This window comes from Motacilla alba, chromosome 15 (assembly GCF_015832195.1).
Source record: "Motacilla alba alba isolate MOTALB_02 chromosome 15, Motacilla_alba_V1.0_pri, whole genome shotgun sequence".
Classification (NCBI taxonomy): Eukaryota; Metazoa; Chordata; class Aves; order Passeriformes; family Motacillidae; genus Motacilla; species Motacilla alba.
Window position 1 is genome coordinate 6181786 of NC_052030.1, and position 141729 is coordinate 6323514.

A 141729-nucleotide genomic window follows, 5' to 3' on the forward strand; every position below is an offset into this window, starting at 1 on the left:
CAAACCAAACCATTCCGTGAAGATGCGGCACCTCGGAACGCGGTTCGGCGGCGGCCCTGACTCGCGGGCCGCCATGGCCGCGCCCGGCGGGGCGGGCGGGGGACGCTCTGTCCCTCCTCTCGCTGCTCCCGGAGCCGCCTCTCGCTGCTGTCCCCGGCAGGGCGCGGACCATAGAGCGGCGCGGGGTAGGCGGGCGCTCTGCCGCGGTGGCTGCTGGGATGCGGGAGGGCTGTGGGGCGGAGCGGCGGATCGCGGCCTGGCGGCGGGAGCGGCCGCGGCCTCAGGTGAGCGGCGGGCAGGGGCCGCGTCCCCCGCGGCGGCGGCGGCGCCTCCGCCCTCACAGCGCTGCGGGGGCTCCCCCGTGCAGGGCGCGGCCTCCACCCTGCCTCCCGCCGCCGTTTGCGGGGAGGGTCGTGCCGCCGGTGTGTGGGGACGGGAGAAGTGCAGCCGGGGCAGGAGCCCCGGGACGCCGCGGCGGGGCCGTTTCGCGCACACCTTGATTTGTTTCTAAAGCAAGGCAGGGATTAATTTGAGATGGGAACAGGGCCGCGGTGCCGGGGTAGCCGGAGATGCGAGGAGAGGATGGAGCAGGAAGTGCTGTCTCCACTAGGCATTCCTCGGATGCTTTTAAAATTGCAGCACCCACCGTGGGATTGCGGCTGCCGGGAGCCGGGCGTGCGGCGGGGGATGCTCGGAGCGACGGGAACCTGCCGTGGCAACGGACCGAACCCGTGCTCTACTTCTTTTTGTCTTTAATTACTGTTCACGTGTAGGTCAGAGACTTCGTGGTATCGTGAGACTTAAGCAAGACTTGGAAATGATTTAAGTACAAGCTTAGCAGTTTGCTGTGCGTTGACAGTATATACTCAATTATACTTAAGCTCTGTGGCTGCGAGGCGGAGCTGCCTATTTCCTGATGAATGATTGTGGCTAATATGTTTTTCTTTTTAATTTAAAAAAGCCTCTGTTTTTCACAATTATAGGTCCATTTAACAGTGCTTTTTGACACAGTAACTCAGCAAAAATACTGTCAAACGCTGCTTGTGTAGAACCAGGATAGGATGATGATCCCTAAAACTGATCTTTTACAAGAATGGTTTCACTGCCTCCTTTGTGCATTTCAAGTGGCTGTTTTCGTTTTCATTGATAAAACAGTACCAAAGGAAGTTGTTTAGAGTCATATGTTAGCGTTGAAAGGGAGCTTCAAATAAAATATTTAAGATTAGAGCTTTAGGTTCGTGTGTTGCTTTTTCCTGACCTTTTAAGAATAGTGCTCATACAGGTAGTTGAACTCTTGCTTAGTCCTTGTTCCTTTTGCTGTGCATATGTGTGCTGTTGAGTCACAGGCATGTTCCAAATTTTTATGCATTCCCAGTAGTATTCCCTGTACAGTTTCCTTGGTTCAAATACAATTCCGGAAGGAAGTCTGTAGAATTTATGAGCTCTGAACATCAGCTCCAAGCCATAGCGTGGTCTGTCTGGAAAAGTCACAGCTGGGTTGTTGCATTTTCTCTAAATTCCATGTTTGGTGGAAGTGATGCAGTCACTTGCATTCACATGCATTTTCCTGAATAAGAGTAAAGCGGAATTGTTAGTGTGTAAAAGAGCATTCCTTCAATTGATAATACCTATTTCTAATGAGGAAAAATGAAATCATCTGGGACTGTTCATCTGGAGGAGGTTTCCCACAGTGGAGTTGAGGACATGCCAGGAACAAAGCATGGCACACAGAACAGGCTGTGCTGGATGCATTTGTTAGAACTCAGTGATTCACAGAATCATGCAGTTTTTTCTATTATTATTGATGTGACTCAGATTTGACATTTCTTCCTTGGGTTTTGTAGTTCTTATGGTGAGAAACCGCAAATACTGCTGTTTTACTGAGATATCTTGGTGTTTCTGTCTGCTTTAAGTCTGAAAAGTGACTTCAGAATGCTGATGCTTTTGAGACCATTTCCAGCACTGGGAAGCCTGTTTACGTCTTTACTCCTATCTGTGGCTATTAAATTCTGCCAAAAAAAGTATCTGAGTTATATAGCCTCTGATAAAAGAAAGAAGCCTCATTTGAGAAGTCAGGAGGGCTGTTCTGCTTGTCAAGATAGCTGTAAGGTCACTCGGCAGTGATTATTTGAAAATGTTGTCTGTTATCCTTATATGGACACGCTCTTTGTACATGTTTGTAGGGCTTTCTTTGTGCTGGTTCCTATTGAGAAGCTCCCAGTCTGCCTGTTCATCACAGTTTACTTCTTGCATCCTGACAGGAACAAAGGAAATGACCCATTTTCCTTCCTCTCTCTTTCTCTCTCACCGGAATATTGCTCTTAGCAGAGGACAGTGGGATGGCACGTTCCAGATGCAGCTGAACTCCGTGGCACTTTGCTCCTTTACGTTGCCGACATCAAATTGCTCAGAATAGGAATTTATGGACTCCAAAATGAAACTTTGTTGTGTCATCCGCTGTTCAAAACCAGATTTGGATATTCCTATGCTGTAGCACAGTGTCCCTTTTTTTCTGCTAGGCCTGCTAAGTAGAGCCCAGCATTATTTACAGATAAAGTTTCACTGCTTTTTGGAAGTTGTTGCAAATGTATCTTATCTATTCCTTTCTCCTTGAACTGTTTTGTATGTGCTGTTTTGCTTATCTCCTGCTGATTGAAAGAGTACTTCGAAAATCTAAAGGAAACAGAACAGATACAGTTCTTGCTCTGGTTTGCCTTAGTTGTGGGGTGGTTTTTTTTGCATTTTGTTCTGGACAATTGATAAGAAATTAGAAGTTACAATTTCCAGGTGTGTGAACTCCCCAGAGTGTTGTCAGAGACTCAGCTTCACCTTGTTTTGGTGTTGGAGTCAGCTGTGTGCAGACAGAGCTGTGGGTTTCTGCGCTCACTGATGCGCAGCGGGGACTGGTCCAGCGCCAAGCTCTCCCTTGTGAGCAGTGCTGAGAGTGCTGTGCTTGTTTGGTGCTGTAAGAGGATTCAACGTGTGGCATTTTGTTCATTCCGAGCTTTTGATTCCTACTGTATGGTAGAGCTTTGGGAAGGCAGCACATGGTCACCAGGGAAGTTTGGAGGAATGATTTTCGAGGAAACCTCATGAGGGCAGTATTAGGAATTGCAAAACGTCAAAGCTGAGCAACTGAGCTCCCAAATGAACCCTGACACCTCAGGTGTTGTGGAACAGCAGGTGTTTCTGTGGGGTTTTTGTTGTTGTTGAGGTAACTTTTAGCTAGCACATTTCTATTCTAATGAAAGACGTTGGGAATTTACTAACTGGAAGTGTGAGCTGCAGTCATGATGTGATCAGAGCAGCTGGGCTGCTGCTTTGGCTGCAGCAACTTTTCAGTCAGAGTAAGCCACAAGATGATGTGGTTTGCCTTGTAAGAAACAGGTTTTGTAAGCTGTACTTGTGGAACAGATAATTTTATGAAAAAAATGTTCTTTATGTGATAACAGACTAACTCTGAGGCTGAATGTGTCATAATCAGTTGATGGTAATTTTGACTCTTCTGCTTTTTAATCCAGTAACTTGAGTAATGGATGTTGCTATACTGTCAGCTTAAAGTAGAAGTAGGGAATTTGCCATACATATTGAAACCTGAATCATTCCCCTGTCTCTCCTTTATCTGTGGACAGTGGGCCAGGGTGATTCTCCTTTGGCATTACTATGAGAAGTGGGTCAGGTACGTCTACATTGGCACTCAGTAACTATGAGCTTTTCTAAACTCTTGAACTGTGTTACTAATTTTATTGACAAGGTGACAACAGAGGTTTCCAAACTTAGCAACAAGATGTCAACAGAGTTACTTCTGTCAGTGGGATTGTGAGTGTCTTTAAGGATCTGTGACAATGGTTGGCTGGAGGCTGGAATGAGCCTTTGCATATTGGTCCAAGGAAAAGAAGCTCTGGTTTTCAAAACTATTCTTAAGGGATGCTTTCCAGAATGTTTTGAGGAATACACAATTAGAGGCTGACAGATGATTAGAATGAGGACCTCCCTATTTTCTGGCAATGGATGCTTTGGGCTTTCATTAGTAAGCAAAATGAGCTGGGTATGGGGGGAAAGTAGTTGGAGGAGGAAAAAACCGACTTTGCTTGCTTATAGGTTAGCTGGTACCTGCACAGCTGCCAAGATTTTAAATGCCTGCTGCAGGGCAAATGAAATACCATGGGAGCTGAAGATCTGTTTTCTTTAGAACTCCAGGCAGCAATTATGCTAACTTCGACTTTTCCTTCAGTCCAGAGCTTGGACTCTGCCAGGATTTGACTGTCAAACTGCCAGTGTCAGAAACTGGACTGTATCCTGCTAAAATGACTCCTGCTACCCAACAGGAAGGTCTGAACACACAGGTGCCTGCATAGGTCACTTCCCTACTTTTCCAGGCCAAGAGCTGCATTGTCAACAAACCAAGCTGTGAAGTGCTCCTGCCGCTTCTGCGTTTCCTGTCCCTACTCTGGGGCTGCTCTAAATGAAAGGGCTTTGCTCTTGCCCTGATAACTAATCTATAGCACAGCTCTAACATCCTTGAGTAAAGAGATAAGGGCTTGCCAAAGTCCAGCTGTTCTGGGTGCCTGAAACCAAAGAACAAATCTCTTTTGACAGTCCTTCACACTGGCATGAATTTTTGCATCCAGCATGGGTTAGCCAAGTGTAGTGTCCTATTCAGCAGCAGCACTTTGAAGTCACTGAAAATAATGTTATGTTCTGACCCCTTACCTGGGAATCATGTAGGTGTCCTGTTCTCATGAGAATTTTTGGATGGGGTAATAATCCTCAAATGTAATGTTTGGACAACATTTGCATTACGTTCGCCTACCTGTGAACCATCCTTCTACAAAGACAGGATGGGTGAAAGTTTGTTATGATACTAAATTTTAATATTTTGCATTTTAAATGAATTTTTCTGTTCTGAAATTTTTAAGTATTTCAGAACAGAATTTATTTCAGAAGGAAGACATTTTGATTATGGCTTGTTTGTTCTGGTAATCCTTGAGTATGTGACATTTAATTCTACTAGAATAAAATGTGATTATTTCATGCATTTGATCAGTTCAAAATTAAAAGTAATGTAATCTTCAAGTGAGCTAACGTGTACTATGGCTTTTTTTCTTCCAGAGTCTGAAACTTGAAGTGAAGAAACATGTCTCAGTCAGGTGAAAAAGTGAAGGTAAAGAGATGGCTGCATAGCCAATATTTTGTCTAGAATCTGTTCAACTTCTGAAAACATTTGTAGTTTTACTGAAGTGCTAAAATTGGGAATAAATTATACCTTATTGCTTCAGATGTGTTTCTTAAAAGGAACTGCTTAGTAGAAAGAGAGATTGTATGTGATCCTAGTGATGGACTTTCTGATGTTCACCAGACATTCAGTCTCTGCTTAAAGTTAAAATGGTACCTTAACCTAAGGAAATTTCATGTGACAAGCCTTCATTCCTAATATTTTGCCCACCTGGAGGGGCTTTAAAAGGAGGATTAGTGAATAAGTAATTACCTTTTAAATGATTTCCCTTGTATCCCCCCACGCCACTGGAAGTGTATGGCATTGTAGAAAACCTGTTCTCATCATAAGCTCATCTGTGAAGAAGACATCTGGTTCCAGGTAGCCCACAGGTCCCTAAATCAGATGGCTGCAGTTCTTATTTAGGCTCCTATTAAGTTTTCAGTCAATGGGTAACAGATGTTGGAGCAGACTGCCCTGTTTATAGCCCAAATCTCTTTGATAAGTTTTTCAGGCATGTTTCTTTTTCCTGCTTTTGTGTTAGAAGTCAAAGATTGTGAAGATAGGTGAACAACTTAAGCAGCAAAGGATACATCTCTGTCTGATTGTATCTCAGTAATCCCCCCATTAGTATAATGTTCTTGTTTTTTACCTGTAAGCATATACATTATTTTTATAGAAGCTAGTAACAGCAGACACCAAATCTGAACAGAATTTTTTATTCTTAATTTTTATTCTTAATTTTATTTCTTAAGATTAATAATAGTGTGTTCTTGCAAGCTTGCAGATTTTTATTTTTATTTTATCCAAGGGGAGACTTTTGTTTGTGTAGCTCAGGGTACTTATCTGATTTCTATTTATATCAGCCTGCTTGGTAAATGAGCCTTTTTAAGGTCTGCTTTGCTATTGCAGCAAAAATGGTTTCATTCTCTATTCTTCCTTGTGCTTTATATACCCCTGCACTTTATTGTGTAGAATCAAGTAAACTCTTTTTAAACTTTTTAGGGGGAAAGGGATCTCCTTTATATTCAACCTTTGTTTTCTTGTCAGTTTTCCGACTCGGCAGGCTATGTGGGATTTGCTAATCTGCCCAACCAGGTTCACAGGAAATCTGTGAAGAAAGGCTTTGAATTCACACTCATGGTGGTGGGTAAGTGAGCTCTTAAAGTATTTTTGACTGTTATACAACAACAACAACATTTCTTTCACATAGATGTGTACATCTTCCTACTTAGCAATTGACTCTTACACAGTAGAAAAAGCTTTGAACCTCTATACACTTTCTAATTACATCTGTTACTGTTTTGTCATGTTTAGTAGGAGGGAGTATTTATAGTGATTAAAGATGAGGACTTGGAGCCAACAGGACATTCTGGCATTCCTGATTCACTGTCAGATGACAGGGGTGGTTGTTTCATCTTTCTTTCACTCTTGTTTCTCCATTGAAGGCATGAATGCACACAGCGAGTGTCTTGCTGTTGAAATGGTGATGCTGCTGTTGTGTTTTCTGCTGTTCTGTACTGACTCACTCTGGTCTCAGAGATAAACCTGTAATTTGCCTGTTCTGTTAATGAGCACCTCTGAGTCTCTTTGATGGAGACTCCTTTAGGCACAAAGCTCTTCCTAGTGATGTTGAATTATATTCACATTAAATCACTTTAATGGTTTTCATGTGCAAAAGGAGTCCACAGTACTGTTACCCTTTTGTAGCAATTCGTGGAAAATGAAAATGTGCTCTGTAGTTCCATTTGGGATTACCTGCTGACAGTATTCAGCAGTGTTTGTGAGATAAACAGGTAATTCATGGTAATTGTAGAGTTCTTGTGTCATGTAGTTTGTGATGAGAAATACAGATAATTTTTCCCATCTCTGGTATCAGGTTAGTAGCATCTAAAATAATATGGCCAGTTGGTCTAAATGCTGACTCCTGTGATTCCTTGAATTAGGAAAAAAACCAATTTTTTGAAACTCAGATTAAGTAGCTAAATTTCCATGTTTAACTTCATTACTTAGATGTAGGACAAAATTTCTATCATTTGAAGTTACACAATTATAAGACTTCTCAGGTGAATTTTGAATAATTTGCTTTATGATTTTCAGTTTTATGGAACCTGTATGGGCTTAAGTGTGAGGGTGCAAAATTTGACTATTAGTTTGGAATTGCTTTACTCATTTGTCTTCTCAGCAGTGTTCCAGGTTCAGTTTGTAGCTTAGGAAAACTTTCAAGCTCTCAGAAATTTTCAGCAGGAGAGTTACAGCTCCTGATTTTTGTGAGTTTAAATGAAAAAAGCTGTAATTTCTCTCAAGTAACTGAACTATCTCTAGATCTATAGTCCAAGTGCTGTATGACCTTTCAGCTTTTATTGTGACATCTGTTACAGTAAACTTACAATTTTCATGTAACACTTATGAAAACACTGGAGCCTTATTTTTCCGGTGTTTTCAAAGTGTCTAGCTGAACCTTTGATGTTTTTATATCAAAAGCTAGGGTGGATCCTGATGAACAAATTATTTTTCCTCCATAATGTGGGCTTGGAGAAAGACAAGGTGCTTTAAAAATCTTGGAGTAAAAAGTATATATGCTTAATAACCTGAATTATTTTGTTTGTAGGTGAATCTGGCTTAGGAAAATCCACTTTAATTAACAGTCTGTTCCTGACTGATCTTTATCCAGAACGTTATATTCCTGGAGCTGCAGGTAAATGTGGTTTTGCAGTTTCTCCAGCACACTCCACCCTATTACATTTCTTGTTCTTTTAGTTAATATTGCTTCATTCTTTACCCATTACACCACTTTGTCATGCTGTATTTAAATTTTCTGAATTATGTTTTGTTGAGCTGTCATTTTCTTGTTTAGATTTCCTTTCTAAGATAGCTTTTGTTTCTTTATCAGCTGCTATTCAAAAAAGCTCCTCCCAAACCTTTTAGGTATCAATATACCTAAATGTGGTTTTGCTCTAATTCCCATTTCTTACTGCTTTTTGTCTGTAGTGCCTTAAATCCTGGTTAGAAGTGTAAATAACCTTTTGACAAAGAATCTATTGTGCTTTTGAGTATTATTATTTTATTTTTGCATATTGTTATAAGTAAACCTATGTTTTAGTTCATCGTTTCTTGTTTACTTACAAAAATGTGGTGTTAAATTTTGCTTACTACTTTGTGTATTTTGATAAAAATATTTTATGTCATGCAGGTTACAACACACTTGAGCTTGCAGTTCCTCTTGTGGGGGTCTCTGCAGGAATTGATAGGCAAATAACAATCCAAATGTTCCTTTGTTTTAGAGAAAATAGAGAGGACAGTTCAAATCGAAGCTTCTACAGTAGAGATAGAGGAGCGAGGGGTGAAGCTGCGTTTAACTGTAGTTGACACACCAGGATATGGAGATGCCATTAACAGCCAGGACTGGTATGTGTGTGAATACTGCTTTGTTAATAAAGTGTGTGTCTTACACAAACACTATTCTAGTGTGTCTGGTACTTTCTACAACTTCCAGTTTCAATTTTCTAACCACTTTCGGTGTTTTTAAAAGTTTTGTAGGGTGTGTCTATGATTCTGCCTCAAAATTAACAGCCTCTCCTTCAAAAAGTTTCTCTGAGCCCTGCAGTCAGCTTTTTGTCTCTATGGCCATTCCAACAGAACAAAATTCAGGTGGTGGGAAACTTTTTGTCTTTTACTTTCTGTGTCTCTGGCCCATCCAGTTTCCATGTTTTTAAGACAGTTCTTTTCATCCCCTGTCCTCTATATTTACTACCAGCAACTTGGGTAGAACTGATGTTTTTTATGATGAAGTTACCACTTAGCTGTCTCTGGCCTAAATATCACCGACAATCTTCAAAGGATGAAATAATTGTCAGTAGATACACTGGAAAATATACATAATTGCTTTAGCATAATGATTGCAAAGAAGGAAGTTTATAACGCAGCTAGAGAGGAATGGGGCAATTTGTAACAAACTAAATTCCAAATAATCACATTCAGGCAATTCTCTAACTGTGGAAAGCTGATGAATTTTTTAAATGAAGATTAGATATCCTTACTGGGATGCTTCTAGTTTCAGTGGATTAAAACTTTGAATTATCACATGGTTGTCCTTTAAGAAGCACCAATAATAGCTATTTTACTTGGTTGTTAATTTTGTTAACACTTTATTCGTGATAGTGGTAATCCCAAGGCAAACAAGGATCACTGTGCAGAGAAATGGAACATAAAGCTAATAAAGGTTGATTTGAGTCCTTCACTTAAAGACCAGGAAATAGATAAATAGCAGATAAAATAAACACATATAATGCTAATAGAGTGTTTTGCAATCTTTCAATGACAGAATGATGTATCTGCAGTGTTCTTATTATCAGATGGTTTTTCTCTTCTTTCTATGGCATAGATGTAGGAACACAGCAAAGTGAAGGCAGTGAAGTTCTGTAATACACTAGATGAAAGTCTGAAAGTGAAGCTCTAGTGAGATTTTTATTTTCCTCCCACTTTTCCTACTTTAGTAAGTTGAAAAAAATGGAACTTGTGGAATAACACAAAGGCATCTTTCTGGGCTGCATCATGGTCTTGCTTATTTTGTGCACTGTTGACTAGAGCTTCCTTCCGCTGGAGCTGAGAACTCCGCAGCCTGTGCATTGTGTTATAGAGAGCTCTTCCTGTTGATTGTGTTCTAATGCCCTTTGTTTATTCTGCTCAGATGTTTCTTAGAGACCTACGTGTTCAGATTTTCCCCTTTCTTTTTGGAGGTTTTCTGAATAGAATCATTCTGTGGTGATTCAGAGCCGAGTAGAACAATTTATACATAATTTTATGTGACAGATCCGAAACATCAAATACACTGCAGGAACAAATAGTACTTACATCTTACAAAATAAAAAGATGCAGTTAGTGGTATCTCTTTAGTCTACTTATGTCACATGAAGAGCCTTTCAGCCATGGCAAGTGTCATTTTGACAAAGTCTGTTAATCTTTACAGGATGTCTCAGGGACTTGGATGGGCAGACTCTTTGTTTTGTGCTCTAGTGAAGACTAACCCAGTGCAACCACCTTCCTTCCTTGCTAGTTCAGAGGAAGGAGCAAGTTCATGTTCTTGAACTTATGTTTGTGTTCAGGAGCATTTACTGCAGTCATGGTTCACCAGTAGATAGTGCTGATCATGATCCAAGATTTATAAAGCCTTTTTTTGGGAAGGCTGCGATTTGTGCAGACTACTTGTTTTTTGAGGTGACAAATTTTACTAAAGGCTATTTTTGAACACAGGTAAATCAAAGTGGCACGTTGTCTCTAGGAGGTAGCAATTGCTGGGAGAGTTTCAAATATCTTTCTCTTGAGTAGGTTCCCTAATGGCTTTTAGTCTCTGTGCATTGATAAAATGGTTAAATTTTAGAGTTTGACTTTCAGGAATGGGAGCTGAGGTAAGTTTTTATGTATTTTGTTTCAAAAAGTGCTGATTAGGATTTTTTGCTAGTAGGAGTGTTTCCAGGAGGTCTATTGGATTGGAAAAACAACAGTGTTGGATTGGGAAATGATTTGTTAGAGATTTAGTACAACACACTTTCCGAAGTAGAGTAATTCTTGTTTTCTGGATGCTACTGTACTTAAAACAATATAAAAGGTAAGGTGGAGCTGAACCACAGTTAACCATGGTGATTTTTTTAAGATTCTGTGTGAAGCTTTAGTGTTGGCTGGGGTTCTGTATTCTAGAATCAGACCCACACCTAGGATTGCTCATGGCATCAGTTTAGGGGTGTGTTTGGAGAACAGCAAAATTCTTTGTGGTGGGAGGTTTAACACATTCAAAATCTTTCCATGCATAAGTACATTGGGATCATGAAAGAAGCGTGTCCTTAAAATAACATCTTCCATGAGAAGAGAGGGGATCTAATCAAGGGAGGAAAAAAATTGCTTGGTGCTTAGATTTGCTTTGATATCTAGCTTCAAAAAAGTGGTTGACAAAAACAGACTACAGGTGAACTTGTTAGATATTGCTGATCACACTGTTTCATCTTGCTTGCAGTGTCACAGGTCATTCTTTGATAGCTGCTCTCAGCTCTTTGGCTGCTGCTAAATATTTTTTTTCTTTCTTATTTTGCTTTTTTTTTTTTAAACTGACTAAGCTTATATTTTACGGGTTTTGGCAGCTTGATAATATTGTTCATTTTCCCCCAGTGGGCTTCAATGCAGCGTTTGTGTTGTTTGCTGGTACAATACAGGATGTGCTATCTCCTAAGTAATGACAGCACTGTGGTATAAGCCAGGTGTTTCCCGGAAGTCAGGAGGTACAGGACACTAACCCCATATTTATAGGGAAAATTATAGCTGTTAGACCTAGAAAACTGCACGTAAACTAATTACATTGCCAGAGAAATGTGTGATAGTTCTTTTCCATTGTTAGTGCTTAGTTTCTGTTCTAATATTTGTATGTCTTCAGTGTCATTACCTTTTACCAGCTAAAAGAGGTATTGAAGATTAACAGGAGCAAAAACCATATTGATGTGTTTCAGCACATTTAGGTATTAAGATGCTGTTTCCTAATGAGTAGCACTAAGGTCAAAACCCAATGAATTCCATCTTTTGCTTTGCCGTCTTGTGTAATATGAATAACCAAATCTTGCAATGATGTAAATGTGTGTGTGTGTCTGTATTCTACCGTGGATTTATTCCTTCTCAATCCAAAAGCTTGCTTAGCTTTGGAGAATCAAATTCCCTCCAGGATCTCTTCCATCATTCTTGTTACTTTCTTTTATTATCTCCTTTGCAGCCATGCAGCCCTGGGTCAAACGTTGCCAGCATTCTGTGTTCATTTTCCAAATTATTAATTTTCTTTTCTGTTATCTGCTCTGTTTCCTCCTTAAATGTATCTCATCAAGTTTGTGTTTTCTCAGCAACAGAAATATGGTTGTTCCTATTTCTCAAGCTTTCTGCTTAGTTTTTTTCTGAAGTAGTTTAAGACATGTTCATGATACACAATCATCTGCCCAACCTTATCTACGTCAGCTGTTCACTTCCCTTCCCCTGCAGTACCTAATATAAAGTGTCCTTTTATATAAATGGTGTTTGCAGATGTCTGCATGCTCTGGAATAGCTTAAAATTATCTTCTTAGTTATGTGTTGCTTTTTTTTTCTCTCTAGTCACTGCTCTCTGGGTCTGATTAATCTGTGATCAGATTTTGTGCTCATTTACTTCTTTGTAGGGAATATTTAAAATTGCCTTGAACTAAGTAGGAGTTTTTTTCATTTGCCAGCAGAAAAGACTTCTGTAAGGTAACAAAAATAGCTTAATAAATCATGTGATGCTTGAGTGCATGACTTGCAAATGTATTTGTACTTAATTCTAACAGATTACCAGAATATTCATAGGTAACTATAGAAACCTGGCTCTAGGGTCAGGGTTGTAAATCAAGAGGATATCCGGGATATGTCATTCATCAACTAGTTTGAAAACAAATCTTCAGCCCCCTGCCCCTAGAAAAAAATGCAGAAAAATCCTCCATCTTCTGTTCCTGTCTTGTCTCTGCACCAAGTGCTTTTTTCTGAGCTTGCACTTGAACTTTTTATCCAGTGAACAGAGTAACACTTGAAATTGGCTCTAGGCATAAGTTGACACTCGGTGGTTGTTATGAAAACACCCTTTTGAATTATCAAAATATTTTTCCTCAGTACTGGATAAAATGCTAGGAAGTTGAATTTTCTGTAGCAGTAGTGTTTTTAATAAAATGTGTTTCTCATTCTGTTCTTATCTTTTCATGATTCTTTCCTTATTATTTAAAGCTGATGTAAGATGCCTGTCTTTCTCTCCCCTCCTGTACCACAGCTTCAAAACAATTATCCACTACATTGACAACCAGTTTGAGCGATACCTCCATGACGAGAGTGGTCTGAACAGGCGCCACATCATAGACAACAGAGTCCACTGCTGCTTCTACTTCATCTCTCCTTTTGGGCATGGGTAAGAAAAAGCTTGAGCTTTTGTACTTTGGGGTGTTGTACCTTCATAACAATCACAAGTCTGTTCATTACTTGAACTGGTAACTTAGCAGTAGTGTTAATTGAGTTACGAACCTGTCAGTTAGCCAGTGCAATTAAAACAGTCTGTGGAGATTAGTGCTCTCCTTTACTTCGTCCCCTTTTGCATTTAATATTGTTTCAAGGCAGTCAGTACTGCACTGTTTATCACCCAGAAACATAAACACTTTTAATATCCACTTCATTATATAGAGACAGTTTTAATTACAACTTAAACTTTGCACAATCAAGTTGATAAGCAAGGGCATTAAGTTTAATGGCTTAATTTATTATGAGAATACTGTTTATGTGGACACTTGAAATAAATAATTTTTAATACACTTTGTCTGTTATAAAACAAGCAACACAAGACTCCATCCCTATTTTAAAACTTTTTTTTTCCCCTGCTTGTTGGCAGGCTGAAGCCATTAGATGTGGAGTTCATGAAGGCTCTTCATGGAAAGGTCAACATTGTCCCTGTGATTGCCAAGGCTGACACCCTGACACTGAAGGAGAGGGAGAGGCTGAAGAGAAGAGTAGGTCTAACACTTGATCATGAGATTATATACAAGCCAAATATAAAGTAATTTCAAACTGAAGAGGGGTGAATGATATTGGCCAAGGACCTAATCTTGGGGAAGTGTGAGGTGGGAAATCTTCACTTGCGTCTCTGATGTGCTTTGCCAGTTACACTTGCTGAGAATGTGGCTGTTCTTGGCTTCATGTGTCTGAGCAAAGCAGTACACCCAGTAGCAGCACTGTTTGTAACAAGGGTTCAGACAATGCTGAAAGGAGAAGTGGAGATGTTGCAGACTGGCTCTCTGAGAGCAGTGGCCCGAGTGCCCCTTAGTGCTGGGAGGGCATTAGGTGTGCTCTGAGGCCATATCTTCAGTTTCATCCAAAAGGTACTTGGGTTGTGCACTCTGCTGCATGGTTTGTAGCAAAATGTGGTTGGAAACTTTTAAAATAAGTGCACCCATGGTACAACTAAAAGAATAATACAGAGACAGGACAGTTGGGTTAATATATGAGCAGGATGCTTTTGTAGCTCCGTTGTTATAGGAAAATGCATGTCATTGTGTGGACATTTTTCCTGCTGGGTTATCTGTTCATCTGAAACACCAGACATACTCAGGGTTGTAGTGGAGACCATCTGTTTTTCCAGACAGTGGTACTAAAATCATTCTTTGCTTTGCAAGGTTTTCTCAGTATCTTGAATTTTTTTTTGACAAACTTTTCCAAGACAGCCCAGCTTTTGCCAGTTATGACATTGTAGTGAATTAAGTGGAGTAATGTCAATATTTGTGGTTGTACAAGTCTTTAACCTTAAATCGAATTTCCATTTTATTGCATCATCTGAGCAATGAATGTAAATATTTAATCTGCTCTGGTTTATTCTCTTTGATTGAGAATAACTTTGTGCACCTTGTTAAAGGAATGTGGAGGTGATGTGATTGTATTATGTATGCTTAGAGGTGGCCCAGTAAAATTTATTGAGATCACAAGCTTTGTCACCTTCAATTGACTCAAAACCAGTACAATAATTTGTTAAGTCTAATGGGTTGGAACCCTACAAAGCCTACGAATTTTTACAAATTTAATTACTTACTCCTTGAGTAGGGTAGGGATAATTAGTACTTCTAAATTGCAGTCTGCATTTTACACCAGAGTAAACCTTTTATAAGGTATCTTTTATATTACATTTTCATGCAGGGCATAACAGTTTTGATTGCGAACCTGTGACTTCCTGTAGGCCTTTAGAATGATTATTAGATTTTTATTCCAAGGGTGTTAGTGTTGGGAGTATTTTTATGTTTTCTTGAGGAGGGGCTACAGTTTTATTTATTTGGGAAAATAATATAAAATAGATAAAATCATGCTGCAAAGCAGCACATTAGCTGAACTCCACCTAAACTCAGAGGATTTGTTTGGAGCTTTTTTGAGTAAACCAGTGCCACAGTGGTAGGTGTGGCCATGGTTTGTGTGGGCACGTAAAGAACTATATTTTGACAAGGTGAGGTACTGCTGGCATTGCTGCTATGTTTATAAAGCTCAGTGATGTGACTAAACTTGCCCAAGAGATGGAACGAATCCTCTATGGATGAGAAAGTTGAAAGTGGGGACAGCGTGACTGTATGAACGTTGTCTGCAGTGCAGGCAAACATCCACTGAAGACAGCAGGAGATACTTGTACAGAAATGAGCAGCTTTATGGTGAACCACGTGCAAGGAGGAAGGAAATTTTAAAAAGTCCATTAATTGAGGCAAGAAGAACCTTTGGATCCTGCCGGGAGAAATTCTGTCCAGGCTCTTGAACTTTAATTTTGTTCCTCCACAAATACTATAAGGTAACGACAGGTGCACTGCATTCGAATTGAAGGAACTCATAGGGAAATCATAAAGCAAAAATGTGGCTCATTGTGCAAGTTTTATTGCTTTTCCTTTTCTGTTACTGTGCTGACTTTGTGAAAGATTTTTATCTCACACTGTTTGTGGAGCTGCCACTTTTTGTAAAACCCCCGTAATTCACCCTTTCAGCAGTGTGCTTCAAGCTCAGTGTTCATAGTTGCTTACTTTTTGGTTCAGCATTTGGGAGCAGAATGATGTTGAAAGATTTGAAGGAGGCATTTAAGTGGAACATTAATTAGTTAAATTCCTAGTGAATTATATTTTAAAATAACTTTTAACTAACTAATCTTTAAAACAGTCTGGACTTAGACATATGGACACCACATTTATGCACTGCTAAGTACAACAAGAAGAAGGGCATCTGTAGTCTAAGGGAGTGGTTAGGGAGCAGGTAAACAAGTTTCATTATTTTTATACTGTTGGCAAAGGTCACTCTGCAAACTGAGTTTATATTAAGTCAAATGTATAATGTGCTTCCAAAGCTTTGAAAATCAAAGCTACTGTATATTGTTCTAACTCAAAGCATCTTGGCCAACAGAGTCTCTAATCAAGAATAGGAATCAAAGTCCTGCTTTGCTGACGCAGCTTGAAGTCTTACTTTTTTTTAGATGTTTCTGCCATTTGGCCATCAATCTGAAGTAAAATGTTTTTGTTTTGCCGCTATGGACTAAGCAGCAAGATTAGCTTGTGGTGCTTGCAAAGGAAACCCAGCTTGGAGTAATTCCTGTTTGGGCTTTCTGGAATTCAAAGTTATTTTTTCAAACTCTTGAGTGGGAAGAAATGCACAACAGTTTCGCAAGCTGTGCCATGCAAGGGTGGTAAGGAAACATGCTCAAAAGAATGACTTCATGAGAGGGGAACTAATATTTTGACTTTTTTTTTAATTTCCCATGGGAAGGCTAATCTTTAGGAACACAGAATCCTCTGAGGCCAATAAAATTCAGATTTAAAGAAGCAAAATGCTGTTTCATTGTTAGGAGCATAAAATACAGTTTGTTTTCATTGCAATTCTTTTTCCTTTCAGGAAAGCACTAGGTTTAACAGCTGTAATATATTATTCTAGCACCCCTTGCTGTTGGCTTTCCCGTTATTGTTCCACTTGCATTTTATCTCAAAGATCTCAGCCAGGTTAAATGTGCTTTCTTGTTTTATGCAACTACTTAAAGGCATCGAACTGCAGTGCTGCCCCACCCATCCCAGCTGTGCATCTTTGATTGTCATTTGGTGACAGGTCAGGTCTCTTTCATTTTGCAAAACAGTTACAAAATCCATTGATTTCAATGTCATTGTGTGAATGTCTTATGTACTTATTGGCAGCACTTACTCCCGAATTTCTTTTCTCTCTATCAAATGTTGCTCCCTGTGTAGGTGGGGGCTTGTGGTACTTGGCTCAGAGTGTGCTCGTGTGTGAGCGCGGGGGATGTTTATATACCTGGCAGGAAAACATTGTCGGGGAACAGCTGTGGCTCCTACATGGTCTTTCCTCTGCTAATGGTCTGGAGAATTGTTTTCTTTTAAACACCTGTTAAATAACCAAGTTCTGGTTGGACAATTTTCATTTGTGCTGTAGCTGTCAGTTGTCATCATGACAGAGGATGGAGGAACCCAACAATACTCTGAGAAGGCTCATTAAGACCTCTCTATTTGAAGTCTGCTTGTTTTTGTGCTACCAAGTTAATTTCCAGTTGAATACGCAGTAATGGCATCACAAGTCCTTACATAGGCTCTTCTGAATATTTTTACCATTACTTTAAAGCTCTCCCTGAACTTGCCCAAACTTTGTCTGTGCTGAGAGTTCATTGAGCAGGGCAGCTGCTTGGTTCAGGTGCTGTTGGTGGGGTTGCAGTTGCTGCTCTAGGAAGTTTGCACAGTTCCCCTATTCTGCTGAAACATCCAGGATCCCTTTGGAGAGTCATTGTGGAATCTCAGCCTTCTTCATGCTCTCGTTATACCACCACACTTCCTTTACTGAAATTAACTCTTGTCAGTGCATTTGATGTAGTGACAAGAGTGGACTTAAGTATATTCAGCAGTGTGGCAGCAGAAATATTCTCTTTGGTTTTGAAGAAGGAATTGACTTGTGCCACCTTTTGAAACTGCAAAAGGCCTGGAGTTATGCTGGCTGCTCACCCCTGCAGTGATTTCATTAGGAAAAGAATGTGCCCAAGAATACAGATACTGTATTTTTTATGTTACCCTCAGACATTTATGACAATGAAAACCGTTTAAGAACAGGCTCTTTATCTTAGTGGATTTTTAATGACTTTCTCCAGTTCAAGTGGATGATAAGCTTTTATCTTTTTAGATTCAAGAGGCAATAGGCACTGTCTTCTACATTTCTGAACGTATCAAATGCACAAAAATATACTTTGACACGGGGTGAATGGTTTTGATTCTGTCACTAATGAATTCCTACTTGTTACTTTTACTCTTTTTTCATGTTAACCTCACTTTGCTTCTGTATTTGCCTTGTAAATCTTCTGGCATTTAAAAAATACTTACTTGCTATGTTTTCCAAAAATACATTTCTCTTTTGTGCCTTTAAAAAAAATCTTCAAGCCTGTGCTATTTTGCAGTTTGGACACTGAGTCAGGTGAATATTTGTGACAGACTAGTTCATCAATTTCATATATTTTAAACTGAATACCTATTCAGTGAAATAAGAGCATTATTCTTTCTTTTTTGCAAACTTTCAGGTTCTGGATGAGATTTCTGAACATGGCATTAGGATTTATCAGCTCCCTGATGCAGATTCTGATGAAGATGAGGAGTTTAAAGAACAAACTAGAGTTTTAAAGGCAAGTTTCACTCCTAGTTTATCATTTTGCTGCTGTAGTTCTTTAGTCTACAACGTGCCTAAAGGTACTTTATTCCTTTCACAATGTGTTGAAAATTTCAGTTTCCTTTGTGTGTTGACTCTGAATTATAATCCCTTTTATTCCAGTCTCTGCTTCATCAGAATTCCAAGTGTAGTGTGTCATGACTTTCTCTTCTTTGCTCTTTTAAGTGTAAACCACTGTTCACCATGAACTATTATTTGTAGTCTGTTTTCTGACTCAAATGTTTTAACATGTGAGTAAGGAGAGAGATTGTGGGTGTTATGGGTGCTGTACTAATTAACAACTTGCCTTGTGTTCAAGCAGATAATCAAGGTTTTACTGAAGTAATTTCCTCTTCGTGCTTGCAAAGGTGTTTGAAGAATGTGTCTGAAATTCTCTTTCTAGCTACTTCACTCTGCATCTGAAGTATGTTTCTGTTGGCTGTTCTCCACGCGTGATGTTATGTCAGATGACACATTATGCCCAAACTGTACTTTAACAACAGCCGAGTGTTCCTAAAGCAAAGCGTCATTTCCTTCTGGGCCTCTGTTAAAACAAATCGGTCCTAACACAGCTACAGGTGCTCATAAGGAGAGGTTCCATTGCCTAGAATGGGATTTGTTGGTTTTCTAATGTGAGAGGGTTTTAGTAGAGAGTGTTTGTCTCTCTTGCCTGTTAATTGAATTGTTGTGCTTTCTTTAAAAGAAGGACAAAGCAAAATATAAAACTAACCAGCCAAAAATCAAAACAGTAACTTGGGTTTTTTCTGTCTCAACTAGGCTAGCATTCCCTTTGCTGTTATTGGATCCAATCAACTTATTGAGGTGAAGGGGAAAAAAATCAGAGGCCGCCTGTATCCCTGGGGAGTTGTTGAAGTTGAAAATCCAGAGCACAATGATTTCCTCAAGCTGCGCACAATGCTGGTGTGAGTAATGGTAAAATGATCCCATCTCCTGTGGTGACGTAACTGCCACAATGACTGCAAGCCTATAGCAATGTTCATTCTTTAATTTAAAACTAGTCCTGATGCCAGCACAGAGTTACGTTTTAGTCCCCTGTCGCTTGTTTTCCTGCTGTACCCTCTGATCTATCGATTCAGAAAATATTTTCTATATTTTATGTTGCCAGATATATGTGATGATTTTATGCCTTACGTAAACTCATCTGCCAGCTATACATACCAGCGGAAGTTTTGGTTTAGTGCAGTTGGTGAGGCAGAGAAGCTTTTAAAATACTCCTCAAAGTGAAGAATATTCCAAAAGCAAAGTGCACTTTTCTTGGCAGTATGGGAAACCCTTTGTTCAGTGATACCCCACCCCATTATGATTTCAGCCGATACGGATATTCTGCCTGCGTAAATGGTTTTAAGTGATTTTTTTAAAAACGATGTTTTGCTATTGTTGTAAATGAATTCCGTCGTGTCATTCCAAATTGGGTCTGCACTGGGCAGGGATTGCCCTCTGCTGGGCATTGGGAGCAAGCGGGTTTTCCTTTTTTTTTCCTTGGCAATTGGAAATTGTTAAGCAATGGCAGCTGTTGTGTGAGCCAAGCAGCTCCACCTAGTTCCCAGTTACAAATTATATTTGACAGCACTTAAGAGTAATAAAATACTTTTGGAATTAAAGTATCTTTCTGAATTACTGTCTTTGCACGTTCTTAACACTGCAAAAACTGGTATAAACAACTCATCTGAAATAATGAATGTCCAAGAGGAGGACAGCATATTTTGGGTCTTTGAATGATATTGGTGGGGCACTTAGGAATGAATTAAAGATCAATGAACTTGAAAGCAGAGTTCTGGCTGGCTTGGTCTGTAAGGATTTACTTTTCTGGTAAATACATCCATTAGATAAAACAGAAACAGAAGACAAAAGGGTGTTTTCCTTTGCTTTGCTGAGTGTTCAGTAGCCCTTTGCATGTTCTAGGACGCACATGCAGGACCTGCAGGAGGTGACCCAAGACTTGCACTACGAGAACTTCCGTTCTGAGAGGCTAAAACGCACTGGCAAGTAAGTGTGTGCTGCCCCTGGGCTCTGCTGCTCCTCACTGCCCACTGACAGGGGGCTCTTCCTCCTAACTAATTCCACCTGTAAACAATTACTTCTGATGAGATTTCAATCTGCAGAATTCTGAAATTTGTACGAAATGCTCTTCTTGAAGAGGAATAATATATAGTGAAGTGCTGTACTTATAAGCAGCTTAAATCCTCTTTTCTCTATGCTTTTAATTGCAATGTGCAGGAAGAAGGTGCCTGCAAGCAAGATAGGTTTTATGTAATGACGTCTGCTTGAAGAAAATGAATGCCAGTGGGCAAATTTAAATAGGCCTCAGTCTATCTACTTAGGGAGGTGTTGCTTCTCTTGCTCCTTCATATGTAGCTAAAGAGAGAAGTTTAGACCACACAATCTTTTCTGATAATTTGTGTGTTTTGTGGAGTTTATGATATCTTTTTTAAATTCTTGTCAAGGTTATCCTTGGCAACTTAATGCAAAAAATCCACAACTGCCTTTGCTGCATCTTCTTGGATAGTAACTTACTTTTGTCGACATTCCACCTGTTCTTCAAGTATTCAGCAAAGCATTTTGATGTTAAAGAAGAAATGAAACAGCCTACACAGCTTTTTAGTGGTTGATTTTTGTACCATGGATAGGTAGTGAAGGAAATTTCTTCATTAAAGTAAATTGCGCAAAAAACCCAAAAAACCAAAAACCATATAGCAGTAAAGAAATCAAATTTTTAGAAATGAAGAGTGAATAGCAGGAGTCTGTGAGGTAAAGATGGCCTTTTACAAAAGGGCAGCATGATTTTAAAATCTCCTAATCTGTCCTGTATGGAAGTATGTAGACTTTGATGAGGTTATATTAATTGAAATATGAGTCTTGAATCTGTTCTTGGAGATTTTTACTTCTGTATTTTATGCTGTCAATGCATTCTTTTCTTCGATAGGCCTGTTGAAGAGGAAGTGGTAGACAAGGATAGAATCCTCCAGCAGAAAGAGGCTGAGGTAAGAGGAGCTTTCTAAAACTTGGTCTTTAATATAACATGCTAGGTTCCAATTTCAGGTTTCTCCATCAGCTACTGCCTGTGGCAGGTAGGATTGGAGTTGTGCAAAATGAGAGGCATAACCTGACCATAGAAGTGGCCCTTACAGTGTTTTGTTTATAGTCTCTTGAGTTGTGGATGGGAGGTAGTGTGTGCGCTCTTGGTTGTAGGCAGAATGTTTATCATTTCCTGTTTGGGTGCTAATTTTCCATAAGGATATTGGCTGTTTTAAGTATTGAAATGAATTTATGTTTGTCAGCTACACATGCTGGGTGCTGTGGTGGGATAGACTGACAGTCTCATTTCAGGTGTGCAGGTGCTTACTGCAAGCACATTACCAGTAAATTTATTCTTATGTCTTCTGGCTATGGAGTAAGAATAGGGTCTTGAGTCTTAAAAATCCCATAATAGAATTAATACATGTGTTTTTTTCATCTTAACCTTGACTTACATCATGGTATTTTTGTTGTGCCTGTCAGTTTATGAAATCGGTGTTTTCAAACTCTGATTTCTCACTCTGTTTCCACAAAGTTATTGCTAGGCCTTTTAACTTAGTATTTTTATGTTGAAGTTGTAGAGACTCAGAAATTTTTAGCCTGGTATTTAAATTCTAGCAGTATGCTACCAGTGCTTATATTACTTGCAGTGTGAAAACTGAAGACTTACTGCCAATTGTAACAGGGTGGTTTTTTTCCCTTTATCCTTCTTTTATCCAATTTGGCTTGGATCCACATCCATAACTGCAGGGAAGATCATTGCACATGTGCAGTGATTTGGAATAAAAAGTAAAAAACTACAAACAGTTTTGTGTGTTTCTGAGGTGGAAAATTGATTCCCATACATGGAAATTTTTGAAATTTACTTTGGTCTGTGCATTTCCTTTTTCCCTTATAGCATCCATATTTAAAAATAGCTGACCCTGGTTAGCTATTGGCTAACCCTGGCATGTGATATAAATAGGAAAAAAATTTTCCTATAAGGAAATACAGAAGCAGCTGATTATCACCATAATTAGAAGTTAATAACATGAATTACTGGAAACTGAGTGAGCTGCATATTTATCACTATATAACTGCATTTCAGCAGCATAAGCACACTTGATGACTGTGCACATGCAAGAGTGGAACTTCTGCAAGTGTTCTGTACACAAATTAACTGCCTCCCATTTTCTGGGCATGTGCAAAGTAACAGGAGCCCATCAGCTGATACCACTTTGAAAAAGTCAAGAGCATTTTTTGAAAAGATTTTGGTTTTCTATTTTTTTTTTAATGATTCCAAGCAGACAAGTAGACTTAAAGCATTAGAGTCATAACTGTTTCTCCTGTTATTTGAACTACGTAAATTGTACATGCCTAGTAGTTAAGTAGAATTTTGGGTATCCTTATAGAACTATTTGTTTTAAGACCTATGTCTGAAGAAAGTCTCCTATAAATATTTTCCCTGGATACTGTTGATATGACAGGCTATATATAGATATAGATATATATTTTTTCTTTTTTTTTCTTTTTTTTTTTTTTTCCTGTTTATGCATTGACACAGAGTGGTCAAAATGGACCAGTATATAAATATGTAATGTGTCTTTTATATAACATGGCTTAAAGGGATGAAATGTTGAATTTCTCAGGGGAGAGTCTTTGAAAGTTTCCTCTGAGGCTAATCATCTCTGAATAATTGCTGCTGAAGTTGCAGGGGATTAGGTTAGAACTTGAAAAAACAAATACATTTTTAACTTCTGCGTTCTATTGTTCCAAAGAGATCAAGTGGCTTTGCTGAATCTTCTGAAATAAGCTGGTATGAAATCCCTTCATCTCCAAATCATCCCTAAGGTTCAGACTGGGAAAAATCTTTGGAGGAAAGAGGCACAGAGGAAATGGGCTTACATTCCATGGCCTTCACAGAGAAAACAAATATCCATTTCCTCTCCTGTTCTGCATTCCCATCAGTAACGGTGCTTGATGTTCTATTTACAGTTTTGTGAGGTTTATATAACCTTGGAAGGAATGAATGCTTGAACTAGTGCCAGGATCATCTTTATCAAGGCATCACTTTTGCTAAATGGTCTTTTATTATGCCAAAGGATGTGGTCCTCAGTTCAGCCAATCTGTGATTGCTAATCTGTCATTTTGGATTTGTTGCTTAGTCTGGTTGTGCTTTTGCTCATTTGCAAGTGATGGCCTGTTTTTTTAGAGCTGGAAAATGAAAATAGGCATAAAGATATTCTTGTTCCTTACTGTAAATAGGATGCAGAACAGATTATTTTGATGTTGTAGTGTAAGTGGGCACAAACCTAAAGTTTGTAGTTTCGTGCCATATTTTTCCTACTCTGTAAACATCTTGTTAATAAAAACCTTTGAAGGTTTTGAGAGGTAGTACTTCCAGAAAAATGTTAGGGCTGTGATTACATGAAAACAGCAAGGAATAGACTCCTCTGGGTTTCTCTAGTGAGCTACCCTGAGAGTTTGGCCAAATCTTTCCATGCATCTGTTTTCAGTGGAGTTGGTCAGCAGTGGGCTGGATATAGTAGAATGAACACGATGTTGAACTTGTTTTCTCTCTGTTTTTCCACTTTCTGAACGTGTGTAACGCTTTGGCAGATGAGATAAAGAGCCCTGGATTAGTGTGGGAGTCAGGAGGGGGAACAGCAGTGGGGCTGCCAGGCTGGGGGCCAGCAGTGGCCCTGTGGGGAGTGAGGATGGGACCGATGTGTGCAGGTACCTGCCTGCTGCTGCTGGGGTTTGGGAAAGCATTGAGAGATAAGGGACAGACTTCTATGGGAAGAGAGCATGATGCTGATGAAGACCTGCAGATTGAGAGAAATAAAAACAGGTCTAAAGTTTAATTTATTTTGTGGGATGTTACTGCCCAGTGCAGGAGGGCAGAATGCCTTGCCCTGTGAAGTGTGCACTCTTCATCCTGGAGAACTTCCTAAGAAGAAAACCCCAATTAGCAATGGGAATCTTTTTGTTTGTTTGTTTGTTTTTCCTTTGAGCAATTGCGCTTTTTTTTTTTGTTGTTTTTATCTGTTTTTTGAAGGAGCAGTGCATGCGCAGCTCAATGGCTGTGGCCTGAGTGACTTCTGCTCTTTGTGAACATGTCCTGTGGAAGACATTTATCTTAATGGTAGCCCCATTTCCAAATTATCAGGAATATTTTTCCTGTCTTCAGTTAACAAAATTACTTGTGTTCAAGTATTTTTATTCAAAAGAACTCTTACAGGAACATTCACTAGAAAATCCACTGTCTGCAGTTTTCCATCTTCCCTGTTCTCGAAGCATCTTCACTTATGCCTTTCTTATGTAAAGGCATGGGCAGAAATAATCAGACTTGGTAGAGAGAAAACCTATCAGTGGGAAGTAAATACTGTTAATTTCTTAATATTTCTCCTCCTGTGATATCTGCATGTTGGTTGAGAAGTTGTTCATGTTGTTTAAACAGGAACAGTGTCTGTTGGTACTGAGATGAAATTCTGTAGATGTAGCAGAGCTGTGTGTCTGTGATTTCTGTTAACGGTGTGGGAGCTGTTAATGAGATGTATGGTTCACTTTTAACTCTGTAACCTTAGCTCTCATTTTAAATGTTTGTTTCCTTTCTGGTTTGCTGCAGTAGTTACATGATTGTTTGAACTAAATGTAGACCTGACATGAGTAAACTAAGGGGCATTTATACCAGTATGTTTATTCTTTTGCCTTTTGTTATCTGAGAATTCACAGGAATTATTTGTTTTAACAGATTTCCAAACATTGTTTCCTAGCTTCCTTCCACTCACGATGTGCATTGGCCCTGTGCTGTCATGTTGTAGCATCCGTTCTTTAGGGGATGAACCCAAATATATCAGTGCTGCTCTTGCAAGTGAGGGGACTCTGCTGAGCCAGATCAAAGTCATTTTCTGCCCTTGATGCTTGCAGTCACCAACAGCAAAGGGAATGCAGATGTTGACATGACATCAATCTTTGGTGTGGTTCTTTTACATTCTCCTTTATTAAGAGCAGAGGTTTTTCTGTTTATTCAGTAGGTCCAGTAAGGTGAACATGAGCTGGTTTTGTTTGTAGTGTAACATGGAGGAACAGCTCTTGTGTCCTGTCCTCTACTCAAAGAGGAGTTGTTGAAGAGACTGGCATGGTTCCTACTTGAGCACAATAGAGCTTGATTCCCTTTTCTTAATTTGACAACAGTGTGCCTCATTTTTTTTCACAGGCCTTGCGCCTGAAAGGTTTTCTACTGGATTATTCTAAAATAGCTTCAGAAACTTGCCATTCCTTGCCTAATGGAAAAGACTGAGGCTTCACCAGTAGGTCTCAAAAACACCGCGTGAGGATGGAAAAGGAAAATATTTTACACTCTTAAAGTTAGAGCAGAGTAGGTTTCCTGGGGCTTTTGTGCTACCTTATATTTGTGTCATATGCAGCATCTGATTTATTTTGTGCTGTGGGCATATTTTTATCAGTTAAAGTTAAGAAAATGCAGTTCTCAATGCTGTATTTAAGTCTTAAAATATAATGCTGGCTATTAGCAGAATTCTGCATTTGAGCAATCACCATAATATGTGTGCAGCAGTATCTCCCCCTGTGATTACTGAATGGTTTCTATTTTGGGAATGCTTCATGGCTCAGCTTGGAGTGCTCTTGCGAAAACTCAAGTAGGAGAGCTTACAAAAAGCTAGTTTTATTCAGATGGTAAATCTGCAGAGAGGAAGTTCAAAAGACCAGGTGTCTTACACATTTACAAGTTGATCTTTGAAGCTTTTCTTTTTTCTTGTGTCATGAAATCAATGCAGCACTCATTTTGGGAACTTTCTGCTTTTTTTTCCTCCTTCCTGTAACATTTTCCTATCTTCTTGATCAGAAGCTTTTTGTTTTAAGTACTTAGCAGAAAGATGTAGATGGGTTTATAATAATCCCCACAGACTTAGGTGTATCTCATGCTGTTCCTGTGTGAATCTCCTTTTGTCAGAGAGCATCTCTGCAGCAGTCACAGGAACCTGAATTAGCCTCTCCTGAGCCCTGTGCTGCTGCAGCAAGAGGATAAGTACATAAGCCAGCGAGTTTTAGGCAAGCTCTGGTACTGCTAGCTGTGCTGCAATCTTTTTTACTCTTTAGTTAATCTTCTGTTTCTTACTTTTTCCTAAATCTGTATCTGAGAGCTGGCAAGAAGAAGTGATATAGGCACTTGCAGTTGGTTTTTCTTGGTCTGTGATGTTTCTTTCAGTTTGTTGGATTTTTTAATCAAAACAAAACAACAGCTCAACATCACATGCATATATTCAAACATTTGTCTCAGATTCTTCTGTATTGAACCTGGTGGAGAAACAAGCATCACAATAGTTAGTCGTTGACTGGATGAAAATAGAGTATAATGGTTTAGACAGAGTGCTTTTTCAGTTAGTTTCCCCCCTGAAAATAAATGAAAGCACTTCTCTACATAAATCCGAAAAAAGAGAAATTGCTATACAAGCCTCAGATTTTTACATGACCTCTGGTTTCAGGTGGACTCATAGGTTATACAATGTGCATGGAAATAGCTGCCCATTGCCTTCCCACCTTGTAAAATGGGGCTCTTGTAGTTCTGTATGTGGAGCTTCCTCACCTGCAGTTGGAAGGCAGTACCCAGTGGTTTGTAAAGCAAATTAGAGGCATTTGCATATATACTTTTAAAATCCATGTTATTGTTCTTTCTTCTGTCTTAGGAACATTCGTTCTAATTAATATTTTCCTTTTTTTTGTAAAAAACAACCAGCAACAAAGCATTACATATAAGTGGCCTTTTATAAAATGGAAACTAACTTTTAAGTGTTATAAGAAAATGCCTTAAGCAAACAGTTTTTTCCAGGAAAAGTAATTGTTTAGATATAAAAAAATATTGGTGCTTAATATGTTTAGTCTGGTGTTCCAAATTTTATAAACATCTTTCTATTTCTCTTTTGAAATAGTTTTTAAATCTTATTTTCATGTTTGGCTGGTACTGCTGCTAAAAATTTGCTGAGTTCTCTGATAGTCACAGGATGAGTGTTCCTACATGATCTTGTGCTTTGAGCACCTGTATCAGAACAAAGCTGCTGCACTAAGGTGTTTGAATATATGATATATATATCATAGGATATGCTTTCCTTATTATTGGTTAAATGTTGATTCACAGGTCTGCAAGCATAGCTGGCTTCAAGAGGTTTGGATTCTATTGCTTAATTTTCCTTATAAGTATTCTTACAAATCTTTTGTGAAAGTTAGATGTACTGAACTGAAGAATAAGAGATGGAGAAAACGAAGTAATCAGTTTTGTGAATTATTGAACATTTTCAGTTTGCAGCAAGGAAAAAACAGAATCTGTGTTCTACCATAGGAAAAAAAAAAGTTTTAAGGTTTCTTGGATTGTTGGGCTTCCCATGAAATTGTTGTGAACACTCGGGTGTCTTTCTCTTCCAGCTGCGCCGCATGCAGGAGATGATTGCCCAGATGCAAGCCCAGATGAGGATGAAGCCTGGTGATGACTAAGGTGCTTAGCACCTGGACGCATCAGGTATTGCTTTTCTGACTTGTTTTCACCTCTTACATAAGATTTTGGCTATGATTTTTGTTAATTTTGAACTTTGGCCTTCATTTACTGTACTTAACAGGGAAAAGTGATGTCATGAGTAGACTAGGAAAGACATATGCCAGTGTTATCTTCCAGCTGTTTTTAAGACCTGTAAGTCCTTCTCTTCAGTGCCTTGCTTTTGGATCATCAGGCTTTGCTTCTGCTAGCACAAGTTGGTCAGAAAGTTAATTTGATATGTAAACAAAAGATAGAGTGTTTTGGGCTATGTAAGCTGCTGAGTGTTTAACAGTTTTCTCAAAGAGCCAGACAGAATTTTGGTCAGGTGTACTGAATAGAGACTCCTTTGATGATATGTGTGATGTATTAGGGGAGATCAGAGTGAGTGAAGAAAAACATTCCTGTAACACGTACTCATTCTTTCTTCTTGTAGAATTTTTCTTTTAAATGCAAGAACAAAAAATGGAAGGATATGAGAAGTCTTGTTGCTTAATACTTGAGTTTAATACTCTAGTTGTGATTGCTGGTCTTGTGGAATGTAAAGCTTGAATAAAATGGATTATATTATCCCTTATGACCTTGTGTCAGCTGCCAACATTCCAAGCTAAAATAAGGAGATTTTTTGTTGCCTTTATTTGAACCTTCAGTCTTCCTGTTTACATAAAAAAGAAGAAAAAAATCATTAAGAAATAAACTTATTCACTGGATTTTCACTTAAGCAGAAGTTGATGGTTTTACTGGTATGGACGCTGGTATCTCTGAGTGAAGTACTGAAGGGGAAATAAGTAATTCAGTCTCAGGTTTCTTACAGTTTCTTAAAACTGTTGCAGATAGAGGAGTCTTCACATCACGTCTTCCAACTTCCATACTAAGATATGTTTTCCAAGAGTTGGAAATCTAAACACTGAGGATAATTTTGTGGCTGACCACATGGTGTATGTGAAAGCAGTGTCTGACAGAAAGTTCTCATTGTCCAGCCAGGAACTGGTCATTTTGCAGCCTGTTCAATATTGTTAAATACTATAGTCTGAATTGAAAGTTCCGAGTTTTCATTGTGACTTTCTTTGTCATGTGGCCAAATTCTTACCACTTGTAGAAATAGTTATTTAGTGTAGGAAAGCTTTTTTAATGTAAATTATTGTTACTGTTTTTTTGCTAAAGAGCTCACTTCTTCGTAGGAGTTAGAAATCATGTTTAATCACATGACACCTTCAAACTGATACTCAATAAGAAAAACACACCATAAATCCACCCTTGTCCACAGTTGTTGTTGGCAGGGCAGAGGATGGCAAGAGGTACAGATATATTCAGAGTTCTTTGCTCAGTTCCTAGATGCTGGCTTTGCTGTGAAATCAGTATCTGAGGGCTGATGGGATGTAGTATTCCCATTAATGGTTAGCCAGAAATGGCCCCAGATCCCCTGTGTTTCACAGCTTCTGGCAATACTGGATATGGTCTTTATAAAAAGGAACTGGAGCATGGTTTGTCCCAGGCTGAATTTGCAGCCATGGCTACTTAAGTAAACAGAGTTCTGAGCATGCTCATGTCTGTCCAAGGGAAATGCTCTTCTGTAGATACCTCACATCAGCTAGTCTGGAGTGCAGCTTGGACCACTCTGTATGGTAATCAGGAGACTGCAGATTTAACTGAGTGTTCCCATGATCCTGTTGTGATTTGAACTAAATCTTGAGGTGAAGTTAATTGGGCTGAAATACTTCAGTGTGGATGATTTTGAGAAGGATTTGAATGAGATCTTCATACATGGAGGTCCTGCTGTTACTCTGGAATTTGCTAAGCTACATTTCTGCAGCTGCTGTGGAAATCATGTTTGACAGATTGCTCTCAGGAAAGGCTTTTGAACTTCTGGTTTTGCTGCCCGAGAGAGAGAGAGAGTGAAAGATAGATTGATTTTTTTAGAGTAATTTGTTGGCCAGTATGCAGTCAGAACTGCAGATGCAGTCCTCCTAAAGCAGGGTATTGCTGTGTGATCCTGGCAGCATGTGGAAGGGAATCCTCATCCAGAGCTTTGCCTTAGGGAAGTTTCTCTCATGCATGTTAACTGACTTTGCAACTTAGGAGGTGTGATGAGTTCAACCTCCACCATTCCCTTCAGATTTATTTGCTGTATTTTATTGAAATCACTGTTTCTAGAGAAACCAGGAAACTTGTAATTAACACAGTGGTTAACAGAGCAAAACTGCCAACAAATTTAAATGTAGTTGGTATTAATCTTTTTGTTCTATCGCAGTTTATCTTGAACATCTCTCAGGTTCTTGTTTTACAAGAACTTTAAAGGATCACCTGTGCTACTGAAAGCACAGTCTCTCCTCCCAGTGCTCTTTTGCACCCTTACTTTGTGCTGAGAAAAATATCTGACTTTATAAACAGAGTTTACATAAAAAATAATATTTTCACTCTTTTTATTTTGGATACATACCTAATTTTTGTGCTTTCTTCAAAAGTCCCTTAAAATATTTTCCCCTACATAAAGCACACAGTTTTCAGGTATTTTGGCAAAAGTGGAGTGTGGTGAGGTATGAAGACCTTCATAGGTAAGAGCTGGAGAATAAACAGTAGGGTAATGAAATGTGTTAATATTAAATATGTGAACTACCCACTTCTGATTTCAGGTGTATTTTGGAGTGGGGAGGAGATTGTTGAATGCTTTGGGGTTTTCTAGGAGGAGCATTGCATAATGATTAAAAAGTGCTAAACTCAAATTCTTGCCAAAAAGACTGACAAGTCTGTGTTACCAGAAAGTGCTACACAGATGGGATGACTGGAAGATCTGGTTTGCCTGATCCCTTTTGAATATGGCCATCTTTAAAGGTTTTATGGAAAGACTAAAGGGAGAATTCACTTCAAACAGTTTCCTTTACTTTCAAGGCTGGAGTGAGAGAATAAGGGGAGTGACAAAGGCAAAGATTAGATGCAGGGAACACATTCAAAGTTTCCAAAGAGGGCAGACAGATTTCTTGCTGTGGAGAAGTAGAATCCTGAAAGGGAATGAAGATGAATGCTGGAGACTGGGTTAGAGGTAGGAAAGGAAGATGATTTTGGCACACTGGTCATTCCTGTTTCCAGCTGCAGTTTCTGACAAAAGCCTGTGAGAACAGATTGTGGTGACCAAGATCTTTTGAGTGCAGCCCTGACGAAGGTGTGTTGACCTACACTTTCGTCCCTTTCCTCTAAACATTTAATAGCTTCTGTGTGCAAGTAGTGCAGGTGGAGCTGGCAATGAGAGCCCAGCTAGACACCAGAATGTTCTTAGAATAAGCAGTAACAATTTTTTTACCCTGACTTTTGATATACTCCCCTTGCTAAACTTTCTCAGATTTTTTTCTTGTAAAACACAAGACACTGCTATGAAGTGTAGGAGCTCATTGGTTCTTATATTTCACAGCTCACTTGAAGGATTGAAGAGAAAGATGGAAGGTGGAATAAGGTAGCAAAACCTAAAACACATTTAGTTTTATTTGGGTGCTCAAATATGAAGCGCTTTTGAAATAAGCCTGCAGTAACTCCAATAGCATATTTACCAGTTTCTGAACTTGTCCATCTCAGATGAGCAATTATTCTGAAAAGCAGGAATAATTGTACCAAGTGAAATGGTTATTGGTGGATGTTTCTTCCCTTTCCTTCTCTGCTTCTCAAAGTGTATCTCTTTGCAATCTGTTTTCCTCTTGTTATTCTTACAAATCTGATTTGTCTGTCTTCACTCAGTTTCAAGATCACACTGGGACAAATCAGTAACAGAAGCCAGGCTGTGGAATGCTAATACAGCCATCTGGAAATGTAGTTATAGTTAGGGAAATATGTTTGGACAAAAAAGAAACCCAAGCATCTTGCACTTAAAATATCTGTAGGATGTCGAAAATTCTTTTAGTATAGCTTGTGATTTCCAGAAGTATTTTAAAGCCTCCTGAGCACATTAACACTGTTCTAGTTCTTGATAAGAACAGTGCTAAAGACACCAAACAGCTCCTTCTTTCTCCCCATGAATTGACATCATTTAACAGAAGAACACAAAGCACTGTCATAGCAACCAGCCTTCTAAAACGATGCTGCTGAATGCTGAATTGATCTGATGAGAAATGTCATTTGAGGAAGTAGAGATGATGTTGTAGATTTTTGGCAGCTGAAATTGAGAGCCCAGAGAATGTGAAGCTTGGGCAAATTTGTAGTATTTGTAACAACTGCCTGGCACTGCCAGTGGATGTTTCTCTGGCTAGAAACTGGACCAGGAGAGTGCTGTCAGTGTCCAGCACTCCTCAGCTCTTCTGACTGTGGAGTTGTTCAGCAAGCCCTGCATTGATGGGCTGGCACAAGTTTTTTCACCTCTAGAGAACAGACTTCTGTTGGAAATTGTATGGTAACATAGGGAACCTGAAAATGTGTCAGGGCCACTTTTCCCTAAAGAAACAGAGGAACATTTCTGACAGTTCTGAAGCGTGGATCCTGATATGTAGATGTGACTCTGTGGTTATCACCCCTATTGACATATTTAACTGATGAGCGTTGGTAATCAGTTTAAAGGCCAATTTTGTAATTTACTGTGAACTCGGCTGATGATGTTTGCTGTAGGTAAGTCTGAGGTCTTGCTACAGAGTAGCAAAGGAAAGGGAACAAACTTGAAGTAGTGAAGTCAACAGAGGGTGACTGAAACACCAGAAAACCAAAATGTTTGGGGTGTGGTGACAAAATGAGTCAAAACCTCCAGCAGAGCACTGGTGTCATCCAGAACTCCTCTGTCTTTTGGAAAGATGGCATTTCTCAAAGTTCCTGCTGATGATGGGACACTCAAAGGACAGTAGTTATAAAATGGGTGATATTTGAAGAAAAACAACTGAGGTGAGTGAGAAAATGTAGCTGCTTATCAAGCAAATTTCTCTCATTTGGAGTTCAGAAGTGAACGCAGAGGTGCCAAATCACCCTGTGTTGTAGTGGTGTTCTTGAAAGAGCTGAGGGGGAGACAAGCCCTTTTACTTTACAAGGTGTTCAAAATCTTCACAAATACAGGATTCTGAGCTATGTGACCGCTGGATCAGGGTGCAGGTGTATGTAGTACTTGCTAATTATGCTACTTACTGAGAGAGTTTTGTTCTAATGGCACACTGGAGAAATATCCTCTTTGTTCAGTGGTGGTATGAACTCACATTGCAGGTGGAGGCATTTGTTAACTCTGTGTGTTGGTAAAATGAGCATGGGGGACCGTAAGGTTGGTCTAGTAAAGCTGGAGGTCAAACTTGTCAAGAATAGTATCAACCTAATTGTATCGTAAAATATTGCCTTACAAGGAGGTGAGGAAGAAAGAGCAGTGAAATGAATCCATGTTAAAAGTACACAAACATGCTTTGCCCAAGTGTGTTCTATGAGCTTATAAAATGTAGTTATTGTGTAGCTAATGCTGCTAACATCAATGCACAGCTGTGCTTAGAACCCAAGCCTTCATGTTTATTGGAAATTCCAGTCTTTTTGTGAGTCTGAGACATGAGTTACAGTTTCTTCTTGAGGTATCTTCTGCAACAAATTAGAGTTGGGCAGGCAGTGGCAGAAACCAAGTTTCTCTTTCAAACTCTAAGTAGCACTGCAGCACAACAGGTTGAGTTTGAATTTGAGTATTGAATTTGCTTAGCAATTTATGGACTCTGGCTTTAAAGCCTTATTGCTAGCTTGCTTGTTTTAGTTGTTATTAGAAGTGATGGGCTCCTTAAAATGAGAAGGAATTGTGTGTTGAACAGAACTCCCACAATGAGAAGGGCAAAGAGCAAAGCACATTGCTCTTTATCCCCACTGTAGTCTGGATGAGTGTTACTGTGTATTTTACAAGTAAGTTGGCAAAGAAACGCAATCATGTTTTCTAGGATATTTCTATTTTCTCCATCCAGATGAGCATTTAGATTAAGCAAACTTTTTCTGTCAGGAATGAGTATATTTTTGGGACTGGAGAATTTGAGGTGTATCCTCTGAGTTCCAAATCTGACACAACTTCTTAAGCAGGATCCAACTTTCAGAGAAAGCTGGGATTCTGCTTTCTTTGTAGCAGAAACCTTTTTGATTGGCAAGTAACTGTAGAAATATGCAAAACTGATAGTTATTTTTGAAATTACAGACCAGTATCCCTTTTTTTTTTTTTTCCAGCCACAGGAACACTGCTGTATGAATGCTTGAAAAAGTATCTGCTTTCCTGCTTTACCTTAGCAGCGTTGGTGCATGTTGTCGAGCTTGCTGCCTATTGCTAGCCCTGTTTAGCTGAGTGGTTTGTTTCCCTCAGCAGCAGTAATGCTTCACAGAGCAGGCCAAGGTTGATGTTTTGTGTGCAGGACTGTTGAGAGGAGCTGCAATGCTCTCCTTGTGTTATGCAGGCTGAGGGGGGAGTGTGGGTGCCTAAGAAGTTATGTAGCTAAAAATAAGTTCTCATTTAGAAGCTCTTATTGGACATTTGTGATAAATATTTGGGACCAAACTGCTCAGCTGATCTAGTTGTAATGCAGGTGCCTGTGCTGCAGGAACTGCAACTCCCCATTGCTTGGATTATGCTGCTTTGCTCGGAGGGGCTCCTACAGCCCTCATTGCTCTGACAGTGCCGAGACTTTGTCCTTTCTAATGCTCTGTTTTCCACTTTTGTTCCCAGCAGCATACGGTTCTCTAAGTGGATGGGTGCTCTCTTTTCTTTGCCCGAGTGGTAACGTTCAAATGCAAAAGCTGGATTCCACAGACCAAGACCTGCGTTAAAACAAACACAAAGTCTGAAGATTGTGTTGTAAACCTGCTTGTTTTATATAATCAATGTTCTTCAACTTATAGTGTATCTTTTTTGATTCCTTTCGTAACACTGTCTTCATACTTACCAATGTGGTTTTATTATCCTTCCTATACCTTTTTATTCAGAAACTGCCAAGAGTACACTGTTTGGACTAGTCATTGTGGTGGGTTTAAAGAATTAATCATTTATCTGCTAGGTTGTTCTGAACAGTTTCGTGGTTAATACTAAGACTTTGTGGCCTGTTTACAGTAAACGTATGTGTGTTTGCACAGTATTATAACTTTCACCTGCCATTTTAGGCTATTATGTATCGTATCAGTTTTTCAGAACTTCCTCTGTGCTTTTCTTGCTTTTGAAGTTTCATCTCTGGTGATTTGCATTTTTGTGATGGCTAAGAAAATGTACGAAAAGCTGATGATTCACCAGTGATTGGAAAAAGCTGACTTTTCTAAATCGCCGTGCCTTAACACACCATAAATACTCCACACACCAACAGCTTGTGTGGTTGGCTCTGGAGGTTTGGCTTCAGGTCTCAAGAACTGATGGCAAAAATTTGTCACCGGCATTTCTATCTGTCAGCTGAGCGATGGCATGTCCTGATTTTTTATATATACCATAGCACTACTTTGAAGTTTTGTAATAAATGGTATGAATGTGGAAAACGTTGATTTTCTTTTTGTTGGGGTGGTTTTTCTTGTTTTATTTTGCCTTTTCAAGCTAATGTATGAAATGCTGTTGTGGCGTCATGCACAGTGCATATTCAAAGGAGTTGTGATGTTTACTCTGGTGTATGAAGGTGTTTTCTATAATATTTATACCTGCAAACTGCATTGGTTTTATTTCAAAACAACTTTAAAGGGTTTTACCTATAAGTTAGGTAGCAAAACATCTCATCTGTTTTTTTCCAAAGTTCATTAAGCACCTACTGATGTCTTTAGGTGGGTGAATATCTTGGAAGATCTGATCACACACCTTTCTTTATAAGTTCATGAATGTTATTTCCTTTGTCATTGCTGAGTTCTAGCTCTCTTCTGTATGCTTTTGTAGTCTTGTGTGTTTTATATATGCACGAGTGTAAATTACTTTCCAAATATGAGATTGAGACACTTTGTCTTCTGTACTAAATTGGGGTGTCTTTCATGTAATGATTACCCCTAATTTTGCTGTCTAGCAATGGGTGTTTAATCAGGATAGGATTCACAAATTATTGGTGTTACTGGGATGCATATTTGGCTTGCTTGGAGTTGAACTGCATAAAATGGATGTTACCTTGTTACTTCAGTGGCTGCTATAATGAAGTTGAAAGAAGAAATGGAGTGACAGATTTGCATTCACACAAACTTTCTACCATTTTTATGAAGATTTGAATTTAACCATGTCTGTCCAGAGGGCCAAGGTGAGAGATTTAATGGCAAACTTTTTCTCATAATTTGTTTGCTGTTATTTGCACATTTCTTGTTTTTCTTCCAGGATTTTGCATCATATTTTGCAACCCTCTTAATTATGTGCTGTCCGTTTGTGCTTATGAGAGTCAGGATAGCCACACCCCTCCTGAGAAACCCAGGCTTCAGCTGGAGACCTTAGTTACAAGCTAGATTAGCTCTCTGAGCAAAGGTGGCATGAAAGCTTTGCCTTTCAAAGCCAGCTAGGACAATGGGGAAGCAGACGATCAAAAAAAAGCATCTAGTCTTTAATTTTATTAAAAACTAAGGAGTTTTTTTTCTCTCTTTAAAGCAAGGCACCTAAAGTCACTGTCACAGGTCTTGTGTAGGAAGCCTCAGTGAAAAAAGATTTTTACTTGGGGATACTGAGTACTGATTGATAGTCTGTGCTTTCTTTGGGTTTGTGGATTCCAGATGGAGCATTTTAGCTCAAAATTTGAGATCTATTTTAATAATTGTCCAAGAAGGGCTTGTAGAGCTGCTGATTCCATATGTGAGTACTTCCCTTTTAATGTAGTTTTATTTTTTTATGCTTTCTACCACTTCTTTGATCTTGACTGATGTTAGTTTTCAGTTACATTTGAACTTGGTTTTGTTAAAATACTTAACAGCTTACTGGGGGAATATATAGTTGTTAAGCCAAGTGTTTGTACTGTGGAGCTCTCTGGACAGAGGACACTGGCTGCTTTCTGACTTTGCATTTCAACTCCCACAGGTGTTGGCAGTACCAGGGCCTTGCAAGACGAGTCCCTTTCTCTGAATTTCATCCTGGCCTTCTCCAGACGGATGTTTTCCAGCACTGGGACAAAGTGCCCACATGTAACTTTTTTAATGACTATTCAGCAGGATCAAAGAGCATTTGACTGCAGTCCTTTTAGTCTTCATTAGTTTTAAAACACTGTGGCAGACTATAAAACAACTCATGAATGGCTGATTGGCTCGTTGGTGCCTTTAATTGTGGTGCAGAGTCTCTGATGGTCTGGGGCTTTCTAGCATTTAAAAACAAGAAAATTTGCTGACAATTAATAACCTGATTCTTATTTTTTCTGATGCTTTGAATCAATGGTTAAAAGTGAGCTCGGGGTGAGCTAATGTGGTTTTAAATGTATGTGCCTCGGATTGCCAGGCCTTGGAAGTGTCTCCTTGTTTTGTTATGAGGGATGTTTTGAATTAGAAGGTGGAAGAAATGCCAAGATAAATGCTGTGATGACTACAAGGATTTGAAAAGTTGGTATTGTGGCATCAGTGTCCCATTTGTTCCCAGGCAGGGCAGTGCCCTTCAGTTATGCAGCCATCACAAGCTTATCCTGTCCTGTATTCTGAAGAGTTTCAGGTCTGGTAATTTGCCTGTCCTTGAAATGATGAAGACATGACCCCTCCCTGCAGCCGTGGAAGTCAGGGGAAGGATCTGGGTGTCCTTAGTCTTTACATCCCATTCTCCTTTCTTCTTTGTTGAGTTTTCTATGAGTTCTCATGTCATGTGCAACTGCTGCTTTTCATTTAAGTTCTCTCTTGCCTCGTCTTAAAGAGTTATGCTGACAGCTTTTACCTAAAATAACTTCCCATATAACCTCTTTAAATTTTTTAATGGAAGCAGAGCACACATTCCTACTTCACACAGCATGGTTGCAGTATGATTCAGGACTTCCCACTGTATTTTGAGATGCTAAATCTGGAGACACATTTCCTATTTATTCCATTTGTGTTTGGGTTTTGTATTTTTTTTAATACTGTATTCCTCCTTCTCGGTGCTGTGTTTCTGTTCGAGAGCAGGGAGCGCTGCCTTTTATAGTGTTTAAACCTTCGGGGAGGTGTAGCCTGCCCGGGTCCGGGTGGCTGCGGGGGTTGTTCCTGCACATCAGCCGGGCCCGGGGCTGTGTTCTCCGGCCGCTGGCTCGGGGCGGGGCTGCAGGGGGGTATCGCTGCGCTGCTCCGGCCGGCGGGTCCCGCTGCCCTGCCCGGCTCCGGCAGCCCCCGGCCCGGCTGTCACCCGGCGGGGGCGGGCCCGGGGCGGGCTCGGCTCCCGGGATTGGCGGCCCCGGGCGGCCCCGGCCCCTCGGCGGCGGCGCGGGGCGGCCCCGCCGCTCGCACTGCCTCAGTCCCCCACCCACCCTCGCACGCACGGGCACGGCTGTCGCTCCGGGGAGGCACCATGAGCACGGGCATGCGGTACAAGAGCAAGCTGGTCAACCCAGGTGAGGCGGCGGGGACGCGCGGCCGCTCCGCCCCGCGGCCCGGCGCGTCCCTCTCGCCTCACTCTCTCTCCTTTTCTCTCCCCGCTGCCGGTCCCCCCCGCGGGCATCCCGCCCTGGCCGCGCCGCCCCGCAGAGGAGAAGCAGGTAGGTGGGCTCCCGCCGGGCACGGCTCTCCGCGGGGATGCGGCGGCTACCTGGGCACAGCGGCGGCTTGGCCGCATTCATCCGGGAAATAGGCGCTTTGCCTGCCGCATCCCCCCGGGTTTTGGCTTGGGTTTGTTTTTTGTCGCTGCCTTTGGGTGTGTCGAGCGGGTTCGGATGGAGAAAGGCAGCGCGGGGCTGGCAGAGGCGTTTGGGTATTGGGAGCACGTCTCGCATCCCTCTCCCCTCCGCAGCACAGATGCGCAGACACAGCCCCGGTCCTGCCGCTCCTTGGTGCTGCAGCCGATCGGCACCTCGCAGGCGGCCGGGATTCGGGTGTTAGGAAACATCTGTTTTGCTTTGCAAAACTAATAGCTATTTGGAGAAATGCCTTTGAGTCCTGGAGAGAGAGGAGGGGTGATGCAATCAGATTACATCGACAGGTTTTTTTTGTTGTCTATTTGGTATTTGGAGGGATTTAGGATATTTGAAAAGAAGAGAAATCTTTCTCTGCAGAGCTTGAATGCTTAGGTAAGGGGTTAGCAGGGTCCTGCGTGTTCCTGAGACCACCCATCATCATGATATAGGGCAGTCTGCTGTAAAGGAAAGAGCCTCTCTGTCTCACAAGGGTGGGGATGGAGATAATGGTTAACACAGCAGAGCAGTGCATGGCAAGAATCTCACCCATTCCCAGCCTGGCTTACAATTGTCTTTGAGTCCAGTCTTTCTCTGAGGCTCCAATTCTGTATGAAGCAAACACCTTGCCTGCTAAGACCCTAGTACTGCACAGCCCTTTTGGGCCACAAGAAAAAGCAAACCAGCTTTGTAGCAGCTTGGGTATTCACCTGGCCATGGCAAGAGATGGTGTTTCCCTATATAATGCAGACTTGGCACTGTGCATTTTGTGAGCTGCTGATCGCAGTGATGAGAAGAACAAAGTAAATCTAGGGTAATAGGATAATGGGATCACCAGATGCATTTTTCCGAAGGTACTTGAAATTTTGCTAGTATTTTGTAGTTATTTGTGAATATTGCAGTTAATTCTTGTTTTATTTCTGAATGAAAGCAATCCAGAATGTTTTCTGCCACTGTGGAACATCTAGTCTAAGCTGTGAAGTGGGGAGAAGCTTTGTGACATTTCCCCCACCCCAACCATGCTGTTCTACAGTTCATGTTTTCAAATTAAGAGGGAAGCGGGTTATGTATAAGGCTCCTTTCTGTGCATTCCCTAGGGGAAAAAGTGAGGCAGAGATCAGAGGAGACTGTTGTAGATATTATCATAACTCCTGAAGGCTCTTATCACACTGCATAGGCAAAAGTGGGCTGGAGTCTGTATCCCAAAGAGCCTGTGTGTGCAGGCCAGTGCAGTTCCTGCTGGGCAGAGGAGGTCTTTCCTTCAGTGTGGAGGAGGTGTGTGTGTATCTGCGTGTCTTGTGCTGAGTGTAGAGTGGCTCTTGCATGACAGAGCACAGTTCATTATGGATTTGGCCAGGCCTGTTACTTGTGGATGGAAAGGGGAAACCAAGCTGTGAACACAAAGCAATCTGTTAAAATTAAACTGAACGTGCAAAAGCATAAATGATTTTTATTTAGCATTTTTTAAGAGCAGGATTTTTCTGCCTGTGCCACTTTTTTCCAATCTTCTTGCATCTGACAGCAAATAACAATTGAAAGGATTTACTAAAGCTATAGTTTATGTCTAAACTGATTTTTAAAAAAAATATTATTAAAGCTAATTTTTAATGAATATTTGGGAAATGAAGTGAGCTTCTTAGAGGGCAGTACAATAGATTGCATATAAGTAGGGTTGCCTTTGGTAAAGTTTTAATAATATTCATGACTTACCGAGTCCATAGAATGGAACAGCATGGTGTCAGAGAATGTGTGTTCATCCTCCTTCACAGCATGGTCAGGACTGATGCATTGTCTGGGTTCAGGGTACTCTGATTTGCAGATTGGGCTCCTAATTACTACCATTCATCAGGAAAAAATAACGGTAGATTCTCCACCTCTCTGATTTCTAAGGAATGACCTCTTAATTACTGAAGTCAGTGGAGGTTTCATCCTGGTCTCTATGTGCAGAGCATCCAGCATGCCCAGGGGAAGGGTTGTGGCTTAAGAGCTTGGGCTGGTGTGGAGCTCTGTTGCAGGTTGCCTGGTGACACCAAGCTCCTCAGTTTTATTATACCTCAGTTCAGCACCTCTTGGAGATGGATGGTTTCTTTCCTAGCAATTTATTTACCACTGGATCACTAAGAGAGATTCTCATGGTGAAGCTGGGTAGGAAATGAAGCAATGACTAACGTCACGTGTGCAGAGGAGTAGGCCCCATGTAGGGAAACCCAGCAATTTGTCAAGAATTTGACAGGGCAAGTACAGCAGATGGATGCTCTGCCAAAGCCAGAGGTGTTGCTGTGGGAGGAGTAAAGGTGAAACCTTCCAAGTACCTGGTTAAACTGGAGTCTCCTGGCACACTCCTCCAGAACATGCCTCCTAGCTCGTGTTGTTGGCGTGTGTGTGTGTTAGGGGTGTTACCTTGCTGTGTCTCTGAAGCTGGCTCCTGCCCATTCAGGTTCATGTCTCTCATGTTCTTTGAAGTCATTGTTTCTTTTTAAATCAGGAGGATGGGAACCTCTCCTTCCCAAGTTGATCTCTCCCCACCCCATCAACTTGCAAAGTTGTTTGGGTGTGGGAGCAAAGACTATCTGGTGGATCCAGTTCTTTCAGTGGGTTTGAAATTACAGGGCTGTGCCTCTTGCATTCGGTTTAGTATTTTTTTTCTACTTATTTTTAAGTGGTCTCTTGTCTGTAAAAATATATATGGGGGTCTGTGTATAGAGAAGATGCTGTGCAAAAAGTAGTTTGATTGGAGGAGTGGTTTCAGTGTGAGTCATTGAAAACTGAATTAATTGCCTTTATGTTTCAGTTTTTGAGAATCTGGGTTTTATATGTTAAAAACTTACATTCAGACTCCTTTGGTTTTTTTCTTACAAAAAACGGAGCAGAGATTTCTGTAATTCCTGGAACAGCAGGTATTGCAACAGCAGAGATGTCTTCTAATTAAAATAGAAACTGTGCCAACATAGAGCATCATTTTTAAGGTCAGCTTTCAACTCCAGCCTTGCCTACCAGAGAACACTGGCTGGTGGAAATCCCCCAGTTCCCTGCCTTCTTTCCTCTACTGTGCTTATGGAGAAATAAGCCCAGATGGGCCACAGGTAAGTGTATCTCCTGAAAGACTGCACTCTGCATAGAGCTGAGACACCCGAGGTAGTTGTAGATACTGCCCTTCACACTGACAACAACTCAGTGCAGGCAGCTGCTGATGACCAAGAACAGATTAAGAGGAGGGAAAATGGTGATTCCTTGTGCTTGCCTTGAGCTGGTTGAATATGACCTGATGTGGCCCCTAGTTTCTATGTAGATACTTACATGGGGAAAATTGATTAACTGAGTTTTGTGAAATATGTGATGAGAGAAGTATCATCAGAGTGGTAGGCTCTCTTGTACAGCACCTGTACAACAAAGATCATAAGTAGAGCTTACTCTTTACAGAATCTCCCCAAAGTCTCTGCTGGAGTAGCTTGGAGGACTTGTACTTGCACTGTTCCTTTGTGGCATTTCCATCTTTCACCTAAGTGTTTTTCTTATAATAACAGTTCTTGTAGCCATGTGGCTAGAGGAATATTCTTGCTTGTGCAGAAAAGTATGGAATCTGGAAGGAGAACAGACTACCACTGACTCTTTAATTTTCTCAGAATTAAACCAATTATTATATAATTGTGATTCTTTGAGTCATTGGGAGCAGCAGTATGGATCTGTGTTCCTGCTCTGTGTCAACTCAGGGTGATTGTGGTGAGGTGGCTTTCTTTTTTCCCCTCTCGGAGAAAGCAAAATTATGTTTGCAGCTGTCTAATGGGATATTTCACCACAGCTGGATAGTCTCTCACTGTGTCATAGCTTGCCCTGGGTGAGGCTGTTTCTCTTTGACTCCCCACATTAATGTCTCTTCCAACCTCTGTGTTTTCCAACCCTGGTCATGCATCCTGGCTACCAAGATGTGCCTGCCAGAGAGGGAGTAGCAAATTAGTCACAGAATCTGGAGGTAAATACTGGAAATACTCTTAAAGCAGCACATCCCTGCTTGTTTTTCTGATGTCCCAGTGTATCTTGGCCAGATGCAACATAGGAGTGGAAGCTTTTACTTCTGTGTGAAAAGCCTTGTGTGTTTCATTCATTTTTTTTGGCCCATTTCAAAAGACAACGTTGGTCTCTTGCCCTCCGAGCTGGGCAGAGGCTCAGTGCTCAGAACAGTGTCAGGAGCGGGTGGGACTGCAGCAGGTCAGGAGGTTCAGCCCTGCCTGTCTGTCTGCTGTGCATGCATCTGTCTAAACAGCCTGGCTGCAGGAGGCCCTGTGTCACAGATGGGCTGTTCTGGACTGGGAAGGGAAGTTCATCCTGGGCACTTGGACTTTTTTTTTTCCCCCATTCTTTGTCTGCTTGGCTACTTGGAAAAGGGCTGTAAAAAGAGGTCAGTGCATGGACTTTGTGGTGAAACAGAACTGCTGGAGAGCTGGGCACATATTCTGTCTTCTGCTGCTGTCTCTCTTCAATTATTTATGCTCCAAATGGATGAAACAGTTGTGAGTGCAGGGCAGGGGAGAGGTTCAGCCCACTCAGTGCAAGTACCAGTCTGCACTTTATGGAAAGGAGAAGTAAGTGTTTCCTGCACAGGATTTTTGTCACTTCAATTTCCCTGCTCAGCTACTTGTGCACAACTCCAAAACTCGAAATTCTCCACTTGTGAGAGTTGTACAGGGCAGTCCCAGTGTTCCAGGCACATTAACCAAATGTGTAAGTTCAACAGATATTAGGGCCTGATCCTTGCTGATGTTAAGGAAGTAGGAAAAACTTTCATGTAACCCCAAGAGATGCTGGTGACACTTGTTCAGCTGCTGGGTTCCAGACTGCTGGGGCTTTGCAAAACTTTGCAATTGCAGAGGGGAAAATGTTGCTGCCATTTGAACAAAGGAGAAACACAGTCCCTGGGTGCTTTTAGTCTCCAAAGTCAAGGAGTCTCTTACAACCACCTATGCTCTCAAAAAATGTTACTGACTTTATAGTGATGCTGTTCTTCATTTGATGGTTCTAGCAGTAAATGTAAGGGGCTTGTGTTATGACTGTTCCCCAGAAAAGTTCAGGAACAGCAAGTCAAGAGAGAGAAACAACTGGTGGAGTTCAGTGTCTTCTAGAACCCATTTTCAGTCTAAGGTGCTGTTCATTAAATACCCAATGAAATGGACATCTTGGAAATGCAGAGGAGATTTCATCTCAGCCGGGTGCTTGGTTGCTGTGCCAGGGCAGGCTGGGTATCTCAAGAGCTTTGCCAAATTAGTTTTAAATGTTCAGTCCAAGGGGTTTGTCCAGCTGTTTTGGGACACCCCACAGTAGTGGCTCCTATAACCATGTTGCAGTTACTGCTCATATGTGCTGGAACCAAGCCTGGGGAGCTCAGCTCCATCCTTAGCACTTCAGGTACTTCTTGCTGAGATACCTCTTGGCTAAGTTGAGAGGATTCCTTTCCCATTCCCATTTCTCTTCCAGTTCAAGTGGCCTCTGTGTTGCTTTTTTTTTTTTTGGATAACAGAGCATGAACTGGAGGGTGCATTCCGTGCTTACCTGTAGAGTTTTCTTTCCTGACCAACACTAAGTGTTTGGCTCCTTCTTGCCCAAGGCAGAGGCTTCCCTGTGACAGTGAAACCACACAGTGTAATGCTCTACTCATAAGAGAAATGTGGGGCACCTCTAATATGTGTGTGACTTCAGATGTTTGTGAAGTGTATGCAAGTTGTTTCATAGCATGCTGGAATAATTCCCGTAAGGGCCGGATTCTCTGTGTGTGTGTGTGTGTGTGTGCATGTCTACAGTGTGGTTAGCCTTGAAGCACAGGAAAAAAATGTTTGTCTGCTGTTACACATTCCTTTCTCCCAGAGATTTGTCCCTGGAGCTGTGAAGAGGTTTGCAGTCATCTTGTTCCCACAAAAGTGTTCAGGAGCTGGATTTGTGTGTGGTGATGGGATCAGATGCCAGAACATATGCTCCTCATCAGTATGTATGTGTGCTGCTGTTCATCCATGACTTGGCTTTCCAGAAACACTGTTCAGCATGAACACGGGAAGGCAGCACTACACACTGAGAGGGAAGATTTGGATGTACAGTGCTGACCATAGGGGCTGGGCTGCAGGAAGTGGAACAGATCTGTTGCTTCTACTTAAATAAGAGCTGTCTTTGTTTTAGGACTGAATGGGGTGATATTCTTCATTCCTTCTCTTTTGTATTTCCAGTGCAATAATTGAAATCTGTTATGACCTGCTAACATTCAGCTCTAGACCGCAATCCCTTCCCTCAGTCCTCACTCCCTGTCTGCAAGGCTGGTACCTAGCAGCATCACAGCAGCCAAGTGCTGGGGGTGGCTGGAAGGGAGAGTGTGCTGAGAAGATGCAGGGACTGTTTTGCTAATGAGCAAAGCTTGCCTAACTGTTGGCCAAGAGCTGAAGAGGAAGTGAAACCCTGCACAAGCATCTGCAAGGGTGTAATGCCAAGAGGAGGAGGAGAATTGTTTAGTTTCTGGCTTGAGTACAACTGTCCATTCCTGAAGTCAAAAGAAATAAGAGAAGTTGAGGCTGAAGTTGAGTTCTGGAAGAGGGATGTAGCTGTGCTGGGCAGGGCAGGACAGTGCAGGGATGCTCAGGATGGCAGAGACCTCTCTGGATACAGCTGTGGAGCCCTTGGCCTGCCCCAGCCTGGTGCTGTGCCAGGCAGCCAGGGCTGATGGAGGCTCAGGGTTAATGCTTGGAAATGTAGCACTGGAGGATCTTGGGCTGTGGTCCATGCAAGCCTGGGGCTCTGTGGAGTGTAAGCCAGTGTAGTTGAAGTCAGTCAGAGGTGGGAAGCCCTTACCAGAAGTTAACTCCAGTTGTTCACTCAGCTCTTCGATCTGGGCCGTTTCTGTGCGCAGTGGCAGTGGCTGATGGCAGGAACAGCCGTGCTCACCCTGCCCTGACTCCTGCTGGGGAGGGCGGGGCAGCGGCTGCCTGGCCCTGCCTGTGCTGGGTGACCCCTCGGTGCCAAGGAGAGGGAGACCTGAGCTTTGTGCGGCTCAGCCCTTTGCTCTTCCGGGGATCTTTGGGAGTGCCCTGTTTGTCTTGCAGCTTGTTATCCAATGTGTCCGGGGTGTGTGTATGGAGCTGGGATGGCCCATCTCTGCCTGACCCCACCCGAGGCAGTTGGTGCCATTCTCTCAGAATGACTCCTGGCAGGGAAACTGGAGCTGAGAGTGCAGGCTGAGCAAATAAACCACAGGATCATGAGTGCTAGCTCCTGGAGACTGGCCATGAAGAGTGAGCCCGTCCCACTGACCTCTGGACGTTCTCAGTGCAGAAGCCAGGGAGGGGAAAGAGATCCACTCAGCTTGTGGGAGAAGAGGCTCCAAGGGCTTAACATCTTCCTTCTGCTTTCTGTGAGGCAAAGCCCGAGGCAGTGCAGATGTGGCTCCAGTGATTACGTTTTATTTTTCCTTGCAAACCTCTGGTGCATGAAGCTGTATGAACACACATGGGAGCACAAGCCAGGCCTTTTACTGCTATAGGTTGTATTGCAATTATTTTTTAAGGTTACTTCCCAGGCAAGTCACTGTGCTTTCAGCTTTTTGTAATGTCTCCTCGTTTTTTCCTCAGCGTGGGAACTATTTTAATCCTTCCTGACGCACTGAGCTCATTCTTGCTGTGATACGTACATACATGTAGTCTCTTTAGATCCTGCAGTCTTACATCCACTTTTATTTTCAAATAAATTACATACTACATTAATTATATATTCAGGTGAAATGTGAGTCACAAAGGCATCTGCCTGCCCTATCCATGGTCCCCTTGGCTGTGCTTTCTCTTTGGTTTGAAATTCTCCTGAGTCTCTGCCAGTGATATGAAGTCCTGGAAATGCCCATCTGGACCAATAGTAATTTCCCTCTGCCCAAGGCCTGCTGTAGAAAATGTCAGGGAGATTTATGGCTTTTAAGATTCTGTAAATTCTCAGAGGTTCCTGCTGCTCAGAGACTCTGGTGCCAGCTGGGATCAGACAGTAATGGAAGAAGCATGAGAGCCTTCAGAAGCTGGTATTTGCCCTGTTTTGTAGGCAGTGGGCTGAATCAAGGCAGCAGGAGTTAATTCAAGAGATGCAGCTGGTCTGCAGCAAAGCCTTGCCATGATTGCACAGGGCCAAGATGAGCAGGAATGTGTCATTGGGACAGTGAGAGATGCTGTCAGGGATGATCTCTTGTCTCCTGGCTATTGTCCTTACAGTCCCGATTCTCAGATAATTTCTCTGATGCAGCTGGAGCAGTGCACTGGAACCGTATCAAGTAGAAGAGAAACTGCTTGTGTCCTATGCCAGGGTTTATACCTGTGCTGTTCAGCTGTTTTAAAGAGCTCCCCTCCCCTTGAAAGGAGCCCTTGGCAGCATGTGTATTTATGAGGGAGGTGGGTATTGGGGAGGACAGTAATTTAGCAGAACTCGATGCTTTTACTGAGCAGTTAATCCAGGCACATGCTTGGGAAGCACTCCAGGTTCACTGAGCAGCTGGGACACTCTGGATCAGCTCTGGTCTGCCAACAGCCCTGGGGCTGACACTTCAGAGGCTCAGAGCAGGCCCATGGCGGTCAGTGAGTTAGAGGCCTGCTTGCTGCATACGCCCCAATAGCACCACGTGGACCTGCTTGGGGCCCTGATGACCATCACTGTGCAGCGGGAGTGTGTCCTCTTGTCACCTGGATAAGCCTTATCTGCCCTGCCCCACCATGCTTGGCTCACACCAGGTTCACAGCATTGGATCTCAGAGCAATTTGAGTAAATCAGAAACAACTGGATGGAGCCCAGCGTTCCTGTTCCTCAGTGCCGGCTCTGTTCAGCTGCCAGTCCCCAAATGCACTTGCATGCCATCTCAGAGCTGTGGGATGGCATTATTTGCAGCAGCTCTCATTAATGTCAGTGAAAGCCTTTCTGTTTGAGGTGGTGGGGCTGGTCCTCAGCAGCTGCTCAGATGTTCCAGCCAGTGCCAGGCGTTTTGCTGCCTCCTTTGAATGCCCAGTGTCCTCTGAACATCTCCCTGCTCCTCCCGTGGTCGCGCTGTCATGGGCAGGTGTCAGGCAATAGCAGAATTGTTCTCTTGATAAACAAGTGATGGTGTTATTGGAGCTGCCCCTCATGTGGCAGCAGTGCAGTGTGTGCAGGGGTTGCTAATGAGGGATGTCATGGGGCTTGTTAGTTTGGAAGCTTAATGAGCCATCTTCTGCTTCTTTGTGAAGTGTGTGGATGCTTCTTCCTGTCAGCTGTTCCGTGCTGCACCTTGCACTTGGGTGTGTTGGGTACTTAAGTGTGTCCCTGAAAGTTAGACCTCACAGCACATACTGGGCATTTTGGAGGACTCAGATCCCATTCATCACGACATTAATGGCAGTGGACATCCAGGAAATGTCTGGATGAGACCACTGCTCTCGTTTCCTCAGATACCCTGTGTATGCTCGAGGGCTGAGCTTCCTTGTGGCTCCAGGGAATCCATGTGTACAGGGTACTTAGAGTTTGTCCCTTAGCTGATTAGGGATTTTCCTTCATGACAAATAACTATTTTTCTCCATTATTTTTTTTTAATATAAAATAATTAGGGCATCCACCCACCTCTTGGCTGGCATCCTGCAGTAATAGGCCAGCATGTGTTTTCTTCAGAAGAGGAAGCAGGTTCTTGCTTTGTATTTTTAAGGCAATGGTTTATAAGTGAGCCTGAAAAGCCTGCGAGGGGGCAGTGGGATGAGAACCCCACACAGAGAATAAATCTGAGAAAATAAATCCCAGAAAATACATCCCAAGAGATCATTTTTTAGCCTGGCAAGTCAGAGCTCAGGCTAGAAGCCCAAGAGAACCGCTGCTCATTTTGCATGTGACAGTGGTTCCAGGCTTTGCTTGAAGATAGTTATCTTTGGATTCCTAAAACATAAAAAGGTTTGACTCCACACTGTGCTGCACATCCTAAGAGCTATTCGTGGGTATCTAATTTGACTTTGTACCCAGTTCTCGTTAAAGGGCTGCGAGTGGCAAATTAGTCTTGGCCTGTTGTGGCTGTCACTTGAGCTGACATTGCATGGGGGTGCTGGCTCTCTGCTAACCCATGGACTGAGCAGAGCATTCCCCACCCTGCCTTGCTGCTCTGCCTTACCTACACGGCTGTTTCCATTTCCTTTGGGTTGCCTCGTAGGAAAACACAGCCTAGCAAATGCAATTTTTTCCACTCCATTGCTTCCAAGTTCTTTCAAACATTGTGTGTTGCTGCCCCTTGTGTGTCCAACAGCCACAGCATTTACAGTCAAATGACTTTCTGTCTTCTCTAATATCTTTTTAAACTGGTTTCATTCTGACTTCTAGAAATCCTATGTAATCATCTCAAAGGTGACATCTTCATGAACTCTGCTATTCCAGTGCCTGCTATGTTAACATCTCTCATCTTACATCTCATGTACTTCACCATTTTTGTTATTTTCAGATGAGCCTAGAAAAAGATTCGTGAAATCAGCAATGCTACAGAAAAATTCTTGGGAGGGAGGATTCCACAATTATCTGTTCCTTACAATCAGGACTCTATTATTGAGCTGCTGATAATGGTTTTTCTACAGGGCAAGTAGAGAGTATATTGATGACTCTGACTGGATAAACTTTACAGTGGAAATCAAGACTTAAATAGCAGCAAAGACCAGTGTCACAGGGATATTATCAGCAAAGAACAGATGTTGTGGAGAACCCTGTTTGTTCAATGGTTGAGCTGTGGTCCTGATGCAAGGACAGTAGTTATTCAGCATGGGGCACTAACCTTTTGCGATTGCTTTCTCTCTCAGTTTTTAAGGGAAGAAATTGTTAAGGTGGAAAGGATTTTAGGTGGTGTAGAGAATGCACTTTTGAATGTCTGTCTTTTACTAACCCTCTGCAAGATGTACAGCTTTAGTGTCTGTCTCCTGCAGTCCAGCTGGGTGATAAGGTTTGTTCCTAAGGCTGTAATTTTTGATGAGGAGAGAGGCAAAACGGCAGTCTTGAATTCAGTAGAAAATACCATCCCTGAGACCTTGTCAGGACAATACTTGTATTCCACATCTGTCCTGGTCAAATTGGGTTGCCTGGTCTGGCTGCAGTATTTTATACTGAATTATCAGTGGTGAGATTTTCCAAAATTGCAGTTAGGTTGTAAAGCCAGTGCCTTTTTTTTTTTTTTTTTTTTTTTGTAAGATCACAGCAGCTCTGATCTTCTTGTTCCAGTATGAAGCTCAATGGGGCCTTGTGGCAGGATGGCAGTTAGGGAGTGTTTGCATGGCAAGGGTGTCTGTGGAGCCTCTCTTGGGCCACAGCCTTGCAGTTTCCCACTGTGCCAGTCCAGGAATGTGGGCTGTTCCTGCCACAAATGAAGTGATCCTGCTTGCGGTGCCTCTGAAATTGTTGGCTCATTTTGGATTAACCAAGGAGCTGACACATTCCTCTGGTCTGGGTCGGTGGTGTGGAGATGAAAGGCAATAGGCTGAAACATGAGCATTCCCACAAAGGCCATTGTACGATGTAGTTATTTAAAAGGCAAATTTTTTAGGCAATTTGCAATAATAGGAACCAAGGGACAGCCTTCTTTTAATACAGATGAAAGTGCCTAACTCCTTTGAAACTGAGGAGCTATATACCTCCTGTATTTTCATAAATTTGGCTCTGGCGAGCAGCCTTGTCACTGCTGTTCCCCCACCATCCCTCTCTGATCTAAGTTGCTGTGTAGCAAGAGCTCTCACCATCTCCCATGAGGAGGCTGCTGCTGCCTCGGCATTTACACACCTGGTGCCAGGCTTACAGCTGCCTTTCATGTGCTGTGGTCCATGGATTAGGTCCAGGAAAGGGGTTGATGAAGGAAAATACTGCAAGAGGTATGTTCCAGGCTGCTCTGAATGGCCCTTTCATCTTTGCCTCAAAAAAATCAGTGAGAGTTGTAGCTCTGTGAAAGGATCATGGCTGTGCTCAGGAGTGACAGACCCATTTAACATTTTGGTTTCTGTATTGGAACTGAAACACTTACAATGCTGCTTCCATTTTAGGGATCTGTTAAGTAGGTATGTTCCATCGCAAATTAATCTCTTGAGCTCATCCCACCTTCTTTTGAAAGTTGTCCTCTTCATTTTCCTTCAGGCTTCTCCTTAAACCCCTCCTGTGTCTCCCTGGCAGGAGCTGGCTAGTGGATAGTCACTGTTTGGCACAGTGGCTGTGCTGCTTTCTGACTGCTCTGCATGCCTGGCAGTTGTCTTGTGTGCTGAGCACGGGCCCTCTGCAGCCGGGATCGCCCCTGTGCTCCAGCTCTGCACCCTCACATTGGGGTGTGCTCCCTGGGAGTGTGGAGCTGACTGCAGTCTGCTCTCTGGATGACAAATCCAGGGCTGAGGAGCCAGGCAGTGCAGTGCCCTGAGGCCTTATGCTCCCATGTGCCTGTCTCTGCTTCGCCCAGACTCATCACAGCATGGAAAACTCACACAGGCTTTGCTCTTGCAGATCTTTTCTTATCTTTTGCACTGTTGATATCTTTTTAGGGGTCAGAGAACATGGTTTGGAGCTCTCCAGGGTGTCTGGGTGCAGGGTGAAGAGCATGACCCTTCTTCAGTGCTCGCCAGCACTGGATCCTTAAGGGCTCAGCAGACAGCACTGGCCCAGCTAGGGCAGGTGTGGAGGTTTGCAGTGGAATTCTCTATGCTCAGAGGTGGAACTGAAGCCCAGGATATAACAGCTCTGTCTAGAGGCATTTCTGTCTGGAGGCCATGATTTTTAAGGAGACACAGCGTACTTTGATGAAGGAGTGGCTCTGCTCCCCTGTGAGTCAGTCACACCACAACTAAGGCTTCCCAGAGGCACTTGAACCTCAGGATTCCCCTTAGCCCAAATGTTCAACTTCGGACCTGTTCCTTCCACGTCGTGGTTGGTGTTTCTCAGGGTGTGAAGCACACCCTGCTCCAATCATTGGTGTTGGAGCTCTCCCACTGGGAACTTGCAGGCACTGCTGTGTGGAAGCTCTGTGGTTCCTCATCATCACCAAGGCAGCCTGTCTGTTGGGCAGGCACTTCCCCACCAGGTCCTCACTGTGTCAATGACTTCTGCTGGCATCTTACTGAGTTACAGGTGGGAAGCCAGAACAGGAAGAAAGAAGCTGGTGGGAATGCAGCCAGGTGGGAACAGCCTGCTGCTTCATCTGCTGAAACCTCTTTGTCCTGCAGTGTATTTATTCCTAGTCTGTGCTGAAGAGGAGCTACCTGAACAGCCCAGGTCCATGCCTGGTACCAGGGGTTGAGAGAGATTCCTTTCTCTGGTGTCCACTGCTTCTAGAAGGGCTGAAGCCCACAAGGAAAAAAGGTCTCACTTTCATTGCAGTTTTGGCTGGTTGTTGTCCAGGGCTGACCTCTGGCAAGAGACTGAGGAACAAAGGGCTCTCTGGGAGATACAGTCATGCTGTACTTCTGCTGTTCAGCCCCAAGGTTGTTGTGTGATCCAAAGAAACTATCACAGGATTGGTAGCACACACAGCTCAGTCTTCCATCTGCTTGATGGAAGTCTAAAATTATGCAGCATGTGATCAATAGCTGCACTCAAGCATGCTCAGCCCCTTGTTCCTCTCTCCACTGCATTTGCAATAGCTATCATCACCCTGTGGGGACATGCCCGGTGGCTGCTGTGTCACCAGTGAGGCCAAAGTCATGTGCATGGGTGAGCTGGATTGGATTCCAAACAGGGTATGGATCACAGCAGCTGTGTTTGCTGACAAAATGGCCCCATCCAATGGCTGCCATTGCAGTGAGACTGGGAATTTTGGAAGAGACCCACAAAACCTGGGTGCCTTCCTGTGTTGAGGAAAGTCTGGGGTGAGGGGAAAAACCCATGACTGTGTAGGAGTATGTGTATGACAGTGATGTGTGGTGGCTGTTACTGCCTGAGGCACTGCTGGGTACTGCAGTTAGGTTAGAGCTTCCAACAATGAGACACTGATTCATCTGTGGTCAATGTGTTTTTAAAAGAATGCCACTGAACTGTCAGTCTGGTTTCTCCTGGCCGAGTGTGACCACTGCAGGGCTCTTTTCCTTAGAACTCCCCCATGCTGGTGACCTTAATTTTCATTTTCCTTTCTCAGTCTGGTTCCTCAGGCATTTGTGCTGTCTGATCCAGGTGAGAGAATCCTGCTCCCACCATGGCCAGTGTGGCCACTTGTACAGTGGAGGATGGGGCAGTGCTGGAGAAACCACAGGGTTGTGGGGCTGGTGCTCAGTGCTGCATTGCCAGTACAAACTATTTCCACCCCTGTATTGGGGAAACAGAGTTGGGCTGCTGCAGTTGGAGGTCAGCAGTTGGAGCTGGCACAAGGCAGAGCAGTGTGGCTGAGCTCATCTGACGACACCAAGCTGTGATTCTTCCCCACTGCTCTGCTTGGGTTTGGATTTGGGGATTTGGGGGTTGAGTGTAGTCCCATACAGCTTGTGCCATACCCTGCTGTTAATTCAAAGCAGTTTCTGCCAGATTTGTTCTTGCAGGGGAAGGAGGGAGGGTGGAGGGTTCAGATGGCAGTCGACTGGGAGGCAGAGATAAATTAAGTGTTGAGCTCTTAATGGGGAACATGCTCCATTGGTTTGGGTTTCCCTCCCCACCCATCCCACTCTTTTTAATCTGTGGCACAGTCTTGGGAGCAGTTTGAGAACGGAAGTGATTTCAGACTGGAGGTGACCTCATCTGTCTCCAGCTCTGAGGTGGAGCAGTGTTTGGAGGCCCAGCCAGAGCTTATGGTACTCTTTGAATGATGCAGGCAAGGGGCTGAGGCTCCAGGAGAGCCCTGTTCCTCCTGCCCACTGGTGTACAGCTGTGTGAGGGGGTAGTAAATGGGTGATGGCTGTGGGGGTTTTTATCTTTCTGTTCTCATCTTTCTCCATGCTAGACTGGGGGGAAGTAGGAAGGAGAAGCAGAGTCCAAAAAACACAGCTGGACATGTCACATATCAGAGCAGTTAGTTCCTGATGAGAGGTCCAGCCCTGTCCTGCAGGGTGCTGAGCTGTGCCCTGCTGGAAAACACACTAAATGTGGTCATGTGCTGTGTGGAAAGGTGCTGAAGGTATGTGCATGGATGGAAGACTCCCTGCTGGGTTTTTTGAATTTGAGGACCTGTGGATCAGCAGAAAAGGAGATGAGAGCCCTCCTGGAGGTTTTGCTTTTTAGGACCCAAGATGTCAGTGAGAAATCTGGGAGATTTGAGGAGCTGGAGCATGGGGTGGGAGCCAGCTGGCATGTCAGCTGCTGGTCCAGATAGTGATGAGAAGCACATGAAACCATAGATGCTACTTGCAGAAACTACCAGATAATTCTGCTTCCTGACATGGAAAAGGGCCCTTCCTACTGACTTGATGTCTGCTATTTTGAGGTGGCCAAGATTTTCTGTTGCACAGCTGGAGCTTGGAGTCCTTGGACTCTGCTGGTGTCCAGCAAGGCCAGCTCTATCCTGGATGCTGGAGCTGGTCTGCCAGGTGCAGCTCTGGACTTCGGTAAATGTCCATGTTTTTCAGTAAGGACAGTTTCCAAGTGCTGTCTCACAAGCTTTGTGGGGGTGTCCAGCCACTTCCCCTTAAGCACAGTTGTCTTCTGGCTCCAGCTCAAGCTGAAGAGGTGCTGGGCTGTGGTAGGCTAGGGCTGGGAAAATAAAAGCAGTCTTTTCTCATGTCTCTGTGGCTGTGTGGCTGCAGAAACTCCCTGTAGCTGGGTAGGCAGTATTGGAAGGAAATAAATTGACTGGAAGAATTTGCTTTTCTCTTGGCCTTGTCCCAGGTGGCATCAAGACTCTTGGTTGGAGATAAATTCCCCTCCCATCACTGCTAAATAGGGAGAGTTTAACCATTCATGGGATCTAGCAAGAGACTTTCTCCAGCCTTCCTGCCCCTCCTTCCTGTTGCACTGGGAGCAGGGACTGAAAATGAATCCTATTGTGACCATGTCACAGATGGGGACAAGAGTTTGCAGACTTTCCTCCTTCCTGCCTCAGAATTGTCTCCATGCTTGTATGTGATGAAACAGTCCCTAAGTGCATAGACAAACAGGTATTTTGTGTTAAAAATGCCCCTTTTTTCTTCTCTGCTCAGCATCCCACAGCTGTGCCCATGTCACTGAAGTGCAATGACAGGTGACTGGTACTGGCTGGGTTACAGAGGAGCTCTGCCATGTCTTTGAGGAGGAGTTTGGGTCAGCGGAGCCCCAGGAGAGGTTTGTACCGCTGTCAGTGGTGACGGATGCATGGTGCCAGTGCTGGCTGCCTGGCAGGGCTCAGGACTTGGCAACCCCCTGCATCTGCAGCCTCTGTGTGTGAGCCCCAGCAGCATCCCAGAAAGGGACCATTATCCCCACGCCTTGCCTGTTGCTGAAGTCAGGAGGGGACAATAAAGATGTGTCCGGGCGGCAGCCTGGAGCGAGCTCGTGTGTCGGGAACAAAAGAGGCTTTGTACCAGGCACTGCCTCTGGTGGGAGGTTTGTCAGCTCTGGAGCTGGGATGGTAACTCAGGGCTCTGTGCCCAGCCCTGCCGTGCTGCTCAGGGCCTCCCCTGATGCAGGGCAGAGTCATTGGCTCTTCCTTCACTGGGGGAGGTCTTGGCAGCAGATCCTGCTTGCCTGAGCACAGCTTTGCCCGGTGGGCTGGGAACTGCAGGAGGCAGGGCTCCCCTGGTCTCAGGTTCAGCAGCGCTGTGCTCTGTGGCCTGAAGCTGTGTGTGCTCTCTGCAATGTATCAAGTTCCCGAGAGCAGCCTCAGGGTGACTGGGACAGGGCTGTAATGGACCAGGATGGCAATGTCACTCTATCTGGAGCTTTGAGGAGAAATGTCTCCTGGGAAGATTTCAGCAGAGCAGGGCTGAGTGGGACAAAATGTGACAGCAAAGCAAAGGCAGATTGGAGAAGCAAGGGAACCTCCTGTGCTCAGGCTGCTAGACCAGATACATGAGCTACAGGAGGATACACTTGAGAATGCTCTTTTCTAGCTATTGAGAATGGACTTGAGGTCTGGCTGCTCTCCCACCTCTGTCTGCAGCATCAGTGCCATGTTGTTGTGGGACTGAGCATGGTGGTGTCTGCCAGGTAATCCAGAACTGCCCTCTGCAGAGGGGTGTGGTTGGAGGTGAGATAACCAAAACCACAGTGGGGCAGAGAAGTTGGTGATGGGATTGGGGCAGTAAGACAAGATCATGTTGGGAAGGATCCCTCTATGAAGCTGTGTAGGATGTTTTAGGATTTTGGTTTTGTGGCAGTTTTGTCCAGCTAGTTGCTGCTACTACAGTATCACAGGGTGTTGCTGTTTCGTTCATGCTATGTCCTGATATTCCGTCCTTTCTCATCTAAGAGCAATGTTCTCCAGGAACACTCAGTCCTGCTCTGTCCAGTCAAGACTGGGAAGATTTTGTTGTGAAGGAAAGAACTTAGAATATGTTCTGCTGCTCTCTGCTGTTTTTGTGAGTCCACCACAGGCACCAGATCTTCCAAACTGAAGGAAACTCTGAAGGGAATTGCAAGGCCCATGGGCAGGCTGAGAGAAGCATAATGTCTCTTCTGGCTCTGAAAAAAATGTGTGCTCAGAGAGGAAGTAGCAAACACAGGAAAAGGGTAGTTTCCGAACACAAACTGTCAAGAATTAAGCAATCTGTTTTATAGTATGAAACCTCCTGTTGAGCAAGAAGACTGTTTTCCCTCCCAAGCAGGTGTGACTGGTAAAGCAAGGTGGCAAACTCCTCCCAAAGTTCAGCTGCCAGGCAGGACTAATACTGCTGTAGCCCTCTCCACACAGGGTGTCCCCAGTTTTTATCCCTTTCTTCCTGCTACCTTTTTTGGAAGCTGCCTTGACTCTCCCATGGTTCTTGCTGCCATTTTCATCTCCACTCCATGCTTTTGTGCTGCACAGGCACCACCAGCACATTTTGCTGTTTTGTGGGACAGCTGGGTACATGGTTGGCCCAAGCAGCATGTACCTAAAAATGAGTGCATGGAAAAGGTGTCTGGGTAAAGATTTCTTTGCATAACATGATTTCTACAGGACCCTGATATAGAAAAAAACAGGGCCTGGTAGCTGTTAATTTAGAGATCCTGGCTTATTAGTGGCAGATTCCTTCTGGCTTTAAGAGAGCAGGCCAAGAGATGTGGGAACAGCTTTATCAACATCTCCTCTGCTGTGGTGCCCTGTAGAGCAGTAATTTGGTGTAAGTTGCACTTGGGAGCAAGTCCTCTGTGCCTTCAGGGAAGTGGCCTGTTGGTGGATTAATGATGGAGCTTGGTCACAAAATCAAAGGGGGAGGGCTGCAGTGCCTCCCAGGTGTTCATTTTGCAGAAGGGAGGTATTAGATCACTGTGGAGGGTGAATTCAGCCTTTGTCCCAACTGGCTGGCTGTTTACTCCCTGTGTGCCCAGGAGAGCAAACCCTCTCTAGAGTCCTTTCTGTGTAGCTGCTCCTGTGAGCCAGCACATAAATGGAAACAGATGGCTCCATCTCAGCGGTTAGCAGGAATCTCTCACTGCTGCAAAACTGCTAATGAAGTCTGGGGCTGGACTGAAGCAGAAAAGGCTGCTGTGCTGGTGGGCTGTGCTGGGCTCCTGGCTCTGTGCTGGGGTGCCTGTCACAAGAGCACCAAGATTGCTGAGCTGACCCCCTAGCCTGGCAAACTGTGCTGTGTCCTGCAGCAGCCTCAGGCAGGGTGTTCATCTGGGTACTGCAGAGCCACCAGGACCTGTCAGTGTCTACCAGTCTTGGTAAATGATCTGTGTGGTCCATACTTACTGTGGGCTCCAGACCTTGCAATTCACACCTGTATTATGGAAGGGCATGGGGAGCCCTCTAGTATCTGACACAATCCCTGCTGAGACTCTGAGCTAGATACTTCTTCATCTAAGAAGAACTACAAACTCAGACTAACTAGTCTTACTTTTCACTACAAACTCAGACTAACTAGTCTTACTTTTGTCCTACTGGTCAACATCTCCCCGATAAGGAGAAGCAACATTCAGCAGTTACTGACTATTACTCTTAAGCTTGGAAAAAATTTCATTTAAAGTCCCTTTGACAGCACAGTTTGATTTAGATGTTAAGTGACTTGAAGTTTTCTGCCATCATTACATAAAATGTGACTCTCCAGTCACACTGCAGGGCACAGGGAAGCAGTGATTTGTGCAGCAAAGGTGTAACCAGGCTTGGTGTTTGCTGGAGCAAGTAAGTGATTGAGAAGGGGAGAGAAAGGTGTTGGAAAGCATTTCTTGACTCAGTTTTTGATTATTCTGACAGCTGCCCCCCAGGCACAGCCTCAGCGTCTGCGATGACAGGGTACAAGGAGCTGATGTCAATGCTGGATGGCTGCAAAACCACGGGCAAATCCTGGTCCCCAGCTGCCTTGCTGCCCTTACCTTTTCTTCTTCATTCATGCAGCAAACTGCCAGACTCTGTATCTGCCGAGGTGGTCCCACAGCTGTGCTGGGCAGCTCCTCGGGCAGCCAGGGCTGTGATGCCCTTTGGGAACACCGTGCCTCGCTGCTGCCGTGATCCGGTGTGGGCACCGGTGTGTGCCAGGCCCTGGCAAGCCCAGCCAGGCTGCAAATGGTGCAAGAGGCACTGACTGTTCCATGGCTGCAGTGCCTCAGCCTTGTGACCTGCGAGCCTGGCACAGCTGGGTAATGGTGCATCCAGCTCTTGGTGGGCAGCCAGCAGTGGGCTGGCATGGATCACAGGGGAGGGAGTCAGCTGCAAGCTCCTGGAATCTTCTGAAAGGCATTTCAAAGCTCCTTGCATGGAGCAGGCAGCAGTTTGGTTTTTACAGCCATGTGCAGAATAGAAGCTACCAAGCCCAGGCAGGATGTGGAGCTGCTGGAAATCTCGATGGTTTGCACTGAAGGGCTGGAAGCTCCGTGCTCTGCATGGATTCAGGACATTGTCCATGGAGAACACAGGATGGCACAGGGTACAAGAGGACAGAATCGACAGATTGTCTCTGAAAGCTTTGGTCTGTACATCTCCTATGAGGGGGAAACTGTGGGAAAGTTGGGGATCCCAGAAGGTTGAGTCCTCTCTGTCAGGTGGAACTCATGTGTCTGTGCATCTCTGCAGGTCCTGGGGATGCTTGTGCAATCATCAGGGCTTGAGGTATCAGTACTGCTTCCCAGAAAGCCACTTCTTAGTGGCAGGGGAGGACAGACAATCTTGTATGCTCAGTGAGGATCTCTTTGGATACTTCATGTGGGCATACAATCCTCTCCTTCTCTGGGAGCTCTGAGATACAGCTCTCTGTTAAATTACCCCAATTTCATCATTGCTCCATCTCTTCCTCAGGTTTCCTGCAGGAGGGTGTTATGATCTTTTTCTGAGAGCATCTCACACCATGGCTGAGAATCAGGTACGCTTCTTTAGGCCCTGCCCAAAAGGAGTGTTTGGCAGCACTGCTCATAAATGGCGGTGTGCTGCAACCCCAGTCCAGCTGATTGCATATTCCTGCTGATTAGCTAATTACTTCCAATTGCCAACAACATCACACTCATTGAATTCACACTGTGATTTCTGTGTCACCTGGGGAAAAGGGGCAGGGTGCAGCTATGGGAGGGAAGCCTGTGTTTGCCAGGCTGAAAAGGACAAATGCTACTGCAATGAAGCACTCAAATCATCATGCAGTTCATTCTGCTGTTCTTATTGAACCAAGAACAACATCCTGGGGAGGAAGGGAGCAAAATTTCCCTCTGACTAATGCTGCTGGATTGTGCAGGGCTGCGGGGGAACCGCCAGCCAGAGAAACCATCAGGAGGGGAAAGGAAATGGAAAGGGAATCTAATTATCCATCTGCAAAGACAGATGCTGGTCCCGACACAGGGCCCAGCCCTGGGCAGACTGATGTGGGCAGTGACGTTTGCAGACCGTTTTTATGGCGGGGCTGGGAAACAGGCTCCTGGGGGACCCCTCTGGGATAGCAGATGGTCCAGCACACATGACAGCGAGCTGGGGCAGACTGGAAGGCACACAGCTGCTTTCTCCAGGAACACTGGCCCGTGCTGGGCTCCGAGGGACAGCACTTCGCAGCCAGGTACAGCTGTGTTGTGTGGAGATGGAGGTGGAGCAAGGCAGAGCTGTGCTGGTGCAAAGGGAGGAGGGTGAGTGCATGGCTCCCTCTCAGCAGGCTCATCTCGGTCAAGTGGGCTGGGGGCTGCAAGCCCAGGGGTGAGGGTGGGAAGGATGGTGAAGGTCCCTGTGCGCCTCTGCTTTCTCAAGGTGCACAGGGACTCTGCTTCATGTTACTGAGTGTGCAGAGGCAGCTGACAGCAGCGAGGGAGGGTGTGTGGCTGGAGCCTGGGCATCTGAGTCCTTCATCGGGGACCTGCAGGAGACCCCCCTAGGAAGGAGAAGGTGCCTCTACCTCCTTGTTCTGCACAGCTTTTCAGGGTTACTGCTCACACAGTCTGAGGCCAGCTTTTCTCTCCTTGGGTGCCTCCCAGAACTGAAAGTTGCTATAGAGAGCTGCCTTTTCCCCCTTAATTAATGGAATTAAAAGTTATTTGGTGAGCTGAGTTGGGCTTATTCTCCTCTCTTGTGGGCATCAGCTGCTCCTGAAGTTATGTTAATTGTAGGTGGAAGATAGAGGTTGGGAATTCTCCCAAGACAGTTGGCTTTCATTCTCCCAATAAGTTTTTGGGAGCCTGCTGAGAGGACAGTAGGGTTAAGAAAGATCTCCTTGCAGACCTGGGAGTATCCGTGAGATGGGAGAGCTGGTAATGAATCAGGAATCTGCTTGAGTGGAGCACTTTTGTTGTCCACTACCTTGCTGTCCATGGTCTGTGCTCAGTGTGCTGTTTGCAGGTGTGGTGCCCCAGCCTGGACTGTTTTCCCCTGTGATGCCCTTGGATTAGCTCCTGCTGGATCAGGTGCAGGTGTCTCACAATGCTCCTCTTCAGGATTCAGCCTCTTTGGTAGACAGGCCTGATCCTGCATCCCTTACTCACGTGAGCAGTCGTCTCTATTTCAAAGGGACTACTCGGTGAGTAAGGATCGCAGGATTGGGACCACTACCTGTAACTTAAACTGCACCTTCTGTAGGATCCTGTCCCCAACCTTTTCCTATTCATGTATGTTAACATGCACCAAGAACTTCCAAAACTGATGTTCTTGTCATTTGGATGGAGAACCTGAGAGCTGGAAGAAGCAGAGTCTTTCCCTTGCAGAGGATAAATCACCATTGTTTTCCATTCTCTTCCGCCAAACCGCTCTCAGCCCAGCCAGCTTCTGTGCCCCAGAGGAATATGTACCTGTTTGTCTCCCAAACACTGTTGTTCCTGGCTTCCCAGGGCTGGCAGGGCTTTGCTCTTCCTCTCCCTGGTTTTCCCAGCTGTAGCTTTGAGATGAGAGGCCGGGCATCTATTTAAGTCTGATCTGTGCTGCAGAGCTGGAGGATGAATCGGAGGGAGAGATGAGCAGCAGCAGTGCCGAGACTGCTGCAGACCTTCTTGCACCACCTGGTTTCTCCTCTTAACAGGCTAAATTTGGAAGCCTCTGTCCTGTGCTAAGGAATACGTTCGAAATCGGAGGAAGCAGCGAGGGTGGCAGATTTGACCTGTACGTTGATTTCCGTGTGGCCCTGGCCAGGGAAGCCGCCGGGGCGCTCCCCGCTCGGACACGGCCCTTGCGTGCGCCGGCTTCTCCCTCGCGCGGAGCGCTCCGGTACCGCACCGCGGGCAGCGACCGACGGGCTGCCCGAAGAGATCCGGAAAGCGACCAGGGGCCGCTGGAAGAGATCCAGCCAGCTCCACGTCTGCCCAGTTTGTTATATCGTGCAGATTATCCTAAATGAGGAGCTGGGTGTGAGAAGGTCTGTGAACTCGCTCCAGAGCAAGTCACGAGTTTAAACAAGCAGGAGGCAAATTACGATCGTCTCTCCTTTTTAAGAGCTGGAAGTGGAGGCATGGCATGAGTCACACAGTGCTTCTTGGGAAGCACGAGGCACTTCAAGAGGAAGCAGGGAGCATAAATACCTTTGAAATAGAATTTGATACATTTCTGGAGGGATTACGTGCCAAAATAGCAGTGATCCTTGAGCGGAAATGAAAAGTTTGACCTGTGGGATAGGTAAAAATAAAATATGAGATCTGGCTGCTGTGCGGATTATGCTTGAGGCACTGAATGTACAGAGGATTAATCCTGTGCTTTGGGATTTATGTGTTTCTTGTCTGGTATCTTGCTTTTTCCTGATCATCACAGAATGAAGCCTGGCTAAAGAGTCAGGGCTCTGATGCTCCCAGAAGCCACTTAGATGGTGCCTTGCTTGCAAGTTTGAGGTTAAATTATTCATCAGAGTTGAGATCAGCAAGGCTTTTTCCCTTGGATCAGGTCAGCAGGAGCCTCAGGGTGAGTGTGCAGCTCTGCTGGTGATGGAGCAGCAGAGTTCAGACCTTGCAATACCCGTGAGATTCATCTGTCTGAAGTCAGCACAGATGTTCATTATAGTGGGAGAGGAGTCAGCAGGAGAAGAAGGTGGTAACTGAGCCCTGGAGGTACCCAGCTCTGCACCTTCATGGAGAATATTGGCTGTTCCTCATCCTCCATTGCCCTGGTCCAAGCTGGGAATGGGTTGCTGTCTGCTGCTGCTCCTGTTCAGCTTGAGCAAACAGCTTCTCTGGAACTGCTCTTCCCTTCGTCCTACAAAACAGCCAGAAAGAAAATTTCCCTTCTGTGGGGAATACTGAAAATAGCTTAGTTGCTTCAGAGGAAGAAACATAAATCTGTTATTACGTGATTGTGCTGACCCTGCCAAGCCATGGATATGCAGTTTCACCACTCTTCCATGCAGGCCAGGCTGGCTGGGTGCATCCCTAGTGGGACCCTGTTGCCGGGCTCTGTGCTGCTCAATAGTGTCTGGATCAGGATGAAGATTTTTCTTTCCATGACATGCTGCTGGTTGTTCACCAAGGATGGAGCCTGAGCACTGCAGTCCCTTAGCCACAGCACCTCTGCCAGGAAACAGCTCCCCTGCAGGCGGAGGACTTCTCTGCTGTCACAGTTTGACAAAGAGCTGGTCTGTGAGGTGGGAAGGACTTGGTGCACCCCAAGTCTGTGTTGCCCTTGCTGACTGTTTGTCAGGTTGTGTCTGGGCAGGTTGGGGTTGTCTGCTCTGACACTCAGAAACCTGGATCCTGCAGCCAGTTTGACCCCTGAGCTGCTGCTGCTGCGAGCACCTGCCTGGAGAGGAGCTTAGAGGTGCCAGTGGAAGAAAACACTTTGGATTTGCTCTAGGTCTTGGAAATGCCAAGTGTTTCCCTGCTGAGCTCTGCTGCACACTTCACGAGATGTCCTCTGTTTTTCTTCTTTTAAGGATGGTGTACATCAGATTTCTTGTTGGAGGAGCAGGCCAGGAATTACACTGGGCATTTTTCTAAGGGCTGTGTGGAAAGAGGATTGTGATCAGAAAGGATGGGGCAAAACAAGATTGGCTTGGTTGTCTTTGGGAAGTTTGGACACAGATCAGCCTGAGGCAACAGCTCTGGGTGTGTCATGCGGCACATCTGAGGGACACAAACAAGTCTGTCATTTATGGTTTGGTGACTGAGGATGCCAGATGAGCATCTTTCTTGTCTCTAGGAGGGACAGGAGAGGCTGAGACCAGTTGAATGTCCTTCAGCATTTAGGAAGCCATAGCATTGGCCACTCAGTCTTAAGATGATCTCTGTAGCCCAGACCTACTCTTCTGTTTCTTTTCCTGATCTGTTCTCTGAGTTGTCAGGCATGGCCTTCTGACTGGAATTCCTCCCTGGCTGCCACTCCTGAGAGCATGTGTGATGTGTGAGAGCTCAAGGCACTCGAGAGACAGTCGTTCCTTGTTCCTCTCTGCACTGTCAGCACAGATCCTGGGGCCATGATCAACACTGTGGTTTTGTTGCAACCAAATCGTTGTCGACTTCATCTGTGATCCCAACCCAAAAAAATGTTGTGATTTGGTGCAGTGGGCTCGTGGGGACACAGCATGTCTCCATGTGCCTTTGGAAGATGCTTGTGGTTGGTGGCCAAGTGGCCTGTGGTACTCAGACAAGAGTTTTCCAAGCCATGAGAATTCATGGGAGTTGGAGAGGGTTTGCTTGCAGCTATTGTGGTTTATTGTGTGGAAGGACTGGTGAAACCTCCTGTTATCTTAAGAGGGTTTGGATGCACCTTGGGTGTGCCACAAGCCATTGCTCTTGCTGCCCAGTGCAGGCAGCGTGGTGCCATCCCTGCTCCTCAGTTGTGTGCCAGTTCCAGACCCTGGTGGGAGAGTTCCCCAGTCCTGGAAAGCAAGGATTGGGTGAATCTAGGAAGAAGAAGAGGTGTCATGAGCATGGCCTGACCTACCACTGAGCAGGGAGACCAATGCAGAGCTGTCAGCTTCCTGGGGAATGGAGCAATGCAGCAGAGGGAGGGCAGAGCCGCCAAACAGGGACGTGTTCTGAGCAGTGGCAATTCCTGCCACACCTGGATCTCAGTCCAAGCCTTCTGCTTGACTGCTACACACAGAAACAACTGGGAGCAAAACTCAGTGGGTGTAATTAAGGATGCTGCTGGCAGAGTAGGGTGGTTTGGAGAAGGGTTTCATGCGTGTGGTATGACAGCTGTTGTATGGCAGGGGTTTTCCTGCTCTGGGAGTGTTTCCCAGTTCTCCTCCATTTATTTTTATCAGCCTTTAGGACCTTGTGTCTGTGACTTCTGACGTCACCCTCCATCAGCTTACAGGACAGCAGCATAGGTAAAACATTGGGGGTTTTTCCCCTCTTCTTTCATTTGCACACTCACAGCTGCTCCCAGACTTCAGGCCACTGGACCTTATAGTGACTCAGTACCTTATAACAGACCCTGGTGAGAGCCAGACTTGGGGTACATGGGTGGAGGCCCTGGGTTGTGACCCAAGGTGACCAGGGCAGGCCTTGTTGGCCTGATACTCTGTGGAGTCACTGCTGGAGTCCTGCAGATCCCAGAGAAGCAGCAGGAGCTCTGGCTGAGAGCAAGGCAGGAGTATGGCTGCAGCCTGTGTCCTTCCCATTGGTGAGCAGAAAGCTGCTCAGGAACCCGTGAGACAAGGGACAGGTTCCTCCAGCCCCACCAGTGCTGTCATCTCCTGTCACTTCATTATACATGCTGTGGTATTGTCACTTCATTATACATGCTGTGGTATTAACCCCCCCGGTTTCCAGAATGGTGTGATTATATGAAATTAGGAGCTTTTGTCTGTTTAATATAAATTCCTGTTCAGTTTCTATGGCTGCACAGAAAAGCTAGAAGGCATATTTTATAGAAAGGTTCAGAACCCAGACTTGAGATTTGAATAACTTTTGTGGTGGCCTGGGCTGTTGTTGGGTTGGGTTTATCTGGTTAATGAACACACAGATGCTTCCTTATTCTGAAACGTCTTCAGAACTTGAATGGTTGCTGTAAGATCCAGAATGCATCTGCTGCCATTCCAGTTGGATTCAGAGATGAGGCTGCAATAGAGCCTGGACTAGACAAGAGATGAGCCTGCACCACGTGAGGACAGATCCATGTCAACCAGGACTGCCATCTGGGGGTTATATTTGAACCCTGCTTTTGGGGGGCTTTGTGGACCCTTGAGACCTTCACCCACACAGCCAGAAGCAGCACTTTTTTGCTGAGAGCGGGTTTCCTCCAGCAAACCTTTGTCTCGGCTGCATCACGCGGGGTATGTAAGAAATCCTCCAGCTGAATAGGCCCATCTGTCACGCGGAGTCAGACTGATGGCAGGGACAGCATCCGGTACGTGCACAGCCTCTCCGCGGGACGCTGGCGGGGCGAGAGACATCGCCTCTGGCCTGCGGCCGCGGTGGCCTTTGTCCTGTCCTCGCTGGCAGGCTCCTCCCGCGGCACAGGCGGAGGCAGGAAATCCCGGGCAGCTGCCTGGGAGCCTCCTCGCCTTTCCTCGCCTCTCCCCGGCTCTCCTCCTCGCCTCGCCTCGGCACCGAGGCGAGCCGAGGCAGCCCCGCGTGTGTGTGCACGCGTAGGCGGGGGGGCTGCCGCATGGATTTAGCGAAGGCTGGGAGGGAACACATGGGTTGGGGTTTTTTCCCTTGGCCCGCCGTGGCTGTCCGTCCGTCCTGCCAGCCGCGGTTATGGATTCGATCATTATTCAGGAGCGGTTAGTGGAGCGGCTGCTGTCTCCCCGGACGCAGGCACAGCGAAGCCACCCGGGCAAGCTGAAGGTACAGGGTGTATTTATAGCACTGCGCGAGCCGGGGAGCAGCGGGGACAGGAGGGGGGAGGATGGTGCCCGAGAAGACGCGCGCAGCGCAAGATGAGACCTCTGAGGAGCAGAGGAGCGGGAAGACCCCGGTAAGGGAGGGACGGCGGGCACGGAGAGGAGGGGAGCAGCCCCGCGGGCGCGGTGGGCAGCTGGGAGATGCGCGGCGCTTTTGTGCGGTTATTCGGTGCAGCGATTCCCTGTGTGAATGGCGAGTGCGCGCATGGGGGTGCTCAGGGCAGGAGCCAGAGCTATGTATGCCCACACGCAGTCCGATTTGCGTTAATTAACGCTGTGTTAATGCTGTGCTTTGCTGGCCGCGTTCCTTCTCTTCAGCAAATGCTGGTGGCCGAGTGGTTTTGCCGATTCTCCTGTGCTCAGCCCCAGGCCCGAGGAGCAGATGTCCGTGGCAGATGCCTCAGGGGCTGTTTATGTTATGAATTTATGCAGCTTTCTGCAATGAAAGGAAGCAAATGGTCTGCCTCTCCTGCAGGGCTGGGCTGTGCTGGTCCGTGCAGACGCGGATGGTGCGGCCGTGCCTGGCCGGAGGAAGGGCTGCCTGGGAGGGAGCTGGATGGCTTGTGCTGAAGGCTGTGACACCGAGAGGGCCCCTTCCCCCTGAAGAGGCAGAGGCACCAGGGTCCTAGCACAGCTCCGTCATTTCGGGGGCTTGTTCCAAACCTTGACACGGATTATTCTTCAAATTTGCTGTGGTCCCATAATGTTTTGTTTTAGCCCTTTTGAATATACCCAGCAAGGCCTCTTTTATCCCCAGGCTGAATGAAGTAATGTTAAATCTGGGTTGGTTTAAACAGCACATCCACCAGAGAGGTGAGGAGGGAATTGGGAAGAACAGGAGTGATGGAGGCTGTACTCTGCCTTGGAGGTGCAGACAGCCCTGTGAAGACCTCAGTACCAGGATAGCTTCTCCTCTGTGCAACACATCCTGAGTGTTTCTACGCCCCCAAGGTGAACAGGGCTTGAGCCCATCCAGGGCTTTGTTGCTTGGCTTGAACTTCCAGGGAGAGCACTGGCTGCCAGGGGAGCCCTGGCCACCTCAGCCAGGTATTAGAGGATGTAAGGATGTGACATGTTGCTGTAATGTCTGCTGAACCAGGAAGCGTGCACCAAAGGAGAGTATGGGTGTGTTTTTCTTGGCCTGGGGTGCTTTGGTTTGTGACAGGGTCCCAAAGATTGGCCACAGCTCTTAGAGGCCTCTGTGGTGGTGTGTGGGGCACGTTCCCAGGCACATGGTTGCGGGATGCCAGCGGGAACAAAGGCAGCAGCATGGAGCAGGCAGTGGGAGAGGGGCTCCTTGTGCCAGAGTGCTGCTGGCTTGGCTGGCTGAGGCCCTTTCCTGACAGCTGGAGCTGGCAAGGGAAGCACAGTGCAGGAACCAGCTGTCCTGGCTTTTGTCAGCTTGATGGGACCTGGCTTGTGAGGGTCAAGAGCACAAGGCTGTGATGCATTTAGGAACTCCATCCAAGCCTCTCATCTAATTAATGGATTTTATCTTTTCATAACCCAGAAAGCCCCCTGTCTCTGTCAGTAGCCCTCCCAGGCCTCTCCACCCCATGCATGGTTGCTCTGCAGGTAGTACCTGGAGGTGGTGAGTGGTGTAGAGCTTTGAGGAAGGCACACACCAGGCTCGGGAGGCTACTTGGGCTCCTTAAGTGCCATGTTGATGTTGCCATGCTGGCAGACGTGGTACCTGCCTGTCATAGTGCCTGAATATGACTGGGATAGGAGCACACACTGAGTGTCTCGAAGTGAAGATGAAGAACCACAAGTCAAGGCTGGTGCAGAGACCATGCTGCTGTTCCTGAGAGAGGGCAGCTATAAGAAGAGGACCCCTCCTCACAACTTGCCTTGGGTCTCTTGGCTCTGCAGTGAGTCCATGGCTGGTCAGAGGGAGACATGGCTGGGGACAGGGTTTTTTCCCTCACAGGTCTGGCTGCCTCCCATAGTGAGGGAAGCTCTTCTCTTGGTATTGCACTCAGCACTGACCTTCCTTTCTGTAAGGGAAATGACTACATGAGTCATGGGTAAAGGGCAGTGTCCTGCATCAGCTGGGATTTGCTCATTTTGAATATCGTGATTCCGTGGAGCTATGGGGAGGCAGCCAGAGGTACAGCAAATCCATGCTCTCTTCATTGGGCTGAACAGAAATGAGAGATCAGGTTCAGCCAGTTACACCTGGCAGAAGTAAGTGGAGTTGCACCAGAGCACAGCTCCCCAGTGTCTCCATTGTCAGCCCTTAGTCATCTAGGTTAAAAACCAAGCAAAACAAGGGAAACACACCCCAAGCCTCAGCCATGGTTTCATTAGCACATTACTAGTGCAATTTCACACATCAGGTCACTGGAGAGAGCAAGTGATCGTTATCTTTCCAAAGTCTGGTAAAGATCAAGGCAGGAGAAGCACAAAAGGGAAGTATGTTGTATATTTGTGGTGCTTGCTGGGAAACACTGGACCTTTTACTGTGAGGAGCTGGCTGTTACGTGCCCACTTTGGCTGTGCTCATGGATGTGTTTTACCAGGAAGTGAAGCAGCTGGGAGACAGCTCTGGTACTGAGACAGAGGCTGGAAGCAGTCTCTTTTTCCTTGCTTTTGTGACCTTGCCATTATCACGTTTCTCACTCTGCTTTGCACACCACGTTTGCCCTTTACTGAGCCCTCGGGGTGACAGTTTGTGGCATTGCTTTGCTGCATGCAGGCATTGCTTTGCTGCATGCAGCTCGTCAGAGCTGCCATCACTCATCACCCGGGGTCTCGCTGCCTCTCGCTGCACTGCTGCTCGGGATGTCACTGCCTTTTAGATCAGCCATTACAGCTGCCAGTGGAGCACTTTGGGCACTCTCTAATTCTCCCCATTTCTCTAATTTAGTTTCCTCTGTCCTTTCTTGCCTTTCTGGACTGTGGGGTGGTGAAACAACATTGCTTCAGCTATGGGAGGTGAGGGAGATCAGAACCCACAATCACTCAGGGCTAAAATGACCAGTTTTCAGATCCAAACCAAACTTCAACTGCTGGAAGGTAGTGACAGTGCTAAAGGACAGGGTCCTTGGGCCGTGATGGCCGTCAGCCACATCTGTTCCATCTCAGTGGGCAGCTCCAGAGCAGCCATAAATTGGGAGGAGAAAACTCTGTCTTCCCTGCTCAGTGTCCCCAGTGGAACTTTGCAGTCTGTCAGACTGAGGATGCCCAGAGATTCTCACACAGGTGGATATGCAGCTGTGGAGAGCTGCTCGGGAGTGATGTTGCCCACCTGTGGAAATAGGTGCAAGTCAGCATTGCCCAAAGCTCGGCACCCTGGATCATATTTTATATTTCTTTGAGTGTGTGGGCCAGGAATGGAGATAAACTTACGAACTGAAGTGTTCCCTGCTGTGCCTGGAGAATGGGTGAGGACAGTCATGTGTTTGAAGGCATCCATGGAATAGGAGCTAGGGCCAGTTTTGAGGAACTCCTGGCTCTGTGGATGTGTCTGTGGTGTGAATCCCAGTGGTATGATTATATTCAGTGATGTTGAAATGCAGAGTCTATCATGTCTGTAGCTCAGGCATTTGTGAATGGCTTAGTGTGCTTGTACAGAGCATGTGCCATGTTTGTGAGGTGCCTGTGGTTTTTGTGCTGTGAGGGAGCTCTCAGTGACAAGGGGCTCTGTCTGGGGGCTGGTTGGGTGGTAGGTAACGCTCCAGTAATACTAAAAGTAATACCCTCATCAAAATCATCTTAGTTCTGTTATCAATATTTCCACATCCTTCCACTTCCCATGCTCCTTGAACTTTGGTCTCTTCAGAAATAACACAAGAGATTACTCAGGATTTCCTCTTATTCAGCCAGGAGTGGCTGTGACACAGCAAGAAATAATCCCCTCTGAGGTCAAGCAGAAGCTGAGCCACTGTACCTTCCTCTAGACACGGCTCAGGACTGTGCAAGCCCCGGGGTGCTAATTACAGAGCTCTCCATCATGTAGCACATGTGCCTCTGGAGGGAGGGATGTAGAAATGACCTGAGGAGAGGTGGCATTTGGTGACCCTGCTGTGAAGGGAGCCTGTGACTGTGCAGATGAAGCAGAGTTAGGAAGGCTGTCTGTCAGCAGCCTGGATGTGTTCTTTGGTGGGAATGGTGAGATGTGCTTTTTCCCTTGTGCTCTCTGTGCTGGGAAGCTGCCGGGAGAGCAGCCAAGCAGGGCTGTGGCTGGGACATGTCCCTTTGTGCCCACCTTTGCGTTGGGCCAAGGTCCTAAGCCCAGAGGAGGTGTGTGCCTTGCTCTGCACTGCTTCCAGGACAGGGACCAGCCTCTTCTGCAGCCCTTGGCTCTGCCCCAGGGGCTTCTTGAGTCCCACTCCCTGTCACTGTGTGAGGCTCAAGCAGAAGGGGTGGCACACTCTGACCTGCTGCCATCCACCTCTGCCCCACAGGACCATGAGAAGCAGTACGTGGGCTTTGCCACTCTGCCCAACCAGGTGCACCGGAAATCCGTGAAGAAGGGTTTCGACTTCACCCTGATGGTTGCAGGTGAGACTGCCCGTGGATGGAGGTGGCTGGGCCACACGGTGGGTATGTGGAGGGAACCAGCTCTCCTCACTCCCATAGCGCCTGGATCATCCCCGCACTCTGTTCTGGTCCTTGTCTCAGGCCTTGCTTTGCTCCCCAGCCTGTGGCAGTTCTCCCAGGAGGAATAGGCCCCTCCTGATCCCTCATAACCCGCTCGAGCAAGCTTTATCTCCAGCAGTGACTGTTCTGGGTAGTGAAGGCAGGGCTGAACAGGGACCGAGGGAAAGGAAAGAGAGGAAGAATGGGGAGCTGAGAGATCACATTTTCACAAGGATTGAGACATCTTGCAGCAAAAGTCTTTCCACTGCTGGAAAAATGTAGTGCCAATAAACAGCTCCTGACAGCTTGTCTCTCTTGCTTCCTCTGGCTGAGGACTCAAAGCCTTGTTCAAAGTTTCATTTGTAAGTCAATTAGTGGGTCATGTTGCTCGCTTATTCCTCCTCCCCTTTGCACCCTGTCAATTAGGAGAATCGGGTCTGGGCAAATCCACGCTGGTGAATAGCCTGTTCCTGACAGACCTCTACAAAGACAGAAAGCTCCTCAATGCAGAGGGTAAGTTGGGGGCAAAGCAGGGTGAATGGGACTGTCCTAAGGACTAGCACTTTTGTTCCTTTCTTCAGCAGCAGCTACAAGCTTGGCTGGATCCCAGCCCTCTTGTTTGGCTCTGCTCTCCTTTGTGCCTGCTAAGGCACTAGAATTGAGCAGAAAGGGTTTGGCTGTAGGGCTCTTCTGTCCTTTGAAGGGAAGATGAGGCTGCAGAGCAGCACTAGCCCTTTGGGATGAGACATTGAGATTTGTCTTTTGTTCTTGGATTCTGGAGTATGGCAGGGATTCCCATTCCCCAGTGACTGGACAAAATGTTCAGAACAGCTGGGCTACAGGCACTTCAGAGGTTTGTGTATCTTCTTGGAGTCTGTCTGCCTGCTCCTGGCCCCTGCAGTACCACCCCCTTGAGGCTCCTTAGAGCAGGATCTGGAGTTTTTGAAACCTGTGTTACTTTCTGTGTTCAGTGGTAAAAGGGAGCTGGCTTGTCATGGGTGTAGTGGGGAACCCCAGCATTACTGCCTGGCTTTAACTCACATGCTCCTGTTCAAAGAGAGGATCAACCAGACAGTGGAGATCATCAAGCACACGGTGGACATTGAGGAGAAGGGTGTCAAGCTGAAGCTGACCATAGTGGACACACCAGGCTTTGGAGATGCTGTTAACAACACTGAGTGGTGAGCAGGGCACTGCTGCCTTCCTTTTTGTCCTTGATCTCACAGTCATTAGGAGACAGGAGACACCACTGATGATTTTGTTTTGATTGAATTGCCCTTCCCAGCTGGAAGCCCATCACTGACTACATTGACCAGCAGTTTGAGCAGTATTTCCGTGATGAGAGTGGCCTGAACCGGAAGAACATCCAGGACAACCGAGTGCATTGCTGCCTCTACTTCATCTCTCCCTTCGGGCACGGGTGAGAGCCCACACTCCAGGCCTGGGGGGTGACTCAGTCCAGAGGGAAGACCCTTGTGCCCCAGGATTGCCCTGTAGCAGCTTGTACACTGCCAGGGCTGTTTGCACAGGAGAGGAGCTGTCTGTATATTCTCCCTCTGCTAAGCATCACAGCACTCCCTTCCCCTCACTGGCAGGACAGACTGCCTGTGAACAGACACAGCAGATCTCCCTCAGGCCTTACAGCCTGATTTGAAAATCAGGAGAAATAATGCCATGCAGACTTGTATGTTCCTATCTAGCTAAGCTGGACTGATGTGTAGGAAAGGGAGTTTTAAGCTGCCTTCAGTCCCTGCCCCTTGCTGGCTCATGTGTCAGCCTAGCCTGGAGCAGCTGAAGGGGCTGTGTTGGCTGCCTGTGGTACAGGACAGCTGGAGGGAGACCCCAGGCTGTGACTTGGGCAGTATTTGGCCTGCAAGGGAGCAAATACCGAGACACTCAGCAGCTAAAATTGGAGAGAGCTTTCCTGGAGGTACAGCCCTAGCTGAGGGCTGTCCCAGTGCTGCTGCAGGCTCTTGTGACAGTGCTGTCCTTTTCCCTTTGTGCTGGGTGGGTGAGAGAGGCTGGAGGAGGAGCTGCCCAGTGTGTCTTTGCTAACAGTGTTCCTCATCCCCGCTGCAGGCTGAGGCCTGTGGATGTTGAGTTCATGAAGGCTCTGCATGAGAAGGTCAACATTGTGCCCCTGATTGCCAAAGCTGACTGCCTGATCCCCTCTGAGATCCGGAAGCTGAAGGAGAGGGTGAGATGCTCTTTCTGTACAGAGTTATACCTGAAGTAGTGGCAGGGATGAGCTGAGGAGGAAGGGCTAGACATACATGTATTTATGTGTCTGTACAGCATGTTTGTGTGTATACACACACACGCACACACACATGCACACAGTATGCACATACAGCTGCAGCCGTGCTCTGCTCTCAGCAGGGAGGCTGACTGTAGAAGAAACATCAAATCCTTTTGCCATCTGTAGGCTATAGCAAACCATGATAGCACAAACAGAATAAACCCAGCATTTCTGTATTGTTCACTTTTACATCCTTTTGTCTTGCATGGACATAGATCCGGGAAGAGATCGACAAATTTGGCATTAAAGTGTATCAGTTTCCTGAGTGTGACTCTGATGAAGACGAGGAGTTCAAGCAGCAAGACAGAGAGCTGAAGGTAAGGAATCTGCTCAGCAGGGTCTGGGGAATCAGGCTCGTGGATATGTGGGTCAATCCAGAAGGAGCCAGAGCTGCCCTGCTTGTGCTGAAGGCCTGTGCTACTGCTATCCAGGGAACAGCCTTGGCTCATGGGGCAGATGGCCTGGAGAAGGTGCTGATGTCCTTGCTGGTGCCATGAAGTCAAGTGTGGCATGAACTCACAGCCCTTCTGCTCTCCCTCCAGGCAGTGTCAGTCTTTCCTCCATCTGCCCCAGCCTGTGTGTTTAAGATGAAAGCTGGGTTGCACAGCAGTTCTGAGCCCCTGTTTGTGGGTGATGCCATCAGCAAGGAGAAGAGATTTGTGAGTGATTAGGCACCACTGTGACACATTAGTTGCATTTGGGGACACAACATGATCATACAGGCATATCTGGAGGCCCCAGCAGCCCACTCCTCACTGCCTCCCAAGCCTGTGTGTGCATGCAGTACGGCCTTGTTTCTCCTGTCAGAGGGGGGCAATGGGCTTTGACTCCCTTCTGAGCAGAGGGGAGCGCAGTCTGTACATTCCTGCTCTTGGCATACATTGTCTCACTTGCTTGGTGTCCCAGCCTCTTTGCTCTGGCTTCCTTGTACAGCTTCCCCTTAGCGAAGGGATGCAGGCACCTGCAGAGACACAGCTTCCCTCAGGACAGCTGAGCTCAAGCTGGCACCTTGGCTGCCTGTAGATCCCAGCGCTTTAGGCTTTTCTCTGCAACTGGGTTGTGGCACCCTGCTCTGTGGCACATGTGGATGTCCCTGTGCCTCTCCTACCAGCACCTTCCTCCTGCTGTTCTGCTGTGCCTGAGCTTGGCTCCTGGAGAAGTGCTCCATGGGCAGCCCGGGGCTGAGCTGGGCTCAGCGGTGCCTCTCGTTCCAGGAGAGCGCTCCCTTTGCTGTCATCGGCAGCAACACCGTGGTGGAGGCGAAAGGCCAGCGGGTCCGTGGACGGCTCTACCCCTGGGGCATTGTGGAAGGTAAGCATGGAGCCTGGGAGCACTGGGAGGAGGGGCAAGGACAGACAGGCATTTCCAGCAGGGATGGCAGGGGAGAGCTGGGACTGTCTGTGTGCCACCTTTGGCACGTGGCAGGGGACAAGGTAGGGTAGAAACAGAGGCACTGGGACTGGCTCAGGAGGTCAATGTTACTGGGAGTATATCAGTAACCCTCCCATTGCAGACTGAGGAAGAGAGGCTCCAGTGTGAATGGATGAATGCCTAAGCTTTAATGTTCTCTAGGACATGGCTTCTTATTAAGCAGAGCAGGCTGGGCAGTGCCTGTTTATTTTCTGGAGTGAAGCTGTTGCTTTCAGCCAAACAATCAGAAACCCTCGTGTACTCCCATCTCTGCTGCTGCTCCTGTAAGTGCTGGAATTGCTGAGCTGGAGGCTGTGCACAGTATTTGTCTCCAACTTTCTTCCCTTCTAAAGAGAGAAATTTCATAAAGCCCTTCGGCAGAATAACCCTGGAATGGCTTTTGCTGATTTGCCCTTTCTGGTTTGTTGCTTCAAGACCTTGCAGGATTAGATCCCAAAAGCTTGTGTTTGCACTCCTGGGCTAGAGCTGGCTGCTTGAGCTGCTCAGCTGTTGGCTCTGCTCCCTCAATGGCTCCAGAGAGGGATGTGCCTGTTAGCATGCTGGCATTTGGCAGTAGGATCAACTTTGTGAACCCCTGTGCCTGATACAGCTGGTTTTCCCCAGCCCTGCAGAGAGGCAAATGGAGATCATCGCAGCAGCACAGTGCTTCCCACAGCACTGTCTGGAGCCAGGCTCCCCATGGCAACAGCATCTCTTTCAGCTCTCCATTGCCTGCTTTGCCCCTCAGGGGCTGATTCTGTCTACGGGGGCCTTTTGATAAGTCCTAAATTCTCACGAGACAAGCAATTTACCTCCAGCACCAGCTATGCTCACTGTAGTTATAACAGTGACATCCCATTACATGGGATCCTCTCTCAGGGCTCTGCTGTATGTGCTTAATTAATCCTTTTACACAGAAAAGGTCCAGGGAACAGTGCCTTCAGCAGCCTGGCCTCAGTGTTGAGAAGTGCAGAGCACCACTGAGGCCTGTGCCTGCACCTGACGATGAGGAAGGAGCCCTAGGGTGAGGTTTAAGTCTAGTCTGTGTGTCCAGGAGCTGAGAAAGGGCTCCCTGGAGAGGCCTGGTGAGATGTGATGTCCAAGCACTCCCCGTTGTTGCTTCCACAGTGGAAAACCAGGCACACTGCGACTTCGTGAAGCTGCGGAACATGCTGATCCGGACACACATGCACGACCTGAAGGACGTCACTTGTGATGTCCACTACGAGAACTACCGAGCTCAGTGCATCCAGCAAATGACCAGGTGGGTCCCCACCTCTGGTGGGAGGGGTCTGTCACCCTCTGTGGAAGGTCACCTCTGTCACCCTCACAGCAGCCCATTGGTCAGAAGGCCTTGGATCTGTTGGGGACTTGCTGGGCTGCAGCCTCCAGGAATGGCACTGGGAACTAAAATAGCAAACCCAAGCATGTTTCCCACAGCCTGAACCCAAAGCAGGAATGCTTCTGAGAATCCACATTCCTGACTGAGGATTCCTCATGCAGATATAAAGAAATAGGCTTGAAGGTTCTTTTGAAGAGCTGTTTCTAGCAGTGGATGAAATACATCCAGCCTAATAAAATGGGATAAACCATCTCTCTGGTGAGGGATTGCTGTGTGCATTGCTGAACAGGAATGTGTTCTGTGGTCTGCAGTTATGTCTAAATAATAGCATGACCCTTGGGATGCTGCTGTTTCTCAGACAACAGGGCCCAGGCAATTAGTGAGACAACACATCTTCAAAGATTTCTCTGCATTTTCTTCCCTTTGCATTTGATGCTCTGTGGTTTTAGTCAGAATGATCAGAAAACAGAAGAGAGAACACTCACAGGCTTCTCTACTTTTCCTTCTCCCTTCCATGACTGATAAACTGGTGAAAAAATTGTGTTTAAGTAGGTCTTGGCTCCTCTGTTGTGAACCATTCCCTTCACTTCCTGCCAGCCCTGGCTGGGTAGCTCTGTGCTGCCACGTTGCAGAGCAGAATGGCTGTGCTTCAGCAAGGAGCAGTCCTGCGTGTGTGCCAACGTGCAGGTTGGCACATTCTCCTGACACGCAGTGTATCCCTGTACTTTTGCATAGCAGGCAAGCCTGGTTTTTTCAGCAGCAAGTATATGGAGTCCCAAAATAACTATGTTAAATGCTAGAGCTGGGTGAACAGTGTCACAGCTGCTATTTAGTTAGGCTGTGTGTCTATTAAAAGAAGAGCACAGTGAAAAAGTGGTTGCTATGCCTAGAGAAAGCTTCAGCTTGGTACCGTTTCTCATGCCGTGATTAGTTCCTTGCCAGTGAACAAGTTTCATAAAACCAGCACAGGGCCAGTTCTAGGGAGCCGTTTTGGAAGGAGATCCTAAGCTCCAAGGCTGGAATTGTCTCAATAATGAGCCAGTGGTGACTCCAAGTGGTGAACACATGCAAGTGGCATCGTGAAGTTACAATTTCAGCCCAGACTCCTTTGGCTACTACCATTCCCTCCTCATGTACTGAGAGCTCCTGTCTTTTGAAAGGAAACCCTCTCCTTCCTGTGTCCCCTACCTGCAGTCATGGGCACCCCAGCCCTCAGAGCAATGCTCTGTGCTGTGCCTGTCTCATGCCTCCCACCTCCTGAACAGGAGGTCTCATTCTCCATCCAAGTGCATGCCACAGCTCTGGACTGAATTGCCCTATGGCCCCTCCACTTGGCTGGGTGTGTGATGCTGCATTGCTGGTGGCTCTACCATGGGGAGTGACAGTCATTGTGTGGTGACACGAAAGCCAGCCACCCTGGACCACGAGTGACTGCTCTTCCCCCCTCTCTCTCCATCTCTCTAGCAAGCTGACTCAGGACAACAGGATAGAAAGCCCCATTCCTATCCTGCCTCTCCCAACACCAGACACGGAGACGGAGAAGCTGATTAAGATGAAGGATGAGGAGGTGAGTACCATTTCTGCCTGTGCCTCCTGGATGTTGGAGCTGGAATCCCAAGAGCTTCTCCAGGGTTGCCCCATAGAGGCAGTCCTGAGCCTTCCCACTCCTGTGTCTCCCTGTGGGCTCCTGGGGTGGAGGACAGGGTTGAAAGCTGTGGCTTCCTCTGTCAGGGAAACATAGCTCCCTTGCACCCCAGACACAGGTGCCTTTGTGCTCAGGCAGGAGTTAATACTGCCTGAGGGATCCCCCTGTCAGCTCCAAGGGGCTGCCAAGACTGGATCCACTGGTCCCTTTCTGACTCTCTCTTCTGTGTCTCCTGCAGTTACGGCGGATGCAAGAGATGCTGCAGAAGATGCAGCAGCAGATGCAGGATCAGTGAGAGGCAGGTACCTGGAGGGCAGAGGGAATCCCCCGGTGACCACCTGAGACCTGGCAAGAGCTGTGAACATTTAGAAAAGGTTTCCTGTTGTATAGAGACTTGTGGGCAAGAGCTGCACCCACACCCTCTAATTTATTAGCAGCAGTGCTGGCTTTTCAACCAGCTGGATTGTGGAGGAGGCTGTTCACTTAACAGTTTACTGATGTGTATTTCTTTTTTAATAATTATTCTTTTGTTTCTTTTTTTTCCTTTTTTTTTTTTTTTTAAGAAACTAGCCTGGGACGTCTCTAAGGCATCCTTAAAAAAATAAGAAAAGAAAAAGATCCCCCTTTCCTATGTACTAATCTCTTGTTTGGGAATGCTCTGATATTTAAAGTCCTGGTTTCTCTGGTGTACAAACTTTATTATCTGTGTCAATGCACGTAAGTGTTTACTCCCAACTGAGGTGCTGTGCCCCTGTCCCTGTTCCCCTTGTCTGGGGCCAGCACAAGCATTGTAAAGGCAGCCATACCCTCCTGTGAGTTTGACCTGCGCTGCTTGGGCTTCTCAGCCCGAGGACAGTGCTGGCCCAGAGAACTGGGGCTGGGGGTTCCTCTGTGCACTGACCTGCTCAGGAGTCCTTATGATTGCCTGGTATCCTGTCCAGGTTTTTATGGATTTTTTGTTTAGTTGGTTGGTTTTGTTCTTCCTATCAAGAAAACTCCAGGATGTTTGCACTGAACAGCAAGAGACTGAGTGCCTCGAGGCTGGTTACAAGAAAACTGTTCTCAGTTACATCTTTCTGGCAGAGAGGTTGAATTGTTGACTATTGCCTGCAAGGAGGCGATGGGAGTGAGCACTTTCCCTGCCATGGTTTCCTCCCACAGCAGGCTGGAGGCATTGGTAGAGGAACCCTAGGCCCTGCAGTAGCTGGGTGAGGGTGTTTCATGGTTTAGCTCTGATCATCACCTGCAGTGTGTCTTCAGTGTCTGCTCTGAAAAGCACTGTGGCATCCAGAGCACTTGCCAAGACTGCTTTGGAGGGGGTAGAAACCCTAGGGCTGAAATCCAACCCAAAATGCAGACCTGTCCCCTACCAACAGGCTTTGCAGTTCCATGAGCACATAGCTGGCTCCAAGCTTCTGGGGGAAGGGGCAGTTCTTGTAGGCTTGTATCAGAGATCTGCAGGCAGGCTGTGTGGGCTGGTGTTGGGTTAGCCTGGCAGGTGCAGGACTGTCATTGAGTGGGGCTAAGCACAGCCCAGCAGGCTTGGCTCTTGCTCCCCTGCCTTTTCCCTGGGCACTCAGCCCTTCTCCCCCTCCTTATTCCTTGGCTCTTCCTGCCCTAGTGCTGGGAAGGCTGGTGGGTCTGCTGGGCAGAGATAAAAGCACTCTTTGGGCAGCAGCTCCTGTCCTGTTCTAGCTTCCTGCAGTATTTTTAACTTGAGTCCAGTCAGAGCAGAGCCCTGGAGTGTGATGTGCCTGACAGGGCAGGGCTTGCCAGCAACACTGCCACGCTTACAGGAGTCAGGGCTGTTGGAGGGAGAGACACTTGGCTCTTCCCTCTGACTCCAGGGAGTGCAGCCATGGGCTGGGCCCTTCTGCTCCTTGGCTGACTCCTCTGCCCCCTTTTCCCTTTTGTATCTGTTCCTCCATCTCTGGTTCTCCCCAGTAGATCTCCCTGGATAGGAAGCACAGTGTTGGCCAGGAATAGCCAGGCCCTAGATTCTGTTATTAGGCACTGCATTTGTCTGATTCCTCCCTGGGGCTTTAGAGTCTCTGCCAAGGTTTGTCCAGGTGGTGAGTAGGTTGGCTGGTTCCAGTTATTCACTGTACAGAGACTCTGCTTAGCCAGTGCTTGGGCTGTAGGGGCAGGGGAGAGACCCTGGCACCATGTGGAAGGACAAAATAAGGATGGAAGCCCTTTGACAGAACTGTGCAAGCTGGGCAAGACTAGTGTTCAACAATGTTCAGGGTTTTTTTTTTTTTTTTTTTTTTTCATGCTCCCTTATTTTGGGCTCATAAGTGGCAGTGCCATCCTAGGAAAGCAGAAGGATTCAGCTTGACTTCAGTAACATGAAGGACTGGGGCACCTGAGAGGACGTATAACCTTTCTTTGCATGATGTGCTTACTTGAGCAGTGGAGTAGCCTGAAACAGGAGCTTCCTCCAGGTTTTCCAGAAAGGTGGACAGCTGAGTTCTCAGCTTTGTCTGTGCTAACATAAAAGGAAACATCTTGAACTGACCTGTCCCCTCTTTTCTTACACTAATCTTGGTGAGGAGGATGTTCTGTTGCAAATGAGCCCTGTCCACCTGGAGATTTTCCTCTTTCAAACAGATTCATTCCTAGAAGATAAAGGAGACCTTTTCCCTTGAGCATGGACATAGAGCAGCTGACACCTTTCATGCTGGGCTGTGCACAGAGGTGCTGTGTGCTGGTGGAAGCGCAGGGTACACAGGGTTTCACAGGCAGGGCTGCTGAGGGTGGATCTGCTCATCCCTCCACGTGGGGAAGTCTCCATCAGCTCAGTGCACATGGCTCCTACATCAAGTCAAGGGTCACAAGCCTGTCCTCTACAGAGAGCTGAAGCCTTTGGCTGGGAAAGATGGTTCAAGTTGCATTTAGGAAAAACCACACAGGAGTGAGGCACCATGGATGGCTTCTACAGAGGGCTGGTGGTACCACTGAAATCATGTCTCTGTAGGATGTTCCCTGGCCTGAGTGCCACAATTTAGGTACTGCTTGGAAAGGGACTAGAGACTGATTTTGGGGGAGATCAGGGGTTCAGATTCTGGCCTGGAAGGTGGAATCTGTTTATTCAAGGAACGTGTTGTACTGTGGCATCAATTCTCACAGTAAGCGGAGAAGAGACTCCTGAACACAGGGAGCTTAGCCACGTGGCTCTGGCAGTGAGAAGTGTGGACAGGAAAGTAATTTAACACCTCCCCTCACGCAACCCTCCACAGCCTCACATACAATCCCTGCACCCCCTGGCACATTCCCATGCCCCTGCCAAGCTTTGCCCTGCTGAGTGAGTGGCTGCAGGGATGGTGTCCCACTCCACAGCTATCCCAGGCTGCAGCTGGGGCTGTTGGTACATCTTGGCTCCTGTGCCTGACAGGATGGATCCATGGCATGAACTCGTTGTGTGCCACTGCTGTGCTGGTCCTGACTGTGCAGTCCTTGCTGCCTCCTTGCATGCCTCCCCTCAAAGGAGGGGCTCCCACTCGTTGTGCTCTGCAATGGCATTCCCTGCTCTTCCTCACAAATTCTGCTGTGCTTTAATGCTGGCTTGCTCCTGCCATGCACCTTTCTCACCCCCTGCTCCATTCCTAGGCTCTATGTTTCCTGTCCATCTGTTGAGTTATTATAATTATATATTTTTTGTAAATTTCTGTTCGAACATTTTGTCATTGTGAACAAAGAAAATGAAACCTTTTAAACATATCCATTTTATTAAATGATTATTGTTATTATTATTAATGTTTACTACCTGAATTGATCAGTGAAATAAATACATTCAAAAATCCAACCTCTTTCTGTTTAATTTTCAGCCCCTTTGAGCAGCATTGGTGATACATTATGGGCAGGAGAGAGCAAAACTGACCCTGTTTCTCCTTTTATCTAATTCAGTCAGAGCAGGTTTCAGGCAGGTTTCCTGCATGGGATTTCTGGCCTGTTTATTGCAGAAGCTAGCAAGATGATCTTGAAGGTTCTTCTATATCCAAGCTTCCCCTGGGAGTGGTATCTAAATCATCAATGGTCAGCTGGGCAAGATCCAGCCCCAGGCAATCCAGGTTGTAAGTAGCCAGGAGATCATTGCCCAGCCCATGCTGCAAGCAGAGTCACAATGGGTCTGGCTCTAGATCAGCTCCATGCCACACCTGGCCTGAACACCTGCCTGTGAGTAAACATAGCACTGAACACATGAGACGAGGTAAGTTTGCTGAACAAACTTACCCTGCTGTAGTTGAGCTGCTCCCAAGTGGAAAGCAGACTCTGCAGGAAAAACTGGGTTGGTTTGTTAACCTAAGATATCTTTCCCACTCTGCCTGGCCACCCACCACAGTGAAACAACTGGAATTATCTGCTCCAATTTTGTAGAAATTTAAAGTTTAATTGTTTTCTTCAGAGCATAAAAAATTTCCCTTGGTTAGGGCCACGTTCTGCAATTTTTTGCACCCTCAATTCTCTTCACATGAGCACATTCAGGGCATTCATAATTTCTGGTCTCTAGGATGTCCACAGTACAATGTAACAGAGTTGAGTTCAATGAGACAACAGTTCCATAAAGTGATTCTGGTGGCCTTAGGCTAAGGAGTGTAGTGTATGCCTGGTCAGGCTGATGGCAGAGAAGTGTCTGTGAAGATGTGATGGCCATGAGAAGACATCATTCTGCCTTGAATGTAGTTTTGATCCTTGGACTTACCTGTTGAAGTATTTGTGTAATGCAACTTCTAAATAAAGCATGTGGTCAGTCTTTCTCAGTAACTGCACTTGTCAAGAGCTATGGGCTCACTTGGCTGCCTGAAGAGCAGCTCCTCAGAGCACTGCCTTTCCCAGTCTGTTGGCCTTCCTGTAAATCCAACTAGTTTTATTTTGATGTAGACAGTGAAATGCCAAGAGTTATATTTTACCCCTATAACAGTTATGAGAGGATGCAAGTATCTGAAGAGTCTTTCTCTGGATGGATGGACTGGAAGATCATGTCTATCAGCAGATCTTTCACTAATAAGTAGTAGATTTGTGCCACTGCTTCAAGGGAAACCTGATGGTTAACACCCAGAAAGTGCTGTGTCACCCCTCTGCCGAGTTTTCCTGATGAGATGGGAAACCAAAGGTCACAGTGCTGAGGGAGTATGGTACAAACCAGTAACATCACCTACCAGTCTGAAGTGCATTTTGAGTTACTGTGCTGTTGAGACTTCATAACATTTCTGTTGGGCTGAGCCTGTGGGCCCAGAATCACAGTTATCAGTACTGGCAGCATCTCCCAGCAAACGTGTTCTTGTGAGCAGTGTCAGCTCCTCTTTCTTGGAAGACTTGCTCAATGAAGCCTCAGCTTCCGGTGACATGCAGCAGACTTGCAGGAAGGCCTCAAGTGGGAGGTGTCCCTGGGATGAGCCTAACCCTTATCTTGCCAGCCAGCTGCAGGGGGATTATCCGGGAACAGAGCTATGCACACACTCTTGCACTGGCTGGACTGCCTTGAGACCGTTCTCTTGTGTTGTAAAGCCAGCAAGAAAGCAAGGATTGAACTACTCTGGTAAGTCAATAATGCTACCTTCTACTCTTTTTTAAAATTTTATTTAATTGATTGACAATTACAATTTGTCAAGCACAGAAAATGCTGCCTTGTTGCAGGCATGTGTAGTTGTTCTCCCGGAGAAGTTACAGCAGCTCCTGTTCAGCAGTGGCATGAGACTGTACCATAAAAAAAGCTCGTTGACTCATGTCTCCCAGCACAGGTGATTATTCACCTGCTGAAGCAGTGTCTAGCATGAAAAACTCCACTGGCCTCCATCCTCAGTGGTCAGCATCCTCTCTGCGGCCAAATACTGTTTATTACTTCTTTTCAAGGCTGGAAAGGCTATTTTTTACTCATGGTAACAGTAAATTTATTTCTGAATCTCCTCTTGCAGTTGGCATGAACGAAGCTTTGCTTACAGATGTAATCCAGAGCTATGATAAGGCATGAGGAAGTTCATATTCTAGTTTTTGATTCCTTGACAGAAATTTTCTTGGCTACCCTGATAATGCACCTTCAGTAATGCTGAAAACATAAGCAGCTCTTGTACAATTCTAAGGACTAGTGAGAATGTATTTGATGGCTGCAGCTAGGCCTTCCAGTACCATGTATTCATATCCCTCCTCAAGTCCAGGGTAGGAAGACCATGAAAATTCTTTCACCTATACTGAGAGACCAGAATTTGCTCTCTTTTAACTCTGTTCTTTGCAGAGCTCTCACGTCTCCAGTGGAGGATACCAAATTCACCTAACTTTAGAAACTCATCCTCAGAACAAAACAACAAAAGACCTTGGCTGTGGTGTCAGTCCTAGAGTGTGTGGTGTCTTGTCTCCACCTCATCCAGTCTCACCAGGGAAGTGTTTGCAGGTGAAAATGAACAGTGGAATCCTCTTGTCCCTCCTTGGCTTCCTCCCACTCGTGACACCCATATGCCCCGTGCCATGCAAGTGCACCACCACCATTACTGACTGCTCATTGAAAAACCTGACTGTAGAAAACCTGCCCACTGCGTTCCGTCCCTCGGCTGAAATCATCCACCTCGGTTCCAACAGGCTCACCTCTATTCCCAATGGGCTCTTTGACAACCTGAGGAGCCTCCAGGTAGTCTACCTGCAGGGCAACCCTTGGGAATGCACCTGTGACATCCTCTACTTGCGCTCCTGGCTCCAGTGGCAGCAGAACCGGAGCCTGTACAGGGATGTGAGGTGCAGCTCCCCGGAGCACCTGCAGGGCCGCATCATCGCCTACCTGACAGAAGATGAGATCGTCTCCACATGCCAGCATTGGTACTGCAGCCTGGCTCTGCTCTCTCAGCTCTCTCTCTTCATCCTCCTTTTCCTCCAGGGCATTTTGGTTATCCTCATCATTGTCTACCTGCAGAAATTTCGGAGAATGACCGCTGAAGTCCGGAGCACCACCCGAGAACTAGACCAGCAGGTAGACCCTTGGGTATCTTCTTCAATAAACCCCTCCAACAATGGTTAACATCACGAGACAGAAGACCCTCCTCCCTTTGGGGGACACTGTGCCGAAGTCCTGTAGTTTGTGATACCCAGAGGGGACAGTTTAGTACAGCATCTAATCCTGACTGCAGTCTGAAGCAGGACTTGAACTGATCAGACTTTTGCTGCGTTCCTAAAGAATCCATCTCATGATTTTTCAAAGCTTTAAATTCTTTAGCATGATCTTGACTGCTTGTCTGAGCTGGAAGTGGTTCAGTAGACCAAGGAAGTCATAAACTACAGCGACCAGAACTGACTCAAACAGCTCATAGGGGCTGCAGGGCTCAATCCCTCCCCTCCGACAGTATTCCAGCCATATTTTCCAGGATGTTTGTGGTTGTGCTGGGTCAGGTGAGGACAGAAGTGGGCAGCGAACTGTTTGAGTACTGAGCTAGAAGAATGGAGAAATACAGTTTCCTTCTGCTACCACAGACAGCATTAAGAGCTTTGGACTAGGGATTTAGTTTTCTCCTGCCTTGGTTTCCCAAGTAAAAGGGAAAGGAAATATCTTCTTGCTTGATGCATCTTTTCCAATGTTCTTCTGGGGAAGGGAGGGCATGTCTAAAAGCCCACTCATCTTACCTTATCTGCATTCCTTTTAGTCTACTTTAGTTTTAATACTGACTTAGTGAGTGAGACTGGAGAAATTTATGAGAAATTCATCCTGAAGACAAGAATTGTTTGACTGTGCCTGTATGGCACCTGGCACAAGAGATCTGGTCTTGAGAGGCTCAAACTACAAACCCCACTGATGTGCCTACTGCTGTTTATGGTGTCCCTTAATTATTTTTGAAATAAAGCAAAATTTAAATAAAATTATGCACGATGCAGTAAATGGCTTATTTTTCTGTTCTGCACGGGGAATCCTGCATACTGTTGTGCTCTCTGAGACTGTTCCTCACCTTCAGACTTTCTGCCAAGCAAAACAAATCCTGAGGGCAGGTGGAGAAATTACTAGAGTGCACCATAGGGTTAAACTTTGGCAGCTGCTGGCTTCTACCATAGGCCAGGAGAAACAGGGAGTTTCTTCTAAAGCCACTGCATGGCTGCTTGTTTTGTGATGCAGCTGGAAGGGGGAGGGCGTTTGGTGGGGCCAGCAGGCTGTGGCGTGACCAGCAGGTGAACGACCTGTGTCCTTCAGCCCCCAAACCCAAGTCACGGGGGTCCATTCCCCACTCAGCTCACACTGAGTGCAGCCCGGCCAGAAGAGCTCTGCCCAGGGGCTGCTGCTCCGCCACCAGCGGTGGGGACAGGGCAGCTGGTGGCAGGGGATGGGGCAGGCTGGGGCAGGCAGGGGAAGGTGATGGGTCATGGGACAGGTGAGGGCAGTAACAGAGCAGTGACGGGACAGGGGACACGAGAGGGCAGTGACTGAACAGGGACAGTGGTGGGACAGGGGACAGGGAGAGCAGAGACCGAACAGGAACAGTGGTGGGACAGGGGACAGGGAGAGCAGAGACCGAACAGGGACAGTGGTGGGACAGGGGACAGGGCTGGCAGGGAGGGACCCGGGGCGGTGGCAGAGCCCCGTGTCCGCCGAGCGCCCCCTAGCGGCCGGCTGGCTGCTGCCCCAGGCCGCTGAGGGAGCCCGTGACGGGGGACGGAGCTGAAGGAGCCGGCCCGGGCACTCCGGGGCTGCCTGAGGGGAAGAAGGGAGTCCTAGGGCTTCTCTGCCTCGGGCTGCTTCACCTCGGCTCAGCTCAGCCCAGCCCAGAGGGCCGCGCTAGCCCCAAACGCACCAGTTTGTTGCAGTGAAAAGCCCCAGGTGCTCGGGGCGGCGGTGCTGATGGGGCTGAGGCGGGAAGATGGAGGCCTGTGGGTCCCCTCACGGGCAGCGCGTGGATGGAGTCGATGGCTGAGAAGGACGTTCCCCATGCTGTGTGTGCCGGGCCAGCGTGACTGAGGTGAGTAACGTGGGGCTCTGCCTTGGGGTCTCCTTCTGCCGTTTCCTTGCTGTGCCCCGTGTCCCTCCAGCACTCACCGCTGTGGCATTGGCCTGATTGGATGTGGCAGCAAGGCACCCAAGGAAATGGGGGTCCAACTCAGATTTATTTTTTCTTCTGGGGACTGCACCTCTTGCACCAGTATCCCCTGCAATATCACTATGACCACGACCTCCAAGGAGGGACACAGGTCCACCAAGGAGCCTCCTCTGTGGAGAAGTCCAAATTGGTGCTCCATGAGGCCCCATGAGGGGACCCACAGACCTCCATCTTCCTGCCTCAGTTCCATCGGCGCCCCCGCCCCGAGCACCTGGGGCTTTTCACTGCCACACCTGCTGCTTTTGGGGCCTGCAGATTTTTAGCTGAATCTTCCTGGGTTAGAAGATGCTGCTGGTGGATGTGGGCAGTGGGCAGTTCAACAGTGGTGGGAGAGGCTGAACTGGGAGCAGGCACTGTCCCAGCCCTGTGACAGCTTTGTCTGTTGACACTGCCATGGAGTGCTGAAACTCCTTCATGGCTCAGTGTGTTCAGAGAGACAGAACAACTGACTTTGGTTTTGCTTCCCTGAGCAGGCAGGAGGGCTCCTGACTCTGCATTGCTGAGTCTTGGCACATGGAAGTTTAAAAGCCTTTTTGGCATTATTTGCACCTGTGAAAAATGTGACCAGCCATGGCACTGTGATAATGAATTGCACTGAGTGCAGAGTGATTTGTGTGCCATGGCAGCATGTCTAATCCATAAATCCAGAGCCTGCATATCTTGCCTTCTCCTGGCTCAGGAATCTGCATGTCACAGATGCTTTCTTGCTCTGCTACCCAGTAGAGGATCTGCTGGGATGTCGTTGAAAGGAGAACTGGCTTTCATTCTGAAGGGACACTGTCCAAGAATGCACAGATGCTTCAAAGGGGAAGCAGCGGTGAAATATGGCAAACATAATAAGCGCAAGCTATTAAGCTGCTTTGCAAATAATTTTCTAGTATTGAGGCCAATCCAAGTCCATGCCATGCAGGGTTGGGCTGCCAGGCCTACTGCCTTGCCAAAGGTTCAGATGCTTCCAAGCAGCTCCTTTCTCTGAAAGTTACCAGGTTAAAGAAACCTGGGAGACCAGACCGAGGTGTTTGCAGCCTCCATGATGCAGAGCTCCAAACCTGAGGTGTCTAAAAAGCAGGTCAGCACTTCCTAAGTGAAGGACCAAATGGTTGGTAGAGGACACTGGGGAAGGCATACTGCTCTTTTCTTCCTCCAAATGCCTTGTTTCTCAGTTATCTTTATGATGACTTCTGCATGTTTTATAGAGAAAAAGAAGGCTTGAAAGCAAAGCAAGATGATTTTGGAGCCTAGAGAATTTTAACCCATAATCCCCCAGTCCCTGTAGCATATGGTGATAGTTGTTCTGTTTTGCTTCAAGATTGCTGCAGGCCCTTGTTTACAGATTGCCTGGGTCCACATGACTCTTGGGAGCCTGCCCCTGTTCTTTTGCTTACACTTTCTGGGTTCTGCACCCTCAGGCGTGCAATGAAGATATCACATCTGTACACACAGGCGACAGCTCATTATCACCCACTGCAGGGCTTGGTCACTGGGACAGGCCAATTCCATGCAGCACTTGGAGATTAGGCAGTGCTTGGAGATAGCATGGAGTGTGGCACATCCCTGTCATGCAGTCAGAGCTGTGTGCTGTGCGTGTGCCCGAGTGAGAACTTCAGTGGATGCCTTGGTGGCAGCCTGATCTGGGATTTGTTGCATTGTTTACAAATCATAAGAGGCATTTTTCTTGGTCATGAATATGAAGCTGCTTGGCCTTCTCTAAATCCCTCATTTCCCTTCAGGATTGAAGCATGAAGGGCATCCCAGAGAGAGTGCCAAGAAAACACTGTTGATTCTACATCATGGGACATCTTATCTGTCCTAAGGTACATGGGAAAACAAATATTTGAGAAATGTTTAGAAGTGACTTTTACTTTTTTTTATGTCTACACTTGCATATGAAAACAAAGGCTCCCTCAGGTTCATAGGCCTTATTTTGGAGGGCTTTAATGGAGAGCACAATTTAATTTAACTTAATTCAATTTAAAGGTTTCTGCAAAAGATTAGTTATCATAGGGAAGTGCATTGAAAGCCGCAGGTTGCAGTGTTTTGTTCTGAAGACAGTGTGTGTGTACATACTGTCTGTCTAGGTAAAGTTACATGCTCCCTGGAAGGACATGATGGAGCACTACTGGAGGACATAAAAGATTTAAGTGGGTTTAGTCCAAAAAAACCTCCTCAAATTACCCTATAAATTAAATCTACAAGTAATTTTTTTCCCTAATTTTTATATATATCATGGTCTACTTCTGCTCTGAAATTTTCGTGAGTATTGAGAACAGAATATGCTGGGAGGTATTTCTTTGTATTTCCACAGAGGAAAATTAACCTGAGAGTTACAAAACCAAAATGCCAGGAATGCCCTCTGTGGATACCAAATGGTTCAGGCTGTGTAGCTGATCTGCCGTCCTCATCTGTCACAGCTGATGATCACGTCTAACATGCCCTGTCACAGCTGTTTGGTTCCACACCAGCATCACTCCTTTTGCATGGGAGCAGCTGTGCTCGCGGAAGGAAAGTCTGTCTCCAGAGCCACTGCGGTACTGACAGTCACTGGGGCTCGCTCAGGAGAGGGCAGCAAATCGCTGTTAAACTCCTGTTTGCTTTGAATAGTAAAATACGCGTGAGATTTGGGCCTGGGAGAGGGTGAAGGCAAGTGTGATGTCAGCCAGAGGCTGTCAGGGATGCTCCAGACTTAATTGCCCAAGCAGCAGACTTTGCTTCTTGAACCACTAACTACTAGGTTAAAAGCTCCTTTTCTCGTTGTTGTTTCAAAGCATCAGCCTGAAACAGAAAGGGGGAGGAGGTGGTCATTATGATGTTGTGGCCATGATGTAAATAGGGTTGGTTTTCTGTGGGTGTTTAGTCTGATGAGCTTTGGAGGGTGGAAATCCATCCTTTGGCAGGTGGTAAAAAAAGCCCTTGGCATGGTCACTGAGTGGTGAGAGCAGTGGGTTTTCACTGACATGCCTGTTGGAGATGGGAAAGGGCCTGGGCTGTTTTGTGCCTCTCACAGGTGATCCTTCATTTTGGGTCAGGAGGATGGGTGGGAGGTAAGTGCTCTCAGGGCTGTGTAGGACAGACGACTCAAAATTGTTGGGGTTGGTTCTGTGCATCTGTGGGACAGAAAATGCAGAGGCTTGAACAGGCAGCTGTGTAAGCACCCATGGAATTTAAATGCCCCTGCACTGGGAGGAGCTGTGGGGAACTGAAATCTGGATCAAAGGACTGTGAAATACCAGCAACTCCTGTTAAGACTCCTAGCCCTTGACTTGGTTGTCTCTCATAGGTATGATAAGGGATGGGCCTGTGTTTGGGGAGCTTTTACCTCCAGCATTCTCAAGCTCACCAAAGGATTATGTGGGTGCCTACACTTGCTCTGTATCTCCATTACCTGATCTTTCAACACAGTGTTAGCGAGCTGGTTTTTTTCCCAGGATGAGACTTTAATTCCCTTCCATTGATCATGGCCAAAGAAGAGAGCTCAAATGGATATTTTATTCCAGAAACAATGGCCCCCTTATGTGCTGTGTCGTGATCTCCCTGAATGAACCTGCTGGTGAAATGAAGGCTTTTCTCCGGGCTGTTTTGTACCTCTCACAGGTGAATCTTCATATTGATTCCTGCAGGGAGAGAGAAGGGAAGTTAAACATGAAATCTTTGTTCTGTTGGGACTGAGACAAAATGAGAGTCAGTGGGACTTGGGCTTTATATTTAGATTCCATAAATCCCCATGTGCTGCAGGGAATTTGTACCCATTAACACCTATGAAGTGGAGGGCAAGTTCCCTGTGCAGTTGTATGTGTTTTTCTGCCTTAAGACACTTCTCTCCAGGTCCAGCCCAAAGCCTCTTGCCTGGGCTGGCTACTCACTTCCAGGCAAACTGCTGTTGTCCTTGCCTCGTCCTCAGCTCTGCTGTGAGCCTATTCTGTCTGTACCTGCTCTTCCACACCCTTCCCGCTGCTGTCGGCGTTTCCCAAGTTGTACATAAACTACAGCTTGCTGCTTTCCCGTGTTCGGCTCTCTGATGGCCGAGCTGCAGCAAACCCACCAATCTTATTAATTTGATCATCCAGTGCAGGAGGCTTTGAAAGCAAGACCTTGGTGTTTTTGATTACTTCCTCTCCTGTCATCCCCTCTTGCCACTATCCATCAAGAACAGCGTTTTAATGATCCCTTTGCTTCTTTTCCTTTTTTCCTGAGACTTCAAAGAGCACAAGAAGCAGCATTGTAATTTCTGTGCTGCCTAAATGAAGGGAAACTCTCTCCAAGTGCTGCGTGTGAATTTCAGTGTGCAAATTCCCATGCAGTTTCCTACACCACATCAGGTAGTGTTTTGTATTCTGTCCATTGCTGGATTTGAGCAATAAAAATAAAAATACTGTATTGGTTTCTGTTTCTGTGTTGAGAAGAATAAAGAGATCATTGCATCAGATTACATCAGGTAGAGATGGAGAGAGGGCATGGTATTGTCTGTAATGTGAAAATATATCATGAGATCTATTTTCCTGTGTGTATATCTGAAAGGAAGCTCCTCATAAGTGCAGAACTCTGTGGTGGTGTTCACTCTCTGGAAGAAGTCAGCTGTGGGTAAGTTGCTCTGCGTTGCAATAATCCAGTGCCCTACTTTGTGTTCCAGATGTGCAGGAAAAAAATAATTTGGAGATGCATCTGCTGAAAGCATGTGAAATTTGAAGGCAGTGGAGTGAAATCCTAGCACTGCTCTATTGTGCCATTGACTTCAGTAAAGCTCAGGGCTCAGCCTTTGGAGCGTGTGCTGGGCTGTGCACACAAACTGCCAAGAGGAATCTCTTTAAGAAGATCCAATGCAGGGAGGCCCAGCTCTGGGGCAAGAGCACTGGATTATGCATGTCTTGGTAGTGTAACATTAGTTATGTACAGTAAAGCAAGTATTTCTAAAACCACAGAGAGCATCTGAGTCCTGTCAAAATGAAAGAAAATTGGGATGAAGGTTGGGCACTGTGTTCCTTAAACTTGTTCTAGTGATTAATTAGCTGTGGAAAAATTAGCATGTAATTTCAATCCCTGTTTGTCTGTGAGTTTCCAGCATTCCTACCTTGCCTTGCCTTTATCTGTAGATGTCTGTAGGGCCCCATGTACTAGGCACTCTGTGTTCCCAGGGATGGGAAATTGTGAAATCCATGTGGGATGGGAAATTATCTCGGATGTTTCCCATCTTAGAGAAAAAAAAAATCTGTCTTGGAAGCAATTCAGCTGAAACCCAGAGCATACAACTGGTGCATTCATCTTCATGCTCATTCGCCTGCCTACTAGCAGCACACTTGACTCTCTAAGTGAAAAATAACTCTAATCCAAAAATTGGAGCCTCAGTATTTGTTAACTGGAAATGAGACAGCTAAACAAGTCCACTGATTTATATATTTTTTAATTTGTGTCTTAAAAATAAATGCATATACCAACTGTTCCTTGGTTGTGCCAAGCTGAGGGTTTCATATTAAAAAATAAATAGTTTACAGAATGGTTTCCACCAGCTTTGTATCTTGCACAGCCAGGAAGCTCTGTCTGGGGTAAATGGTCCTTGGAAGTGCAGCTACCAGTGACCTCATGGCCTGCTGCTCAGGGGAGGTGGCTTATGCCATGGGGCACTGTCTTCTTGAGAGCAATTCCCCAGAATGCTTGGGCCATGAGTGGATTCCCCCGTGATCCTCATATGGGATGAAATGGGCTGCTCTCCACCTGGCAGTTTCCCCTTGAATTTCCTGAGCCAGGAAGGTCTGACCTGAGCTCTGCAAAGATGAAGAGGTCCCTGGCAGGTGTATGGAAGCATTCCCTGCTGGCTGTTCATTTGCTGCTGTGAGCTGCTTGGAAAAGGTTTCCTCGCTCAGCTAAGGAAGAGCCTCACTGCAGAGTTGACTGCAAACAGCCCTTAGGGTGAAGTCTGTGCACACAACCAGGAAAAGACCAGGAGTGAGCAGAATAAAGGAGTAGACCTGATGGGCAGTTTCTCAGCAACAAGAGCTTGATCTGGGCTGATTATTGAGCATTTACAAACCTGAATCAATGCCTACTGAGCTGGCCTAGTTGTCTCCTCAGCAATTCCTACAGATTGAGAATGAGTGGCAAGAACAACAGAGGAGGAAAGATCTGGTTACAGGCTCAGAGAGGAATGCCAGGATTCCCTTGCCTGTCTTGGCGCTCACTTTCTCTCCTCTTGCCCTGCCCTCCTACCTTTCTCACTAATCCAGCCCTATTTCAGAGCACAGGAGAGGAAGCCTCTTTTGTTGGAGGCACTGTACCCAAGTCAGTCTCTGCCAAGTTGTACATAAAACATATTTGAGCTGCTGCACTTGCAATGGAGAGGAAAACAGAAGAACTTGGGGGCTGCCATGAATACTTCACAGCAAAGCAGCATTTGCAGGACCTTTGTGAGCAGAAGGAAAAAGCTGAAGTCTGTTTTATGGAGTAGAGTTATCAAGAAACAATCTAGAAAGTTAATCTCGGAAGTATGCTAAGTTTGAACATCTGTAAGTGCTTTGAAATTTGTGAGTGAAAAATGCTGGGCAGAAGGAGAGGATATGTCTGGTTCAAAGCAGGGGCAACAGAATATCTCCTGCCTACAGCTGGGCTATGCAGTAACTTCTGAAAAACTATTTCTTTGCTTTTGAAATATATTTGACTGCACTAAGTGGCATGGTGTTCTCAAAATGTTTTCCTTGGCTTGTCCAATACCTCCTGGCCTGTCTTTCTTCTCTTTTTCTTCCCTATTCTTTGCAAACAATTCCATTTGAACCTTACTTTCCTTTGTTTAGGTGTAGTATTTCCCTCAAACATTTATGGCTGTGATACTCATCTTGAGTAGCAAGCCAAGGAATCACAGAAATTCTGTGTTAATTTCTCACCCTTCTTTTGCTACACGGCGGCTTTCCCAGGCAGATAGGTAAGGTCCCAACTTGCTCCTTGTTCTATCCTAACACAGCATAAAGGATTTGGTCTCTTATCTTTTGGATGGTGGGACACGTTATAATAGCTCCAGGCACTCTTCCTCCTTTTCCCTACCTTGTGATGAACCTGCTGTATTAGGAAGTGTGAGGAACATAAGTAGTAAAATAATACCAGCTGTCTCATAGGTCCTTCTCATCAATGGATCTTGGAGGGCTTTGCCAAGCTGGATACCAGTTGTTACACCTATTGTAAAGATGGAGAAACTGAAGGGAAGAGAGCCTGCTCTCCCAGAACACATCAGCAGCAAAGCTGGGACTGAACACCTCTGCATTTTGCACCACCTTCCTTGGAAGTGAGAGGGAAAGATGCGCAGCCCAAGGTGCATTTTCTGCACGTAGCTCTTCCTTGCTTCCTTCTCCATAACTGCCACGCTGGAGAAGAGGCACCATGCTCTCCTGTTCTTCATGGTTAAGCTAATTGCCAAGCTCCCTCTAGGTTTCAGTAAGTCAGAGGATGGAAGGGTTGGTGTTAGCAGCTGACATCAGGGTCTGGGAAGCAGTGTCTGTCTCTGGACCCTGGGCTTACATGGACAGCTGCTGCCACCTCACAGAAGTCTTAGAGAATGCTGCCAGAAGTCTTCTCAAAGGACTCAGATCCTAGGTGCTAGAGGAATAATGGGGAACAAGGGCATTTTTTCATGTGTGATGCAGCTGGGAGCTGCTACACTGGGAAAAGATCTCTCTGACTTTGCTCTTGTTGACCATGAAATGTATCCTGCAGTCTGGCAATGTACAAAACTAGCAATGGGAACAGAGGTCTCCTGTCTTGAACGCACTTCACTCAAGCGTGCACAGAGATATGGGACAGTGTCCTCTTTCAGTGTGCAAGGGAAGCCAAATCCTGCTTTCATCAGGTCTGCATGGCCTTGGAGTAACTTCATTTCTTTGTTATGCCGCAGTGATGCATTTGGCTTCCCTACTTGTCAACCCCAGCACCCACTGAGGAATGTGTCTCTAAGCACCATCAAGCCTTCAGCCATTTTTACTGGAGGCTGAGGTACAAAGACACTTGTGATGCCTAGAGAAGGGAGGGCAGAGTGCATGCCTGCCTCCTATGATAATTCAATTCATCTCCACCTACGCCTGGCATGGCTGTGTTTTTCTAGTTCTTTTGTGGTTTTGTTGTTCTCCCCTTACACCCACGAGACCCTGCACTGGCTATAGCAATTGGCTAAATCTTTCTTGTGTTCCTTCCTCAGGACCCAGGCACAAGCCCAGCCAAGCTTTTCATACGTGTCTGCAGATGGACCTTTGCCCCTATGGTTTCCCTGTCCCTCTCTTCACCCGTGGCCAGGCACTCCAGTGCATGAAGTGGACGTTTTCCAGCCCTGAGCTGCCAGAGTTAATTAACCCTCTGCTAAGGCCAGGCCAGTCTTTCTGGGAAACTAGATCCATTGGACTGTGCATTCCTCAAGCCTCTCTTTGCCTGGCGTCTAGTGTATCTGTACAGGAAAAATCTGTTTCTTCCTCCATATACTTGTGTTTTGGGATTGGAGGGGGCAGAAGTCTGAGGAAGAGAGAAGGGATCAAGCTCCCAAAGTTTCCCTGCTGTTATCAGCTGCCAGGAACTTGCCATGGGAGAAAACCAACAGAAAGCTGCTGGAGATGCCTTGGTTTTTTTTTTTCTGGGCAGAGAATGCATTCATACTGTTTTCCCCATCTCCTCTTCCTTGTGGCAAAGTTGTCTTTGTATAAGGCAGCTGCTATGGTTTCCCACAAACTGCTTGACATGACTGGTCATAATGTTGCCATCCAGCTTAGTCCTTACCTTCTGTCTTCCATGAGGCTTCCCCCACTTTCAGAGGAAAGCACAAGGTTTTCCTCTGAGGACTGTTTAATTTATGTGGTTCTCCTGGCTGAGCCCCTACAGAATAATGTTCTTAATGCCATCACCCTTTGGAATCATGGGGCCCAATTCCCTTCTGTGCCTTGAGATTTCACAGGTCCTTGAGGTACCATCCTCCAACAGCCTGAGGAGACAGAAGTCAAGGAGGGACTGGACTCTCACTGAGACATGCAGAGCTTCAGTGGCTGTGTTTTTGAGGCAAACTGTAGAGTTGAGGGTTGAATTCTTCCCTGGCTGATCTGTGTCCTAAAACAAAGTGCCCCTTTTGCTCTGTGCCCAGTGCATCTATGTTTTCAGGCTCACACCACCTGTGTCCCTGTGCTTCATCTCATGATGAGTTAATGCCGGTGCCAGAGGGAACAAACACGGGGTTGTTCAGGCTCCCAATACATACATGCCTGACTCCATGTCGAGCTGTTAAGGTCATTTATCTCCTCCCCAAAAAGCCCTGCAGAACGCTGGCCAGACCTGTTCCCATTAACTGTGCCTGTCTTTCCTTGTAAGAAAAAGGAGTGTAATTGTGCGGTCTTCCAAAAATAATAATTAAAAAGTATAAGCTTGCATGAAAGTGCGTTATGCTCTGGAGAAAGAAAGATAGGGACCTTTTTGACTGGTGCTGAAGGCAGGATACAGAGAGTTGTTTGCTTAAAGTGAAAAAAGCCAGAATTTACCTGCATGGTCCAGTCCTGTTTGGATAGAGGCTGCAAATCCCCCCTTTCCAACCTAGTTCTGTGAGTGAGTTGCAGTAAATCAGGACAAGCTGAGGGGTTTTTTTGGTTGGGTGGCTGGTTGGTTGGTTGGTTGGGGTTTTTTTTGAAAGGGGCTTGATTGTCCAGCTATTTTTCTCCCTTGGTGCTGCTTCACGCCACTTCTGACTTTGATTAATAGGTCTCTGAATAAAATGTTAATCTAACTAGGGGTCCTTGGCCCAGCCCCCCCGCCCTCCATGCCTTGCTCCAGAAATATCAGAGAAAACACACAGAGGTTTTGTCTCCCTGCAGAGCACTTGTAGCTTTTGATTAATGGGTGGAAGGGCCCAGCTCCAGGTTTGTGGCATCTCTCCCGACAGCAGAAAAATAAGCAAAAAGTCACCAAACATGACACAGAGAAGGCAAGTCCCAGGAGTTGCAACAGGGAGAAAAGAAGGAGAGAGACCAGCCTATAATTTGAGATATACCCTGCTCTAAGCCCTGGAACTTGTGAGTCCAAGTTCAGACTCTCATCTCCATTTTATTCTTTCTTTACAATGAGCTCAGACCACATTGCTGAATTCAGCAGTTTCCAAACTCTGGGATGTCTTAACTTCTAATATGTGCATCATGAACTACTCTGCATATTGCCCTGGGTTGACACTTCACATGCATGTGCTAAGAGTGGCTAAGATGGCTTAATAATAAAATGAGACCTTACAATTCAAACAGGACATGTGTTTCCCCTATTCCCCTTCAAACTCTTGCCCATTCTCTGAACCTGACTTCTTTTGGAGCTTCTGAAATTATCAGAAACATGTGTTTCATTCTTGTCTTCTGGCCAGTACTGAACTCGGAAAGACTCTTCTTGTATCACTTTCATGTGGAAGCCAGACCTGCTGGAAATTTTCTTGTTCCCTCAAGGTGGATCATTCAGTGGAACTACAGATATACCAAACTACTTGTGCAAGGGCTTGTCCATATGGGACAATTAGACTTGAGTGGGTCGGGAAGTCAAACTGAGCTGCTTTATTAGTCTGAAATAAGAATAATCATTGAAGGGGCTTATCAGATAAACTGTTTCTCAGGAAAGCCCTAAATAATGGTGTGGGATATGCATGAAGTGTGAAAGAGGTATGTATACCACCTTACAGCTCCCTTCCCTTGCAAACCCTCTGTGGAGCCATCGGTGCTGTCCAATGTTCCTCTATTTTATGATGGAGTAACTGGAGCAAACTTGTATCAGAGTGGTAGGCAGGTGGGGATTCTTATAGGGGTACTCAGAGACTGTAGGGAAAGGTTCACACCATTCAGACAAGAGGAAAAAAGAACCCCTGAATATTTTGAGCCTGGATTTTTTGGTCAGAAATTATGAAGGGCCTTAATTTGTGCAGTTTCAATACTCCCTTTTGTCAAGGAAAAGTCCTGCAACCTCAGCTACTGTAGAAATACTTCAGTTAAGAAAAATCAAACCTGATCCCAAGAGATTTATGCTTTCTTCAGCTGGAAGGAATCTGTGAATTCCTGGCACTGGTGCAGAGTAGCGACAATCACTGTATGGTCTTTCTTCTGCTCCTGGCATCTCCCCGGAGGCCTCCTCAGTCCTTGATGTGCCTGTCATCCAACTCACTCGGCAACTGACATGCCTGGAGGATGCAGCCACCCCTGCTGACGACAGCTTTGTTTCCCAGGTGATGGATGGCTTTGTGGCCCAAGCCCGGCCATTGTCCCCTGCCTGTGGCTTTACTTCAGTGATTCTTATCTTGGTCCTGGGCATCCACTCCCTGCAGGGAAGGTGAGCAGTTGCCAGTGCTGCACCTTCTCCCTAGGTGCCTCTCCAGGATGGGTGGGGGGAAGGATAACGGGCATCCCATCCAGACTGAGAAGCCAAACTCTGTTGTTTACCTGGGTCTGTGAGGCTCTTATCACCAGGGGAAGGCAGATAGTTCCTTAGTCAAACACTCTGTCATTTAGGCAGTGTGGAAGCCCTTGTGTGATTGCCATTCTCTGCTCTCACACTCCTATCTTGTAAATCACCAATCCATCACAGCCCAGGTCCTAGTATTGTTCTGTAATTAACTGGACAAACTACAAGAGCATTGTCATAGTTCCCCATTTATAGAGGAGGGACAAAGACTTGAATGAAGATTTCAGTCCCCTTCAGCTTTTACTTCCTCTCTTGAACTTTTTTTTTTCCTGTATCTTCTGATCCATCTCATGACTCTAAAGATGTCTCACCTGCTTCTTTGAATGAGCACTTCTTTTCAAACCAACAATAACACAGAAAGAGTGGCCACAAAAGGATAGACCTGAGGATTTTAACCCTTCTCATTCCACTGTGGGTGTGTGCATATTTGGTCACTCACTCCCTAATGCAAGGAGCAGCTCAGTTCTGAACAGGCTTTGGACCCTCTGCTAATGAAAACAGGCTACACTTGCCTCATCCATTTCTTAATGATAATATGCAGAGGATTTAGTTCCAAGCAAACAGTCTCGTTATGAGTTAGACACTCCCTAGGGCTGGATTATGAGCTACAAGGGAGATGGATGATTTCCAAGGGGTGTGGTAGTGTATAGATTTGGGGAGTTACTGTTACTTCGCTGGTTTTAACCCAGGAAGGTAGATAATGTATTTCAAGGTTCCATATGGCTTTTAAGGCTATAAAAATGTTTGATGTAGGCTCTGGAGCATTGAGGGAACTGGCAGTGATTTGGAGTAATAAAGCTGGTTTCTTTTCTGTAGACCAGATGAGTGAGGCTGCTGTGCTGCTGGACAGTGTGGAAAGTTGGTTGAAAGGCAGAACTTTCCCTAAATTGGGTCATCTTACTTTAAAAGACTGTTGCCAACAGCCTTTGAAAGGGTTATCCTGCTGTATTGCCCAGTGAGGGTATACAGGGCCTTGGGTCGATCAGGAGAACCAGGCCAAAGCTCTGTTCTCCTTGCTTTGTCTTCTCACCCCCTCATGCCTACAGGGACTCCACTACTTCAAAGCAGGGTGTTTCTCTCACTTTGGCCTACAGCACCTGGCATGCTGTGGCCCCATTTTCAACTGGAAGCTTTAGACACTGGAGCACTACAAATAACAATAGTTTATGTATCCTCTGATCCCTTCCTTTGCAAATTATTAGAAAAGGTCACACTTCTCATGGCTGCTGCTTTGACAGCAGAATTTAGTCCTTTCTGTTTACAGTGTCACACAGCCAAATTTACTGACCTCCTGGGCATCCCTTGGAGCAGATTTTGGCTCCAGTGCTGAAGATCTACTTTTCTTCCTTATTTGAGGTGTCAGGTAGGTCTGCTGGATGAAATGTATACTTTTTTGTTCTGGTAGGCCAGGCCTTTTAATAAACCCCAACAACATTGCTTATTTAACCTCCCTCTTTAAAATATTTTCCAGCTCTTGTGAGCTGTAAATTAGAACTGTCCACCCCATGGAAATTCTGAATAAGTGACCTGAGGCTGACCTCCAAGCCATGGGGCACTTCCTAGCACTGCCTGCATCCCAGTGACCAGGTCACCTCTATGAATGTATGAGCACATTGGATTCCCTCTTGTGAAGCCAGTGAAGTACAGGGTGTCTAAGCTCTGCTTGGAAAAAGGCTTTGCCACTTCACTACATTTGAATGGAAAGGGGAAGATCTGCTAATGTTTATTTTACAGCCCCTTTTATTGGCTTGATTTATAGCCTGAGGCTGTGAGTTAATTGAGGTCCAGCCCAGGAGAGGGCACCTGGAAGGGGAGGTGCTGCAGTGCCACCAAAGGGAAAAGAGGCTTTAAAGAACAGCTTATTGCAAGTTCTGCCTCTTGCTCTGAGCCAAGCTTTTGCCACCAGAACTGGTTCCTCTACCTCAAGGAACACCCTTAGCTCACTGTGGGTGGCAAGGACCAGGAGGGCAGCAGTTAGCCAAGAGAAGGGGCATTTCTTTAGCATACCCTTCATTAAAGCATCCTTCTGCCTGTCTCTTATGGGTGAAACCTAGTCACCTGTGTAAGTGCAACTGTCATCGCCTTCTCTAATGGAGGCCTGAGATGGTTGTTCCCACAGCCTGAAAGCAAGTGTCTTTTAGTGCATACCTCCTGGGCCTGCAGAGCAGATGCCAAGGCCAGTGCTCTTCTTTGGCACCTAAAGTGTGGGATGCACACTTACATGCCCTGAGACAGATGAGGAAGTATGGTTCTTACTGAGGTTGGCTGGCTTCAAGACAGGTCAGGGAAAAGGCTCCTTCAGCCCAGTGACACCCTAACAAACAAAGTGGATATAAAATTGCTGTGGGTGGCCAAGGGCTGAATCTGTCATTAGCTGGAGGGTGGCAGATCAATCTGGAAGGGCTGATTGACCCTTTTCTGTGTGGCAAACAGTAATGTGGCTTTGGGGTTTTGCACAACCCTCTAGTGCAGGTGCTCTGAGCCTGCTCCATCTGCTCCTGAACTGTTGGGTACAGGGACAGGCTGGAGCTGAAGGGATGCCAGCAAGTGCTTGTTCTTCAGAGCTGGTGGGGTGTGAAACCCATGTGCTGCCCCTCCTGAAGCTGTGCTAAGAGGGCAATGTTCTGTCCTGTAAAAAGCCCTGATAGGCCAGGGGCAAAGTTTCAGCAACTCCTCTTGCTTGGCTGGCTCTGCCACAAGAGGCTGGTACACTTTAGCAGGGAGCTCGTCTTCCTCTCTCCTCAGCCCCTTGATCAGCCTTGGGAGGGAAGCTGTAGTTCCAGTCACAGCAGCAGTCCCTAGGCAGCTCTGGCCTCTTCACCCACCCTGCAGTCAAACTCCAAGCCCGCAGGTGTGACAAGGCAGCCATGGGGTCCCTGCAGACCTGAACCTCCCAAATTCTCAGCCTGCTGATTGGCCTATGGGAGCTCTTTGTCAGGGTTCTTCTTCTCTGCCTAATTCATCACCAGCTGACATGAGCAGGAAATAAAAAGACCAATTTACCCTCCACTTCTCCTGTGCAATGAGTCCTTTTCTGTAAGCCATCAGCCCCTTTATCTTTTGCCATCAGAGTGGCTGCAGTACAGCTTGTTTTCAGCTGTCTCTGGACATCGCTTGAATCTTCAGGGCACTTGTCTAGTCCCACTCTGATAATCCCCTCTTTCAGTCAGAACAAACAAAGTGCTCCTGGGCCACACTGCCTTCCCCTGCCCCATTGTGGTGCAGGACTGCAGGGGCTGATGCACTTCAGTGTCTGCCTACAGGGCTGTTCACCTTCGACAAAGCCGCAGATGCTGGTGATTTTTTAAAATACCTTCGCTGGCTGGAGGGATAAGGTTCAGAATGAACTTCAGTCATCTCATGCACATGATTTTACAGTGACCATGTCGTCCCGTGATGCTGCATGGGGTACCCAGTCAGACTGGCGAGAGGGGAGGAGTTTCTTATGCCAAAGTATGGTCTGTGCGTTCTGTTTGAGGCCTTTCCACGCAGACTGGCAAGGCCTGGGATCTTTTTCCCCTCGCTATCCCATCAGGCTCTTCCTCCCCCCGCTGGTCGGCAGAGGGCACCAGTAACCTGGAGACGGTCCTTGGGATGCTCTTGCTCTGCCAAGCACCGGCTAGCGGGCGAGGAAAAGGGACGTCCTGCTCTGGGGCAAATTTCTGCCACATTTGGATAGAAATGTCCCCAGCCGGAACATCCACTCGGTTGCTCATTCCAGCCGGCCAGACTGGGGGAATGGGTCAAGGGGCTGCTTCACAAAAGGATTCTCTGAATCCTATTTCCTGCCCACGGGGCTCGTACACACAGACAGAGCTGTGCCCCGCTCACCTCTGCTGCCGTAGCTGAAACAAATGTTGTTGGCAGGGTCAGTGGCTGGATCAGATCTTTCTGCCTTCGCTTCATGTTACAGGCGATCTTGGAGGTGTTTCACAGAGAACACGTCTCTGGATCCAGGTACAGCATTTCTCAATGTGAATTTCTGTTAGATCAAGAGACAAGCTATTTAGGAGTTAGTACTGGCTCTGTGAGCGCTCCCTACTTAGCCTGCACTTGGCTTTTTCTAGCTCTATCCCAAATCTGACCAAAACACAGCTCTGCTAGAACTGTTTACTGCTCTTTTCTACTGACACATGAAAAAACACATGTAGTGTTGCAAGGGCAGCTTTGAAGCCAGACGTGCTGCAGTGGCTGGCACTAATGACATTCATTATAGGCTTTGTGCCCTGGTTTTGAAAGCATGGGATATCTAAAACGACATTCCTTTGTCCTTGTTTTTATTAGAACTCAAGTTCTTATTTTCCTCATGGCCTGCTGAACTCCTTGTAGTATGGCCTTTTTAATGTATGATCTGGCTCCACACTGCACAGAGTTAAGTTGCTTCTCCAAACACAACCCTATTTCCCTGTTCCCGGGTCCCTCCTTTGCACTTTTAAGCCATGTGTAATTGCAGGGGAAATTGATAGAAAACGACAAAGAAATATATTTTCTTTTTTTCCTGGAAATTCTTTTCCCAACAGATGAACAGTGGAGAGTGAAGCCAGATTCCCTTTTCATTTCATACTGCTTAGCAGGCAGCATGTAGACAAGCCTGCCATCCCTCACTGTGCCTATAAGAAGCAGTTCAGTCTTTGGAGTCCAAACCAGTTCTGACTGTCAGACTTCAACGGTTTATAGCATCCCCCTGCCAGAGGCATGTGTTGCAGTACACCAGCTGCAGTGAAACTGGTGATGATACTGCACATCTCCAGATTTATTGTCAGAACTACCTCCTAATCTCTGTATGTAGGTCTGGAAGAATAGCACTAATTTTAGCAGACTTATTCCAGGTTCACATGCTGTAACTGAGGCTGGGGTTAGGCTGACTGATGACTCAGTTTTTAGTACTTCATGGTTTTCTGTCCCATTTTTATTCCCCCTGTTGTTTTCCTAATTGTAGTTGACCAAGGATGAGCAATGAGTCAGACAGGAAAGTCTCACACATCTAGTTCTACATGTCACTTAATTCCTAAACCAAGTATGTCAGGTGCTTGATTTCTTTTTTGTGCATTTCTGTGGACTGTGGAATTTTTTTAATTTGAACTCGAAAAGCAACAGAAGCTGGAAGACTGAAGTACAGACATACTTTGGGGTTTCTTTTTCCATGTGGAAATGTGGGAAAGGATCTCTAGTTGAAGCTATTTCTTTCCAGTCTTCTGGAGTGTTTTTCCTCCAACAGTACAAGCATAATGTTACTGACTTTGAGTTATGTTGCCTGTCATAAAAACAAAAAGAAGATTCCTAAAACAAGGAAGATTTGGTTCATTGCTGGAAATGATGATTTTGTTACTGTACTTAATTGCTATTGATACTGGCATGCTGTATAGTTTGTGTAAGTAAGGAATCTTTGTACCAGCCAGTACAGAAGTGTTTGTCTCAAATTTGTTGATTACATATACATTCTAGGCAAGCTGTAGATGTGTGTTTCCAGAATTGAATTCAAGATGCTCTGTAAACTCCAGAAGACAACAGTGCTTCTGGAAATATATAGAGCCAGTGGGTTTGGAGTAGTGAGCTTTGTAATGCAGCCTGTGTAGTTCTACTGGAAATGATCAAACCTCGTTTGCAGATGGAGGGATGGGGCACAGAGACCCAATTACAGGGGATTTAGGTTAAGATAAGTTTGTCTGGCCATGATTTAATGTTATGTAAGTTCCTCAGAACAGCTTTATTTGGTCAATAGAGGAGGTCTTAGATGTTCATATCTCCAGTACATCTCCAGCAAAGTCTCTCTACATATCTCTTCAACTTCATCTTCAAAAGCCCAGTGCTTTTGTTTCTGGAGTTGATTGTCCAAGAATACTGGAGTTCTTCATCAGTGCCCTGATTTCTCTCATCTCCACACCATTGTTACTGACTAGATCACCTTTACTGTGGGAAGTGAAATAATAACCTTGCTGCATGCTTTGGACTTGGCTGGTGAAGAGCATGTGAACTCAGAGCTGATGTTTTCTGTTGGCACCTGCTGTTCATCAACATCTGGCTATTGCTAAAACTCTGACACAGGAAAATAGTTTCAGTCTTCTGAGCTGCAGTCAATGTTTAGATTGTACTGTTTGTTCTTCATGGAAAATCTTGGTGCAGGAAAATATTTCTAGGAAACGGTATTATTTCTAGTGCAACCTGGAAAGAGCCACAAATAAATCACCTTTGAAAAAGTGAAAAGAAAATGCTCTTTTGATGTTCTTATGCCATCGTGTTTGCACATATGGCTGTGCCAGGGGATGGATTTGTTAACCAAGAATGAGAGCAAGAGCTAAGACATTACAAGTTCTGCAGAAAGAAGAAAATTAATAGGATGAATTCTCATCTCCCTTGCATTTGATAGTGTTTCATTGAAGTAATCCCAGTTTTTGTATGTAGTTAATTCTTAGAGTGGTTATTGCAAAATAGGAGTCAAAACCACGTAAAGATTATGCTTTTTCTCCTGGCTCCATGACTCCCTGGAGCTGTCATGTGCCATGTTTCACAGACCTTGGGTTTCAGAGAGGTTTTGAATAAAATGCTATGAACCCTGTGGCTTTTGGGAGAAATGTCTTCTCTGGTGTCCTGGGGTTGATGGGTTTGGGGGTTGTTTAACGTCCAAGACAATTCCATGTTCAGCTTTGCCCCGTTTAAAATAAGCCATCTTTTTGTAAAATGGTGCTGCTGATATAAGAGAGGGTAGGGAATAAAGACTTCTGGTACAAAGAGAAACCCTGCAATGAGGGCACTGCCCCAGAGGGACTTTGGGGAGAGAGAGCAGGAGAGGGAAGGGGCCCACACAGCGCTAATTGAAAGCGCATCTTCCCGTCAGTCATGGTGCTTGCCCATCAATCATTCTGGCACCAACAGGATCTGACATCAGTAGGGAATTAAATAAACTCCTCTCTCTTTGGGGATCTGCTGATGGAAACCCGTAGGGGGGAAGTGAGCAGAGAAGAGCAGGAAGTGTGTTCGTGGGGGAGAAACAGTCTCAGCAGTCCCCTGGGATAGTGCAAGTCTGTGTCCTCCCTTTTTCTCACACCAGCATGTACAGCTGAAGGGATTTTTCAATGAGTCCCCAAAAAGGTGCATTTAAAGCTGGTAATAGGCCAAGCTCACCTCAGTTTAAATAAACAAGCTGCAATATCCTATGGTGAGTGCCCTGAAAGCTGAGTGATGCACTGTGCAGCTGAAAAGTAGTTTTCACCCTTGGGTGAACTTAGTGTTATTGGACTGCAGTAACTGAGGTGAATCTTGACCAAAGTGTCAGAGCAAAACACTGGGAAGGGAAAGTGGATTAGAGCAGAGGGTTAGAAAATGAGCCCCTGTTTCCTATCCTGCTGTGAAACTGTCTCCACGGTGAGTTAGGATGTGATGTGAATTAGGGTGTGATGTGGATTAGGATATTACAGATTAGACCTGCCTGAAATCAGGGGTTCAGTGCAGATAAAGGGACTGGTATCTCCTTTGTCAGGGCTATCAGCAGTCCCTCAGGGTAAGTGGCAGTGTGTGTGCACCGTGCTCCTGAGGAGAGCCTCAGAGCAGCTGGAAACCATTCGGTCACTGACAAGTCCCCTGATGGACCTCTACTGACATGGAGCGGCTTTGGTTTCAGGAAAGCCAAAGGGAACCTGTCACTAATTAGACACACAGCTAATTAACGAGAAGCAAACAAAGAGCAGCAGCTTGTGTTTTGGGAAAGCTCAGCTTTAGTAGCCAAGGACGTCTGCTCCTCCCTTTCAAGCCATTTCAAAAACAAACAAAGCGGGGAGACTTGCATTTCAAAGCAGTGCAAACACTACCAACCTCAGAAAGCCTTCCAGAAGGGATGTCCAAGAGTGGGATTTAGCAGTGAAAGGAAAAAGGGCTCTCCAGGTATAATGAGACCTTCCCTGTTTCTAGATCAGGGCCCTCTGAATCCCCATTGTGCATTTCTTACCTATTAGCTTTTAATTTTTCTTTCTCCAAGTAAACACTTCTGTTAAAATTATGGGTGAGTGGATGGGAAAGAAAGGCAGGTGTGGCAACAAGAGCTGCCATTTTGTGCTTTGTTACTTCCCAGATCTTACAGAGGTGTGTGGTATTTCAATTAAAAAAAACTTTTTCTGTGCATTGTTTTTATTGATATTGTATACTGTTTTATTACTGTGGGGTTGGCTAGAGGTGTATGTCAGTAACAAACTAAGCAAAAATTACCTAGACTGTATAAACAGATGCTCAGGAGTGGATGAGGCTCTGTTTGAGTGCTAAAATCTTAAATAAGAGAAGTGTGCTTTCGGGACAGGAGGAATCCAAAACTGTAATTCCAGTTATGAGTTCTCCAATGACCCTGAGAAATCTTGCTTAGGGCCTGATCCTCCAAAGAGCCTTGTCAGGGTCCCAAGTCCTGCTCAGAGCAATCATTTTGCACTAATTCCAAATACACCAGTGCTAGCAGGACCCATTAACTGAATTTTGCTACGTGGTTTGAACATGAAACATGGTAAGAATGCCAAGTTATGTGATATTTGGTGTATTTCCTAGAGCCATGCATTTAATTAATGGAGAATCTCAGCCTTCGAAAACCAAGGCAGTTTCTAACCTCCTTGTCATAGGAAAATGTAATAGCTGGAAAACAAGAATGAAGGCTCAGAAATAGGAGGCAAATTTAAAAGAAACAACAACCCAACAAGTTATGATATCTTAATATTAATGTCGTGGGTTTGGAGACAAAATCATAAAATTGAGTGCTCAGGTATGACACTATGTGACAATGCTTTAAATATTTACTAAAAGAAATTATTAATCTTTTTGTGCATTCAATAGAGAATTATTACTGTTATCACTATCTAATGTGGAAATTCAGCACAGCATCTGTCATCAGATTAGCCTATCAACCTAACTTTGTCTATTTTCTTCCTTCATCTTGGGGGAAGGACTGTATTCCTGGTTAGGGAAGAGGCTGGGATTTGCAGGCTTAGTCCCAGTGCTGTCAATGGCTTCCTGGATGAGTGTTGTGTGGTCCTTCTGGGATCAGAGTCCCCAGCCCCACAGGGGTGGGAGCAGACATCAGCTCTCTACCAGATTACAGAGTGAAGGATACCTCCCTGTTTCCATGGGATGTTGCAGTGTTTAGCTCATGAAAGTTTTTAAAGCACTGCAGCCTCCTTGACAAGGAGTTACCAGAGCACCTGGGGTTACACTGCACTAGTAGACCACCACACGCACTTACATTAGGATTTTTTTTTCAGCAGTCATCTGTTTTTCCTGCTTTATGGCCTGATTTGAAATTGTCTTATACTCTGCTATCAGCACAGGTGTTTATTGCCATCAAAGGACCCGTTCAAGTAATCGGCAAAGCCAAAGCAGGATTCCTTCTTATATCATTTTGGCTCAGGTCTCAAATATGTACCAGTAATTAAAAAAAAAAAAAAAAGAAAAAAAGAGAGAGAGGGAGAGAAAAGAAGGCAATGGCTTCAGGTTACAACAAGTAAGGAGCATATCAACTTTTCCAGACACAGATTGGTTTCGCTATGCCTCTCCCCATGGATATCCTTAGCTTCTATGAAAAAGCTACTGGAGGTAAATACATGAAGCACTTCATAAAGAAAACATACGGTGGCACTTTAGTTTTTCTGACTGGGATGTCACTTTGCTGTTTTATTATTGAGACCACAAAAACCTAGCAAGGAACAAAGCGGGATAACAAGATAATAAGAATTTTCTATCCAGCCAGCACACACTGGCTGAGGGGTGTTTCAGATGGCATCAAGTTTCTTTAGCCTACTCAGTGCTTGAAAATGTGCCCTTGATTTCAGCCCACAGGAACGTGGGCTTGCGCTGCTTTATTGTCTAATGGATCTTTCACTTGATCTCCTCATACAAACACGTTGAGCATGTGCTTGGGTCACTTAGAGAAAACTGAACCCCACTCATGTTCTTAGAGTGTAATCCCATAATATTGATTACTGTGTTGCACAGGGGCAACAGGTAACAAAATCCATGTGGATTCAGACTGACAGCTGATCGTCCCACACACGCACGGTTCAGCTGGTGAGCACTTTGCAGCGTCGGGACTGCTTTCCCTAATCGCTTCCCACTGGTGTATGAAACACATAAATATCTTGGAACAGAAATACCAGATTGCAGCAGTTGTTCATGTGAAGGGAACAGATGCAGTGGAGGATTTTACTGTGGAGTGTGTTCCTCTCTAGATTTATCTTGTAAGCAGCTTGTGTTTATCTTTTGCCAGCTCACGTTGGGCCGGAGTAGGGTAACCTTGAAGGCAGTGTGTGAGAAAAGTATTTTGTTAAATAAAAGCAGGCAACTAATTATAAAATGTATGAGGTGGGGGGGAAACCAAAGTATTTGTGAGAACAACTTTCCAATGACCAGAACAACTCTGATTGGATTTTACGTATGGTTAGGGCCATATTTTCCTGACATTTGTGGGGTTTTTGGCTCAGTGGAAGCCTCATTCTTTGTGGCTTTTGGGGACTATGCAGTGATAATATGAAATTAGATTCATAGGGTATACATTATAAACTTGGGTCTGAAGGAAGGTAGGAATCTCAGGAACTGTTGTAGCCTGAGGCTGATTTCTAAATATAAAGTATCCTGAGATGATCTGTCATGTTTGAATGTCTCCTTGGTTCAGTTTAATAGGAGCTCAAATACTGGTGGTGTGAAACAGAGGAAAATGGGCTAATGAGAAACTTTACAAACATTTGAGTCAAGAGGAGTGACTGGTTAAAGGTAAAGCCTAGTGCTTGGTGATTGCTGGGCTATAAAGGGGCATCCTGTGAGGGCAAGGAGAGGAGATGGCCAGCTGGCTTTCTACACAGCTTCCAAATATAGCAAGTGCAGATTTTGCACCCAGATGGGCAGAACTGCGCATACAATACTGCTCATCAATAACCGTACACTGGAGTATAAAGGTGCAATCCAGGACACTCATGGGAAATGTGTCCATTAGTATCACTGAATCATGTTACTCTACTCCCAACAACAACACAAAATGGAGATAAGCTTAAGTTCATCCTACTTGAAACATTTATTAGTTCTCTACTGTTTGGTAATAAGAGTGTTTCTGTACAGTGTCCCACATACACCCCTTAAATAGGCCTGCAATTTCTAAAAGCTGCATTCCCAGGAAAATAAATGGTTTTGACACTTTTTTTCCCACTAGACACCCTGACACTGGATTTTTTTCACAGCATTTTTATTTGGGGTTGTTTTGGCATGAATTTCAAACCAGAATGCATCAGTATCCCCAGGCTATCTTGAGGATCTGATCTAAGAGGCATCTTCACACTTACCCTAAAAGGTTGGAGACGGTATGTGCTGTTAGCTCATTTAAGACCTACAGGTTTGTAATAGACTTGCACTTGTAGGTCACTAATGATCCCTTACTAGCTGGTGAATAAATGACCTTGGCTGTAATGCCAAATGCTGCTGGGAATCGTTGTAGCCATGGGGATATTCATAGCTTGCACTTTAAAGTTGTGGTTTCCTTTGTGATAAGGTAGTTTCAGAGGCCAGTGTATTTGAATGTGACTGAGAGAAGAAATTGAAATCTCACATGCAGAAGGGGTTTGTACATATGGCATTTTAAACTGAGGCTGCTAGCAGATGATATATTGTTGCTTAGGGTACAACAGATTTGTTATTAATGATTACTTCATTATTAGCTTTTTCTAGTTCTCACTCTGTTGTATTACACTCAGTGTATAATACCTGGATCTTCTCCAAAACCTAAACTTCCTCTCTATTCTCACTCCTCTCTGATTTGGAGATATACTAATTGAGACAACGTTTCCTGATTTATAATCTCAGTTTCATGGTAAGGTTTGGGTTGGACTGGGCCTGAAAGACCTTCTGGTTCTACTCCCCCTGCCATGGGCAGGGACACCTTTCTCTAGACCAGGTTGCTCCAAGCCCCATCCTACCTAACTTTGACCACTTCCAGGGATGAGACAGCCACAACTTCCTGGGCAGCCTGTGCCAGTGCCTCATCACGCTCTTGGGGAAGAGTTTCTTTCTAATATCTAATCGATGCATGCCCTCTCAGTTTAGAGCCATTCCCTCTTTTCTATCACTGTGTACTCTTGTGAAAATCCCCTATCAGAGGGACTAGAGGTGTTTAAAAACCCATTTGTCAAGATGCTTAGGTAGGAGAGAGTTAAGGTACCAGCCAGCTGGCCCTCGGCTGCACTCAACAGGAAAGAAGGCATCTGATTTCACCAAATAATTCTTCAATCAGTCCCCCATCTTTTAGCTGACCAATTGCTATCAGAAACAAGCATTTACATAGCAGGGGATCCTCCATTTTCTTGGGACAAAAAACCTAATAGCCTGTATTAATAGAGAGAAATTTTGCTACTTTTTATTATGTCCCGAGCCAAGCACACACGGGAGATTATTTCCTTTGATTTTCTCCTGTTGGAGACATATTCAAGATAAAATGTACACTGGCAGTTGTTGCAAATGGAGGCTTTATGTAGCTCCACATATTCCCCTTCTCCCTGCTTCTTTCAAGCTTCAACACATGTGGTCAGATCAGGAGATCTGATGTCTAAGTGACCTGATTTACATGAGAGCAGCCCAATCTCTGGACATTTGCAAACTCCTTTCTGAAGCTGCAGCCGTATTTAGAGACTGCACTTTCACAGTTTGGCTCTCCTGTTCCCAAATATTGTTTTTCATACTGTATGCTAATAGCCATAGTTGGGGCCATGAATTACAGGAATTTAAGCTGACACCTTATAAAATGTTAGAAGAATCCAGTGGGACATTTAGAACATGAGTGAATTGGAGCCAGCTGGAAACAGAATACAGGAGGTGGATTTTCTCCTGGAGGGGTGCTAATAATTCCTGGTAAAGATCAAAATGAAGGACAGTTGGGTTGGTTTTGGATATCACATGGCTTTGCATAAAGAGAATTTCACTTCAGTAACAGCTTATTATCAGGAGGTGTTTTGCTTTTTAGTGGAGATCCACTTTCCTGTTCTGTTTGCCTCCTGGAGGAATGTATTTGCAGGTGTGTGCTCTCCTAGGGCATACCACCCCAAAACACAGAGAGAATTGTGTGGGGTGCCCAGAGACATCAGTTTCTTGGTTCCACAGGGCAAGCAGAGCTCTGGAGGGGATCCCAGGAGTGGTTGGCAGCACAGCACGAGTGATCAACTTCTGCCCCCAGGAGTCCAACACTGCCTCTGAATTTTGCTCCACTGGGCCTTTGTGCCACATCAGCTTGCCTGTGTGACAGCTGGACATAAGGGTTAGAAGCAGCCTGGGCTGGTTGTTCCCTGCTCCACTCCAGTCTTCCTTCTGAGCTCAGGGATCACAGACCTGAGAGAAGCTGAGCAAGCCACCAGCACTTGCTTTTCTCACTTTCTTAGAATCACAGAATTATTTGGGTTGGAAGGGACCGTAGTGGATCTGGTCCAATTGTCTTGATACTGAGGAGGCTTTAAAACATTTCCTGTTAGCTGTGATGTCTCTTGCTACCTACATTTCATCCTGTGATTTGAATATTTGTTTCCTTCCTAGCTTTAATGCTATTCTTTTATGCTCATCAGCACTGCTTTGCCCTAGTCCTGCTTTCTATTTGCTGCCCATGCCCTGAGACCAGGGTACACCAGGAAGATCCCAATTCAAAGCCTGACAGCTAAAAATCTCGATTCACTGGTACAGCTAGGTCAGCAGTGTCCTTGGGCATTTGCTTGCCTTTGGTGTTGTGCTCAGAGGACCTTAATCATATGCTGAAACACTTTTGTGAATTGATGCTGAAGGACAGTGCAAATGGTTATGCCACACCCCCCAGTGCATTAGACAAATGTTTTTACTAGATGCGGAGAGGTGGGAGGTATGTGAATTTTGTTACAACTTTTAATCAGTAGCAGAATGGGGAAAGGAAGAACACTTGACTATTTTTTTTTATTAGAATTTATTGCATTCCTTAGAACGATAGCCGAGTTTGCTGCTGTATCTCTGATATTTGCCAAGCAATCTTTATGGCAGCAAATACAGCAGAACTGCTGTCAGGTGTGAGCATGCACACAGCCTGGGTGAGGAAATTCAGGTATGCAAGGATTTGTTACGCAAATATTCACAGTGAACAATGACAAGGAGATTGGAATGCTGAGGATTCCTCTGCTTTTCTTAAAAAGTTGTAGAAACCCTTTTCTTACAGGGAGGAGAAATACCGAGTACTTAGGTGTCTACTGGTGCCCACTGTGCTTTAAACACGAAAAACACCTCCAGTTGTAGCTCATTTATCTTCATGGCATAGGCTGCGTTTTTTCTAATGAAATAAGTAACCCAGGCTCACTGGAGTACTTGTGAATAAAGGGAGGAAGAGACTTTGTTTATCCTCACGTGGGGTGCAAGGACAAGGAAGCCATTCCTCAGTGACTTCATTGCTTTGAGTTCAGTAAGTTTTCTTCCTTGTTACTCCTATCCCTAGTGCACACTGTACCTGTCTGTAGGATAGATAAACCCCCTCCTCTTGGCATGCAGGGTGCCTCTGGGAGCCTGCAAACTAGCGAGGCTTTGTCTGTGTTTCCTGTGTAGGCTTTGAGTACATGATGGGAAGGGAGTCAGGTCACTGTGCTGCTTGTTCTTTTCCTGCAGTGAGCCCGCTCTGTGTCAGGGACGCCTCAGGATGGTAATAACTGCGGGGTCTTTTGTTTGATACACTGAAATTCATTTGCTTCCTCCTCCCACTGCTGGCCAGCTCAGCAACTGTGACAGGCGCTGCCAAAGAGACCCACAGCAAGTCCTTGTACCCACTGCTATTCCACAGAGCCTCTGTATATTGCTCAACAGCCATTATGGCCTTCTCTACAGCAAAAGAGTAATTTTAAAAAGAGCTTGATGTAACTCACATTTTTCCTTCTGAAGTCTGATGAATTTCAGGCTACCATCTAGTGTTTCCATCCAAAATATCGGGATGTGAGGTGCTAGGGATGTGTTTCTTCTCCCTCAGTATCTTCTGTGTGGCAGATACTGCTCTAAAGAGGTTCACAGAAGAAGTAAGCCTCTTTTCTTATACTTCAGCCATTTTCCTTTGAAGAATTTAAAGCTGCAGCCAGACATGATGCAAAGTAGCTTCTCATTTTGATCAGTTCACCTGAGTTTTATGTACATGCAGGTTTATTCAGATGACTTATTAAGTCAGTTAATGTAAGGCAAATGCCAAACACTTGGGTGTTCATTGTGATGTCCTGGTTATTTCTAAACCTTCAAAATACCTGATGATCCTTCGGATTGTATTAGCACGTAGAAGCTCCAGAATCTCGCTGTCCTGCAGCTAAGCAAACATATCACAACCTACCTGTCAAATACAGCACATGCTTCATCAGTGTAAGTATTTACAGAAATTATCTATTTGTGTATTGTGCTGGGAAGTTTTGCTTGATATTGTCCCTTTCTAAAATTAAAGGCAGAGTGGTCATTGTATTTACCAAACATGAGGTTTTTTAAGTTGCCAAAATCTGTTTGCACATTTTGAGGGAGTGTGATGATTTTGCAACAAAGAGTATTTCCACTTTTCTTGCAGAAGGCTTTTTGCCAATTTTTTAAACCCTTAAGAGAAAATTTTTGCAGAGGCTTGGTGAGAAAATGTTCTTTATTGTTTCAACATGTCTTGGGACAAATAGAAACTGATCCTGAGGCAAGACAGTATTCAGAATTAAAATAATTCTCTTAAATATATTATTCCAAAATACCATTGATATTGATGTGTTTTCCAAAGTGTGCATGGCACAGTTGTCTGTGTCCCCCTTCCTTTTAATGATCTGCCTTATGCATTTAATTTGAAATGAGAGTTGTTGAATTTTACCTTAATTTTACTCCCTTCAGACGCTAACTTGGAGGTGGTATATCCTATATGCTTGGTACTTATTCTACTGACTATAGCCCACACACCAATAACTGTTATTTGTAGAGTGAGGAGCATTAGTGCAAAGTGACACAGCGTGGTGGGTGCTTGGTTTCACCAGCATGTGACAAGAGACAGAGCTTGCTCTCTGTAGCTTCCATGATGGCAATGGGCATCTTTGAAAAACTTTGGTGTTGTGTTGTCCTTCTGTGCCCTCTGTGGTGTCACAACACTTCACTTTTTTCCTTGCTGAAGGAGAAGCCCTCCATTCAGGCTGGGACACAGTTTCACAAAGACTGTGACTTGGCCATAATATCAAAGGAAACGTGAAAAGCAGAGCAGAGGCATAAAGCTTGGAGCTTGTGCCTTTGAGGTGCTGTTTCAGACAGTTCAATAGCTGAGGTGCAGGACAGGACCCTGAGAGATGAGTGACTTGCCAAGAGGTCAGCAGGAAGCAATTACAGAGCTCCCCAGTTGGTTCAGAGTGTCCTGCCCTTCATGCTGCTCATCCTCCTGGGACGCAGCACTTGTGGAACAGAAAAGCACCACGTGCCAGTTTATCTCTGCCCTGTGAGTGTGCAGCCAGGATTCCTCAAAAGCACAAAGCACTGAAGAACCCAGGGCTCTGCCAGTGTTGGGAGAGAAAAATGCAGGTATCTGGAATGGGAGAAGAGGTGTCTGTCTGGAGAAGCAAACAGAGAGGCTGGGAAGTTTCCAGGAGGCAGTTCCAGGCTTGCTAACATATTCTCCAGGGTGCCAAATAGTTCTGCAGAAGTCTGGTTGCAGCAGGAGCTGCTAACAGATATAGCTCATGGCTCTATTCACCTGTGACACACAAATGTGGTACGAGGAGCTGCTAGTAAATTGGATTACAGCTTTGGGAAGATTTTTTTGTTGTGTATTGCCAAGTCCTGGCTGTTCCCTCTTGTCACCTACAGCAGGGAAACTGCTCTGTGGGGACATTGACAGTCAACTACGAGGGTCCCCACCACCATGAAGAGCCAAAGCCCAACCCAAGTGCAGGTGACAGTGTGAAAGCATGAAGTGGTGAGGAAGAGGCAGTTAGCTGACTGAGTTTGGTAGCCTGTCCAGAGGGACTTCGCTCCCTGGATGGCCTTTTGCAAATTTATAGAGGTAGATAAGCATCGGTGAAGATGAATAATGATGCCACACAAGGAGAAAGAAAACAGCTTCCAGGAAAATGAGGTGTAAGAAGAACACTGAACATAATGTCAGAAATAGTGTCTATTCCAGCCCTGTAGGTATCTGGCAATAAAAATGTATTGATTAGCTGACATTCTTGCTAACAGATGCTAACAAAGACAGCCTGTACTAGGCTGATTTTTTACTGAATCATGGCTTGTGAATTGGAAACTATTGAAAAAAAATTCTAGAAATCTTGTATTCATGTGGGCCCTGCTCCCATTTGTGCAAATGAGCCTCTCAGTAGCAAACAGGGGGGCTACTTACCTCTTCTGCCACTCATAGACACCAATCTTCTTCCTTCTTGGCAATCTCTAGCTCTGCTCTTCATATTCTTGTGCATCTCTCTTTTGTAGCCTTTGGGGGTGCCTTGCCTCCTAAAACCTGTGTGTTAAAGGAGTGTCCTTTCCTGGTCCTTCCTGTGTTTGACCTCTTAGTGCACACTTGCACTCAGGGATGATAATTTGAGTGACCCAAAGTGAGGCTGAACCATGCAGCAGAATGGAGAACAAACAGCTCAGGCAGAGTGAGCCCATCACTTCAGGGGGCTTCAGAGCAGCTGTAGGATATGTGCCATCATAGTAGGTGTGATGGCAGCCCGACTGCTGCAGTCTTTTCCTATCTCTATCCAGTAGCTTAAGCCAAGTGAACTTTTGGTTCATGACTTTGATTAAAGTGTCTATGTATCTCAGAACAATCAACATGGTTCCCTGTCCAAGTTCTGAACTTTGCAGCCAAATTCTGTAGTGTTTTTTTTCAAATTAAATCCCCACTGAAATAAATTTTTATTCAGTGAAGTGGTGGAGAAATAGTTCACTTTGATTTGTGGCAGCAGAAGTCCTTAATCCTGGCTGCTCAGGTGCTATTAATACCAGTCTTTCAGTTGCATTCACTAACATTTTTACTTTAATTCCTCCAGAGGAATCTGTCTCTTAGATGCCTGAATTATAAACCTGATCCCTATATAAGGTGGCCTTCTGCTGTTTTGTAGGTTTGATGTGAAAAGCAGTTCTTAATGGTGTGATTAATAAATCTGCCTTTTTCCAGGTCTAGATGAATTGGATGGGTAGAGAAAAGCGGCTTTTTAATGCAGAGGCGTGTGTTAGCTTAAACAAACAAACAAGAGAAAGAACAACTAAATCTGGCCATGAATTATAGCCTGCTTCAGATTTCAGTGAGTCACGTTTTGAATTGAGCTGGAGTACCTATGGCTTTTTTAAATTGCGTTTGAACAAAAGTAAATACAAAGAGAAAGAAACCAGGACAGCAAAAGCCTGCAGGAAATTCCTCTACTGTAAACAAAGTCACCTTATGATTGATGTGAATGTACAGCCCCTTGTAAACATGTCTGTTTACTTGCAGGAAACCAGAAAGAACCCACATTGGGCGCTGCTGATTTTATCTAGCTTTGCTTAAATGCTTTTGGCTTCCAGTAGTCACTCTAGAGGGAGCACAGGAATGATGGCTGCTCCCTGGAAAACTCCAGTCTACTGTACTTTAAAATCTGTGCCAAGTGCTGCAGATAGGCAGAGCTTCACAGGAAAGATTGATATTAACTTTTTGTGGCTGTCCTGAACCTCAGCAGTGAAAGCTTGTTATTAGTGGATGTGAAGCATTTTTTCTTTGTGAAGGAGCTCTGGTTTTCAGTGCACCTAGTGAGGGAACTTTATATGTCTAAAAAAGAAATAATAACCCTGGTCCTACACCAAGAGTTTTCTGTGGGCTCCCACTGAAAATTCATTGTTCTAACAAAGATTGTCTGTGCTGCTGAGGTTGATGGGATTTGTGTTGATGAAAAATGCTGTAATTGTTTGTGGGACATGTTTTTCTTTAAGGTTTAGTCATACCCGAGAGTGAAATCCTGGCCATGGCAAAGCCCATGGGAAGCTGGTCATAGCCTTCAGGGGGTTGCAAGTCACAGCAAGCAAATCTGGATTTTTCTTCTAATAGATATATCAGAGAAATTATGGGGATTATCAATTGTCTCCTTCTTACACCATTATGAAACTTTTGTAAGGGACCTTCCTAAAAGGTGGGCTTTTTAAAAAAAATAGATTTACACAGTATCAGCTGGCTCATTCTTACCCATACACACAGTGAATCCTTCAGAGAGCTCTAAGGAAACGGTGCTTTCATTATCACATATTTACAGTTAAGTCTGTTCTTTAGCAGAGTTTCTACTAATTTCTTCAGTACGAAGCCTACATACTCAAATTCCAGGATCATCCATAATTATGAGTTTTAGTGAGCAGACATCTATGATGCCTAAAAATTTAGTTCGACATCTTTATTAAGTATGACATTTACTCACTCTTTGTGAAGACAATCAGTTTCCCCCTACAATTATGTTTTCTATTTTTGCACTTGTTGGAAGACTCTGAGCATGTTATAATCAGGGTCATCATCTTGATGGGAGAGTTGAGAGAACAATCCTAGTGGTTCCTATGTCGAAGTACTAATGTTTCTTGGACTGAGTTTAGAGAAGAATAAAATTGGCTTTGAAGTTGCAGCTTTATGAGGAAAGTCCAAAGCCTGAATATGGGCTCTGAGACACCTACCAGGCAAAAGAGTGACAACAGCCATTTCTGGCTCTCTTCAGGGAAATGCCAAGTGTGAAATCTTTGCACTGCTGAAGTGAGTGATGCAAGTAAGAGTAATAAGCTGAAAGTAAAAGGGGAAATTGGGCTAAATACAGGGAAAATTATGCATGCCACAAATAATGTAAACAAACAGACATATTAGCTGAATAAATAGATATCTAGAGGGTGGTACAGATTTCTGTACTTAGAAGGGAGCTGAAGATCTGTAGGTGCAGGTAGTGTGGTTTGGTGCTGAAGTAGACCCAGGCCCCCGAGCAGCAGCACTTGTACAGTGGCAGTGCTCTTCCAGGGGCAGGATGCTCTCCTGCTCTGAACTGGGCACTGGTACAGTGGCAGTGCTCTTCCAGGGGCAGGATGCTCTCCTGCTCTGAACTGGGCACTGGTACAGTGGCAGTGCACTGGTACAGTGGCAGTGCTCTTCCAGGGGCAGGATGCTCTCCTGCTCTGAACTGGGCACTGGTACAGTGGCAGTGCTCTTCCAGGGGCAGGATGCTCTCCTGCTCTGAACTGGGCACTGGTACAGTGGCAGTGCACTGGTACAGTGGCAGTGCTCTTCCAGGGGCAGGATGCTCTCCTGCTCTGAACTGGGCCATTTTCTCACCACTGGTGCTGCTGATCAGCCTTGTACCTTTTGAATCATGTGCTCTTCTGGTTTGCTAAGGTGGAGAGGACAGACAAGAGGAGAATTTATGCCAGACCGAGAGCAAACATTGCCTCATGTGGGTGGTTTTATACCTTGGAGGCCAATCCCTCAACTTTCTGACTTGTTTAGCCCCTTCTTTATTTCTGATGGGAAAACAACCCAGAGGGGTGTAAATCATGATGCAAGTCTCTCCACCCATGTAAAAATGAGAAACTGGAGCAAAAGGGGCTGGCCACATGCATGCTAAGAGAGAGACAGCAGAATGAATTTCTTCCTAATAAATTTGACACAGAGACTGGGACCGTGTTTATAAAACCCTATTGGAGAGTAGAGGAGGGTTTGTATCTTTGTTTTTTTAAAGTGCAAAATCAGGGCTGGTTTATTGGACCCATGGGGTTGGACAGTGTGTAGAGGGCCACCCATCTGGAAACCAGCTGATCACTGCTGAAACTTTCTTCCCAGGCTCTGTCCCTTCTCTGACAGGGTGCTGGGGTGTTATGAGAGGCTGACAGCAAGCCTTTTACAGACCATAACTCCTTGTCTCAACAAAAATTGCTATAAATTAGCTGGAAAAAGGTCCTGAGGGGATTGTCCCAATCTGGCTCAGGGTGCCAAGTACACAGTCAGCAATTTTAACAGAATAATCTGAGTTTTCAAATCAATTGTGTTTGGAAATGACCTTATGGGAAATGGGCAAGTGGAAGGTAGGAGACAGGGAGCAAGAGGAGATTATTTCTAGATGTCAAAAGTGTAGTCCAAGTCTCTTCTCCCAAAAGACTTTTCAGGGTTTATAAAGGAAGTCAGCTAGTCTTTCATTCCCTTGGAGTTCTTCTTTTCTTCAACCTGAAGGCAGTTTCTATATAAAACTTGGAGGTGTGCTCTCAACACACACACATTTTGGATATCCAAAATTTTAGTCATTCAGAAACCAAGCTTGCATATGACCTTCACAGTGGATCCCATTTTCACAATAGCCTAAACCTAATGCATCTTGGAACACTCCATTTCCATCTGATAGATGTGGCAAAAAACACCCTTCTTATCCAAATAACCAGTCTGATACTAGGATTGTATCCCAGAGTGCTTCCACAATAAACAGATCAGTTAATAATCAAATCAACGGATCCGTTTCCATCCATCAGGATGGAAAAAGGTGATCTTGAATTATACCCTGAACAGAGTTGGGCAGTGTGTCTGGTCCTGTCAGCTCTCCATGAGGTGTGTAATCAGTGATGCTACATGGGGTGATGCTGCATCAGAGGAGGAAACTGAGAAAGCTTTTCAAAAGAAGGAAGTTAAATACAGGCTAAAACTTTAATAAGTATTAAAAAGCTTTGTTAAGGAAATTAAGTATTTTGATGCACTATAGACAAACAGTTACCTTATTAAATCCCCAAGCAGTGTTTCTAGATTAGTAGACTGAATACTTTCTGATGAAAGCTATTTATGCCCATGTTTGTTTTGGAGCTTTTGGAAATATCAGTGAAATAGAAGAAAAAAATGCCATTAAAAAGGATCAGAGAGGAATTTGTTTGAGCTGAACATAAGAATTGTCAGAGCAAACTTTTGTGGCGTACTTTCACATCTTATGGCAAACAAGTTGTCTATTCTGTTGCACACAAGTCTCATGATCTTGATTTTTGCTTTCCACAATGGCTGAGTGACTGAGCAAAGCAATAGAGAAAAGGATGGAAACCCCTTGGACTTGTCATCTTGGAGGGAGAAGGAGATCTCTGAGCAAATCAGGAAAATACTGGCTGGAAGCAGGGACAACTGCAAGAAGTGCTTGTAAGCTGGAGGACAGGAGAAGAACACCTGGCATCTTGCCTGGATGTTCAGAGCAGTTCCTGGCCATGTCCTGTTTGGAAAGGAGAACAGGTCAGCAAAATGCTGGAAGCAGGAGAGCCCTTTCAGATCCCTCTCTACCAGAAGACAGCACCAGGTAGGCTGGAGAGGGCTTTGGGTGGGGACACTGATGGCATATGATTTTGAGGATGCTCTGTGAACTGTGAAGTTTTGTCAGTCATTTCACATTGTCTTTGTCTGAACTCAGCGTGGTTTATGGAGTGGTGGGGTCAGGCTGTTGTGAGCTGTGGAATTTGGCATTTGGCTGTGCTGATGCTGAGCTTTGGCATGATGTGAATCAGTAGTTTCTAGGACATGTGGTGGCTGTGGGTTTAAGATGCTTTTTTTCCCAGTCTTTTCCCAGTAATGTCCCTTCTGCCTTTAGCTGCAATTTCTTTCACTTGTGGTTTGAAATGCTGCTTGAACTGTAATAATTAATTATGACAACATTTAAAATCCAGTCTGGTTTACACAGGAATGTTGACAAGGATCCATTCCCCATTAGAGCACAGGCCAGAAGGGCAGCATCTCCAGTTGGCGCTGTCCTTGTACAGCCTTTTGGGTATAAAAGGTGTATGTGCCTTTTGTGTGTGTTAGTGCACAGGGCTGGGTGACTGCATTCTCTTCCATGGGGTACAGCTGGGGAAAAGGCATGGACAACAACTCAGTGCAAAGGTTTGGATAAGCAAAAATTGCCCCAATTTGAATTTGAAATAAATATGTGAGGCTATTTGCAGGAACATTTGGAGGCTCTCAGAAATGTCAGAGAAAATACACACTTCCAATGTGTGAAATATCCTGGCAGAAAGCTCAGCACAAAATAAACCAAAACTTTCACCAACTTCCACCAGCTGGAGCTGTTACTGTAGCTGCCAGCCTGCCTTGGTTCAGAAATTGCCCACTGCTGCTTGATCTGTAGCACTGCTGGGGTTGAAAGACAGAGTGAAAAGGGAGCTCTTTGAGTTCTCAAAATGTATTATGTGTGAAAACATTCAAATATACACTTAATTTCAAACAAAACTGTTGAGAATCAGGTTTTTTGCTGTTTGCAGACATGCCAAGAACTCTGCTCTCTCCTGCAATGGCTAATTCTATAACTTAGTCTGACTGGGGCTGTTCCAGCTCCTATTAAAAGCAGTGAAAAATTGCTGGTGGAAGGTGGATTGGGCTCACTTGGTGCCCTGTTGAAATTTGTGGTGATTTACCAAAACAGAACAAAGATAACACCTCAGACTGTAAATTCATTGGAGCAGGGACTCCAGTTTGTGTGCGTTGTGTAGTGTTGAAGACATTTGTCGACACTTCAGAAATAATGAATAATGCCAGTGTGAGGAGGAAATCTCTCCACTCAACCCTAGGTGTTTCTGCTGCTAAGTGTTGAAAGAGAAACACAGAGCCCTGAACTTTGAAGACTTGGCAGGTGAGGAGAAGGAAAAATCTTTTCACTTTCCATTTAAATTTCAGCTTAATCTGCATTTGTTGGGTCTGGTAGAAATATCTGAGCTTTTAATTTAATGTTGTTGGTTTTGGGAAAACTTCTTGGGATGCATGGCATGAAAACACCTTAGATATGAGGCAAGGTTTTGATTTAATTTCTCCTTTCATCTGTTTTCCATTACAAACCAGACTAATTGCAGTTAGATTCTCTGTGGTAAAAAATACTTGAGGCAGTGTAAATTTGGAAGTTCTCTCACTTTACAGTAACTATAAAAACAGTCAGCAAACAGGTTTCAAAATGATTTAGTACGGAAGGGAGCAAAGTCTGGTTGTCTTCATAGTAGCAGGATTTCACTGGCACTATCAAATTTTCAAAACTCTCAAATTCAGTTTATTCATATTTATATAAAAGCTTCCTTGAACACTTGAGTTGCATTTATTCCTATTTTAGGTACTTGTAAAATTGAAGCACAAGCTGATGTGGCCCTGGTATTTGAAGTGCCCATGTTAACTGTCCACCAGTCGCTGTTCATGGCTGATAGATAGGTGTGTTCATGACAGAAAACTGCTTGTTAAAAAAAAAAAAGAAAAGTTAAAAAATAAAGGGGAGGCGGGCTTTAAGCAGCGCTTATGGAGCAGGACCAAAGGAACCCTTGGCATGATTTTTGCACTTGTGCTATAAATCCGGTCATTGAATAATTCTGATTTTAAAACAACGCTCTATAAAAGCTCTCTGGGAATAGGCTGAAGAAGTGGAAGGCAAGGATATCTCCACTGCCAAAGATAGTGTGTCAGGAGTTTATTGCCTTGGTGATACTTTTCTTTGGCTAGAGACTTGCCACAATTTTTATTTTATTTCAGATAGTGTCTTAGGTGGCAGTCACAGGATTTTAAGCTGCCATAATATGAAACTGACATTAAATGCCTCCGCCACAAAAAAAATAACATTGGGTTTCTATTTGTGCCTTTTTTTTTTTTTTTTGTTAGAGAAATATTTGAATCAACTTTTGCACTGAAAAAGATGAAGTAACTACAAAACAAGAAACCTCTGAAGAACACCATGTGTTGTGTTTTATCTTAGGCTAGATTTGTAGGGAAAGTATAGGATTGTGATAAGCGAGCATAACACATTAATTTGGTAGTGTATGCCTTTGAGACACTCTGGCTTGTAGTGTAAATGTCACACAATGTGTATTTGGTGTGGGGAGCTGGGCTGTGTAAATGTATGTAAATGTCACACAATGTGTATTTGGTGTGGGGAGCTGGGCTGTGTAAATGTATGTAAATGTCACACAACGTGTATTTGGTGTGGGGAGCTGGGCTGTGTAAATGTATGTAAATGTCACACAATGTGTATTTGGTGTGGGGAGCTGGGCTGTGGTCCTGCTCCTTCCTTCAGGCATAGCAGCAGGTAACAGCCCTGGTGACTGTGACGATTGAGACACACATGTGGGACAGTTCAGTTTTGTCCTTGAGACAGCTCGGGTCTGCCTAGCTTAGCTTTTTGTTTTGCAAGATCCATCTGCATCAGTGCTTAACAACACCTAGGACCTTCAACATGAACAGAGCAATAAATTCTGGCTCCCTTATTTCCATGAGAAATGGTGATTCTATACATTTTTTAATGCGTGCATTAAAATATTTTTGGGGATCACCCTGTAGAAACAGGCTCCTGTGCACTTTGTGCTTATCAGCTCATGATTCACTATTGTTCTGTATGTGTTGACATCATTTGTGTAGCTGTTGAGAGAAGCAGGAAGGGAGCTGAAATGCCAAGTGAATTTCAAAGTCGTTATCATCATGTGGAAGAGGGACAGCTGTCACATGAAATGTGACAGAATTGACAGGACAGGATCTTGTGGCTTAGTACTTCTGAAACACCAAGTAAACAGCAAGCAGATAGTTACTGAGGTTAGGAAAAAAGGGATGTCACATTTGCTGTCTTCAGGAATTCCGACTCCCAGGATCCCAATGGCTGCTGCTGATTCTTTAAAAAATCTTTTCTGCATTGTTTGTGTGGAAACATTCTGTTCCTTCTGTCGTCTCTGTGTTTGTATTGCTGGTAGGTTTTAATATTTACGTGTTTAAAAACCCCAATTAACTGGTCCTTATGTAGTGGAAAATTTGGTCTGAACTTGGAAGTGTGAGTACATGCGTGGGCATTTCCAAGATCTGGGATTCTGTAATTAGAAGGTTTTGGTCTGGGCCTGTCTCTAACTGTAGCTGAGCAAAAACTTCCCCACTGTAAACTTCTTTTTGCAATAGAATACAAATACCCCAAAGCACATAAACCATAAAAAACCCCTCCACGTGACCTAATGAGTAGTCATTAGGAGGTGATTCCCCAGCCTTGAAGAATCTTGGATGGATCTTAAGCTCGGCCAGAAATAAAGTATTCTTTCTGATAGTATTTCCTGTATCCTAAGGGTGGAGCCTCTCCTTTTGCTAGATGTTACACCCTGCCTTTCCCCAAAGAACCAGTCCTCATCCAAAAAGGATAATGCTAGTCTGGCAGTGAGCTACATCAGCTGAGGGAGTAAGTCCTTCCTCTAGTGAATCTGTGATGCTGCTGTACTGGAATGTGTAGAAGGAGCCAAGAAACAGTTATGGGAGAGTAAAATTGCAATGTTTGTTCTGGAGATAGGCAAGGAGGAAAAAACACATACAAAGCGATCTGTGTATGCATGTATATGACATAGCAGAATACTTTTTAGGCATATGACACATTTGATTACATTAAAAATCCTTTTGTTCCCTTTTCTTCCCTTGCTTTTTATGTTGGGTAGTATTCTTTCTGTAGGGGTGAAGGATGGAGATGGGATGTTGGATCTTCAAGCCTTCTCCAGACCTGATCAAGCTGATCAGCTGCTTTTTCATTTGTTTCTTGGACAGCAAAATTAAAATTTAAAGAAACATACCGTATGAAGAAAAGTTGATTGTTTTGTTTTCCAAGGTCCTCTTGCCTTGATTGTAAGGGATAAGTGATGCATTTCATTGGCAGATCTTCATCCTCTCCCCTTCAGGCCCCACCCAGAACAGAGAAGTACCTGGTCCCATCCCAGTGTTCTTTGGGCCTCCCTGATAGCTACTTGTTACTAGTTTTGAAATTCCCTGCTAATGCAGGACCAGCAGAGATAAGAGCTTCATTCCCTAATGCTCTCCCTGCTCTGTGTCCTTCAGGGGCTCCACCTGTCGGCGCAGGATGTGGCAAATTTGCTTGTTTCCACCCTCACAGGAAGAACTGCTTGTACTGATGATGATTTGCAAGTGTGGTGTTTTGTGGTTAAATTACTGCTTCCACCTGTAATTTCTCATGCTGTGCCACACAGGGTGTTTAATAGCATCCTTGGGTTAACTCCATGGTGATGAATTTGCTGAGACTGCACAGACCACTCACGTCCTCTGGTAAGAAGCTGAGTGGTAAGGATTGATTATAGACCTCAGTGCAGAGGTGGGGTTAGGGTTGGGTTGGTCCTCACTTTGCCATGGAGTCAGTGTGTGAGACCAGGCCTCCTTCAAGGGAAAGCAGTAGAAGACTCTGTGCATGCCAAGCAGAGGCATTCATGGACAGGGCCTGCCCCATGGAGTGAGTGGCTGGGATTCCCCCTGCCAGCCCAGGCTGAGAGGGGAATGCAGCCAGGCTCATTCCACTCTGCCTTGACTCTTACACTCCACGGTGGCAATATGCAATGCAAGGGCTGCTTCTGTCTGTGGAGTTTTCTGAGCTGCTGAGAGCACATCACCCTTCAGCAGCCCAGCCAGAGTCCTTCCTCTGCCACTGGCAGATTGATAAGGAGGGAATTTCTTCCTCCACAACTAAGTGCTGCTCTGATTTACTGCAGCTCTTCCTCAAGCACTTCCGGAGGTCAGAGGGCTGCAGACATTAGCCCATAATGGAAGACCCGAGGTCATGTGTAACCAATACCGATGGCCCTGGGTGCCGTGCAGTGTGGCTGGGAGTAAATAAAGCTGTCCCCTGGCTTGCTTTGTAAAACTGCTCACTAATGTGACACAGAGAGGAGGATGGAAGAATAATGGATGGTTCTCATCAGAAGAAATATAGTGTCCAGTCGCTTGAGAATTGAGTGTGTTTATCTGTTATTCTTGTGGGATGCTACCCTGCAGTGCAGCCGTGCTCCCTAAGCCCTAAGCAGGCTCTGGGGGCCATTGAAGCTGAGAGCTGCACTGCTCCTGCCCAGGCAGCCTCTCCTCAGCCCACCTTGCTCCAACCTTGTTATTTACCATTTGTAATGGAAACTTAGAACATTTCTAATGAAGTAACTACATTTTAGTTCCAAGAGCACTGTAAAACTCCTGTACTGTAGTATCACTAATCCGTATTTGATGACCTGGGATCATTCATAATGGGTATAAATTAACCTAAGTTAGGTTGACTGTGATAAAATTCCTGATGGTCCTTGCTCCAGTAACAGTTGGAAGCCGCCCAGCTTCAATGACTGCTGATAGAAGGAATTAAAATTGTGGGTGTCCTGTGAGCGGTTCTTTTGGTGGTAACTGAAGGACTGAGCACCATGTGCAAGGAAGTGGACCCAGGCAGCATGCACTACTGTATGTGCAAATGAAGGGGCTAATCCTAAAGGCAACAAGATTTTCTGCATTTCAGTGCAGTAAATCCCACTAAAATCCATGTCAGGACTCTTGGAGGCTGGCTCTGAGGCTCAGCAGCTGCACACCGCTATCCCTGAGTGGCTGAGCAGCTGTGGACTGGGCTGCTGCAGGATTCTGAGCAAGAGGCCTGAGAACCGGCCACCCTTGTGCTGTGTGAGCAGAACAGGGAAGGTGCCTGGGAGAGGGGGAGAAGAGCTCAAATGGTGATGGAGGTACCATTAAAGATACTGGTTATGACTGCAGTGCTGAATGCCTGTGCTTGGCGGTGCACTGTCTCTGTGTCAACGCCATCCGGGAGATCTGGGAAATCCCATCTTTAATGTTGTGTTCTGTATTGGTTGACCCATAATCAGAAGAGGTAGATTGATACTGAAGGAAGGACAGAGAAGACCTCCTAAAACAATCAGGAAAATGTACTGTTTGTGGATTTTATATACAAAATTTGGCTTATTTTGTCTAGCAGAATAAATAACAGGGGGATGTGGCTGTTCTCTGTCAGTACACTGGGGGTAAATTCAAGGGAAGCAGGTGATTCATTAACACTGAAAGCTGGTGAGCTGTATTTTAGTGAAAGCCTTCTTAAGGACACATAAGTGAGTTGGAGACAGACCCCTGAATGGGTTTTTTTGAATCTCTTGGGCACTTTTGTAACAATCTGACACATCCACTGGTTCTACCCAATTACATACCCACCCACATCCAATCTGCAGAAAGTTTACAAAATGGAGTTAGGCAGGATGCCTTTCCCTGGGCCTGCGTGGTGTGTGTAATTGGGACAATGGACCAAAAATCCTATGCAAATATCTTGGACTTTTTGAGCAGGATTTTTACATCTGAAAATGGGAGCTCAAAAGATGGAAAGCAGTCTTTTTGAATCTTACTTGAAAATAATAACCATGCTTAGCACCTCCATTCATGCAATAATCCCACAAAAGAACCTGTCATCAAGTGGTACTCAGACCTGCTGGTGTCTGCTCTAGCTTCATTACTGGACATTAGGTGTATTTATACTGCTTTGAATGCTCCACGCAATTCAAGTCCCGAGGAGAAAGACAAGCTCAATAGTCCACACAGCGTTTGTTTGCCTGATGTTATCACCATCAGCAAAGGAAGCAATTTTCACAACCAGCAGGATCCTGTGGTGGCTGCACCTCGAGCGCTCGTGGACCGCTCGCACCTGAGGCCCGCCCTGGCAGCGCGGAGGTGATGACAATAGGCCTGTAAGGTAAACAAAACAATGTAATAAAAAGTGCTGAAAGCCAGCAGCAGGTGAACTGCTAAGAACAAACCCACATGCCCATCACCCCACCTTCAAGACAGGTTGAGCTGTGGCTGGGCAAAGCTTATCAGTTAGGTTAACACATGGTCCTTCCCGCCCCCCCCCCCCTTCCCCCAACACCTCCCTTCCCAAGTGTCAACAGTTGTTTGATTACTTGTGTGGTACAGCTACAGAGAAGAAATTATTAGCTACCCCCGCTTCCTCCTTCATACAAAACAGAGGAAGCAGCTCCACTGGGGCTTTGTACAGTAGCCAGGTGCTGTTGGGTGGTTGGTCACTGCTCTCTTCAGGAGGGTAAATATTGGGCTAGAAGCAATTACAGGTGTGTTCTGAGGAGCAGCACATGGTCTGCAGCTTTCACACCCTCACAGGAACCCCAGCATGTATTTGCATGCCTCCCACTGAAGCAGCTCTTGTTGGTGTGTCTTCAGTAGTAATTGGCTCGAGCCTCAAGTCAACATTTGGCTCTGACAGCTGGAGAGATGGTGCACACATGAAAGTGCTCTTTGCAGGAGCTGAAGTTGTGTCTATCTCCTGCTCCTTAATAGCAGCTGTGTTAGGAAGAAGGCAGACAATCCAGCTGAGATGACCTGTGTTCCAAAGACCACTGGTGTCACCAGGACCATGTGCACTCCAGCAGTCTCTGGAGCATATTCCTCTCCTGTTACATGCTGCCAAGTACTTGCTTTACTTCAGTTAGATTTTCAAGGAAGATGAATGGAATGAAATTCTGCAAGTTTTCCCTGTGGCAATATGCTTCCTCAAGCACCTCTCATCTAAAAGGCCAACAGCACCTGGCTGCAAGGCACTGGGTTTCAGGAGAAAGCCTTCCCTGAGATGGAAGCAGTGATTCTTAGAGATAGATGATAACAATTGTCAGGATTTGTGTGTCATTCAGTCTGTGTGAATGGGTGATGGCAGAGTCTTCACTAGCTCTTACCATGTTTCATTGCTGTGGAAAGAAGTCCCTTGCTCTGGGATGAGGAGTTGTGCAGAACCTGGCTAGCAAGTGTTAATATTATGGTATCAGCCCCTGCCCGTGTCATGTGTAAGAGGCTGCAGCAGACAAACCCAGCACAGAGAGCTGACAGGGTAAACAGGGAGGCCAGATAAAGTACTGCAAAGGGAGCAGAGGCACAAAGAAGTGCAGTAACAGGGTCAAGGTCACACAGCAGGTCAGAGTTGGGCCAGGTCCCGCGGGTCCCAGGCCGATTCACTGCCCAGTGCGGCCGGCAGCCTCACACACTCCCTTCTGCAGCAAAGACAGACGCGCTCTGGGAAACTGTTTGCTGTTTTAACAGCTGCAAGCTTTGCACACAATCGATTCAGGTTATGTGATGTGTTCTTCCCGTTTCTTAGTAGGAAAATCCAGGCAGCACAATGAAAACTCAGGATCTTTTTGGACTAGCTTAGCATGGTGTTAAATCAGTTTGTACTTGAGCAGCACTGTTCATGCAGTCCAGAGTTTTACGAATTGGAAAAAGCAGGGCCACTTCATTGTAGCTTCTGTAGCAGCAGGGAGAGGAGAGTAAATCTGGGATAGACATGTTGTTAGAGCTTCTGTGAATCCAGATGGTTCTTGGGGATGGCAAGGCAAAAAACCTCTTAATATTTTGTCCCTGCCAGCCATCTGGGTGGTATTGCCCAGTGATGAAGGGAATAGAAAGGGCTCCATTTATCATCTCTTCTATTTTTTCTTTTTATTTACTTTCCTTTTAAAAACACATTAAAAAAATTAATTCAGTGCTGGGGAAAGGTGACAGATTAACAACCCCAGAGATTTCAACCCTCTGTTTATCCTCTGAGCAGAGAGCTCTGAGCATTCTCAGTGCTGCTCTGGCACTGTGCCCCAGCCCTGACCTTAGGGAGCAGCTCCCAAGGGAACAGCTACCCCATCCCACCAGCCCCTCTAGCCTACTGGAGCCACATCCCCTCAGATGGAGCAAGAGGTGCTGCTGGCAGTATGAGTCTGTGCCAGGGACTCCTGCAAGTGAGGAGATAGATGGTGTTCCACACCTAGACTGCTCAGCAACAAGTTGTATTTGTTCAGAGCATCTCTGCAGGGGTGTTGCTCTAGTTCCTCCATGCCACATTTTGATGTCTCAGTCCACTTCCCAACCTGTGGTCTTCTCCCTCTGAGGAGGGAAAGAAAGCTAATCCTGTGAGGTCACAATAAAAAAGGCCTTTGGGATGCCCAGGTATCTGTGGATGGTGCTTTTGATCTCACTGAAGTGTGGCTGAAGTGTGGAGTTTGCAGCTCCTGCCAGCTTCTGGAAAATTTTTAGATGCACTGTAATCATACGGTTTTATTTAGGGAATAATAAACATTCTACATGGATCCTAGCACTAGGTCTCCAACTTTGAAAAGGTAAAATTCATTCCTTGTCCTTCCAGCCTTTCTCACTGTCATACTTGGTTAGATTTTGTTTGATAATTCTCACTATGGGTCATTTCAATTTCCCACCATAAAGGCCTTATGTAGTTACCTTTTCATCAGCTCTGGTGTTTGGGATAACCCTTTGCAAACTAGGTATTTCCCTCTGCCATAAAGCTGGAGTGTCTGGGAAAGGAAAGCATCCTTCACAAACCAGTCACCATGGGTCAGGATGGGGGTGGCACTGAGAGGTATTGCAAGCAATACCGCCTTGCAATTAGTAATGCTGCCACTGCCCCCTCCCCTCACTCAAGAAGTGACATTCCAAGACATGCATTTGGTGTTTGAACTACCCTGTCTCCTGGACTCATGGGACAGGGGCTGGGACAACTCTGTGGGAGGCCCTGGTGTTGAATCCATTTGGCTGGTGTGCCCAAGGGGCCTTCCATCATCACCTGCCTCCGTCCGAGCGAAGGCCTCCGCTGCACCAGGTGGTACTCAGGAATTTTATCCAGTGTGAGTAACTCTGGGAAGAAACTCCTCCCTTGCTTTTCTGCCAGTGGTATCAGACGATTGACCCCATTCCCCCTTTTTGCTGAAGAGGCAGAAATTTGATAATGGCCTTAATTATGTCTGAACGTTAAACAAATGCTCTGGATCATCACTGCTGTATCCACTTGTCCATAATTACCAGGACTGGACATGGTGGCTTCAAAGGCCACCCAGTTATCATTTATGTTTACTATAAACACAGCAGCTGTTTTGGGTTACGAGGGTGGTCATTCTCTTGGAATTTGATGAGCCAGACCCTGAAATCCTCACCTGACACCAGCTCTCTCCCTTCTCCCCTTTCCTTCATGAGGAAAATTCAGTATGGGAATGCTCTATGCTGCCTAAAGAGGGAGGAATGGATGGGCTGGTCCTCGTACCTTTGGGTTTTTCAGTTTCTCCAAGCTCCCTCTGAATTCCAGTGTACTGCTCTGTGTTTGTGGAGCTGTTCCATGTTTGCTCATTTGGCAAGCCTCCAACTACTCAAAAAAAAAAAAAAAAAGGGATTGAATCAAACTTAACTAAAGTGTTAAAAACTTCTAAACTTCTGGGGTTTTTTTATTCACTTTGGCTAATAGGTGAAAATCCACTTTGCAATCATGTGAATTGATGTGTCTTATGATGTGTGAGCTCATAAACCTCACACTGCTCTGTGCACAGGGGAGCTCTGGGTTTCAGAGTGTGGCTGGTGTTGCTCTGGACTGTGCTTCCTTAAGAGGGGATATGCACTATAGCTTTACCTGTGCCACTAGGAGTGACAGTGTCCTGTCTTAATGAGAGTTTGAGAACTCAGGACAGGTTGATGTTGCCCATGGCTTTGGTGTAATCTCTACAAAATTACAAATTGGTATCTCATGATGGTAGCAGCAGAGTAATTTATGAACTGCCTCTCACTGCCTTTCATGTTGGTGCAATGGAACTTAGTTTCTCATAGTTCAGCCAGAAGACGTGGGATTTTTCCAAGTTTTTCTCTTAGCTGAAAATCTTCCATCTGGCACAGATTTTAAGAAATGCCACCAGAGTGGGTTTTTAAACTAGCTTCTTGCTGTGTAATCCTTCCTGATTTTTGTTCTTACTGATTTTACCAGAGGAAACTCAAGTTCAGTGGTTACAGTAGATGGACTGTAAACACAGATGGACTGACAGGGAATGAAAGGACAGCAACATATTTTGTTGCTGTGATAGTACCACTTTATGAGAATTGAATTATAAGATGGGGAAATTTCGCACCACTTCTGGGGATTAAAGCTCTGCCCATGCTCAGTTATAGAGGCTAAACACAGAATCCTCCTTCAGGTAGAGAGGCACAAAGGAGCCACTGCTGTGCAAGGCTTATGCTTTCTGTGAGTGGAAACAATGCATTCAGCCTCCCCCTCCCTGCTTTCTGTGCAGTCCCTGGGAGCAGAAAGGCAAACCACAGCAGCAGGGGAAGGGGGCTGGAGGTGTGCAGCTGGTTGGCGTCTGCAACCTGACTGCAGGTAATGCAGTCTGACTCAGTTATTCATCACTGGGAAAATATGCTTCATCTTATCTGTAAAGGAAGGTGCAAATTGGCTGGGTTTTGCAGCAGGTAACACATATCAGGATCATGTATTTATAAGGGGAGGAAAGAACAACACAGCCAGTGCCTGTTTATTTATTTTTTCATGAATTACGAAGGCTAAATGGACCAAACACTATTTCACTCCAGAAAGAAAAGCAGTGCCAGTACATGGAATTTAGAAGTTCTGTGAGGTTCAGACCCTTACATTGTTCTCCTCCCAGTCAAAAACTGAGATAAATCATAGCCTCAAACAACAATGTTCACAGAAAAGCTCTGGAGACGAAGCTACAAAGCCAGCCTTGTGAGAGAAAGCTCTTCTCTAAGACTCTCTAAAAGCTGTGTTAGCTGATGTTGTCATGCTGTGGCAAGTGTGTCTGTGATGTGTGGCATGTAGATTATCAGGAGTTTGTGTGTTGTCAGTATTTGCAAGTGAATATGTTTCATGTAAATTGAGAAAGATGTGTTACACATCTGGAACATTGCCTCAGGTTTCTTGCAACCTCCAAGGCTTTTTGGCTGTGCACTCAAGCCAGGGGCAGTTAATGTTTTCATGTTCTCAAGGTGAGGATTTCAGTGAAGTCCCCAGAGGACCAGAGAGGGATAAATGATGCAGTGCTCTCCTGCACAGATAAAAGTTCGAGGAGAATAAGGAATAGGGAGCTGAAAGGATTGGTTTGTAAGGTAAAATGTTAAAAAGGCAAAATAAAAAACTGCCTAACAATACTGTACTGTGAAATGAACTTCAAGTAGGAGATGAACATCAGATAATAGGTTGCATAGCCTTGGCAACATAACAGAATGGGTGCCCAAATATTTGATTTTTTTTCATTTTCAGCCTTTGCAAAAGCCAAGAGCCAGATCAGACACATGAAACGTTACCCTTGTTCTCAGGACCTGGCCCACCTCCTCTTTAGCCCTCAGCCCTCCAGCCCTGTCAAATTGCGAAGGATCAGCTGGAGCAGGTGTCAGAGGAGATGTATCAGTGCAGAGTTTTGCTGGGTTTCTCAGAGCAAGTGGCAGGATCTCTTTTATCACGCTGAGCCTTCTCCTGTCAGCAAAGCAGACGGATGAAATTTTCTTCTCTGGAGACCCCTCTCTGTTGCTGTGTAGCCAAAGGATTTTTTAGGCTCCTTTACTGTCTTAATTCTCATCAGATTTGCATCATTATTCAGGCCTAGGAAAAAAAAACACACAGCTGACTTTAAAATAAAAATCTCTTCACAAAGCATATGAAGAACTTCTGATTTTGACATGTTTGGAAATATTTTGGGATATTTTGCTTCTGAGCATTTGGAAAGTACAGACTGAGCTGTTTTGTACTAACTTCTACAAATGCTAACCATCTGGCTCTGCTGACATTGCTTCAGGTATTCATTCTGAGTCTAAATTTAGTGCTTGAACTCATAAAGAGCAAAGGTGTTTTCTATATTTCAGTAAATGTGCTTAAAATGCAGTAATGGTGCTACGGGTCCAGATTTGGAATGCTCCAGGGAAAACCTGGAAACAGAATTTAATTTCAGTCCTCTATAAAAACCAGTCTATTGGGCCCTTTTGAACCATGTTCAAGTCTGATTTTGTTCAGTGCTTTAATTTTGGGTTGTCTTTATTTTCTACCCACTGAGATAGATGAAAGATTGCTCAAGCATCAAAATGCATTGAACATGAGAATTAAACTTTCCCCCCCATAACCTTTGTTCTTTCAGGTGGTTTGTAGTTTCAGAATTAACAAGGCAAGAAGGTCCACACAGGTCCACAATGAATTACAAACAGAATCTAGCAATCAGCTTTAGAGGGTGAATGAAGAAGACGCAAAAGGTGCAGCAATGGTAGTTCTCAGGTGCTTCTGCTTCCTTGGGATGGTCTTCTGTGGTTCTTGTTGTCATAAAGCAAAGTAGAGGGGTTTAGCTTATGCTTCTTTATAGACATAATTAAACACTAACAAAAGGCAAGAAAAAGGCCACTAAATCAGAAAGCAGAGCATCCTTGGTGCCCTGTGGTGATTAGCCAGCAGGACCTCTCTATTTCAAGGCTATAAAAATGATTATGAGAGCAGGAGGACTGAGCTGGTGCCCTGCCATACTTTGTTTGGGATGCTGATTTGCACACTCGTGTTCCCATCACTGCTGAAATGTGCAATAAAACACATCAGCTACTTGACAGGACATTAGGCCAGGATGAAGAGAGTCTTGAAATGAGGAGCTCCCCTTGCAGGCTGGCCAGGCCTGGCATCACAGGAGAATGTACCCAGTGTGAATCCAGCAGCACCACCGACTCACAACATTTATCTTGCTTGCAGAGCCATTGCAGAGCAGGAATCCCACAGCTAAAGTATTGTATCCATGATTTATCCAGGACGCAGCCCTTCTATAGCCTTTGGTTCAGGGAGGCTCAGTGGCTCCTGCAAGAAGGACTAGGAGGAAGGTTGGGAGCTCAAGTTGACAGCTCCTACCAGAGGCAAGAATTGGCTTGTATTCATTTGATTTATTGTTTTCTCTTCCATAAATATAAGTTAGGAAATTCTTGTACTGATTTAAAACAAACAAACTTTCCCTACTGAGTGGGAAATTCAGGATAGCAGAATCTCTGTCCAGAGCTGTTATTCCAGGCAAAGGAATAGGTATTTGTTATGTGGAGGTGTTTATTAAACACTTCTGATATTGAAAAGGAAAATGTCAACAGTTTTTATCTGTAAAAATGAGATGTTGCACCATAGAGTTGTCAAACAAAACAGAAAGGAACAGTCCCACAGCCCAGCTACAAACACATTTACAACCAAATGCCAGGACGGTCCCTAGAAATGCCAGGGTTAATGATATATGGATTTAATTTAACTTTTTTCATTACAGCTTCTAAAAAGCCTTCTTAGGTTACAATAGAGACAATAAGGTTTGAGGGAAGAAAGCAGTTAAAAAGAATAAAAGAAAAGATTTAACAGAAACACAGGACTGAGGTATGTTTATGGGGCTGTATGAGACCTGTCCAGCTGGAATCAGCATCAGCAGTCACCCTGACGGGTGCTATTCCAGTGATGTCTCTATTCAGATGGGATTAGACGCCTGTCTGGCTGCTGGCTGAAAAATCATTATTTTTAGTGCCGTGTCCCTCTAGTTGGTTTTCGTTCCCCTCCTGATAATGTGCAGTTGGGATACACTTTATCTTCCCCCTCCCCTTATACCAGGTTTTGAACAAATAGAATTCTCTCTGGTTGTTAAGCGGCTCTCCCTGGCCCTTTTTTCTTGTTTCCTACCAGTGGGTGATGGATTTGGTAATTTCTAAGGACCTTCCCAGCTGTTTTGGACATGAAGACAAAAACAAGCTTGGAGAGATTCATCGATATTATGGAAGATTAGCCTGGGAGTTTAAGGATTTCTTTCAAAAAGAATTGTTTTTTTTCCAGTTTGACTCTTTCCTGGTGTGCATGACTAAAACACCCATGATATGGGATCAGTGCAAAGACAGAAGGATCTAACCCTCAGCTGCTGTAAACCAGCATCGCCCAGTAAAGTTCACTACAAGCTCCCCATGTTTACACCTGCTGGCAAACCACCCGTGACAGAGGCTGTGTGTCCATCTGGGGCCAGGGAACACACACAGCACGGCATTCCCTTGCTGGTTTTTCATCCAGAGCCAACAACAGAGAAGGTGGCAATCTCTTCTCTTTGAACCACAGGTCCAAGTGTGGCAGCTAACTGGGGGCATTGGTTTTCCCCTGTCCTCCCCCTCCCCTGCTCCTCATGGAGCCGGGCTAGCTCTCCCAGCAGCACTCGGTCTATGGTTGGAGGGCATAGCTGTCATTCCATTAGGCTTGGCTAGGCCTGCGTTAAAGCATGTCATACAAATTGAGGGGATCCAGCACATTGACAGACAGATATTTAGCATGTAATTGCACTGAAAGTGCAGCACAAAAGCTCTGGGAGGTGGGAGAGTGGAGGATTTGGATTGCATGAGATCTAGTTGAAGTGAGGTTTGGACTTTTTTTTGCAAAGTGCATTTGAGCTCTTAACAGGTGTGATGGTAAGGCACAAATACATCATCTCACAGCCACTGAGGCACTGTGTTAGTCCTCTTCCAGCCTGCTTTGTCCCGTTGAAGAAATCCTGTTTGAGGCAGTATCTGTTACAGACCAAGCAAAACCATCCCAAGGGCTGGTGCACAGCTCCCACACGCTCATACTCGGATCCATCTCTCAAAGGAAGCTGACCTGCACTTCTCTGGCCCTGTCCCTGCCTGACACAGCCTCCTGTCCCTCAGCCACACAGCAATGAATCCCAAACACCTCATGCACTACAGCTTTCTTACCATAATGATACAACATAAATTTAACATGTATTTGACAGTATAGGAAAAGGATCATTTCAATTTCTGGCTTTAGCATTGGTCATTAAGGACCAGTTCCAGTTCTGCTGAAACTCTTGTTTGCAGATGCAGTCAGGTTGTTTGTTACTTGACACTCCTGATGCCAGTCTGCACCCACCTGCCCTGCTAGGGCTTTTAGGAGCCAAGGCTCTTAGGAAAGGCACTGGGTCTTAGGAGTTCAAAATTCATCAGTGGCTTTTACAAAGACAGCTCATGCTACCAAGTCATGTTATTTTTAAAAAAAAGTTGGTACTGAGTGGCTGTCAGCTGGTGGCATACCTGGGACATGGGTCCCAGGTCTGTAGGCCCAGGTGCTTCTCTCACCTGCACCTGCCATTCCCCTTCTACAGGTGTTCCTAAGGGCTGAGCCTCGGTGTCTGCAGACTCTGACTCATCTCAGGCTGTAGCAGAACTACTAAAGTGAAGATCACAGACTGACTTCAGGAAAAGCATCTGAACTGGAACATGCCCAAATAGTCCCTCAAAGTGGCCTGAGGTGGGAGAGCTGTTCAAACATGCTTTTTGGCCATGGTCATTTGATGTGACTGAAAAGGGAAGGAATCACTGGCTTTTAAGTCTATGTGGTAGGGCAGGTTGCAGATTAAACTGCTTATGTCAACTAATGAGGAAATTGGTGTAAACCAATCACTGGTTCTGTGCTGGAGTCAGGACCAGTGGTGAAAAAATGAAATAATGCTTTTGCACTGCTTATTTGCACCATACCTCTGCTTATATTGCTTTGGTGAGCTGTACCCAACCACCCCTTGGCTAGAGATTGTTAAAGCTAAACTTACAAGAAGAAGCTGCTAAAATAGGCTACTGAGATCTGATTCTGAGTTTACTTTGAGCTTTACTGATGTTTAGAATTTTTAAATCTATTGTTTTGAATCTAGTTAGAAAGCAGAAACAGAAGGGTGCAAAAGGGTGGGAGCACTTTAGTTTGGAGATTTCAGGGACAATGACCAGGCCGTGGAAATCTTAATTGAATTTATTAATTTACACAAAGAGATCCTCTCTTGACTCCTAGCAGCAGCTGAGCAGAGCCAGCATTCCTCAGTGGTCAAAGCCCAGGACTGGGTCTGGAGGTGTGTGTTAGGTGCTGTACACACATGTAAGAGGGGAATGTTTCTGTCACTGCACAGCCTACGTGGATGATATAATATTATAAGGAGCTGGGTGGAATGTAGCAACAAGCAGCGTGATTGATCATTGATGATAAGCTCTTGTCATGTTCACTTGATTTAGATTGTTTTAAGTGTATCATTTACCGATGTACCATTTACTGTCTCTGTGAGAGAGAGAGGAGATTGCACAATCAAGGAGGGGTTTTTTGCAAAAAATGGTGTTGCTTAGTGCATTCATTTTTAATGCTCAAACTGAGAATTTAAAGGGATCTAAATTCTACATGTGCCATGTTGTGTAAAATAGGAAGACATGCTTGAGGATCTGGATCCATAGATCTCTTCCTTGTTAAAGCATAGCTTTTCTAAAAATTGTGGAGGAGCTGTGAGTGGGCAGTGCAGATAACACTTATCCAAATAGGCACATCCCCGGGATGTAAGCAATGATGGGACATACTTTGGTCCCAGCTTACACCAGGTGAGTTTGCAGTGGCTTCCTTTGACTGGGATGTTAGGACTCAGTTTATTCCAGTTAAAGTGAGGTCAGAGGGGACTGAAGAATTTCTCTGGTGCTTCAAGATCACCCAGAAGGAACAGTGCCAAGCTTTTATGACATGGACATTACTCGTCTTGGGCTGTTTCTCTGCTGTTCACAGCCACACCTTCTGTATGCTTCCTCTTTGTACAGCCCAGGCCCAGGTTGCTGTCAGGGAACATGATAAAGGAATAAAGCTGCAAGTGGGATCACGTTTCTCTTCACTCCTTGTGTGTATGTGTGTGTGTCTTTGTTTTTTCTGTGCTGTAGCTCAGGGGGGCTCGTAAATCTTGGAGACGAGTGTGGATTTTTTTTTCTCCCCCTTGTATGACTGATTGTGCAAATTTATGTGTGGTATTTCTCTCCCCCAGCCTCACTCTGTTAAAACGAGACAGGAGGCCAGTAAATTTGCAGTGGGAGCTGTGCAGGGTTATGGGTCCCTCACCCCCTCCTCTTTGCAGCCTGAGGGCTGGCTGTTCCTTAAAAGATAATGATTTTGGTGTTTCTGCTGGGGGTGGGATGCTGTTTGCAACATTCTAGTTTGCTGAATGAGCATGCTTTGACCCCCAGCTTCAGCACAGGCTGGTGTTTAAGAGAAAGGTGCTCTCAGGAGAAAGTTACAGTCTTCCAGGTTAGTCTCCAGTGTGGGGAAGGGAAAATCTTGAGGTCAGTGTCAGCGTTTCAGAAGCCTGTTGTGTTACAGGAGGAAGCAGGGGGTTTAAAATCTCTTCTGGAATCATGTCATAAAACTATTTGTGTCCACTTGTAATTCCGGAAATATTGCAAAAAGACGCACTGCCTGTGCCCCTTTTCCTGAGGTGAAAGGATGCCCTGCACCCAAGCAGTGGTTTTTGCCTTTCCTGTGACTGACTTCAGCTCTATTAATCCCACATAGCTCACGCTGTGACTGGGAAATCCAGCTTCAAGTTCTGAATGCCACCTTGAATTTGAACCCCAATAGGAGTATTTCCCTTGAAGAATAAGTTGATATTTTTAAAGCATTTCCAGGTTTATTCCAGATTTATTCCAGTAATAACTGCTTTAGTATCAGCAGCAAAACCTGGAAATTTTGGTTCCTTGTTAGAGTTAAGAGGCAAAGTAATCATTTAAGGTCTCATCTCCACCTAAAGCCATGTCACATGGCCCAGCTTAATCAGTTTAAAATGTCCTAAAACCAATCTGGTTTTAGCTAAGCTTATTAAATGCACTCAGTGAACTACATCTGTATCCCTGGGTGATAACACATCTCATGAACTTTAGAGTTAGAACTGTTCCAATAATCTGAGCTAGTTCCAGCCTGTGCAGGAGCACAACCAGACTTTTGTGCTGCTGTCCAAAGCTCCAAGTAGACTGTCAGGACTGGGCTCCACCTGGGACAATGAGGAGCTGGGTGTACTGGGTGGGACAGGGGAGCAAGTGAGAGCCTCTGAAGGCTGGGCTGGGACACTGGTAGCTGTCAGGATTTATAAGGAGGTCAGATAGCATTGAGCTGCTAAACTGAAACTTGTTCATTTCCGTTTTATCCTTCTGATTTAGAAATAACAAGGGTTCAGGGCCAAAATATAGGACTTATATCCTGCAGGTTGGTGCCTTGTATCTTCCATTAGGACACACATTAAAACTGATTGATCAAAAATGATGTTTTATATTAAAAACCCAGTGTGAATCGAAGTGTGGACAGTAGCCTCTCACAGCTGTCTCTCTGTGTGAGCCCAGTGTGCTGGGTCTGTACAGTTCTTAGGTCAGATTCTTGTCTTGGCTCTGCCCTGGGTCTGTTTTCAGACTGTGGTCTGTCTCTTAACCCTCTGGGTGGTATTTTAAAAGGCATTTAATGGCCAGCTGCAGCTAAATGTCCAGGGAGAAGTGACTCCCCAGCACACCTTGGAGCTCCAAGGCCATAGCTGCTGCCTTAGAAGTGTGCAGGTAACAGCGCTCTCCAGCCAGGCCAGACTGAGTGAACACATCTGAGCTCTGTTATCCTTCCAGAGCATGAAGCTCACCTTCCCTAAGCAGGATTTGGTTGCTAGAAGGACCATGCAGACACTCATAAATCTTCGGTGTAACTCTGAAGCAGCTTTGTTGACAAATTGGCACCCACCTCTCCCCCCACCTCGCAACATGACTCTCGCACTCAGGGCTGCTAAGAGCTATTTCAGGCCCCGTAACAAATGAAATATTCATCTCCCCTTTGCCCTGGCAATTGCCTCCACACCACCCTTTCCCCTTCCTGCTGAGCTGAGTTCTTTAGCACAAAACTCCTAAGCCAGCAGTGGCAGCTGCAGAGGACAGGAGCAGGCTGGGTGACTGCCATTCTCCAGCCCTTCAGTGCCACTGAGCCCTGGCCAGTCTCCACGTCCCCCGTGACTTCACAGCCCACCCACTGCTACTTCAACCTGGCCGAGAACCTGGCTGCAGATTTTCACCTTGTCATCCCTCCCCGTCAACAAACCATTCCTTTTGTATGGCACGTGATCCAGAAGTCTCAGCTGCTCTTTGCCTCTCTTCCCGTCCCCATTTACCAAGAGTTGGGGCACCCAGGGTCTATCCTGTGACTGAGGCAAAGGGGACCTAAAGAGCTGTCAGGTGTGAGGTGTGTGTTTAGCCGATGTACAGAGAAAGAAAAGATTATATGTGGTCATTGTGCTCCATGCCATTGCAAAACACCAACTGCTGTATAGCATGCAGAATAAAGACAGCAGACTTTCTTTGAAGCCTTTGCTTTGACTATATTTTTTTTTTCCTTCTACAGTGCCAAAATGCTCTTAGACACACATCTGCCTTAAAAACAACAATCTCCCCTTCCATTAGCTCAGTTAAAGCTTTTCTTCAAGCTTTTCATTTTGAAAAGACAAGGAAAACCAGAAAAGGAGAATGAGCCCAGGACAATCAGGCATGTGGTTCTTATGACAAAAAAAAAAGTAAATTGAGTTTTACTCAAGAAATGTGAGAGATTTAGAACAATACAATTAGTACTTAGTGGAATAGCTGCCTGACAAGCAGGTAGAACCAGGGTAATCCTCCCTCAGTATGTAAAGCAGACACAGAAAAAGAGCAAAGAAAATAGAGAGCAGGCTCTTTGCTTGACAATTTAAATCCTCAGGGTACAATAGCTGTGTAGAACAGCATCAAGCACACAGCAATAGCCATGAGTGAGTGTATAATAACTTTCACTGAGGGACATAGGTATAACCTATCTAACGCCAGCCAGTGCCACTGTGGATGTGGCCATGAAACAGACTCCTCTTGCCAGTGCAGCTGGGCATGTGTTGTCGCCATGAGGCATCAGCTAAAGCTCGACAGACCCGGGACAAATAAAACTTTGCTGAGAGAAGTAGAGGCAGGCAGACTTGGAATAATCTAGGAATGTTGTGATATTCACAATTTCTTCCTTTTTTTATGGAAGTAAGTGATGACTGGAGAAATGAAGCAGGCCACAGTCCCCCCACACTGCTACATGTGCTGGTGGAAAACTCCTCTAAAGTTTCATTTTCAGAAGCTACCAGGGAGGAGCGTACTGTTCTGGCAAGAAGCTGTGTGTCAGATGAGACAGCAGTGTTACTGCAGCCCTGTGCAAAAATATTAGCCCCGTAAAGCCAAAGAGTATTCAAGCATTTCAGTCTCAAAGAATTGATGATACAGCCAGCACAAATTTATTCAGCAAAATATGTTTGTTTTTGCAGAAGAAATGCTGCATATCTGCAATGCTTCTGAAGGCCAGGTTCTCAGAAGGGGAACCACAAGCTTACTCACAGAATGGCACATAATTTTGTCAGGTAGGACAATTTTCTGCACTTGCCAGTCATTTTAAGCCTCACATATGGGTGGCTGCCTTTGTCTTCCAAGTGCCTGCTTGTACAATGAGATTTACCTGTTGTGTTATGACAGACAAGTGATTAACATGAGAAAGACAAGTTGGATCTGGTGTTGAGCTTCCTGCATATCTCCCTTGCATACCCTCTCAGACGTTTCCTCAGAAGAAAAAAGGAACTGTCTGTGCTCCTGGTTGCTCAGAGAAAAACATTTGTGATGGAGCTTGACTCTTATTGT

General features: G+C 45.2%; 3 protein-coding genes across 8 annotated transcripts; all 3 read left to right on the forward strand.

Moving 5' to 3' along the window:
• Positions 1–201: 201 nt before the first annotated feature.
• LOC119707241 (septin-2) lies at positions 202–35439 on the forward strand. Of its 2 annotated transcripts, none has more exons than XM_038151879.1 (13): positions 202–284; positions 5113–5164; positions 6266–6365; positions 7827–7913; positions 8500–8623; positions 13023–13157; positions 13632–13749; positions 18318–18419; positions 19220–19365; positions 20366–20449; positions 21387–21444; positions 27899–27992; positions 34642–35439. In XM_038151879.1, the coding sequence occupies exons 2-12, from the start codon at positions 5138–5140 to the stop codon at positions 27965–27967; spliced, it is 1050 nt and encodes a 349-aa protein (XP_038007807.1). In that variant the 5' UTR covers positions 202–284; positions 5113–5137; the 3' UTR covers positions 27968–27992; positions 34642–35439. The 2 variants fall into 2 exon arrangements, with proteins under 2 accessions (XP_038007807.1, XP_038007806.1); XM_038151878.1 differs by having other exon boundaries at positions 34645–35439.
• A 2734-nt stretch (positions 35440–38173) lies between these two features.
• Positions 38174–81010, forward strand: SEPTIN5 (septin 5). Of its 5 annotated transcripts, XM_038151876.1 has the most exons (13): positions 38271–38410; positions 38544–38554; positions 58986–59049; positions 70335–70431; positions 70936–71022; positions 71567–71690; positions 71795–71929; positions 72589–72706; positions 73024–73125; positions 74023–74119; positions 75347–75482; positions 77025–77127; positions 77444–81010. In XM_038151876.1, the coding sequence occupies exons 3-13, from the start codon at positions 59035–59037 to the stop codon at positions 77498–77500; spliced, it is 1071 nt and encodes a 356-aa protein (XP_038007804.1). In that variant the 5' UTR covers positions 38271–38410; positions 38544–38554; positions 58986–59034; the 3' UTR covers positions 77501–81010. The 5 variants fall into 5 exon arrangements, with proteins under 5 accessions (XP_038007803.1, XP_038007804.1, XP_038007805.1 ...); XM_038151875.1 differs by lacking the exon at positions 58986–59049 and having other exon boundaries at positions 38174–38410; XM_038151877.1 differs by lacking the exons at positions 38271–38410; positions 38544–38554; positions 58986–59049 and adding an exon at positions 65403–65426.
• A 132-nt stretch (positions 81011–81142) lies between these two features.
• Positions 81143–85060, forward strand: GP1BB (glycoprotein Ib platelet subunit beta). The gene is made up of 2 exons (XM_038151882.1): positions 81143–82744; positions 83438–85060. The coding sequence occupies exon 2, from the start codon at positions 83600–83602 to the stop codon at positions 84209–84211; it is 612 nt and encodes a 203-aa protein (XP_038007810.1). The 5' UTR covers positions 81143–82744; positions 83438–83599; the 3' UTR covers positions 84212–85060.
• Positions 85061–141729: the final 56669 nt, after the last annotated feature.

What these genes read in the sequence shown, in the direction of transcription:
- GP1BB (XM_038151882.1), top strand. Translation starts at nt 83,600, where the DNA reads ATGAACAGTGGAATCCTCTTGTCCCTCCTTGGCTTCCTCCCACTCGTG.
- SEPTIN5 (XM_038151873.1), top strand. Translation starts at nt 65,780, where the DNA reads ATGGATTCGATCATTATTCAGGAGCGGTTAGTGGAGCGGCTGCTGTCT. An exon ending in TGCATCCAGCAAATGACCAG is followed by an intron (nt 75,483 to 77,024) that starts GTGGGTCCCCAC and finishes CCATCTCTCTAG; the next exon opens with CAAGCTGACTCAGGACAACA. An exon ending in TTAAGATGAAGGATGAGGAG is followed by an intron (nt 77,128 to 77,443) that starts GTGAGTACCATT and finishes TGTCTCCTGCAG; the next exon opens with TTACGGCGGATGCAAGAGAT.
- LOC119707241 (XM_038151879.1), top strand. Translation starts at nt 5,138, where the DNA reads ATGTCTCAGTCAGGTGAAAAAGTGAAG. An exon ending in GGGAGAGGCTGAAGAGAAGA is followed by an intron (nt 13,750 to 18,317) that starts GTAGGTCTAACA and finishes GCAAACTTTCAG; the next exon opens with GTTCTGGATGAGATTTCTGA. An exon ending in AAGCTGCGCACAATGCTGGT is followed by an intron (nt 19,366 to 20,365) that starts GTGAGTAATGGT and finishes TGCATGTTCTAG; the next exon opens with GACGCACATGCAGGACCTGC.